A 143,650-nucleotide genomic window follows, 5' to 3' on the forward strand; every position below is an offset into this window, starting at 1 on the left:
CTATTTATCGGTGAGGCAACCGATGTCACGGCTTGGGGCGGGAATGCGCACCTCGCACGGTTTCTTCGGATGTGCGTGTCGTCTGCTCCTTGAAATTCACACCGCTCGCCAGATGGCGCAGTCTGTCACACTGGCTTCTTTGCTCACCTGGACAAAAGTTCTTCCGCAGTCGAATGCAGTTTTTCGCCGATTCCAGAAAATGCAGGCAAGTTTAGATGTTAAATTACTTATCAAAGGACGAAGACTATCGTAAGCTACCTTGTAGTCGGCGTTCGAGCCCATATAGTCCATATAGAAAGCATCATGGGAAATAGGCCCTCACGTGACAAGACAGCAGTAGCTCCTAGCCAGATTTCGATTTCGGTTTCGCTCTCTCGCTTTACGAGCAACTGCGCGACCATCTGCTTGTATTCACTGACGGCTCCGTGGTGAGCGCACACTGCTCGCTCGCCGCAGCGGCCACCATCCCCGAGCCACGCGTGCACTGACTGCGGCGCAGTGGAGACATTGGAGCACTTGCTCCTTCGCTGTTCCGCTTCTGCAGTGCCGCGTCGCGAGATGCTCGCGGCCTACAGGGCGCTGGGAATCATCCCGGACAGTCTCGAGGCGCTCCTGTGGCCGCGCGGCAGTGCGCGCACCCGTGACAGTACAATGGTGAGCCTCTGTGCGTTCATCGAGCAGGCGGGCTTTACTTCCCGCTTGCTGTTCGCCAGGTAGTGCACACGTGACACGAACGCTCCGCGGGTGCTATCGGACGGTATACTTGTACCGCGCGCGCGATTAGTCCGACAAAGGACGCTACGTGCGCGCGGCTATGCACGTGCATAACGTTCACTTCTTTTTGTAAGTGATTGTGCGCAGTGGCCAGGAGACCCCGCGTATAGAGGCAGACGTAAAGCCGCCGGCACTCTCTCTCGGCAGCGAGAGAGAGAAATACTTCACTGCTGTATAAACGTCGGAACCGCGTATGTGCGCGAGCGTATTCGGCGCGACAATAGCGGAGAACGGCGGGCCCATGGGCGGGCCGAAGTCCGCCTGCCCGAGAAATAGATTCTTGCGCAGCGCGCCGGAGCGCTCGTTAAACACGTCCGTCCGCCGTGAGCGCTCTGGAAGCCACTGCGCCCTTTTTTAGAGGCTCGTTTTCTTCGCCTACTCTTGAGTTCTCCGCTTATAGCATGCGCTGAAATATACGCTCCGTATGTGTGCATAACGACGAAAGGAATTCCTCTCCATTCTTTTTATGAACCATAGTTGAACAGTGACGAGCTCGCGGCCGCACCCTTTGATGAAAAATTTACCTGCAGTTTTCTACAGTGCACCCAAAAACTCAAGAGTGTAATCAACAGAAGTGTTGAGACGCGGATCCTTCAGACAACCTAGAGCTCGAGCTCGGTACGCATTCCGCCAAAGCTGCAACACAGGCGCTGCGCTTCTGCGCTACATCGCAGCACGGACGTTCACTAAAAATTGCCCCTGGTTGGCAGTCGGGTAACTGTGGAGGGCCTATTTCCCAAGAGTCAGTGCGCAAAAGGGCCCTCGGAGGGCCCTCGGCAGCGGCGTCAGAGGGGGATGACTTGCAGTAAAGCCCCAAGGGGCTTTAGCTTGCAGAGGCTGAGCGCGCTCCCTCCTAGTTTTTTTTCCTCCACGTATTTATGTCACTGATCCCCTAGTGGAGATCAGTGGTTTATGTATGTTAATGCGAAGCTCCCTACGCTTACAGTGTCTTCTTTCACGTCTGTGTATTTATACGGCAGCTTCTCGAAGCGGTTGTATTGTATCTTGGTTTTAGTTTCGGTTTCGACTTAATGGATTGACTATTCGCTTGTTTCTGTTTGTGTACTTGTGGATCGGCCGTTTGTGTCACGTGTTTGTTATCTATAAATTCTTCTGCGAGTCTGATGAAGTTCGTATTCGGTCACAGTACGTGGGAAGTGATGGTTGTACAGCCGCCTAGGCCGATTCTACAGAGAGAGATGAAATGCAGTTTGAGTACCTAACGTAATCGGGCATCATCAACTTGTGCGAAGTGAAATCGGCCTTTTCGTAGTGTTAAACAAGCTTCTGACATGTTTTGCCATTAGTAGTTAGCGAAATTTTTCTTGTAGTGCCGATTTTAACATTTCTGCGTCGTGTCATCGTGGTCCAGGCCGCTCCTGAAGAAGTCGCTGGTCCTGGAGTGTCCGACAGATGCTGAAGTTGTGAGTTAATTTCATTCACTTTAATGTCATCGCATTTCGGTAGTGACATTACAAGTGACAGGAACTGTTTCGACGAGATTTTCGTGTATGACTTTGACGCCTACGTAAATGCGTCGTATATGGTAGCAGCAAACAGCAAATAGGATTGTGTGATCAAGCTTTTTGTCAAAGCGACGACAGAAAGTGTTTTCACTTCTCAGTGAGAGATAAATTATTGCGTTCATTGCAAAATCAAAATAGCGTGTGGCGCTATTTGCTTGATTGCGCAGTTGAGACCTGCTTGCCCTCCATTGTGGCTTGACGGCCGGGGAGGCCGGGCAGCCATATTGAAAGTCGTCTGGCTTGAAGGCCGGGCAGGCTAAGAACAAGAATAGTTTTACAGTATTTGACTTCGAATAATACCAATTTTTGGAACTGGGCGAAAGAAATGGCACTGTCCACATCGTATTTTATGGGCGTGCGTTCTCCCGAACCCCATCTTCAACCAACGTTCATGGAACGTTGTCTTCAACGACCTGCAGCGTACCAAAAAATGGGCACAATGGTTTGAGACTTCTGATCTTTACTTGAGTGCTTCTGGTGGAGCATCGGCACCATCTGAAAGTAAAATAAAAATCACTCTTGATTTACAACTTGGAGATGAAGGCCGCAGAATCTACTTCGCTCGAATTGTGTCACATGAAGAGGACTGCGTCATATCTTTCCGTCACAGCCTTCCACTGGTGATGCGATACCAGATATCTATAAGCAAACAGTTACTCTCATGAGAGTGAGTTTGCAATGCCACTTGGCGATTGAAAGGCATCGATTTCAGAATCGCTGTCAGTAACCTGGCGAATTTGTCGCCGAGTAGCTGCTCTGTTTGTTTGTTTGTTTGTTTAAAATTCAGGGGGCACTGTGACTATCTACAGTGCGCGAGGCGAAAGCCTTCCACGCAACTTTGGCTGCACGGCCGTAGGCACACACGAGGCGGCGCGGGGCGACTTGGATTATTAGTCATGACCCATGACTAACTAGTAATGATTGGCTAGTAACTAGTCGTGACCGGTTAATGACTAAGTAGTCGTGACCGGTTAATGACTAAGTAGTCGTGACCGGTTAATGACTAAGTAGTCGTGACCGGTTAATGACTAAGTGATCGTGACCGGTTAATGACTAAGTGATCGTGACCGGTTAATGACTAAGTGGTCGTGACCGGTTAATGACTAAGTAGTCGTGACCGGTTAATGACTAAGTAGTCGTGACCGGTTAATGACTAAGTAGTCATGACCGGTTAATGACTAAGTAGTCATGACCGGTTAATGACTAACCAGGACTTCATAACTAGCCATGACTGGTTAATGACTAGTCATGACTTGTGACTGGTTAATACTAATCATGACTTACCAGTCATGACTATTCAAGACTGGTTAATGACTAACTAGTTGTGACTAACCAGTCATGACTATTCAAGACTGGTTAATGACTAACTAGTTGTGACTAACCAGTCATGACTAGTCGTGACTAACTAGTCATGACTAGTCGTGACTAACTAGTCATGACTAGTCGTGACTAACTAGTCATGACTAGTCGTGACTAACTAGTCATGACTGGGTAATGACTAGTTATGACTCACTTCAGATGTAATGGACGGACAGTCATAGCTGTGAGTATAAGCATTTGAGGGCTTTCGCCTTAAGGTATGTCACCACCTTTGAAAAAGCGCTTTTTTTGGAAAAATGATATTTTTTCTTTTTTATATTTTGGGAATCCCAAAACATTCAAAAATGTTTTGCAGCAAGAATAATGTTCGTATCTTATTTTGTTAAAAAGTTATAGCCAACTTTCGAACAGGTGGTGAACAGTTCTGAAACCGAAACTAATGTGGTTTGGTAACAGAAAATGATAACTCGGCAATAATCAGCGGCGTATATTGAAAATTTTTTGTTTTGTTTTAGTCTGATATGTAAAAGATTACTCAAAGGCAATTTTTAAGGCTTATTTTATTTTTTAAACATTGCTTTAAATTTCCGCAAGGGGGATGCATGAGGCTACAAGCGTCTGAGTTGTTTGCTTCGCGCTATCGCTTTGAATGCTACCGAATTCGTCCTTCAGTGATGGCAACAGAAGTACAGCAGATATTTTGAGGGAAGCAGGCATCGAATCTGGCCACCACACTCTCCTACCATGTTGCACCAGTGACCATTACCATGTGATGAAGGCCCAACGTCAATCAACGGGCGAGGCAAAACATCTCCGCAAAAAAGGACATGCAGCAACAAATGCCAAAAGAGAGCTCACATCAGCTAAGGAGGGCCCTAGCTATGAACCTGAAGGATTTTAACTTCCTAGGGCATGATGATCTTCTTTCTACAAGGATTGAAAAACTTTAATCTTGTTTTTCTCAAAACTTTATTTCTTGCACTTTCGTATTGCGCAAACAGTCATAACTTCGAAATAAATAAATATTTTTTAATGAAACTTTGCACGCTCTTTCCTTTGTTATTAGCCTGTGCAATGAACTAGGATAAATTAAATCGAATGGTGAGTTTTGATATAATCATGTTTTATGTCAAGGAATGCAGGCAAAAATTACACATTTTTTTGTTTTCTTTGGCATTTTTGCTATAACTTTTTCCCAATTATAAGATGGCAAAGATCCTAGTTGGTTGCACAGTATGGTTAGTTGGCTAAGTCTGCGCCAAAAAGTTTAAAATTCCTGCTCTCCATTCGCTAGTTATGAATGTTTGCATAACAACCAAGTTTGGGCATTTTTTTGGGAATTATTAATACCAGCATGGCTTTTTTCACTCTTTCTTCCTTTTGAATATCATATAAAACGGTGCTTTATAACGTAAATGTGAAATAAAAATTTAATACTCAAAATTAAAAAAATTTTTGAAAAAGGTGGTGACATACCTTAATATTTGCAGTTAACCTTCTCCAGAAGACATGTTGCACGATCATTTCATTCCTTCTCTCAATGTGTTTCAGTACATTTGTTATTGGAAGGCCTCCGACGTATCTTTTGCGACTGCGTCCCAAATTGCTCTCCAGTACGAACAGGTTAGCAAGGATGCCTAGGAACTTGCAGTGACCATGCAAGTAATCAGAACAATGTCAACCTCGTCTGAACGCCCGTCTTTCCCTGCATGACTTTATTGGATGCCAGGGTCCGAACTTCCTTTTTGGCTGTATGGCCTTTCACAATGTCCCTTGGGGTTTCCTGCAATTTTTCCGTCAAGGAGAGGGGCGCCATCACAATGACCTCAGTACTTGGAACATTACATCCAATCTCCGCAACTTCCTCCACAATACAACATGCCTCCACCTTCACAAGTACATCAGTTTCATCAACCTGCATATTCATGGAGCCTTCATCGTTCATAACTGTCGTCGCAACCATTCATAGTTTTTAGACACCTTCCACAGTTGCCGACACCATCAAAGAGTTCATAATGTGGATCAAGTCACATCCACAATAAATACTTGTGCGCGTCAAATAAATTAAATCTTTGGTCCCAGTTCGCGTGGAGCTTTGGTCTCCTCGTTCGGCCGCCTCGGCTGATACTACAGGTTGGTCAGCCGGCTGGCTGAGTGCTGAGAAACAACCATCGAAAGTCGCCCTCATATGCCGTGGAACGCCGGTTTCAATGTAGAGCAGAATGCTGTTCCCCTAGCCGCGACAGAAACATGGATACTCTGTATTTCGCACGAGGAACTCGTCGTCGACCCTTCATACGACGATGTACTTTCTGTGCAAGAAATTTAGCAAGAATTGCGTGATATGCTCCATGCATATCCGCCGAGCAGATGATACAAGTTGGTGTGTTATGTTCCATTTGAGAGGAAACAAAAATGTCCTTTGCATTTCTTCACCATAATAAACTCCACGCAAAAATCTTTTGCAGTAATAGTTCCTCTTATAATACGAAGGCTTGAAAGTTCAGAGGCTGTCTGCTCCCGAGAATGACTACGCATCGGTATCATCGTATCAAGCAGCGAGTGCAGCGCCTTTACGTCATAGCTTTAGCCCTGCCCTCCACCCGCCTATACGAGCTTGCACGAAGTATAGCTCAGTGTAGGTTAAAAACATAGCCCTATGGAGGAAGGAAAGACCTCAAGAGAGGTGATTACGTCGCATTTCTTGAAGCCGGCTCCCCCCTGCGTCTTCCCTACATGGCCACCGTGTCGGCGCGCGTGCACATGCACGGCAGACAATGCAGTAGACAATGCTGCGCCCAGCATTACTATTGGCTGTGCTGGTGGCTAAATAATCCCAGTAGTCATTGCGAAAGCGCGACTTCCAGCAAATTTTCTGGCGTGCGGGGCCTCTCCCGAGTTTTCCTTCCTCTATGGAAGGAACGGTGCTATGGCATGCACGTGGGGGGGGTAGCGGCTTTGCACAGCGAGACGAAAAGAAGGCACGTGCGCATGCGGCGCAAGCAAGGAGCAGATATCGTTCGGAGCAGAGCCATGGGCCACGTCTGAACGATAACTGCTCCCCAATGGGAGTCTGCGTCTTGCACTTCTGGCTCTAGCACTTACTGCGTACATTGTCCTAACACATCCCTGTTTGTTCCATCACAGCCATACCTGCTTGACGGAAGGTGCTCCGATTACAGCCGAAAGGCAGCTGAGGCCACTCAAGGTAAGTCAGGGCAACATCCGTGTGCGGCGCAAATCGTGCTTTCATGTTTACTGGGTCTGACGCCAGCATGCGTTCTCTTGCACGTGGAAGGTCAAGCGGTGGACAGAGCTACAAGTTGCGTCACTGTGTGAACACATTAGTCGCTTGCCTTGTTGCTCGATTGCAGAATTCATCGCTCATTGCTCAGAAGTGACGCGTACGGCTGGCCACTAAAACGTTTGAAAGCAGAGCACTTTCTTCCGATGAAGCATTGCTCCTCCAGAATGCCTGCGTAGCGGTGCAGGTGCAGGTCGTCACTGCTTTGCTGCTGGTGACCAAAAAGTTGAGGAATCGTACCTTCTAGTGTGACTTCGGGAACGATTAAAAAAAAAAGTGATAGCGCCGTTTTTTTTTTTTATACTCCAACACACTTTACTGTCATACACACCACAACATGCTCACTTGGTTCCCCACTAGCACCCTTCAGCCTGAGTGACCTGCGTGATATGCAGTTTGTGCTCGCCTGGCACGTAGAGTGCCTGCGTTCGAACCCGAAACTCCAGCGAGTTTCTTTTGTTATTTTAAACTTCTGTAAAGTTTCAGTCACGTTTCTGAGGCCTCCTTGTCTGTTCGCAAGCAAACAACTTCAGGGGGTGCTGCGAAGTCTGGTAACAAGGCATGAGTGGAGGTCCATGCATAGCTCGTTGCTTATGAATGTATGGGCGTTGCTTGCTTGCGCCAAAATTCGTGCTGTTTTATGGGGGCTAACCGCATATTTGACGCTGAGCACTTAATTTTGACATTCTATAAGGCCACCAGAGATAATTGGGCCAAATTCGCGGTGGTGGTGTGGTGTGGCTGTCGATCCTTGCAAAATGGCGCTATGAGACTTATGCATGGACGCATGTGTTTACGGAATCTACCAGGGAGAAGCTGAAGTGTTCCTGTGTTGCCGATGTCTGTGACAAGCGGAAACATGTTGGTGCCATGCTTATCCATTACTACAGGTAAGGACCTTGGTGACTTTGCCACTACTTCGCGAGAAAGAGCGCCGCGCTCGCCGGAGGTTACTCCGTTTGTTGCGCTCTTTGTATGTTGCGTTTGTTGTCGCTAACTTCTTGGTAGCAATGAGCACGTCGAGTCGATGGTATGTTGTGTTTGAGAACAGGCAGCTTCTGTGTCGAGAAAGGGCAACAAAATAATTTATGCAACGCGATCACACAAAGATATGCTTTAGAAGAGATTCGCCCTTGTGCGTGGATAGAACGTTCACAGTGCATTTTCGTCGTAGTCGACAAAATTTTTGCGTGATTGATAGTGTTGGTTGCCTCTCTTGGTGTTGTGAGTTTGCCTTTGCTAACGCCAAAGCCGAAATGGCAACCCTTTCAGAGAAAGTTGAGAGAAAGCATAGGTGGAGGTTGTCAAGCAGTCTAGATCGTGTACGTGGGTGTGTACCGTGACAACTCGAAAGTATTGGTGATACTCGCCAAGAGTCTGCGTGCTGTGTAGCTTTTTTTTTTTTTTTTGCTTGTGTATCCATCACAGTTATCAGATGCCATAAACTCGTTCCCAAGAGAGGGCCTCAGGAACTCTCGCTCATGCAGGCATTCTGCTCAGAAGCCCACCAGTAAACGGGTGTTCACAAGCAACCACATAGGTTGAAACGCATGCCGACGGAAGATTAGAGAAACAGCAGTCAATTGCCTTCATCGAGGGCCTACAGAGGCGTAGTCTTTTGTTTCTCTGAAACTTCATGTATTTTTGGTGATGAAATTAAATTTTTTCACCAATTTCACTTGCCAACCCCTTTGTGCAGCTATTGGATTTGTATGCACTTTTAATATTTATTGACTGTGCAAGCAGACAGGTTACACACCTTGATTCTTTTGCTGGGGCTTTCTTCACATATAATTTTATTTTTATGCAACTTCTGCAAACCCTAGTGCTCCTTCATGCACGGCTAACAATTTTCACTGTTCTGATGGCCTTTGCTTTTTTTTTTAACAATGCAAGGCCTGTCATCCATGTCCAACTACTTCGCTTGAGGTGCCTAGGCACCAAACTAAAGAGCTCGTGCAGAAGTCTGAAAGACATCCTGAGGCATATGTTTGAAATATATAGCACACGGAGAGTGGCAAGAGACAAATAGTCTTTTACATGCAACATTCTCTAGAATGGCTCAGGGGGCACAGCACCATGACCACAATGGAGTACTCACCGATGTTGTTCTTTCAGGTGGCCCTTTTTCTAAACGTGTCACGAGGCACCATCCGCAAAATCCTGGCTGAACTCTACCTGGCCTGATAGATGCGATATGATGCGAAAATTGGAAGCAGTCGCCACTTCTGGACAGCTGCTACTGCCTCTCCTGGCAACCGGGATGGTCTACACGTATAGACGTTATCACCATAGGAAACACACTATATCAACCGCCATTTCATCGCCCTCCGCTGGGGCCCAGCACCACGACCTCAATGGAGCGCTTATCGATGTTGTTCTTTCAGGTGGCCCTTTTTCTAAGTGCGTCACTGGAGGCACCGTCCGCAAAATCCTGGCTGAACGCTACCTGGCCTGATAGACGCAAAAATTGGAAGCGGTCGCTACTTCTGGACAGCTGCCACCGCCTCTCCTGGCAACCGGGATGGTCTACACGTGTCGACGCTATCACCATGGGAAACACACTATATCAACCGTCATTTCACCGCCCTCCGCTGGGGCACAGCACCATGACTGCAATGGAGCGCTCACCAATGTTGTTCTTTCAGGTCAGCTACCTTGACTGCTCCTACTGCCGCGTAAATAGCGACAATCGTTTTCTTATTGTGGTGTTGTGCCCCAGTGAGTGGTCTGTTGCACAAGTTTGTAAAAGACCTGGTTGGTAGAATTTTATTGCTTCTGCCTGGGGATGTCGAATCAAATCCTGGCCCTGGAACAGAAGTTCTAGCAACTGTCTTGGATACTGTGCAAAGAATTGAATTGGGCCAGGATGATATTCGCAACAACCTTCGCGCTTTAAAGAATTGGCAGGCATTCGTTGATGTCTAACCGAGGCAGCTGTCAGCTGGAATTCGGGTGTTAGAGGTGGACACTGCTGCTCTAAAAAACAGTAGCGCTTCACCAGCTCAGGTGCCCGAGGTTGCTCTCGAAATCTCTGACAAGTTAGTCTATTGAATCGTGCTGCGATGACGCCAAAAACCATCTACGCCGTTTCAATCTCCTTTTCTTCGGCCTACCTGATACCTCTGACGAAACCTGGTGATCCGCTGAGAAAAAAGTAAAAGTTATGCTTGGGAACCCTCGGTGTAACAGTCGAGCCGTCTCAAATAGAGCGCACACATCGCCTCGGGAAGTACCAGGAAGGAAAATGCAGACCTATTATTGTAAAATTTGCACTTTTCAAAGATAAATAGCACGTTCTGGAAAAGGCGCCCAAATTCAAGAATACAAATTATGCTGTATGAGATTTTTCGTTAAAAACATGAGTATCAAGGAAATGCCTACTTGATTTTGGGAAGTCACAGAATGCCATGTAAAAGCTTAATGTAGACAAAGCGCACATCGGTGATGCCACCTACGTATTTGATGTTGCATCTGGAAGCGTTATTCGATCTGCAAGATAGCTCACACGGGAAAGGATAGCTGGTACAATCGATGGAGCGTCATTCGATCTGCGAGAGAGCTCACACGGGAAAAGATAGCTGGTACAATCGATGATCCAAACTCTTCATTTCGTAAACACGCTATCACGATTACATTTATCATGCATTAATATGCGTAATTTGCTACCCAAACACGTTGAACTATGTTCATACCTGGAGAACAGTGAGTGTGAGGTTTTAGCACTAACTGAAATGTGGCTTAATCCTGATATTTCTAACACTGACGTACTGCCCGATACTATCGAGTACCTAATCTTCCGCAAAGACGGAAAAAACAAAAGGGGAGGAGGTGTCCTATAATAGCCATCTGGAAGCGTATAACATCCCATCTTGTTAATTTACCCAGTTTCCTTGAGATTATATGGATCTGCATTACGTCGTTATTAGTTAATTCAATAATGGTGCATGTTACAGACCACCAGATAGCTCCGATGCTTTCATATCTCAGTTGCGCAATAACCTCAGTGCCATAAGGACCAAGTTTCCTATAGCTAATATATTTCTAATGGGGGACTTCAATTTCCTGGACATTGACTGTTCTAACTTCACCTCTGGCTCTTGCTGTTCTAAAGACTTCATTGACTTTAGATTTTTCGCTAACTCAGTTAGTAAACAAACCTACACGCGAAACGAATATTCGTGACCTTGTTTTGACTTCATGCCCCGACAATTCAAGCACCATTTCTACTAGTGAGGGATTCAGTGACCATCTGGCTCTTAATTTTGCAGTTAGCATCCCATCAGATACGCGGCATCTCATGTCTAAGCTCTTCTTCAACCATAAAAAAGCTGATTGCAATGCCATTAACATTGGTCTGCAAGAATTTTGCTCCTCGTACCTTTCCACTTTCTCTTCCCGTACCATCAATGGAAACTGTACCTTGTTTAAAGAAAAGTTGCTGTCATTAATGGTTGCTCACGTACCATAAATTTCATTTCGGGTCAACATTTCTAAGCCATGGTATCATGGGTCACTTCACACAATTAAGAATAAAGAGAAGCACTTATTTAAAGCAATGAAAAAATCTGGATCCCCCTCTCTGAAACTGCAACAGAAACATTGCGAAAAACAATACTACCATGCCGTTCGTAAAGCGAGACATTAATTTTAATCTCATCATCTTCAATCCCTTATGCACAACAACCCGATAAATTCTGGCGTACAATATCCCCAGCTAACACTCATGCCCAAATCGTTCTACAGGACAATGCTGGAAATTTCATTACTGACGAAGATAGTGTGACTATTTTTAACAATTATTTTACTTCAGTGTTCACCCATGGAGCTCATTCCTGCCACCGTCGAAGTCGACTACAGATATATGACCCCTATTGAATTAACTGTTGAAGGCATCACGTCACTAATCAAAAACCTTAAAATGTCCACTAGCTCTGATGTTTATGGAATCAACGCCAACTCACTGTAAACTTGAGAAGCTTAATTTTGTATCATATTTTTCAGCAGTCTTTATCTACAGGTGAGCTTCCGTTTGATTGGAAAACAGGCAAAGTCATCCCCGGGTTCAAATCTGGAGACAGAAGTAACATTGTAACTACCGACTCATATCTTTAACCGGTATTGCATGTAAGCTTCTAGAACATATTGCTTCAAACATTGCACAGCATCTTGAACAAAACTGCTTTTTTTTTTTACCCCCATCAGCACGGTTTTAGAAAAGCACTGTCATGCGATACACAATGGAATTTACACACGAAGTTCTAATATGAATGATAACCAACAGACTGGTTGCATTTTCATCGACTTTTCTAAGGCATTTGATCGGGTAGCACATTGTCGTTTAATTGCCAAATTCTCTGCTTTAAATATAGACTCACTAACGCTATCATGGATTAGAAATTTCTTCTCATTTCGCAAACAATTTATCAGTATAAATAATTGCTCATCCTCTCCCTCTGAAGTATCGTCCGGTGCTCCCCAGAGCTGTGTCCTGGGCCCGTTACTAATTTTAATGTATATTAACAACCTGCCAACCGACATTACCTCTAACATCTGTTTGTTTGCTGACGACTATTATTTACCGCAAAATTTGTAATCCTACCGATCATCTCGCTTTACAGAAAGATCTAGACCATATAACAAACTGGTGTTCCATGTGGCTAATGCCGGCTAACACTGATAAGTGTAAATTAATGACTTTCAGCCGTAAACTTTCAAACTTTTCTTTCACCTACTTGTTCAGCAGTAACCATGTGACAACAGTGTCCTCATATAAATATCTCTGCATTCACCTAAATCAAAACCTTTCCTGGTCGACACACATAATAAAATTATAGCTAAGGCTTCACGAACCCTTGGATACTTAAAGCGTAATCTTCATGGTGCACCATCTGACACTCGAAAACTAGCCTACCAGACGTTTGTCCGACCACAACTAGAATTTGCATCACCCATCTGGTCACCTCACCAAGCATATCTAGCACGTAATCTCGAATCTATACAGAACCGTGCTGCACGCTTCATTGCTCGCGATTTTAGCCGACATTCCAGCGTCACTAAGATCAAGTTATTGCTATCACTTGAGTCTTTAGAATCACGTCGTACAGTAGCACTTCTTTGCTTATTTCATAAAATGGTTTTCAGTCTTCACCGTCACACATTACCTTTGTCACGGCCATGTTGTACATCTCATCGCCTCCATAATTATAGCAGCTTTACGCGTATTTTTGGTCATACTAAAAGCATTCAACATGTCTGCTCTTCCATGTGCCATAAACCATTGGAACAGCCTTCCTTACGATGCTACTAATACCAGAAATACCGCTATGTTTCACAATAACTGCAATCCTGGCTTTGTGTCTCAGTTCTATGTGTTCTTGCAAAAGACCACTTTTATTGCTGTTTAGTGTGAACTAACTTGTGCACTTTTTTGCCTCACTGTCAAATCATGTTCCATTTCTATGTTGCCACATTTTGAAACTTGTCTAATTATTGTGTATTGTATAACTAATTGTATTCTAATCAGTGCCTCTTGCTAACTTTTGTATAACATTTCTCTTCAGTCATTTTTTGCACTGTTTTCTAACTTCTATGTACTGCCCCACTCACACAATGCTCCCATGTAAAGGAGCCTGTGAGTAACTTGAATAAGTAAACATGAAAAGGGCCCCTTCACTGCAAATATTGCTTATACCTCTTTAGTCTGTGCAAATGCAAAATTCACATCACACAATTATCCATTCCTCACTCAAATCCTAAGAAAACTTATGTACACTCTAGCCATGGTTGCTTGAACCATGAAAGTTAACAATGTACTTGTTTATTACAAAAATGGGCAGAGCCAAGGACATGAGATGTGCAAGACAGGTATCACTTCACACCAGTTTCCTTTCCTAAAGTAATGGCACTGGCCGTTTCTTATGTAAGTTATGAGGAGCTAGGAATGGTTTAGAGACCACACATCGGCGCAATGAAGCCGCATAATTTCTTTAAAATTTCTGAAGCATGACTTGAACGCAGGCAGGTGATGCAGCTCGGCTTAGCACCATATAAAAGAGGCCACTTCGTCTTTTGCAGTTATGATTATTTTTGCTCTATTAGTGTGCATTATGAGGCCACTGCATTCCATGCGTTGCAAGATTTGATTGATGAAATGTACATGGCACAAGTTGTATCATTGTTCCTTCAGAAAGTAAGGTGTAGGGCATTCTTATAGTTAACACTGGCTTTCACACAGGTTGTTCATAAACTATTAAATCATCACTCACCATCCTGCACCTTAGTATAACATGCATCCACATCAGTGAACACTATGTAAATTTGTCCTAATGCACAAAAATTGTAAATTAGGGCCATGCACCATGCAAGAGTTAAATCTGTACAGCATACAGTGAAACGCCACCAGAATGAATGCCTGCTATCAGTTCCCTAACCTCATGTCCACCATGCATTGTATCTGGTAGGCTTTGGTTTGGTTTCATAACTTAAGAAACCTAAGAATGACCTATGCTGTCAAGAAGGCTTCGTGCGGCTTTATGAAAGCCCATATGACTTTATTGGCACCCACATTTCATATGACATTTAGGTATTTGGCTTATTGCTTTCAAACCATTTGCTGTCTGTACTACTCTCCAAGGATTCACATGAACAATGTTTTTGTGTAGGTGCTCTGTAACTCATTCATTTGAGGTTTCACTCTGCGTGGATGTTGTGTGGATAATGCTGGTGGAGGTTGGTACGTATTTGCTACACTGGGCTTTATTAAGGGCGATAATGGTTTGCAAGTGAATTTGTGTGGTCGCTGTGAAGTAGGGGTTGGAATGATTGAGATAGGTGAGTGCCATAAGACAGCTGTTTCATTTTTAAACAATAAATGCCCTTTTGCACTTACCGTGAACTCTCATTTATTTATCAACTGGTGTTTGATGTGAATGACATCATTGACACTCAGTGGTACTGTTCTCTTCCTGCTGAAAAATAGGAGGGGGTAATGTGTTTGGCACAGCTGTTCGAAGTGAAAACTTGTCATTCTTGGTTTGTAGTAAAAATATTCCATGCATAGTGTCTGTGAGTATGTTACTCATGGAAAAACGAAATTCCCTGTTAGTGCAAGCATCATTATAATGATGCTGTGGTTGAGACAGGAGAACACTGCTGTAAAAATTGAAAATTCAAAAATAATATTGGTGTGTATGTCAGCTTAAAGTGAAGGCATGACGCATGAAGTGCAGCTCCAGTGGCTGTACAAAGATTGCAGTGGAACCTCGATTATACGTCCCCTGGTTACGTGACAACCCGCATTTTATGACGAATTGGTTTGGTCCTGGCAAAACTCCCATAGAAACAATGTATTAAAATCCACGATTATACGACACAGTTTTAAGCCGACCTCACTGTGTACGAAGGCTCTGGTATAATGCAGAAAAAAAAAAAACTACGCTGACACAGGCTGTCCCATAGGCACATTGTAGCCAGCTGATAATGAATGCGAAATAATCTTCCCCAAAAGAAAGCAAAAGCGCTCGGTAAGGCAGCTCCCGTCAACCAAAGCGGTAGTCTCAGCATAAAGGCTGCGCCGGCCGCGCACCATGCCTGCTTTTTCTTTTAACGGCAAGCCCTCTGGCAGCAAGAATGTTGTACTACTGCATTTCAGCTATAAAAAAAAAAAAAGCGTAATCAAATCTGTGATGTCAAAAAAGTATTCTGCAAGGACATTTATCACTGCCTTAGTTATACTACAAATATTAAAAATTAAATGGGAAACAGATGTCTTATTTTTAGATGCGAAACTGACACATGCAGTGGAATGCGCCACCACTTGTTCGATCGTGCGTGGGCTGCTGCTTCTCTTTGCGCTGCAGAGTGTTCCAATAACGTGCTTTCCTTCTTGATCTGTGTGGAATTTGACGTATTTTTGGCTGTGACTGGTGCGGCTCGCGATGTTACGGAGTCGAAAGCCGCAGACCCCGGGAGAAAACTTCGAATAAAAGAAGAGGCCGAGAAGTGGAAAGGAGCTACGAAAGCCAGCATCGCCCGCGACCTCAGTATTCCCGAGTCGTCTCTGAAAACCATCCTTGCCAAGGACACCAGTGTGTGTGTTGGCGCTGCAGGCACCTTTGACGAGGAGGACACAGATGACGTTACGGAAGCTAGCGTGTCTATACCTACCTACGCAGATGTGTTGTGCAGTGTCGACAACATTCGGCAGTTTGTTTGCACACTTGATGAAGGCGGCGACCTGCTGTCAGACGTTGTAACTCTCGAGAGGAAACTAATGTGTTGCAGCTCGGCAAATGTCCAGAAAAAAATCGCATTTCTTTCAAAGGTGAGAATAAGAGTTGCTCACACTTCTTCCGAACAAATGCTTGATTGTTGACATTTGTTAAATAATTTGGTCTACCTTTCTTAGAGTTGTGTCATTTCTTGCCACGCACTTTTTTTTTTTTTTATTCGAGCTGTTTGCCATCAGGCATAATGAAAAAGGAAAGAAAGTTATAAAAAGGAGTGCAAACAAGCCTCGCTTAAAAAGCGGCACAAGTTCGTGATATAGCGATTATCTAGAGTCCACTTGGTATAGTCGTCTGCAACGTCCCATCGCAGGCCAACCTTTCTTAGTAAACGTCGTCTCACGGAAGCTGTAGCCGGGCAAGTCCACAGCAAGTGTTTTTCATCACACTGGTCGGGCGCAGCACCACAATGGGGACACTTGTCTGTCACTTCGTAACGTTTGTCACGCCACCGATGACGCACACAAGGAGTCAGAGCCGCTCCTGCCCGAATCCGGCGCACAGATACCTCCTCCTCCCGAGTGAGACCCCGGGGGAGAGGGTACGAACACGGAGGAATTAGAGCGCGTGTTCGCTGACGCAAAGACTGTTTCTCGGAAACATGGGACAGGAACGGATCTGAGGGAAGAGGGGAAGGTGGCAGGATATCGGATGTGTCAAGGTGTGTCATTGCATCCACATGAATATTATGCGGATCCTGGGCATGCCCGCGAATCCAGTGTATACGCACAGGACAGGGGTATTTTGTGCAAAGTTGGTGAATGGATTGTGTAACTTGGAATGTGCCGGACAGCCTTAAGCTGCTTAAGGGCGGCAAGGGAGTCGGTGTAAATGTGTACAATATCGAAAGTAGGTACGAGTGGAAGGGAAGCAATGGCATTGTGTATCGCCTGAAGCTCCAAGGCCAGGGGGGAGCAAGTATCCGTGCTATATGTAGCAAGATGTCGCTTCAGCTTCATCGTTTACAGACTCTTCCCCCATGGTCATACTGTCAGCTCACAGACAATCGCCCCTCTGCTTCGACGCCGATATCAGCCGCCCATCTTTCTTCAGGGTGCATAATATACACCGATGCATCACACACAGCAGTGCAGGGAGTTACTGCAGTTTACAGTCCCTCACATCCTCATCTCAACTCCACGCACTTATTCAGGCTGTTTCTATCGGTTTTTCGGGCAAGACTGAATGCTATTGCCGATGTTCGTTTTTCGATTTATGACTGTTCTGCGTGGTCCCCTCAAAGTGTATAATCGAGGTTCCACTGTATGTGGGTGCATAGCAGCCAATAGCTATGTTGATAACCTTGTCTGTGTGTGTGGTTAAGCTTTGCATTTGATGCAAGCTCCACTGTAGAGAAGCCGTAACATGGCTCCTATTGTTTTCCCTTGATCAGATCATATTGTTGCGGGAAAGAATATATTTACAGATATTTACAGATAGAAAAGAACAGCTGCGAGCGGCACCGAGCACATAGAACTTCGTTGTCGTCTTCGTCTCCTCCCACTCATTCCATTGCTCATTGTTGTTGTCTACCCGCTTCAATATTGTTATTTGTACAAATTTAACATTGCCACACTTGTTGCTGCTGTTGCCTACTAAGCCTTAGGGAGGAGTAAACTAAAAAAGTGAGACTAGGGCAAGAAGCAATATCAGGAAAAGTATGTCGGATGCAAGCGCATCATTATGTACAATATGTCCTTATCACGGATGATATGTCATTTGAGTTTGTTGCATCGCAGATGCATCGACACGAAGCTGCAAGTGAAGCACTCATTGAGGAACAATTCTGCCAGCCACGACTGTCCTAGCCTTCTATTTTACTGTTGGATGTGTAGGGGTGCCAGTGATGATATATAACACATCCCTTTTTGAGTCAAAATTGTAACAAATGCAAAAAAAAAAACACATTGTGAAGTTCAGTTCTGAAACCTAGCAGGTGGATGTATGCTTCTTCCAGCACATGTCACATTAATCGAAGCATGTCTTACTTCAGGATAGTTGTGAAGCGTAGCATCGCCGGCACTTGTTGAGGGTGTAGTCTTCTTCTGTGTGGGTGGCTTCACGCACCGCCTGAGCCTGTGGCCTCAGGTGTACTTGCATGGTTACGCACATAAATTGCTCCACTTGTGGTTTGAGCAGCGCCTTGGTTGAGGACCAATTTGTGCAACGACTGATATTCTTGTGCCTTACCCATATAGGTTGGTGTTTCTTCAGAGGTGTTTGTGCACGTTAAAGAACCCCAGGTGGTCGAAATTTCTGGAGCCTTTCACTACGGCATCTCTCATAGCCTTAGTCTTTGGGACGTTAAACCCCATAAACCAAACCAAACCAGAGGTGTTAAGTATGCGAGTATGGTTGTCTTCATACCTGTGCTGTGCTTTCTGTTTGCGTTTAAGAAGCTTCTGATGTGCATCTGTGGGGTAGTATGGTTTATGAGGGTCTAACGTTTCAAAGCAACTCAGGCTGTGAGGGACTCTTGTGGGGTAGTATAGTTTCATGTTATAGGGCAAGGTTGGTATGAATGTTCTCAATTTCCTGCCCATTGACTACTCTGCAGGGGAACGTGCTCCAATAGTTGGGGTGGCATGGTAGTTGAGGAGGGCCAAAGACAGATCTTTGCCATTGCTGTACGACTTAATCAGCTTGTGCTTAAGTCTGTATTGTTCGCACGACCTGCCCAATGGACCTTGGGTAGTAGTGTGATGAAGGTTCATGAGCAATATTCCATTCTTGCAAGAATGCTCTGAAGGCTTGTGAGTCAAACGGTGGTCCTTGTTCAGAGATGAGTCATTGGGAGTCCAAAATCTGAAAAGCTTTTGGTCCTTCAGAACCAAGATAACTGACATTGCCATAGTGGTTTCCATACATTTAACTTGAACAATCTTCAAAAAGTGGTCAACAGCATGGTTATAGGTATTGCCTTGACAGTAATTGAAATCAGATCTCAGTCAAGCGATGGTTGCTGAGAGTTTGCCTTCTGGGTGGATTGGCAGGTTCACAGCTTGAGACAAGTGTGGCAATGTCCTCGTTGAGTGTGGGCCAATAAACACTCTGGCTTGATAGTCCTTTACAAGCCAGAGTGTCATGATGTGCCTGGTGGAGTTCCTCAAGAACATCAGCCTGATGAACTGCTGGAATGACAAGCCGCTGACCACAGCAAACGAAGCAGTCTGTGATATACAGTTCACTCGTTATGTGAAAGTATGATTTTGCCATTGGATAAACATCCCAAAGACTGATTGATCAGGCCATCTCTGTTTAATGAACTAGGTTAGTTGCTGCAAGATTGCATCCCGACTTGTGGCGTCTTGGATCTGCTTGAGCTTGGTAGGCGACGCGTGAACCAGACTGGACACCAACAGCCCTGGATCAGTGTCTGTAGTTTCCATCTTGGATTTAGGGTTTGGGGATCTTGATGCAACAGCAGCTTCCCTGGTACATAAACAAGTTCAGTGCTGTAGCACTGTAGCCGGAGCAAAAGTATTTGCAGTATTCGAGACATTTTTCTTAGGCCTTCAACGAAGGTCTGCAATGCAACAAGAGGTTTGTGGTCTGCTTCCACTGTTACAGAGCAGCCAAAAGTGTGACAGTGGAACCGCTCGAATGTGAACACCACAGCTGAGTTCTTTCTCTAATTGTGCATAACATTGTTGGGGAGATGTAAGGGCTGCAGAAGTATAAGCGATTGGTCTGCCTTCCTGCAAGAGAACCGATCCCAGGCCGTGTGAGCTGGCATCTGTTGAAATTGTGATTTGCTTGGACTGGTGAAAATAATGCAACACAGGTGCTGTTGTGAGCTTCTGTTTGATGAGCTTGAAAGTCTCTGTGCTGGCTTGTGCGGTGCCATGCTACATCTACCTTGAGAAGCTCACACAGAGGACTAGTAATTGCCAAAAAATTAGGGATGAACTTCGTTATGTCACCACCCCTAAGAATTTTTGCAGTTCTGACTTGTTTGATGGAATTGACATGGCTTCAATCGATTTGACCTTGTCAGGGTCTGGGGACAGGGCATCTGGGGAAAGGTGGTAGCCCAGATATGTAATGGCGGAAAGTCCTAACTTCACTTTTGATTTGTTGAGGTTCAGGTCGTTTTGTCTAGCTATGGTCAGGACAGTTCTGAGATGGACAAACACCTTGTCAATGGCCTGCTGGAACAGCTCAGGGCTGTCGCAAACCCAAATGGTACTTGAAAATGGTAGTGGTCGTAAGGTGTTGCAAATGTGCAAAGCCGTGAAATTGGTCTATCCAAAGTCAGTTTCATCCAAAGTCAGTGGTTCATCCAAAATCAGTTGAAGCTACTGAGGCTTGTTGATATCTATAGGGACCGGGCGGCTGGACGGGTGATGCCACCTGTTGACACTTCCCTCGTCGCTTGAATGGGCCAGCACCAGACTGCGCATTGGAGTGCACAGTCTGTCGTTGGTGTCTGCGAGCTTGCTTCGGTGCTTTTAATTTAGGTGGTGTTAGGCGTGATTATGCCTGCCAAATGAAAATGGAAATGAAGTCTAGGCAGATTTGTAATGTTGGCTGCACTAAAAGCTACACAAACTCGTTGGACGCTTCTAAGCTGATTTTTCCCCCCCCTTTTGGCGCCGCATTTTGCATACACACTTAAATACATCACTTTTGCTTGTGAAATGCTGATTAAAATGCAAGCTGTGCTTTTTCTTTTGCAATAAAAAGTTGCCAAAAATTCAGGGGGCACTTTGAGAATCTGAGGTGTGCGAGGCGAAAACCTTTCCATGCAACTTTGGCTGGACGGCCGTAGGCACACACAAGGCGGCTATGGGGCGACTTGGATTGGCTGGTCAATGACTAACTACTTGTGACTAGTTAATGACTAAGCAGTCATTGGTTATTAACTAGTAATGACTGGTTAAGGACTAATCATGGCTAGCCATTAATGACTAAGTCGGCTAACCATTAATGACTAAGTAGTCATGACTGGTTAATGAGTTGTTCAGTCATGACTTGACTGCTTAATGACTAACTAGTCATGATGGATTAGTGACTAACTAGTCATGACGGGTTAATGACTAGTCAGTCGTGCCTTGTGCCTAGTAATTACTAGTTATGACTCAATTCAGATGTAATGGACGGACAGAGTCATGGCCGCAAGTATGAGCTCTTAAAGGCTTTAGCCTTGATATGTGCACTTTAGGTCCTCAAATGTCATGTTCTCGAGGAAGTCGTATTATGAGCACCGAAAATCTCAAAACTCTGCAACAAAAATCGTGATCGCACCATTCGGGTGGGAAACTGAGGGAAACTCTTCTGAAGCTAGCAAAGGACCTCCTGAAAACATTTCTTGTCTCGTGTGGCATGCACAGGACCTGTCACCAGAGCGTGTCTGCACGAAATGTCAATCGTCCATTATCAGATTAATAAAATAGTTGTTCAATTAAGTATTTAATTATTCATTAATAGTTAGAGTAAATAAGCACTTTAATCTAACCTGTTAATTGGTTATTTGCTTATATATTAAATGAATAATTAAGCTGAATTACATTCAGTTAAGTCACCAAAATGGTTGACTAGGTAATTGACTAAATTAATTAGCACCAGATTAGTGAATTAGTCATTGGAGATTGAACTGCTCGTTTAATTATTTAATTAGTACTTCAGTGTGCTTCTAGACGCTCTAGTAACAGGATCCACGTCTTCAGATGTGGTGGAACCGTAGTCGAAGCAAAAACATGACTTAGAAATGGCAAAGGCATAAAATAACGAACACGCAGCAACATAATTGGCAACAGTAAGAGAAATGGTTTCGTATTACCACGCCTAAGCACAGGGTCCATGCGGGTCCTTGAAAACCTTCTAAACCCTTGAATTCTGGTGTGATCAGGGATACGGCCGTGGAAAAAAGCTAGTATCTTTTAAAATTTTTTTAACAAATTATCTTGTTTGAATGAGTTCACCGGAACTCCACCTCTGCAGCTTTGATCGCCGTCCCTTTGGCAAGAGCTCTGCATAAACGCAGATGAAGCCCCACTGTCTCCGCCTGATGCCACACATGGCTTCCGTTACTCCGTAACCTGCCCCAAGAGCAAGGTTTGGGTGCGAAGCGAAGAGAGACAATGCGAACGCGGTTTAGACATGGAACCTAGCGCCATAAATGCAGTTGTGACGCAAGTGGTTCACCGGCACACAGCAAGCACGCGTGCGTCGCTCCGCTAACATAACGTGTTCCTGTATATGCTCCTGCAGGGAGCATATACATATATACGGACTACGTTGCTGCTTGGCTGCTCTAGTTGTTGCTAGGCCTAGCCTGTTTCGCATCGAAACCGCAGCCAACGATGCGTGTAAAGCGGCTAGAGCTGAATGAAAGGTCTGCTTGTGGTTGCTGTTTGGCTGCTGTAGTTGTTGCTAGGCCTAGCCTGTTTCGCACCGAAACCGCTGCCGACGGTGCGTCTAAAGCTGCTAGAGCTGAATGAAAGGTCTGCTTGTGGTACGGCTGGATGTCAGATCCATCAGCTTATAATAAAGATGTGGTCAAGTTCACAACGCTTTCAACAGCGAAGCTTGCAGACGCAGGACAGATGTGAGGTTCAGCTGCGGGTAGAAATGACATTGTATGGTATCGCAGTTACCGCTCTTACTAGCAACTCTTTGCTGGCAAACGGCCATCAAGAGAGGTTTATTTTTTACGTTAAAAGTCTGTTGTGTAATAAATGCTAGATACGTGAGATTAAGAAATGTTTCTTTAATAAAATGCTGTGTTGCGAAGTCCTTGAAAGAAAAAGTGGGGGGTCCTTGGAAGTCCTTGAAAATCCTTGAATTTCATGGCTGAATACCAGCATGAACCCTGTAAGCAGACTTGAGTGCACCCTTGGAATTTTTCAGTGAACAGCAAGAGAAGTTTTGCACTGCGCTTTTCTCCTCCAATTCAGCCAAGCCATCAAGGACTGCCTTTCTGCATGAAGCAGTTGTTTACTGTCAAGTGGTTTTATTCAAGAAACGCGTTACGGCGGCTTTTGTGAGCACCCCCGTATTACCGTGAAACTGTCCTTGATTCTGCTGAAACTAATGAAGTTACGTACCATTGTCCCATGAGCACAGCCTTTTTCTTTCCTTTTGGGTAACTGGCGCCGCGGTGGCTCAGTGATTATGGTGCTTGGCTGCTGACCCGAAAGAGGCGCGTTTGATCCCAGCCGCGGCGGGTGAATTTTGATGGAGGCAAAATTCTAGAGTCCCATGTACTCTGTGATGTCAGTGTACATTAATAGAACCCCAGGTGGCCGAAATTTCTGGAGCCCTTCACTGTGGTGTCCCTCACAGCCTGAGTTTCTTTGGGATGTTAAACCCCACCAAGGAAACCAAACCTTTCGGGTAAACATTCTAGAAGGTGCCTCCCAACTTCGACTGGCACTGGTGCATGGTGCCGTTTATTAACGGCGAATGCGAGTGCAGCAGTATGCTTGCATTGGCTGTCCACACTGGCTTTGCAGGAGCATTTTGCTGCAGTTATGTTCCTTGATGTGTCCAACTGCATGCAGGCAGTAATACGGCATGTAAAATCTGTTTTGTGTATTACAAAGGTTACTCGAAGGAATGAAGTTGCACTTCCAGGTCCAGATCGTAGCTTGGCACATTCAGCTTTGTCTGTGGTATGCACTTACCAAGTATGTGCGTGACCACACCTTGACACTCGTGCATGGCGTACACATGGCTTGCCTCATAAAGGCAAGTGCTTTTTCGAGATTGCCAGATTGAAAAAACTGCGTGCGATTATTTAAGCTTTGTAAGCCGCAGCACAGAACGACAGGCAGAGTCGTTCTCACCGAGTGCAACCGGCTACGCTGCTCCCTCCTCATTCCTCTGACAAGCGTTTTGCCATGGGTGGCACTGTTCCACTTTGGTGACGGTCCCTATAGCGGGCGACCAGTTGGCTTCGTGGGTTTCTGATTGTGTGTGAACGGAATTCACTTCTGGCTGCTGATCTCTTGCACATGTTTCTTCGATATTTCCACTGCCTTGCACGCAGAGACGATTTTTTTCAGAGTATGGTCTCACTCCTGAAATAGCCGTTCGTGGAGAGCTTCATTGCAGATTGCAACCACCCCGTCGTCTCTGATGGGTCTGTTGCACTTGTCACCGAAGTCTCATTTCTGCGGCTGTTGTTGGTCAGTAGCAAAATCGTCAGTTGACTGACCTGGCTTCTGTACCATCGAGTTGAACACCGCCGCTGCCTGTACGACGTTCTTGTACAGGCGATATAGCTCGTAAAACTTGTCAAGCATATATTTCACTGGGTCTGCGTCTTCGTTTTCGGCGGTAGGGTCTGGAGGGAACGTTTGTGTGATGTGATGAGCATGCGGGCCAAGTACATGAAGCCACAATGCCTTTAGCGCTGATTTAGGCTTAGTGTTGTACTCACAAGCCAGTTCATATATGGTGAATGCTTCCTGCCATTCTTACCATGTGGTCTGAGGGGTGTCAGCAGGTTCGAAGTGAGCCGGGGGCTGGATGGATACGTTGGGCATGCTTGTTGTTTTAAGGCGGTGTGGGGACAATCTGCTTACACTCCTTCTGAGCACCATGTTATGTCTGGGTTTGTTGCGTTGTGTTAAAGATGCGGCGGCACGAAGCCGCGAGTGACACACGTGACAGGTTTGAGAGGAAAAACCGGCCCCGACTGGCCTAGCCTTTTACTGTCGGATGTGTAGGGGGCGTCAGTGATGATACACAACAACGGAGACATAAATATCAGTGCCTTGTTAAGACAGTGTGCAAACTTACTGAAAGGAATTCCTGATGGCTTTCTTAGCTAACCCAATGCTGGGCCTGTGTTGCTTATTAGTCAGTGCTTAGCAGGTTTTAGCAGCAAGTGTGGCAGATTATGAATGTTAACTCTTCTGCATGTTGATGATGCATGTGGATGCACAAATAGAAGGAGCTCCTCCATGCATATGGCACCTCTTTGCGAGTGAGCAATGCATAACTTCATGCGCATGCGTCTGCTTACCTGCCACTGTGTGTGTGCTTGGCTCCTAGGCGTGTGCCCTTCACGGACCTTATTCGGAATAAATGCACTTGTGTAACAGTTGCCATGTCGGCTGATCATCGCTTCTTCACAGTCCGTGCAATACAGTTACGGGGTTCATGCTTTACAGTTACGGGGTGCATAAATTTACAGTGCGGCTAGTGGTTCCGAACATGCGAAAGATCGCGCAACTGGCCGTTGTTGCAGCAATGCGCGAGGTCCAATATTGAACCTGATGCCACTGGCCCATTCAGAAACGATGCAGCAAAAAAAGCCGACAATCATAGATGACTCCCTTACACACATTTAGCGCTAATTTTAACTTCATTGCACGAGTGTGAAGTGTGCTTTGATCCTAGTTCCAGTTTATTCGTGCCGACGTTGCGATAGCAAAGGCGAGTATGAGCACAACAGTTGCGAAGGAGTTTTGCACCTTAGTAACTTTAGGAGGAGATAATAGATACTAGGAAAGAAAAAATTGTACCACCAGAAATGGCGAAAATAGTATTCTCGGTGGGACTTTTTTTAGATCCGTGGAGAATCGCAGTACGCCCAATCCTCCATAGCTGATTGTTACAGCACGAAGGATATTTATGAAAAGATGTGGCATTGCGTTGGCACAGATTGCGGAACGATGAAGATTGGTTTTTGCGGCTCTATGAGCGTTATGCTAGCTGTGTTTCCGTTAGGTTGGCGAGGGGCATCTGCTACTGGGCTTCCACTCTTCATTTCTTGCTTGGGCTGCCACGTGCCGATGGATTGGATAATTCATGGGCTTTTTGACTGAAGGGGCTTTTAAACAGTCGCGTAAACGAACACCTTATGGAGGGCACAGTACAAGATTTTACGTAAATGAGCACATTACAGAGGGCACTTAGACTACTTGCGTGCTTTCAGTGCAAAAGCAGTTTTTTTTGCTTTTTTATTTCTTTTTAAAATTGTTTCTACTTATGCTGACATGTCTGTTCATTAGCATAGTCTTAAGGCATATACTAGGTTCGCCTTCGCAGTGTTGTTTTGTGGCCAATGGGTTGCCTGCTCACTACGCAATCTGAAAGACTTGGGTTCAAGTCTTGCACCTTAAGAAGAAATCTTATTCTTATTTGATACTACAGTAACTTCAGGTGGGATTTTAGGGACCACTTCTGCTGGTCAACGCTGACGCAGGGTTGCGTTGCCAATGAGGCACATAATGCTCTTGCATTCATCGAAACGGTCATCCAATTGATGCTGCGAATGGCACCGCTGCCTGGTTGGGCAAAATGCAGTTGTACGTAGTGTTGTGGAATGCTCACTGCGTGGTTGATATGATGCGCGTTTCTTTCTGAAGCTCGTGCGCATCGCTCCTGTGCTGCGTCTCGAGCACGTGCTTCTGCATGGCGCTGTTTCACCTCGCCGATGGGTGTCCTTAATCCAGCCATACTGATGAACCCAATACGTAGGGGGTGCTGTAAAAAGCTGTTCTTGCGCTGGGTATATGGCATGTTTCCATACTGTGCCCTCTCATTCACTTGCAGCGTCTTGAGCACGGGCTTCTGCGCGGTGCCAAGCCGCCTTGACGATGGGTATGGATGATTCGTTCAAGCTACAGCTCTCAACCCATCTGATCTGCCACTTCAGCACTTTGGCTCGCACGTGAGTGATTGGCCGTCAGGCGTATGTGACGTGCTAATGCCGCTATGACGCTTCCCTGTTGCTCCACCTCGCCTGCACAGCATATGAGCTCCCTTCCTCGCAATCTCCTGCTCTCTTGCTCCCCATCTATGATGATGGTCGTGTAACCGTGGACACGGACCAGACCACAACAATGACGGCTGATCTTAACCTTGGCATTTTGCCACTAACATCTGCACTGCAACACAGAATTGCGTTTGGCCCGTTGCAAAGGGCTAACATGATATTAAGGCGGTTTACGGGAGAATACAGCTTAAGGCGAGGTGCCTGCTCTATCTGCAATAACGCCGTGCTTGAACAATGCTGGTGCAGTGTCCAGGCGGCACTGCACTACCTAAAACTTCCCCGTCAGTCGCTTGGGTCGCGACAAAAGAATGATCAGCGTTTTTCTCCGCACCCTTGACATGGCCCAGTCCATGTCGAGTGCCCATGTCAGGCCCAGCATGCGCTTACACGGCTTAGGCAGGGTGCGGACGCTCGAGCCTTGACACATGCTCGTTCAAAAGGCATTATTAAAGCACTGGTGTGCTACTTATTGAGAGCAGCTAACTCCGCTTTCTAGGCATTCTTTTATGGCGCTGCGATCAGCATGGGAAGAGATTGCAGGTTGCCTATTGGAGATCATCTAGTAAGCCGAAATGTCGAGATGCCTAACGGTAGTTTGCCGAGTACGTATTGCGCTAGCCAAGCTCTGCGCCATTTTGGCGAGGTGGTGGGGATGGTGTAACACGTTTACTAAAGCCTAAATTTTTGTTAGGCGTTCAACAGGTCCTGGGCCAAGGAGACGAGGGCGCGTCAGGTCCAGGGAGGCGAGCCAGATGGGCCATGGTTGGGGTGGGGGGAAAGGTTAAGAGGGCTCTTTCGTGAAAGGCACGCAGAGATGCCTGCGAGTCAGTATAGACAAGCATCATGTTTGTAAACAAAGGTGGTGCTGCAGTCGGCAGCGACGCGGGGTGTAGGCAAAAACGTAGCATGCCCAGCACGTTTTCAGCCTGTTCGCCAGACGGAATTACCTGGCAAAGCGCTGCATCGGCTTCCTTCTTCGCTCCTGTATTTGGCAGCAATGCCGCGGCTTCAGTGGTTTACTACGTTGACTTATTCGACTACGTTGATTTATTAAATGAAACTGAGAAAGCACGAGGTATAAAGGCAAACTAATCGTCTGCAGTCTCAACATCTGGGCCGATACAGCATACCTGATTGCTAAGTGCAAGAAGGATGACGGGATGCGCAACGCGAGGCAGTTTTTTCACATGATGAACCTTTGTGATGTGCTTCCTGTTTTCGTCAAGCCATGTCAGTGTGGAGAACGCGGAATTTACGGGGCACTGAAGTCATACAGTTACTTTGAATAAGGCCTTTTTTGTTTGCTTGGCTTTAAGACAGCTTGATGTGAATGGTGTCTCGGGACCAAGGTCTTGCCGGCATGAGGACGAAGCAGGCAGAGTACGGAGGGAAGCCTTCAGGAGTCGCAGCAAACTTGAGAGATTATTTACATTATTTACAGTATAAACAGAGACCAAAGGTCAGGAAACAAGCTCTCGACAAACAACAGTTTGCGGCTTTAATACGCTTAAATACCTTAAATTCTCAGCTAGGGAATCCGGTCACTGGTTGAGCGTCCACTGGGCTTGATCCTGTACATAAGCTCCGCCCTCCCCACGTGACCTCACACACACCACAGAAACATGCACACGCAAGGAGGAGTCCCGGCGCCTTGCCATCGCGGACGGCGTGGTTTCTTGTGGGCCGACCAGGCCCAAAGGTCGTTGGCTCCTGTGCGGCGATCCTGCCATTGGAAACACGAGGTCTGATGGCTCGCACCGGAGGACTCTTCACGAGGGAGGGACAAATCAGCTGTGACCACCCCCGCTTTGTCTGGCCACTCAGGTACAAGCGGGCAGTGGGTTGGCGCCACGGTCGCCGCCACTCTGGTCTCCTTCGTCAGTCCCCGGGAATGCGCAATCCAGTAGAAGTGCCGCACTCAGCCTCACCGGCGAAGGGGATTAGACGCCTTTGTTCACGACGACGCCGACTCCAGAAGCACCCCTACGCCAGCGTTCCTTGCATTTTCTCCAAAAAACAGTGCCTTTGATCCGCGTAGCCCGATGGCGTCAGCCCGGTTCGCCTGTCTCCGCTGGCTGGGCCCCCGATCACAACAAGCTGCACAAGTGCATACGTAAAAGTTGTCCTTGAACTTCCTGTGAAATGTACATTTGCTCTGCAGAGCTAAATATTTTAAGTCATTCTGCTTGTATAATTTGTATTCAAGTGCGTGCCTTATCCTGCTTGATCAGTGGCTTTTGGTCTGGTATTGCTGTTTTTGCCAGGTTATGATCGACCTGCAATGGTAAAATTCAGGTAATATGGGAAATGACACTGGGTCATTTCCGAGATCTTAGGGATGTTTAATCGTTTTCTACTTCAAACGTCGCGCTAAGTGGCCCGATGAATGCTGAAGGCGACTGGCAGCAGCTATTTCTTTTTTTTTAGCACGAAGAGATGCCCGGGTCGTAGTCTGGGTGATTGCCATTTGAAAACAGTCTCTTGCGTTCAACTTACGATTACAAGCACAGGGAATGTCGCGTCTAAACTTCTCGTAATAAGAGCCCGACAGAACGCGAAGGAACTGCAGGTGTTGATTCTTGCACTGTTCGCCGCGCAACTGAAGAGCAACCATGTGTATTAAGATACGTAGACTATCATATTTCGATGCAGAAATGCAATACTAGCCGCACAGCCAATCCGTCATCGGACTTTTCCCACTCATCGGCCGCTGCAAATCGCTTTGGCCCATATCTAAATGCGATAAACTTGAGGAAACTTGTGCCGCTGCCTTTCTTCAGCATTGCAATTCAACCACCCGCACAACTCACCGGAATATTGTGAAATGCGTTCAAAAATGCGCAAGCGTGGCATACCCAAGACACACGGTACTGCCTTTTGTGTACACAACGAAAGTCACTGCTGACTCCAGCGCTGCCGCATCCGCGTGACGTCGCGGCTTGACGCTTGTCTAACGACAACGTATGCAGGGGTGGGATTAGGGTGGCGAAGTGTGTGATGACATTGGCGATCCCGTGCATTTCTAGGGCAAGAGGAGGGTGGGGAGGTGTATGGACCGGTTGTGTGAGTGCTAGTTGCAGAGAGGGAAGGGTGAAGGAAGAAGGCTGCTGTGGAGCCCACGGTTTTCGTGAGGCAGGCATCTGTGTCGGCCACCACCGCAGTGTCCAAGGGTGGCTTGTAGTTGTATGCTTATGCTTGGCAGCGGCCTGCATGTGTGTGTGTGCGGACATGTTGCGTGGAATAGGTGTGAGGCGGAGGTTAGGGGGTACATCGGAGACTATGGTGGGTCTGGAAAAGAGATCGGTGCGTGGGGAGTCTGGGTTAGTATCCACCACCCAGCTGGTGAGCTGGACAGGTGGATGATTAGTCTCTCCCAGTGCATGTTGAGGGCTTCAATGGGGTGGAAAAGGCCTGTTCTGTACAGAGCGTCTGTAGAAGCCTAAGGGGGGAATCCTAGTGTTGCTTTGTATAATGTATTGAGGACCTGGATTAGTTTGTTTTATTGTGTGCCAGTAAGGGGGCAGTAAAAGATGTAGTACAGAACTTTGTTCAGGCCCAGCGTTTGAGCAAGGCGGCCAGCATGCATTTTGGAGAGCCTGGCATGTTTTAAGACTACGCGGCGAAGTGTGTGATTGAGTGGCATGTGCGTATTGACTGATTGATGGCAGAAGTGAAAGTGATGGAAGTTAGAAGCTTAGCCAGGTCACGACAAGAGTTGGCACAGGGGATGCGCTGTCCAGCGAGGATGAGGGAGATAGTTCATCGTCCGTTGATATTAAAGGGCCCCTGACCAGGGTCCGGAAATTTTTGAAAAACGAGCCCACTGCATAGATGAGGCATCGAAGATAACCTCTGCAAAATACTAGAGCCATGCACGCCCCGAAAAGGTGCAAAAATTCAAATCAAAGCCCGTTCGTTCTTTCCTTCGACAAAAATGTCCCCGCCCCACTACTCTGAACCCCCTTGACGTCATGGGGGTTACTTTCGCTAAAGGCACTCCATTGGTGCATCATTCTGACTGACGGGAGAAGGTTGGGCGTAGCCTTGGCGTCGCGTCGTCTGCACGCTTTCCTCAGCGCCTTCTGTTTTGGCACATGCCTACAAACCCGCATGAAGGAACAAAAAAAAAACTGCGGAGGGAGCATGCGGCGACAGCCTTGAACCCTAGCCATAAAAAGTAAAAAATAGTAAAACTGAGTTGGTTCGCCCCCCCCCCTCCCCCCTTCCGCCGTGATCACGTCACGAGACGCTCTGCGTGCGCGCTCCCTTCTCAGTTTTTTTTCTTCTATGCAAGCCCCCAAAACAAGGTTTTAATTACTAATGCAGCAGAGCCTCTCTCTCGCTCACCCACTCAACCGCTCCGCACACACACCGCTTATCCTTCGTGCTTCTTGCGTATGCCTTGACTCCAATGAATGACATGGGCTTTGGAGCGGAGAAAAGACACAAACACACAGAACACAAACACACATGGAGAAAAGCAAACGGGTGGTTGCTGGGTTCGCGCTTCGCCGTGTGTTTCGAACACAACCGACTTCCGCCCCTCCGCTCGTGAAACGGTAGGGAGGCCTAAAAAAAATGAAAAGGTGGCTCGCTAACTAGGAATGACAAACAGATGTATGAAAGGATGCGCTCACTAACAAGTCTAGCGGCAAAACACCACGAGGAGACCCAAAGAGCAAAACAGAGAGGGTGTTAAAAAACCCGCAGCGCCCCCCCCCCCTCTCGAATAGTCCCAGTAGCAAAAACCAAGAAAAGAATTCTATTGAAGGCGGGGCCATGACGTAGACATGTGACGCACTCCACAGACACCACACCTCTGGCTAACATTGGAGAAGGAAGGAGTGATTTTGCCTTGCCGAGCCTACTCGACGAGGAGTGGGAGAGAAAAATATTGAGGAGGGAACGGAAGGAGAGGAGGCTGGCTCCAAGAGAGGTAGAGAGTGTTTTCGACCAGAGGGTGGCCACGGGCCCTTTAAGGCGAAAGCCTTTAATGCCTCATGTTGTCGTTAGCAATCCGTGTCGGCAGCCGTATCGACAGCCGTATCGACAGATGTGTCCGCGTTTTGACGGGTGTCCACAGAGATATGTGGGACATTTACTACTGTTATGTTCGGTATTTCGAGCGTGTCTTACTCAGTCTTTCGGACCGGGGAGCAGTGCCTGGCAGGTGGTGCCTCGGCAAAGTTTCCCGCAGTTTGTCCGACAGAGGAGTCACAGATTCAAAGTCATGGACATGGACTACGCGGTCATCACATGGGGTGGCGGCGACGCGTACGACTACGACCACTACGACTAGCTGGCGGAGCCAGCTCTCGTCCCGATAGCCTGGCGGGTCGTGCCTTGACTTCGTTCAGAGAGTAAGCTGCTCAGCTCTGATTTGGACGGGACGAGCGGGCCTCTTTTTAAGGGGTCTCCCCGACCCCGCAGGTATTGTCCCTGGGGATAAGGGGAAGGGGGAGAGTGATTAGGCTCCCTCGCTGCACGCTCTCCCCCCCACTGCTTCTTGCGCCATCTAGCCTACGCTGCTGTTATTGTGTGCGCCGCTGATGCCGCCACCTCTCGTGCATGAGCGCAAGAGCATTCACGTTCAGTCTGGGAAAAAGTCACTGTTCACATCACAAATCACAACATGATGTCCACATATTCTAGAGCACTGTATCAATAGTAAATAAAGTCGTCCTTTTGTGGCTTCAAACAGCCTGCGAGGTCTAGTCGATGGTGTTATCAGCGCAGTCCTGGTGGATCGTAAGAAATCTTCTGCGTCGAAGAATTCTCCGCCGCCACTTTCGCAGCTGTCACAATCGTTATCGTGTGCACTATTTGCTACCCGCGTTTGCACTTCTTTCTGTCGCCGGTTCAGGGTCGTGTCTTTCACAGGCACGATCACCATCATCACAATCACTGGCACTGTTTCTTCACCATCATCACAATCACTGGCACTGTTTCTTTGCTGAAGTCGATTGGTACCGTCCGCTGATTCCGCTCTCGCTGCTCCTTCCGCCGTCGGCCCATAGCAGTGTTTTTCGCGATCACAATCACTGTCAATATCACTGAAAACACACTCTGCTTTCCTGCTGTAGTCGCTAGCCCCATCTGCTGACCTCGCCGTTGCCTGTGCTGTCTTCGTTGCTGGCGTGGTCTCTTTTGCGGGTTTAGTCTGACCCCTGGGCTCATCGTTGAGCCCAGTGCTGCTGCTTGCTTTCGGAAAATCGTCCTCGGCGATTTTTCGAGTAACGTACGGTTTAAGTCGTTCCACGTTTACGATATCCCGTTTCCCTTGTTTAGACTGTACCTCCCAATCATTCTCAGAGGTCCGTCTCACTATCCGAAATGAACCGTTATAAGGGTGAAGAAACTTCATAGTCTTCCCGCGTTTTGCGGTTGGCATTCGAATGTGAACTAAATCCAGCAGAGTAGTAATTTGGGCCTGTTGGTAGTTCATGATGAGGAAGTTAGAGCGCAAAAAAACAAAGACAAAGTGGAGACGTGGATGGGACAAGCGCTAACTTTCAACAACTTTATTGAAGTGCGGGAATGGAACCTAGTGCAGCTGCCGCGCATGCGCTAAACCTCTTGTCTCCCAAACTTGCTGTTGTTAAACCCTGAGGCGAGTGTGCAGAAGGTGGTGAAGGCATACATGGTTCAAAATAGTTAAGATTATACATATTATGATAACAAAAATCGATGTTCTTTTGGAGTCGTGCACTGAGGGCGTGCTGATGCATAGATCGTTCTGAGCGATCTTAGCGGCTTCAAACAGCTCACGTTCGAGCCTACCTTGATGCCTCCCGATTACTGAGGTGCTTTTCAGCAGCGGTAGACATTTGCAGTCCTTACAATGGGGTGGGAGGTTCGAGCCGTAGCCTTTATCTAGTGAATTGGCGTGCTCCCTCAATCTGTCGTTTAGACAGCGACCTGTCTGGCCGATATAGACTTGACCACAGCTCAGAGGGATATGATAAATAACGCCTTCTTTACAGGGAACAAATCTTTCTTCGTGCTTCTTATTGCATTTAGGTTTCTTTTGACGCTCACCAGTCACCATGGGACATAACTTGGATAGCTTGCATGGCGCCTTGAAGATAATATTAACCTGGAATTTAGCTGCAATTCTCATCAGATTATGCGACACGCGATGCACGTAAGGCATGACAGGAAGCTTTTGCTCATTTGTTCCTTTGTGTGCCTTTGCAAGGGTGTTTTCATCTTCTGTATATCAGCGTTTCTGCCACAGCTACGGTCATTTCGGTGGGGTAGCCAGAACTACCTAAACGCTCCACTTGGGTGTGGAAACTTTGTTTTGTTTTATGGTGGCAAGACTTCAAGAGCGCTGCACGAAGACATGATGTAGCTATCCCTCTTTTGACTAACTTGGAGTGAGCTGAGTCAAAAGGAAGCAATGCCTTTTTAGAACGTGGTGTGTACACCCAGCACACATGTCCAGGGTCATTAAAAAAACAAGCGAATGTCTAAAAACTGTAACGACTCAGATTGAGGTAGTTCAAGGGTAAATTTTAGGCTTGTCGAGCACCTGTTAAAAACATCTAAAATCGAGGTAGCCAAGAGGTGTAAAGTGTCCCTTGGCTTCACGTGAACAAGAACAAGAAAGTCATCAACGTATCTACAAACTTTTACAACAGGTAGGTCGTTAAGATTGATTCTAGTGAACAAGAACAAGAAAGTCATCAACGTATCTACAAACTTTTACAACAGGTAGGTCGTTAAGATTGTCTAGAATCAAGTAATCTAATTTAGCTAGATAAATTTCACATAATACAGGTGCAATACGAGAACCAATGCATATGCCGTCCTTCTGCAAAAAACAAACATCTCGGTACCTCACCAAAGTACAACTTAAGTAACAGTCCAGCAGTTCCAAAAAGGCTTCCGCTGTAATGCCACAGGTGTTCTGGAAAGCCATGGTGCCAGTCCTATCAATAACTTCACTGACGGCTGTCAAGAGTTCCCCACGAGGTACAGAGTAGAAGAGGTCTTCCACATCTACTGAAAAGGTGCAGTTCGCTCCAGGAAGACCATCGCTGAGCTGTTCAACCAAACGGTCTGCACTTGCAATCTTGTAGGGATCGTCCACATTAAGGCTGTTCAGGTGTGGCAAGAGGAACCTGCTGACGTGTTCCTGCCAGCTGCCCCTTTCGGACACGATTGCCCTAAAAGGACAAAGCGGTTTGTGTGTCTTGGCAGCGAAAAATAGTTTCAGGACATCAACCTTGGTGGCACGAACATGTTTGGCAAGTGAATCAAGGCTGAGCTCCTCAAGCAGAGAGAGTGCTTTTGATTTCGCTTTTCCTGGCCGTATGCCTGCTGGCTTGAAATTCTTGCTTACAGCCTGCGTGGCCTTTTCCTCGTATAAGCCCTGCGGCATGACAGTAAAGCCGCCCTCCTTGTCAGATAAGAGGAGTGACAAGCCGGAGTCCTGGAAATGGCTAGTAATGTCACGTAGGATAGGACGACCACCTTTCTTCCTGGGGTATGTTCTTCGCAATGCGTCAATGCCCTCTGAAATGCAGCGTGCCTTCACCTCTACTGGTGCTTTGCTAGCTATGTTATGAACAGTTGCTAAAAGAGTTACCTTGTCACCTGGGTCTTCCAAGCTAAACTTAGGACCTATTTCCACAACGCGTTGAACTTTGTTTGGGAGTGAAACATCGCCCAAGGTGTTCACTGGAACGATGCCAGCTTTCTTCTTGTTTGGCTTAGGCAAATTGCGGATAACTGTCTTCCAAAGGAATTCCGTTGCATCTTCAGCCGTTTTCCTGTACTCTCTGAAGCGCTGTTTCCCAGAAAAGCCAAGGCCGCACCACTTGAAGCTAGCCATCCGAAGCCACTCCAGCAAGAACCGCACTTGGCGCCAACATTCAGATTTTATGATTTTGCAGATTCTTTTCCAATGCCCGAGTGAAGGTAGCAACACCCCGAACAAAAGAGCGATACCCAGGGGATACTGACCTTTCCTGACGCAGAAGGCGAGGTAGCGGGCCTTGCACGTTGAAGAGGCAATGAGACTAGCACAAACGGAACACTGCTCGCTAGGGCGTAGGGAACACAAAAAAGAGCCCAATGGAGAAGAAATATAATTCAGCAGAGTAGTAATTTGGACCTGTTGGTAGTTCATGATGAGGAAGTTAGAGCACAAAAAAACACAAAGACAAAGTGGAGACGTGGACGGGACAAGCGCTAACTGTCAACAACTGCTTTGAAGTTTGGGAGACGAGGTTTTTAGCGCATGCGCGGCGGCCCTGCTAGGTTCCCTTCCCGCACTTCAATAAAGCAGTTGTTGAAAGTTAGCACTTGTCCCGTCCACGTCTCCACTTTGTCTTTGTGTTTTTTTGCGCTCTAACTTCCTCATCATGAACTAAATCCCCTGGGGCGAAGCTCTGTGTTCGTCGTTCGGTGTTGTAACGTATCTTGCTGTTTTTCTTGCTCTTGAGCTCACGGTTTCGTATGAACTCTCTGGCCTCTTCCCAGTGCGCGGCTACATTGTCCACGTTGGTTCTGGTCTCTTGCAGGAGCCCTAGTGCAGCGTCAATGGGCAAAGTTGGTTCTCTGCCATGGAGAAGGAAGAATGGGGAGTATCCAGTTGTTTCGTGTATTGAAGAGTTGTACGCAAAGATGACGTACTTTAGAAACTGGTCCCAATCTCGGTGATGGGCGGAGACGTACTTGCTGATCATGACTGCAACTGTTTGGTTGAATCTCTCGCAGAGGCCGTTGGTTTGTGGATGGTATGCTGTGGTGCGGGCGTGGTTAGTACTTGTCAGCCGGAAGAGTTCTTCCATCATTTCCGTAGTGAAATGACGTCCCCGATTGGTGACGACGCGTTCCGGTGCACCATGCCTTAAGACCATAGAGTCCATGAAGGCCTTTGCTGCGCAGGCTGCCGTTGTCTCAGGTGTGGCCACTGCTTCTACCCATTTCGTGTAGTAGTCTATCATAACGATTATGTATTTGTTACCGTCTTGGGATTCTGTTAGCGGGCCCACAAAATCCATTCCAACTTGCTGAAATGGGTACATAGTGGGGGGAAGCAGTTGTAGTTCGCCTGCTGGCTTCATATTAGTAGTGTTTCTTGTTTGACAGTCGGCACAGGACTGGACGTAGTGTGCAATATTGGTGAACATTTTTGGCCAGAAATATCGCTGGCAGATTTTCTTCAGTGTCCGTGTTACCCCTAGGTGACTGGCCGTGACGTCGTCGTGGCACGCGGCTAAGATTTCGCGTCGTAGGCTTCTTGGCCCAGCAAGTGCCAGTCTTTCCTCAGTAAATCCCTTGGCCCTTCTGTATAGCGTGCCGTTCACGAGGGAAAAAGGTCCTGCGATCTTCTTCACCCTCTTTCCCGCTGGTTGATCTGGCTCCCAGAGGTACTTGATGATTGGCCGTAAGAACGGGTCCTGGAGCTGAAGCTTCCCAATGTCCTCTTGAGACACCACGGAGAGCGGAAACTCCTCTTCGTCTTCGGGTGCAGGTTCATAAGGCAATCTAGATAATGCGTCGGCGTTCATGTTCTTTGTTCCCGGTCGGTGTCTTAGCGTGAGGTTGAACTCCTGCTGCAGCAGGCTCCATCGGATGAGGCGTCCATTTGGGTTCTTGACTGACATTATCCATGTGAGGCTAGCTTGATCCGTGACAACTGTAACTGGTGAGCCAAATATGTACGGTCAGAGCTGCTTTGTGGCGTATACAACAGCCAAGCATTCTTGTTCTGTCATGCTGAAGTTCGCCTCTGCTTTGTTTAAGTGACGACTAGCGTATCCGATATCAAAGTCTTCTCCGTGGTCTTTCTGCACCAACACTGCGCCGATCCCGTAGCCGCAGGCGTCAGTATGGAGCTTGATGGGCAGTGTGGGATCGAATAGTCGGAGGACTGGGTCGCTGGTTAGCCGGGTCTTCAATGTGTCAAAAGATTCCTGGCACTCCGGAGTCCATGTGAACTTTGTGTCCATCTTGGTGAGCTCGTTCGTGCAACACGTGCAAAGTCCTTGACGAACCTCCGGTAGTACCCGCATAAGCCTAGGAAACTTCGAACCTGTTTTCGGCTTGTAGGAGCTTTTGTTTCACTGATGGCGCAAATGTTATCTGGGTCCGGACGAATGGTGTGTCCTTTGATGATGTGGCCAAGGTAACGGATGCTGCTGAAAGCTATGTTGCATTTGTTTGGCTCAAGTCGGAGTCCTGCTTCGTCTAGGGATTGGAAAATCTCACGCAGGTTTTGCAAATGTCCCTCAATTGTTCGGGAAAATACAACGATGTCGTCTAGATATGCCAGACAGATCTTCCACAGTTGGTGTGCCAGAACCTTGTTTATCGTGCGCTGGAGCGTTGCGTGGGCGTTGCACAAACCGCATGGTACCACATTGAACTCGTAGAGTCCGGTTCCTGTAGCAAATGCAGTCTTTTCTTTATCCTGTTCCTTAATTAGAACCTGCCAGCAACCAGATGCCAAATCGAGCGTGGAAAAAAATTTAGCTCCCTGTAGTTTGTTCAACCCACTCATCTTTCTTGGTAACGGTGTTAACCTTGCGGAAGTCAACGCAAAACCGCCATGATCCATCGCGCTTGCGTACTAGTACTACCGGTGATGACCAGGCACTTGATGAAGCCCGAATAACCCCCTTTTCCAGCATCTCGGCGACCTGATCATCAATGACCTTTCGCTCATATGCGGAGTATTGGTAGGGATTCTGGTGGATTGGGCGGTCTCTCGGTGTTGATTTCGTGCTCTGCGATGTTTGTGCGCCTGATGGGACCCCGTTTTGTAGAAAAGATGTGCCCGTATTCTTTTATCAGGTGCTGGAACTTCTGTCTGGCCTCAGGCGGCAGCTCTTCACCCAGCCGGATATCTTGACTCATGTCTGTTTGATTGCTGGGCAGAGAAATGCTGAGGGCTGTCTTGCTGATGGTGGTGGCTCGTCCGATAGTTGTACCCTTTGGTACTGCGAGAGAGGTGCTGTCCGGGTTGGCAACGCGGACATAACCTATCTGGTTGTCAACGACCGTCAGACTCCGTGCAACACTAGGTCTTAATGTCTGTTTTTGCTGAGTGAGCGGTTCGACAAAGTACGGCCTGTAAGTTGTGATCCGTACTGCGACAGTAGCCTCGGTTCTGGGCGGCGGATTGAATTCCTCTAGACACTGTACACGTGCCGTGTCAGGTGAGTCGCGGGTACAGTCTTGATCGAGGCGTGGCACCAATTGTCGTCTCTGCAGGGTAATCTTTTTCTGTGGAAAATCGAGCACCATTTGGGTGGCTTGGCAGAATGGCAGCCCGCACAGCACATCATGTGAGAGATTTGGGAGCACTACAAATGTTGCCTTCATTAACCTCCGCTCTGATTATAATCCCCAGGTCTATTTCTCCGCATGATTGTGCTAACTCTCCCTTCACTGCACGCACGAGAGTGCCAGACGGTCGGATGGGCTTCCTCAGTCGAGCAACTAGGGCTGCTGAGATAACATTCACAATGGCTCCGGTGTCTATTATTACCTGGACATCAAGGTTTTCCACCGTGGCAGGAAGTGTGATGAGCTGCGTCTGGTGGAATGTCGCGTAAACTGAGTCTTCATGTTTGCCACCGGGTCGAACTGCAGGACCCAGCTCTACCGGTTTCCCAACTGGTGCGGGGCCGGAGCTTGCTGTGCCTGGTTCTCTGGGCATTGGCGCATGATCTGCCCGACTCGGTTGCACCGGAAGCAAACCACTTGCCCTCCCTGCATCCTTGAGCCACGTGGCGGGAACGGTCGACGGTCACGTTGCCCGAGGCGATCTACAGCTGCAGTCAAGGCGCGCAGGGTCTCTTGCATGGCTTCTAAAACAGCATCTGTGCCCTTGTTTTGAGTGCTTTCATGACGGCCCGGTGCGTAGAGGACCTGTGGTGGGGTCCCTGCAGCATGAAGGGATGTTGCCAGGTCTTGGATTGCCGGGTGCCCGGTTGGGATACCTGGCAGTGGACGTGTCGGCATAGCCATAAGGGCGTGGCGTGCCATGGCTCCTACGTGTGTCAGGCGCTGCAGGTGCTCTAGGAATTCCTGCGTGGAGCTAGGATTAGAAATGGCTACGTTTTCCATCATTTCCGGTCGCAAGCCCTGGAGTAGGTACTGAAGCTTCTCGGCATCTGTCATTGCCGCATTGGCCCATCCACATAGCTGCAGTACCCCAGCCACATACTGCTGTGGCGTCTCCCCTGGCTGCTGCTTGCGGTCCTGTAGGTGAATGTACGCCCATTCTTGTACATGCGCGCCTGCAAAGGTGGCGCGTAGTGCCTTTTTCCACTCTGACCATGTGTCCGGTGTTTTTTCCCGGAGTGCCGTCACGTACCAGGCCCGGGCAACGTCCGCGAGAGCAAACACTAGATTGTCCGCTTTCTGTTCGTCTGTCCATGCTAGGGATCGCCCGTACCGCTCATATATATGGAGCCAATCCTCTAGGTCTTCATTCGCTGTCCCTTTAAACACTGGAGGCGGCGCAAAAGCCCTCATTGACGGCATGTTGTGCTGATCGTTCATCTTTGGTTCGCCGTTGGCGGGAATGACGCGGTTTCTCAAGATTCTTTGCGCTGTAAACATCAGCTACTTCCTATTTTTTTGTGCCGCCATGATTTTCTTGCAAAGCGCGAATAGGTCGTTGAAGCGCTCGTCCAAATTGCGGCTTTTTTCGTCTCCTTCAAAGCGCATCCTGTACTCGAACCCTAACTTTTGCGCAACTGCGTTTCGACGGTCTCGGCGAGCGGTTGCCTTCCCTACTTCTTTTCCATAGCGGGGATCTTGGAGCACCTCCACCACTTGTTACGTTCGGTATTTGGAGCGTGTCTTACTCGGTCTTTCAGACCGGGGAGCAGTGCCTGGCGGGTGGTGCCTCGGCAAAGTTTCCCACAGTTCGTCCGACAGAGGAGTCACAGATTCAAAGTCATGGACAGGGACTACACGCTCATTGCATGGGGTGGCGGTGACACGTACGACTACGACCACTACGACTAGCTGGCGGAGCCGGCTCTCGTCCCGATAGCCTGGCGGGTCGTGCCTCGACTTCGTTCAGAGAGTAAGCTGCTCAGCTCTGATTTGGATGGGACGAGCAGGCCTCTTTTTAAGTGGTCTCCCTGAGCCCGCAAGTATTGTCCCAGGGGATAAGGGGAAGGGGGAGAGTGACAAAGCTCCCTCGCTGCACGCTCTCCCACCCGCTGCTGCTTGTGCCATCTAGCGTATGCTGCCGTTACTGTGTGCGCCGCTGGTGCCGCCACCGCTCGTGCATGAGCACAAGCCTCTCGTTTTATTCTCGCTACACTACGTAATTTCCTTTCCTCAAATACAATTTTCAGTTTCTTCATTACAGCCCCTCTTTCTTTCACTACCACTTCCTCCCTTCCTGTACGGTGCGGTTCGTGTGTCCACCGAGATGACAGAATTACAGCGCCATTTCCTTTCTTCAAAAAGCGTTGAGTTCAAAGGGCAAGGCATTGCGCCGAACGGATGGTGGCATTCCGTGGACTCCCTGGCAGCGCTACAACACGCTGTTGTGTTCCGCCCCTAAAGGCAAGCTTAAGCGCCATTAATTGGTTTGGTTTGGTTTATGGGGTTTAACGTCCCAAAGCGACTGAGGCTATGAGAGACGCCGTAGTGAAGGGCTCCGGAAATTTCGACCACCTGGGGTTCTTTAACGTGCACTGACATCGCACAGTACACGGGCCTCTAGAATTTCTCCTCCAAAGAAATTCCAGCCGCCGCGGCCGGGATCGAACCCGCGTCTTTCGGGTCAGCAGCCGAGCACCATAGCCACTGAGCCACCGCGGCGGCAAGCGCCATTAATTAGCTGTCAATTAGTGCTGAGTGATTAATTAGTAATTTGTCAATAATTAGTAATTTGTCATTACTTCGTCAGCAATTATGCATGATGTCATCCAGTGGTGACATCACCAGTGTCACATAGACAAAGTGGTGCGGAAAACGCTTTCGCCTCTACGCACTTTAGACAGTCAATGTGCCCCCTGAATTTTTACTGCGTGCTATGAGTAGAAGTTCGGATCGCTCCGAAGTGGGCTGCAGGCCCGCTTGGGAGAGGTATGTGGAAATAGTGTTAAGTACCTGTTAGACTGTGATTTGGGCCTCTCCCAATGAGCCAGTGGTGACCCACAAGGTGAGTTCGTCTGCGTAGAAGAGGAAATGACTGTCGAGAATATCAGCTAGGACAAGCTTTGCGGATCAATTTATGCTGCGTTCTAGTTGCATTTATCTAAGCCGTATATATACTATCAGGGAACCTGCACACTACCGTAGGCAAGAAACAGCGTAGCAAGTGCCTTTTTCTTAAATGCAGCAGCAACAATTCTGCCAAATATATGTGTGCAACTTCTGAGCCAGAACAACTTTGCTGCCAGCAGATTGGGTCCTGAAAAGGGTGTTGGGGTTAGAGTACAGGTCACCGAGCGTTCATGCCACGTACAAGATCTCAAAAGAGAGCCAATAATTTACAATACAATTTTCAGAACTTCCGTGCCTTGCAGCGAGCAGCGCTGCCGAGCTTTCGCCCGAATCCTTGCGCATTGTGTCATTTTAGCGCTCTTTATGTGAGCAGCGGAATGCCATTGGTTCCCCGTGCCAGCGCCGTCTACACCAAACCAGTTTTGGAGGCGTTGGCTCCGCCCCCCCCCGGGAATTCGCACGAGCGTTGGCGGAGGGGCCGACTGCATGGAGCTGGCCATGGAGGAAAAAAAAACTGAGTGAGCGTACGGTGACAGCCTTGAAGCCTAGTCTTTAGAAGTAAAAATATAGTAAAAAGGAGAAAGTCGGCCCCCCGTTGTCACTCCATGTGATAGCGTGTGGAGATAACTAGTTCTGCAGCATGCACACATGCACGGACCAAAACGGCAAACTGACTGTAGATCAACCACCTTGCTATAGACACGCGCCACGTAGATGCGGGAAATAAAACATACCGGCACCACAACATAAAGGACTGACTGGGAGAGCGGAAAAAAAGGGGAGAGGGTGGCTTCACGAGCAGTTGGCTTGCGCTCCCTCATCAGTTTCTTATCCTCCATGGAGACCGCGGGTGGACTGACATTTCAGCAAGCAAAAAGTGACGAAACGAGAGGGTAAGATGCGTAGAAGTGAAAATTCAAATTTTGACTACAAATGACTCAGCATCCACAAAACACATCAAAAAAATTTTTGCTGAAGGACATTTGTGACGCTATGTCATTCAGCATCCTAGGCATATCACATCTTTGCTGCGACCCCCTATCACAACCCCTTTAAAACGTCTTTGGAAACAATAAAGAGGAGCAGTCGCAGAGTGAATTTCGGAACTCTTCATTCTACATTGCATTATGAGTTGCCCTTACAGACATCTCGAAGCACAGTTTTGAACACTGTTTTTCCTTATTGCTTGCAGGGATGAATGAAGTTCTGATGGGCCTCACCTCGGCAATCAGACGAGATGGAATATTTTTTCGGAAAAACTGCATTTATCTCTTAGTCGGCACTTCTGTTCTTCATCCAGTGCCTCGTCATCGACTCCGCAGTCTTCTGGTCTCGAATAGAGGTAATACACTATCGGTGTTATTTTTCAACACTGCGTTCTACGGTACCCATAGAGACATCTCGAACCACACTTCCGAATGTTTTTTCTTCTTATTCCTTGCAGTGATGGAGGCAGCTTGATGGACCTGGCCTTGGCAGTTAGACGAGATGGAATATTTTTCAGAAAAAATTCAGCGCCCACTTGCTAGTTGGCACCCCTACTGTTCTTCATGCGATGCCTCGTCAGCAAACAGTGTCCGCAACCTCCTGGTATTTTTTCAATCATCGCATTTTGCGTTCCCCTTACAGACATCTTGAACGAGTTTTGAACACTGTTTTTCCTTATTTTGAACTCTGTTTTTCCTTATTTTTTGTAGGGATGAAGGAAGTTCTGATGGGCCTCGCATCGGCAGTGAGACGAGATGGAATATTTTTTCGGAAAAACTGAGCATTTACTTGTTAGTCAGCACTTCTTCTGTTCTTCATGCGATGCCTCTTCAACGACTCCGCATTCTGCTGGTCATGAAGAGAGGTAATACACTATCGGTGTTATTTTCAACACTGTTCTGCGGTACCCTTAAAGACATCTCGGACCAGTTCCGAACAGTTTTTTCTTATTACTTGCAGTGATGGAGGCAGCTTAATGGACCTTGCCTCGGCAGTTAGATGAGATGAAATATTTTTCAGAAAAAATTCAGTGCCTACTTCTTGGTCGGCCCTCCTACTGTTATTCATGCGATGCCTGATCAGCGAACAGAGTCCGCACCTTCCTGATATTTTTTCAGTCATTGCATTCTGCGTTGCCCTTACAGACATCTCGAACCACAGTTTTGAACTCTGTTTTTTCTTATTGCTTTCAGATAGCAGTCATTGAGTACTGCATTCAGCAAGGCTTCATCATTGCTTTCCACAAATTTAGTGACACAACTACAGTTCCTGTTGGGTTCCCAAGTGCTGCAAAGGACCACAGTGAGAATACTCACGGCATCCCTGTGTCCAACTTCGAGGAGGGCATCACTGACTACAAGCAGTTTGTTCAGGACTTGTTTGCATTCTTCCGGGTCACAAATGAGGATCAGCTTCCGCCAAATTTCACCATGCAAGACCACATCCCACAGGCTGAAGGCTGTCTCCGCTGGATTGAGGAGGCCACTCGTGAGTTCTCTGGACCCTTGGAGGTGGTGCGCATGCAGTTGTGTGCATTCATAGCCAGAATAGAATAAAGCGCGCCGCCATGTTCTCTTCTAAGGAGCAGTGTTGCCAATTTAGCAAGTTTTTACACTATTTAGCGGAAGAAAATCCTGTATTGCGGGAGGCGGGTTTTAAAGCCTTGATGGCTGTTTTTTTAGGTTTTAACAAATCTGCCTTTTATTTCTGAATATTAAAGGTTTCTTAAAATTCTACTCTCTTCTCCGAGAAAATGTCACCATGCCGCTGTGAGCGCATAACGTCACTGAGGTGGCTATAGTGGCGAACATTGGAACATGCATTGAATCAATTTCTGCGGCACTTTTGAGCGTAATCCTCGAATCTGCCGTGCGAAATGGGACCTGTGAAGTATGTACAGCTGAACATTTTGAAATGTAAACTGAGGAACAGGTTGTCAACGGAGATGACGAATGCCATCTTGGCTATTCGAGTCGAAATCTGGTGGCAGGGTAAATGCTGCTCAATCTACGAACTCCCACCAAATGTAGTTCAAAAGATCGGCACTAAAAAGATCGGTGTACGCTGGCAGCAGCGCTAGAAGCCCACCTGGACCTGGCACCAGCGGAACGAGTGACAGTCGCTTACTGATGAAGCACACATCTTTCTCAGATTGTACCTCGAGTCAGTCAGGACTCGGCAGTGTCTAGTCAGTACTTTACATTTTTTAAACTTTTTTTTAAAAGTACTTTTTGAACTTTAGCGTAAAGTACAGTCTCTAGTGGTTAGTCGGAAAAGAAAAGCTGCTTTCTGTTCTTTTATATTATTAGTTATATCTGTTTGCACACTAAATAAAATATACAAATATGAACTCTTTGTCACGAAAAATACATTTGGCGGTTTTTAGCAGTTTTTGGGAGTTCCTGTCGCAGGTTTTCTATTTTTGAGTTGGCAACACTGCTAAGGACCTACCTTTCTTTTTTTTTTTGCAGCTTTGGCAGGGTGCTGGTTTTGCACCACACCTTGCTAGTTTTTATTTAGTTTAGCAACCATATTGGAGGTAAACTATCTTGCTATACTTTCTAGTCCTTGTACTACATCTGGCACTTGTTTGCAGATACTTTAAGGTTCCACATTGTTATCACTGCACGGGCCCCTTGCACTCCTTCCCAAATGAAGTCATCTTTGGTAGCATCCGTTACAATCAAAGCTATTGTGAGTTTAAAATTTTAAACTAAGAAAAATAAAAAGTGCAAAATAGCATTTCTTGTGTGCGCTTGTTGCAAGCTCCTTGGAAGGGCTTGCCATTGTTTTGTCGTCATCTTGCAGAATGAAGCGCTGGATAATGTAAAAATATAACTCACGGTGGTCTCCAGAAAGTACAGTAATCTTACTACCATACTCGAATGCTGCAATGAAAAGCCCACTTAAGTGATGCGATTACTCTGTCAAAAAGGTCAAGCACGCTGCATGCTTCTTTTTGACAAGATATGAGTAATTGCTACCAAAAGTCTGTTTCCTGACAGAAAATTCTCGGTTGCCGTATGTGATCCTACGTCTGTTAGGCGGCACTGGCAGAAAAACAAATTTTCCAGAGAATCCTTCTGTCAGTTTTTGTAGCAGAGTCGAACCACAGTTCTGAACACTGTTTTTTCTTATTGCTTGCAGGGATGAAGGAAGTTGTGACGGGCCTCGCCTCGGCACTCGGACGAGATGGAATATTTTTCAGAAAAACTCGGCATCCACTTAGGCGGCATTCATGTTGTTCTTCATGCGATGCCTCGTCATCGACCAGAGTCCACAGCCTCCTGGTATTTTTTCAGTTATTGCATTTTGCGTTGCCCTGACAGACATCTCGAACCAGTTTTGAACTCTGTTTTTCCTTATTGCTTTGAGATGGCTCTCATTGAGTACTGCATTCGACAAGGCTTCATCATTGCTTTCCACAGATTTGGCGGCGGCACGACTACAGTTCCTGTTGGGTTCGCAAGTGCTGCCAAGGACCACAGTGAGAACACTCACGGCATCCCCGTGTCCAACTTCGAGGAGGGCATCACTGACTACAAGCAGTTTGTTCAGGACTTGTTTGCATTCTTCCGGGTCACAAATGAGGATCAGCTTCCGCCAATTTTCACCATGCAAGACCACATCCCACAGGCTGAAGGCTGTCTCCGCTGGATTGAGGAGGTCACTCGTGAGTTGTCTTGACCCTTGGAGGTGGTGCGCATGCAGTTGTGTGCATTCATAGCCAGAATAGAATAGAGCGCGCCGCCATGTTCTCTTCTAAGGACCAGTGTTGCCAATTTACAGTTTTCCGGCTAAATTTAGCAAGTTTTTACACTATTTAGCGGCACAAAATCCTGTATTGCGGGAGGCCGATTTTTTAGCGGTTTTTAAGCCTTGATGGCTGTTTTTTTTAGGTTTTGGCAAATCTTGCTTTTATTGCTGAATATTAAAGGTTTCTTAAAATTCTACCCACTTCGAGAAAATGTCACCATGCCGCTGTGAGCGCATGACGTCACTGAGATGGCTATAGTGGCGAACATTGGAACATGCATTGAATCAATTTCTGCGGCACTTTTGAGCGTAATCCTCGAATCTGCCGGGCGAAATGGGACCTGTGAAGTATGTACAGCTGAACATTTTGAAATGTAAATTGAGGAACAGGTTGTCAACAGAGATGACGAATGCCATCTTGGCTATTCGAGTCGAACTCTAGTGGCAGGGTAAATGCTCCTCAATCTACGAACTCCCACCAAATGTAGTTCAAAAGATCGGTGTAAGCTGGCAGCAGCACTAGAAGCCCACCTGTACCTGCCACCAGCGGTACGAGTGACAGTCGCTTACTGATGAAGCACACATCTTTCTGAGATTGTACCTCGAGTCGGTCAGGACTCGGCGGCGGTGTCTAGTCAGTACTTTGCATTTTTTAAACTTTGTTTAAAAAGTACTTTTTTGAACTTTAGCGTAAAGTACACAGTCTCTAGTGGTTAGTCGGAAAAGAAAAACTGCTTTCTGTTCTTTTATATTCTTAGTTATATTTGTTTACACACTAAATAAAATGTACAAAATGAACTTTTTGTCACGAAAAATGCATTTGGCGGTTTTTAGCGGTTTTTGGGAGTTCCTGTCGCGGGTTTTCTATTTTTGAGTTGGCAACACTCCTAAGGACCAAGCTTTCTTTTTTTTTATTTGCAGCTTTTGCAGGCTGCTGGCTTTGCACCACACCTTGCTAGTTTTTATTTAGTTTAGCAACCATATTGGAGGTAAACTATCTTACTATACGTTCTAGTCCTTGTACTACATCTGGCACTTAGTTGCAGATACTTTAAGCTTCCACATTGTTGTTATCACTGCACGGGCCCCTTGCACTCCTTCCCAAATGAAGTCATCTTTGGTAGCATTCGTTACAATCAAAGCTATTGTGAGTTTAAAATTTTAAACTAAGAAAAATAAATGTGCAAAATAGCAAATCTTGCGCCCGCTTGTTGCAAGCTCCTTGGAAGGGCTTGCCATTGTTTTGTCGTCATCCTGCAGAATGAAGCGCTGTATAATGTAAAAATATAACTCACGGTGGTCTCCAGAAAGTACAGTAATCTTACTACCATACTCGAATGCTGCAATGAAAAGCCCACTTAAGTGATGCGATTACTGTGTCAAAAAGGTCAAGCACGCTGCATGCTTCTTTTTGACAAGATATGAGTAATTGCTACCAAAAGTGTGTGTTTCCTGACAGAAAATTCTCGGTTGCCGTGTGTGATCCTACGTCTGTTAGGCGGCACTGGCAGGAAAACAAATTTTCCAGTTTTTGTAGCAGAGTCGAACCACAGTTTTGAACACTGTTTTTTCTTATTGCTTGCAGGGATGAAGGAAGTTGTGACGGGCCTCGCCTCGGCACTCGGACGAGATGGAATATTTTTCAGAAAAACTCGGCATCCACTTAGGCGGCATTCAAGTTGTTCTTCATGCGATGCCTCGTCATCAACAGAGTCCACAAGCTCCTGGTATTTTTTCAATCATTGCATTCTGCGTTGCCCTGACAGACATCTCGAACCAGTTTTGAACTCTGTTTTTCCTTATTGCTTTGAGATGGCAGTCATTGAGTACTGCATTCGACAAGGCTTCATCATTGCTTTCCACAGATTTGGCGGCGGCACGACTACAGTTCCTGTTGGGTTCGCAAGTGCTGCCAAGGACCACAGTGAGAACACTCACGGCATCCCCGTGTCCAACTTCGAGGAGGGCATCACTGACTACAAGCAGTTTGTTCAGGACTTGTTTGCATTCTTCCGGGTCACAAATGAGGATCAGCTTCCGCCAATTTTCACCATGCAAGACCACATCCCACAGGCTGAAGGCTGTCTCCGCTGGATTGAGGAGGTCACTCGTGAGTTGTCTTGACCGTTTGAGGTGGTGCGCATGCAGTTGTGTGCATTGATAGCCAGAATAGAATAGAGCGCGCCGCCATGTTCTCTTCTAAGGACCAGTGTTGCCAATTTAGCGGTTTTCCGGCTAAATTTAGCAAGTTTTTACACTATTTTGCGGCACAAAATCCTGTATTGCGGGAGGCCGATTTTTTAGCGGTTTTTAAGCCTTGATGGCTGTTTTTTTTAGGTTTTGGCAAATCTGCCTTTTATTGCTGAATATTAAAGGTTTCTTAAAATTCTACCCACTTCGAGAAAATGTCACCATGCCGCTGTGAGCGCATGACGTCACTGAGGTGGCTATAGTGGCGAACATTGGAACATGCATTGAATCAATTTCTGCAGCACTTTTGAGCGTAATCCTCGAATCTGCCGGGCGAAATGGGACCTGTGAAGTATGTACAGCTGAACATTTTCAAATGTAAATTGAGGAACAGGTTGTCAACAGAGATGACGAATGCCATCTTGGCTATTCGAGTCAAACTCTAGTGGCAGGGTAAATGCTCCTCAATCTACAAACTCCCACCAAATGTAGTTCAAAAGATCGGTGTAAGCTGGCAGCAGCACTAGAAGCCCACCTGTACCTGCCACCAGCGGTACGAGTGACAGTCGCTTACTGATGAAGCACACATCTTTCTGAGATTGTACCTCGAGTCGGTCAGGACTCGGCGGCGGTGTCTAGTCAGTACTTTGCATTTTTTAAACTTTGTTTAAAAAGTACTTTTTTGAACTTTAGCGTAAAGTACACAGTCTCTAGTGGTTAGTCGGAAAAGAAAAACTGCTTTCTGTTCTTTTATATTCTTAGTTATATTTGTTTACACACTAAATAAAATGTACAAAATGAACTTTTTGTCACGAAAAATGCATTTGGCGGTTTTTAGCGGTTTTTGGGAGTTCCTGTCGCGGGTTTTCTATTTTTGAGTTGGCAACACTGCTAAGGACCAAGCTTTCTTTTTTTTTTATTTGCAGCTTTTGCAGGCTGCTGGCTTTGCACCACACCTTGCTAGTTTTTATTTAGTTTAGCAACCATATTGGAGGTAAACTATCTTACTATACGTTCTAGTCCTTGTACTACATCTGGCACTTAGTTGCAGATACTTTAAGCTTCCACATTGTTGTTATCACTGCACGGGCCCCTTGCACTCCTTCCCAAATGAAGTCATCTTTGGTAGCATTCGTTACAATCAAAGCTATTGTGAGTTTAAAATTTTAAACTAAGAAAAATAAAAAGTGCAAAATAGCAAATCTTGCGCCCGCCTGTTGCAAGCTCCTTGGAAGGGCTTGCCATTGTTTTGTCGTCATCTTGCAGAATGAAGCGCTGGATAATGTAAAAATATAACTCACGGTGGTCTCCAGAAAGTACAGTAATCTTACTACCATACTCGAATGCTGCAATGAAAAGCCCACTTAAGTGATGCGATTACTGTGTCAAAAAGATCAAGCACGCTGCATGCTTCTTTTTGACAAGATATGAGTAATTGCTACCAAAAGTCTGTGTTTCCTGACAGAAAATTCTCGGTTGCCGTGTGTGATCCTACGTCTGTTAGGCGGCACTGGCAGAAAAACAAATTTTCCAGAGAATCCTTCTGTCAGTTTTTGTAGCAGAGTCGAACCACAGTTTTGAACACTGTTTTTTCTTATTGCTTGCAGGGATGAAGGAAGTTGTGACGGGCCTCGCCTCGGCACTCGGACGAGATGGAATATTTTTCAGAAAAACTCGGCATCCACTTAGGCGGCATTCAAGTTGTTCTTCATGCGATGCCTCGTCATCAACAGAGTCCACAAGCTCCTGGTATTTTTTCAATCATTGCATTCTGCGTTGCCCTGACAGACATCTCGAACCAGTTTTGAACTCTGTTTTTCCTTATTGCTTTGAGATGGCAGTCATTGAGTACTGCATTCGACAAGGCTTCATCATTGCTTTCCACAGATTTGGCGGCGGCACGACTACAGTTCCTGTTGGGTTCGCAAGTGCTGCCAAGGACCACAGTGAGAACACTCACGGCATCCCCGTGTCCAACTTCGAGGAGTGCATCACTGACTACAAGCAGTTTGTTCACGACTTGTTTGCATTCTTCCGGGTCACAAATGAGGATCAGCTTCCGCCAATTTTCACCATGCAAGACCACATCCCACAGGCTGAAGGCTGTCTCCGCTGGATTGAGGAGGTCACTCATGAGTTGTCTTGACCGTTTGAGGTGGTGCGCATGCAGTTGTGTGCATTCATAGCCAGAATAGAATAGAGCGCGCCGCCATGTTCTCTTCTAAGGACCAGTGTTGCCAATTTAGCGGTTTTCCGGCTAAATTTAGCAAGTTTTTACACTATTTAGCGGCACAAAATCCTGTATTGCGGGAGGCCGATTTTTTAGCGGTTTTTAAGCCTTGATGGCTGTTTTTTTTAGGTTTTGGCAAATCTGCCTTTTATTGCTGAATATTAAAGGTTTCTTAAAATTCTACCCACTTCGAGAAAATGTCACCATGCCGCTGTGAGCGCATGACGTCACTGAGGTGGCTATAGTGGCGAACATTGGAACATGCATTGAATCAATTTCTGCGGCACTTTTGAGCGTAATCCTCGAATCTGCCGGGCGAAATGGGACCTGTGAAGTATGTACAGCTGAACATTTTCAAATGTAAATTGAGGAAGAGGTTGTCAACAGAGATGACGAATGCCATCTTGGCTATTCGAGTCAAACTCTAGTGGCAGGGTAAATGCTCCTCAATCTACAAACTCCCACCAAATGTAGTTCAAAAGATCGGTGTAAGCTGGCAGCAGCACTAGAAGCCCACCTGTACCTGCCACCAGCGGTACGAGTGACAGTCGCTTACTGATGAAGCACACATCTTTCTGAGATTGTACCTCGAGTCGGTCAGGACTCGGCGGCGGTGTCTAGTCAGTACTTTGCATTTTTTAAACTTTGTTTAAAAAGTACTTTTTTGAACTTTAGCGTAAAGTACACAGTCTCTAGTGGTTAGTCGGAAAAGAAAAACTGCTTTCTGTTCTTTTATATTCTTAGTTATATTTGTTTACACACTAAATAAAATGTACAAAATGAACTTTTTGTCACGAAAAATGCATTTGGCAGTTTTTAGCGGTTTTTGGGAGTTCCTGTCGCGGGTTTTCTATTTTTGAGTTGGCAACACTGCTAAGGACCAAGCTTTCTTTTTTTTTTATTTGCAGCTTTTGCAGGCTGCTGGCTTTGCACCACACCTTGCTAGTTTTTATTTAGTTTAGCAACCATATTGGAGGTAAACTATCTTACTATACGTTCTAGTCCTTGTACTACATCTGGCACTTAGTTGCAGATACTTTAAGCTTCCACATTGTTGTTATCACTGCACGGGCCCCTTGCACTCCTTCCCAAATGAAGTCATCTTTGGTAGCATTCGTTACAATCAAAGCTATTGTGAGTTTAAAATTTTAAACTAAGAAAAATAAAAAGTGCAAAATAGCAAATCTTGCGCCCGCCTGTTGCAAGCTCCTTGGAAGGGCTTGCCATTGTTTTGTCGTCATCTTGCAGAATGAAGCGCTGGATAATGTAAAAATATAACTCACGGTGGTCTCCAGAAAGTACAGTAATCTTACTACCATACTCGAATGCTGCAATGAAAAGCCCACTTAAGTGATGCGATTACTGTGTCAAAAAGGTCAAGCACGCTGCATGCTTCTTTTTGACAAGATATGAGTAATTGCTACCAAAAGTCTGTGTTTCCTGACAGAAAATTCTCGGTTGCCGTGTGTGATCCTACGTCTGTTAGGCGGCACTGGCAGGAAAACAAATTTTCCAGAGAATCCTTCTGTCAGTTTTTGTAGCAGAGTCGAACCACAGTTTTGAACACTGTTTTTTCTTATTGCTTGCAGGGATGAAGGAAGTTGTGACGGGCCTCGCCTCGGCACTCGGACGAGATGGAATATTTTTCAGAAAAACTCGGCATCCACTTAGGCGGCATTCAAGTTGTTCTTCATGCGATGCCTCGTCATCAACAGAGTCCACAAGCTCCTGGTATTTTTTCAATCTTTGCATTCTGCGTTGCCCTGACAGACATCTCGAACCAGTTTTGAACTCTGTTTTTCCTTATTGCTTTGAGATGGCAGTCATTGAGTACTGCATTCGACAAGGCTTCATCATTGCTTTCCACAGATTTGGCGGCGGCACGACTACAGTTCCTGTTGGGTTCGCAAGTGCTGCCAAGGACCACAGTGAGAACACTCACGGCATCCCCGTGTCCAACTTCGAGGAGTGCATCACTGACTACAAGCAGTTTGTTCACGACTTGTTTGCATTCTTCCGGGTCACAAATGAGGATCAGCTTCCGCCAATTTTCACCATGCAAGACCACATCCCACAGGCTGAAGGCTGTCTCCGCTGGATTGAGGAGGTCACTCGTGAGTTGTCTTGACCCTTGGAGGTGGTGCGCATGCAGTTGTGTGCATTCATAGCCAGAATAGAATAGAGCGCGCCGCCATGTTCTCTTCTAAGGACCAGTGTTGCCAATTTAGCGGTTTTCCGACTAAATTTAGCAAGTTTTTACACTATTTAGCGGCACAAAATCCTGTATTGCGGGAGGCCGATTTTTTAGCGGTTTTTAAGCCTTGATGGCTGTTTTTTTTAGGTTTTGGCAAATCTGCCTTTTATTGCTGAATATTAAAGGTTTCTTAAAATTCTACCCACTTCGAGAAAATGTCACCATGCCGCTGTGAGCGCATGACGTCACTGAGGTGGCTATAGTGGCGAACATTGGAACATGCATTGAATCAATTTCTGCGGCACTTTTGAGCGTAATCCTCGAATCTGCTGGGCGAAATGGGACCTGTGAAGTATGTACAGCTGAACATTTTCAAATGTAAATTGAGGAACAGGTTGTCAACAGAGATGACAAATGCCATCTTGGCTATTCGAGTCGAACTCTAGTGGCAGGGTAAATGCTCCTCAATCTACGAACTCCCACCAAATGTAGTTCAAAAGATCGGTGTACGCTGGCAGCAGCACTAGAAGCCCACCTGTACCTGCCACCAGCGGTACGAGTGACAGTCGCTTACTGATGAAGCACACATCTTTCTGAGATTGTACCTCGAGTCGGTCAGGACTCGGCGGCGGTGTCTAGTCAGTACTTTGCATTTTTTAAACATGTTTAAAAAGTACTTTTTTGAACTTTAGCGTAAAGTACACAGTCTCTAGTGGTTAGTCGGAAAAGAAAAACTGCTTTCTGTTCTTTTATATTCTTAGTTATATTTGTTTACACACTAAATAAAATGTACAAAATGAACTTTTTGTCACGAAAAATGCATTTGGCGGTTTTTAGCGGTTTTTGGGAGTTCCTGTCGCGGGTTTTCTATTTTTGAGTTGGCAACACTCCTAAGGACCAAGCTTTCTTTTTTTTTATTTGCAGCTTTTGCAGGCTGCTGGCTTTGCACCACACCTTGCTAGTTTTTATTTAGTTTAGCAACCATATTGGAGGTAAACTATCTTACTATACGTTCTAGTCCTTGTACTACATCTGGCACTTAGTTGCAGATACTTTAAGCTTCCACATTGTTGTTATCACTGCACGGGCCCCTTGCACTCCTTCCCAAATGAAGTCATCTTTGGTAGCATTCGTTACAATCAAAGCTATTGTGAGTTTAAAATTTTAAACTAAGAAAAATAAAAAGTGCAAAATAGCAAATCTTGCGCCCGCCTGTTGCAAGCTCCTTGGAAGGGCTTGCCATTGTTTTGTCGTCATCTTGCAGAATGAAGCGCTGGATAATGTAAAAATATAACTCACGGTGGTCTCCAGAAAGTACAGTAATCTTACTACCATACTCGAATGCTGCAATGAAAAGCCCACTTAAGTGATGCGATTACTGTGTCAAAAAGGTCAAGCACGCTGCATGCTTCTTTTTGACAAGATATGAGTAATTGCTACCAAAAGTCTGTGTTTCCTGACAGAAAATTCTCGGTTGCCGTGCGTGATCCTACGTCTGTTAGGCGGCACTGGCAGAAAAACAAATTTTCCAGAGAATCCTTCTGTCAATTTTTGTAGCAGAGTCGAACCACAGTTTTGAACACTGTTTTTTCTTATTGCTTGCAGGGATGAAGGAAGTTGTGACGGGCCTCGCCTCGGCACTCGGACGAGATGGAATATTTTTCAGAAAAACTCGGCATCCACTTAGGCGGCATTCATGTTGTTCTTCATGCGATGCCTCGTCATCGACCAGAGTCCACAGCCTCCTGGTATTTTTTCAATCATTGCATTCTGCGTTGCCCTGACAGACATCTCGAACCAGTTTTGAACTCTGTTTTTCCTTATTGCTTTGAGATGGCAGTCATTGAGTACTGCATTCGACAAGGCTTCATCATTGCTTTCCACAGATTTGGCGGCGGCACGACTACAGTTCCTGTTGGGTTCGCAAGTGCTGCCAAGGACCACAGTGAGAACACTCACGGCATCCCCGTGTCCAACTTCGAGGAGTGCATCACTGACTACAAGCAGTTTGTTCAGGACTTGTTTGCATTCTTCCGGGTCACAAATGAGGATCAGCTTCCGCCAATTTTCACCATGCAAGACCACATCCCACAGGCTGAAGGCTGTCTCCGCTGGATTGAGGAGGTCACTCGTGAGTTGTCTTGACCCTTGGAGGTGGTGCGCATGCAGTTGTGTGCATTCATAGCCAGAATAGAATAGAGCGCGCCGCCATGTTCTCTTCTAAGGACCAGTGTTGCCAATTTAGCAGTTTTCCGGCTAAATTTAGCAAGTTTTTACACTATTTAGCGGCACAAAATCCTGTATTGCGGGAGGCCGATTTTTTAGCGGTTTTTAAGCCTTGATGGCTGTTTTTTTTAGGTTTTGGCAAATCTGCCTTTTATTGCTGAATATTAAAGGTTTCTTAAAATTCTACCCACTTCGAGAAAATGTCACCATGCCGCTGTGAGCGCATGACGTCACTGAGGTGGCTATAGTGGCGAACATTGGAACATGCATTGAATCAATTTCTGCGGCACTTTTGAGCGTAATCCTCGAATCTGCCGGGCGAAATGGGACCTGTGAAGTATGTACAGCTGAACATTTTCAAATGTAAATTGAGGAACAGGTTGTCAACAGAGATGACGAATGCCATCTTGGCTATTCGAGTCGAACTCTAGTGGCAGGGTAAATGCTCCTCAATCTACGAACTCCCACCAAATGTAGTTCAAAAGATCGGTGTACGCTGGCAGCAGCACTAGAAGCCCACCTGTACCTGCCACCAGCGGTACGAGTGACAGTCGCTTACTGATGAAGCACACATCTTTCTGAGATTGTACCTCGAGTCGGTCAGGACTCGGCGGCGGTGTCTAGTCAGTACTTTGCATTTTTTAAACTTTGTTTAAAAAGTACTTTTTTGAACTTTAGCGTAAAGTACACAGTCTCTAGTGGTTAGTCGGAAAAGATAAACTGCTTTCTGTTCTTTTATATTCTTAGTTATATTTGTTTACACACTAAATAAAATGTACAAAATGAACTTTTTGTCACGAAAAATGCATTTGGCGGTTTTTAGCGGTTTTTGGGAGTTCCTGTCGCGGGTTTTCTATTTTTGAGTTGGCAACACTGCTAAGGACCAAGCTTTCTTTTTTTTTATTTGCAGCTTTTGCAGGCTGCTGGCTTTGCACCACACCTTGCTAGTTTTTATTTAGTTTAGCAACCATATTGGAGGTAAACTATCTTACTATACGTTCTAGTCCTTGTACTACATCTGGCACTTAGTTGCAGATACTTTAAGCTTCCACATTGTTGTTATCACTGCACGGGCCCCTTGCACTCCTTCCCAAATGAAGTCATCTTTGGTAGCATTCGTTACAATCAAAGCTATTGTGAGTTTAAAATTTTAAACTAAGAAAAATAAAAAGTGCAAAATAGCAAATCTTGCGCCCGCTTGTTGCAAGCTCCTTGGAAGGGCTTGCCATTGTTTTGTCGTCATCTTGCAGAATGAAGCGCTGGATAATGTAAAAATATAACTCACGGTGGTCTCCAGAAAGTACAGTAATCTTACTACCATACTCGAATGCTGCAATGAAAAGCCCACTTAAGTGATGCGATTACTGTGTCAAAAAGGTCAAGCACGCTGCATGCTTCTTTTTGACAAGATATGAGTAATTGCTACCAAAAGTCTGTGTTTCCTGACAGAAAATTCTCGGTTGCCGTGTGTGATCCTACGTCTGTTAGGCGGCACTGGCAGAAAAACAAATTTTCCAGAGAATCCTTCTGTCAGTTTTTGTAGCAGAGTCGAACCACTGTTTTGAACACTGTTTTTTCTTATTGCTTGCAGGGATGAAGGAAGTTGTGACGGGCCTCGCCTCGGCACTCGGACGAGATGGAATATTTTTCAGAAAAACTCGGCATCCACTTAGGCGGCATTCATGTTGTTCTTCATGCGATGCCTCGTCATCGACCAGAGTCCACAGCCTCCTGGTATTTTTTCAATCATTGCATTTTGCATTCCCCTTACAGACATCTTGAACGAGTTTTGAACCCTGTTTTTCCTTATTGCTTGCAGGGATGAAGGAAGTTCTGATGGGCCTCGCCTCGGCAGTCAGGCGAGATGGAATATTTTTTCAGAAAAATTCAGCGCCCACTTGGTAGTCGGCACCCCTCCTGTTCTTCATGCGATGCCTCTTCAACGACTCCGCATTCTGCTGGTCATGAAGAGAGGTAATACACTATCGGTGTTATTTTTCAACACTGTTCTGCGGTACCCTTAAAGACATCTCGGACCAGTTCCGGACAGTTTTTTCTTATTACTTGCAGTGCTGGAGGCAGCTTAATGGACCTTGCCTCGGCAATTAGATGAGATGAAATATTTTTCAGAAAAAATTCAGTGCCTACTTCGTGGTCGGCCCTCCTACTGTTATTCATGCGATGCCTGATCAGCGAACAGAGTCCGCACCCTCCTGATATTTTTTCAGTCATTGCATTCTGTGTTGCCCTTACAGACATCTCGAACCACAGTTTTGAACTCTGTTTTTCCTTATTGCTTTCAGATAGCAGTCATTGAGTACTGCATTCAGCAAGGCTTCATCATTGCTTTCCACAAATTTAGTGACACAACTACAGTTCCTGTTGGGTTCCCAAGTGCTGCAAAGGACCACAGTGAGAATACTCACGGCATCCCTGTGTCCAACTTCGAGGAGGGCATCACTGACTACAAGCAGTTTGTTCAGGACTTGTTTGCATTCTTCCGGGTCACAAATGACGATCAGCTTCCACTAAATTTCACCATGCAAGACCACATCACACAGGCTGAAGGCTGTCTCCGCTGGATTGAGGAGGCCACTCGTGAGTTCTCTGGACCCTTGGAGGTGGTGCGCATGCAGTTGTGTGCATTCATAGCCAGAATAGAATAGAGCGCGCCGCCATGTTCTCTTCTAAGGAGCAGTGTTGCCAATTTAGCAAGTTTTTACACTATTTAGCGGAAGAAAATCCTGTATTGCGGGAGGCGGTTTTTAAAGCCTTGATGGCTGTTTTTTTTCGGTTTTGGCAAATCTGCCTTTTATTTCTGAATATTAAAGGTTTCTTAAAATTCTGCTCTCTTCTCCGAGAAAATGTCACCATGCCGCTGTGAGCGCATAACGTCACTGAGGTGGCTATAGTGGCGAACATTGGAACATGCATTGAATCAATTTCTGCGGCACTTTTGAGCGTAATCCTCAAATCTGCCGTGCGAAATGGGACCTGTGAAGTATGTACAGCTGAACATTTTGAAATGTAAACTGAGGAACAGGTTGTCAACGGAGATGACAAATGCCATCTTGGCTATTCGAGTCGAAATCTGGTGGCAGGGTAAATGCTGCTCAATCTACGAACTCCCACCAAATGTAGTTCAAAAGATCGGCACTAAAAAGATCGGTGTACGCTGGCAGCAGCGCTAGAAGCCCACCTGGACCTGGCACCAGCGGAACGAGTGACAGTCGCTTACTGATGAAGCACACATCTTTCTCAGATTGTACCTCGAGTCAGTCAGGACTCGGCAGTGTCTAGTCAGTACTTTACATTTTTTAAACTTTTTTTTAAAAGTACTTTTTGAACTTTAGCGTAAAGTACAGTCTCTAGTGGTTAGTCGGAAAAGAAAAGCTGCTTTCTGTTCTTTTATATTATTAGTTATATCTGTTTGCACACTAAATAAAATATAAAAATATGAACTTTTTGTCACGAAAAATACATTTGGCGGTTTTTAGCAGTTTTTGGGAGTTCCTGTTGCGGGTTTTCTATTTTTGAGTTGGCAACACTGCTAAGGACCTACCTTTCTTTTTTTTTTTGCAGCTTTGGCAGGGTGCTGGTTTTGCACCACACCTTGCTAGTTTTATTTAGTTTAGCAACCATATTGGAGGTAAACTATCTTGCTGTACTTTCTAGTCCTTGTACTACATCTGGCACTTGTTTGCAGATACTTTAAGGTTCCACATTGTTGTCACTGCACGGGCCCCTTGCACTCCTTCCCAAATGAAGTCATCTTTGGTAGCATCCGTTACAATCAAAGCTATTGTGAGTTTAAAATTTTAAACTAAGAAAAATAAAAAGTGCAAAATAGCATTTCTTGTGTGCGCTTGTCGCAAGCTCCTTGGAAGGGCTTGCCATTGTTTTGTCGTCATCTTGCAGAATGAAGCGCTGGATAATGTAAAAATATAACTCACGGTGGTCTCCAGAAAGTACAGTAATCTTACTACCATACTCGAATGCTGCAATGAAAAGCCCACTTAAGTGATGCGATTACTGTGTCAAAAAGGGCAAGCACGCTGCATGCTTCTTTTTGACAAGATATGAGTAATTGCTACCAAAAGTTTGTGTTTCCTGACAGAAAATTCTCGGTTGCCGTGTGTGATCCTACGTCTGTTAGGCGGCACTGGCAGGAAAACAAATTTTCCAGTTTTTGTAGCAGAGTCGAACCACAGTTTTGAACACTGTTTTTTTCTTATTGCTTGCAGGGATGAAGGAAGTTGTGACGGGCCTCGCCTCGGCACTCGGACGAGATGGAATATTTTTCAGAAAAACTCGGCATCCACTTAGGCGGCATTCAAGTTGTTCTTCATGCGATGCCTCGTCATCGACCAGAGTCCACAGCCTCCTGGTATTTTTTCAATCATTGCATTCTGCGTTGCCCTGACAGACATCTCGAACCAGTTTTGAACTCTGTTTTTCCTTATTGCTTTGAGATGGCAGTCATTGAGTACTGCATTCGACAAGGCTTCATCATTGCTTTCCACAGATTTGGCGGCGGCACGACTACAGTTCCTGTTGGGTTCGCAAGTGCTGCCAAGGACCACAGTGAGAACACTCACGGCATCCCCGTGTCCAACTTCGAGGAGTGCATCACTGACTACAAGCAGTTTGTTCAGGACTTGTTTGCATTCTTCCGGGTCACAAATGAGGATCAGCTTCCGCCAATTTTCACCATGCAAGACCACATCCCACAGGCTGAAGGCTGTCTCCGCTGGATTGAGGAGGTCACTCGTGAGTTGTCTTGACCCTTGGAGGTGGTGCGCATGCAGTTGTGTGCATTCATAGCCAGAATAGAATAGAGCGCGCCGCCATGTTCTCTTCTAAGGACCAGTGTTGCCAATTTAGCGGTTTTCCGGCTAAATTTAGCAAGTTTTTACACTATTTAGCGGCACAAAATCCTGTATTGCGGGAGGCCGATTTTTTAGCGGTTTTTAAGCCTTGATGGCTGTTTTTTTTAGGTTTTGGCAAATCTGCCTTTTATTGCTGAATATTAAAGGTTTCTTAAAATTCTACCCACTTCGAGAAAATGTCACCATGCCGCTGTGAGCGCATGACGTCACTGAGGTGGCTATAGTGGCGAACATTGGAACATGCATTGAATCAATTTCTGCGGCACTTTTGAGCGTAATCCTCGAATCTGCCGGGCGAAATGGGACCTGTGAAGTATGTACAGCTGAACATTTTCAAATGTAAATTGAGGAACAGGTTGTCAACAGAGATGACGAATGCCATCTTGGCTATTCGAGTCGAACTCTAGTGGCAGGGTAAATGCTCCTCAATCTACGAACTCCCACCAAATGTAGTTCAAAAGATCGGTGTACGCTGGCAGCAGCACTAGAAGCCCACCTGTACCTGCCACCAGCGGTACGAGTGACAGTCGCTTACTGATGAAGCACACATCTTTCTGAGATTGTACCTCGAGTCGGTCAGGACTCGGCGGCGGTGTCTAGTCAGTACTTTGCATTTTTTAAACTTTGTTTAAAAAGTACTTTTTTGAACTTTAGCGTAAAGTACACAGTCTCTAGTGGTTAGTCGGAAAAGATAAACTGCTTTCTGTTCTTTTATATTCTTAGTTATATTTGTTTACACACTAAATAAAATGTACAAAATGAACTTTTTGTCACGAAAAATGCATTTGGCGGTTTTTAGCGGTTTTTGGGAGTTCCTGTTGCGGGTTTTCTATTTTTGAGTTGGCAACACTGCTAAGGACCTACCTTTCTTTTTTTTTTTGCAGCTTTGGCAGGGTGCTGGTTTTGCACCACACCTTGCTAGTTTTATTTAGTTTAGCAACCATATTGGAGGTAAACTATCTTGCTGTACTTTCTAGTCCTTGTACTACATCTGGCACTTGTTTGCAGATACTTTAAGGTTCCACATTGTTGTCACTGCACGGGCCCCTTGCACTCCTTCCCAAATGAAGTCATCTTTGGTAGCATCCGTTACAATCAAAGCTATTGTGAGTTTAAAATTTTAAACTAAGAAAAATAAAAAGTGCAAAATAGCATTTCTTGTGTGCGCTTGTCGCAAGCTCCTTGGAAGGGCTTGCCATTGTTTTGTCGTCATCTTGCAGAATGAAGCGCTGGATAATGTAAAAATATAACTCACGGTGGTCTCCAGAAAGTACAGTAATCTTACTACCATACTCGAATGCTGCAATGAAAAGCCCACTTAAGTGATGCGATTACTGTGTCAAAAAGGGCAAGCACGCTGCATGCTTCTTTTTGACAAGATATGAGTAATTGCTACCAAAAGTTTGTGTTTCCTGACAGAAAATTCTCGGTTGCCGTGTGTGATCCTACGTCTGTTAGGCGGCACTGGCAGGAAAACAAATTTTCCAGTTTTTGTAGCAGAGTCGAACCACAGTTTTGAACACTGTTTTTTTCTTATTGCTTGCAGGGATGAAGGAAGTTGTGACGGGCCTCGCCTCGGCACTCGGACGAGATGGAATATTTTTCAGAAAAACTCGGCATCCACTTAGGCGGCATTCAAGTTGTTCTTCATGCGATGCCTCGTCATCGACCAGAGTCCACAGCCTCCTGGTATTTTTTCAATCATTGCATTCTGCGTTGCCCTGACAGACATCTCGAACCAGTTTTGAACTCTGTTTTTCCTTATTGCTTTGAGATGGCAGTCATTGAGTACTGCATTCGACAAGGCTTCATCATTGCTTTCCACAGATTTGGCGGCGGCACGACTACAGTTCCTGTTGGGTTCGCAAGTGCTGCCAAGGACCACAGTGAGAACACTCACGGCATCCCCGTGTCCAACATCGAGGAGGGCATCACTGACTACAAGCAGTTTGTTCAGGACTTGTTTGCATTCTTCCGGGTCACAAATGAGGATCAGCTTCCGCCAATTTTCACCATGCAAGACCACATCCCACAGGCTGAAGGCTGTCTCCGCTGGATTGAGGAGGTCACTCGTGAGTTGTCTTGACCCTTGGAGGTGGTGCGCATGCAGTTGTGTGCATTCATAGCCAGAATAGAATAGAGCGCGCCGCCATGTTCTCTTCTAAGGACCAGTGTTGCCAATTTAGCGGTTTTCCGGCTAAATTTAGCAAGTTTTTACACTATTTAGCGGCACAAAATCCTGTATTGCGGGAGGCCGATTTTTTAGCGGTTTTTAAGCCTTGATGGCTGTTTTTTTTAGGTTTTGGCAAATCTGCCTTTTATTGCTGAATATTAAAGGTTTCTTAAAATTCTACCCACTTCGAGAAAATGTCACCATGCCGCTGTGAGCGCATGACGTCACTGAGGTGGCTATAGTGGCGAACATTGGAACATGCATTGAATCAATTTCTGCGGCACTTTTGAGCGTAATCCTCGAATCTGCCGGGTGAAATGGGACCTGTGAAGTATGTACAGCTGAACATTTTGAAATGTAAATTGAGGAACAGGTTGTCAACAGAGATGACGAATGCCATCTTGGCTATTCGAGTCGAACTCTAGTGGCAGGGTAAATGCTCCTCAATCTACGAACTCCCACCAAATGTAGTTCAAAAGATCGGTGTAAGCTGGCAGCAGCACTAGTAGCCCACCTGTACCTGCCACCAGCGGTACGAGTGACAGTCGCTTACTGATGAAGCACACATCTTTCTGAGATTGTACCTCGAGTCGGTCAGGACTCGGCGGCGGTGTCTAGTCAGTACTTTGCATTTTTTAAACTTTGTTTAAAAAGTACTTTTTTGAACTTTAGCGTAAAGTACACAGTCTCTAGTGGTTAGTCGGAAAAGAAAAACTGCTTTCTGTTCTTTTATATTCTTAGTTATATTTGTTTACACACTAAATAAAATGTACAAAATGAACTTTTTGTCACGAAAAATGCATTTGGCGGTTTTTAGCGGTTTTTGGGAGTTCCTGTCGCGGGTTTTCTATTTTTGAGTTGGCAACACTGCTAAGGACCAAGCTTTCTTTTTTTTTTATTTGCAGCTTTTGCAGGGTGCTGGCTTTGCACCACACCTTGCTAGTTTTTATTTAGTTTAGCAACCATATTGGAGGTAAACTATCTTACTATACGTTCTAGTCCTTGTACTACATCTGGCACTTAGTTGCAGATACTTTAAGCTTCCACATTGTTGTTATCACTGCACGGGCCCCTTGCACTCCTTCCCAAATGAAGTCATCTTTGGTAGCATTCGTTACAATCAAAGCTATTGTGAGTTTAAAATTTTAAACTAAGAAAAATAAAAAGTGCAAAATAGCAAATCTTGCGCCCGCTTGTTGCAAGCTCCTTGGAAGGGCTTGCCATTGTTTTGTCGTCATCTTGCAGAATGAAGCGCTGTATAATGTAAAAATATAACTCACGGTGGTCTCCAGAAAGTACAGTAATCTTACTACCATACTCGAATGCTGCAATGAAAAGCCCACTTAAGTGATGTGATTACTGTGTCAAAAAGGTCAAGCACGCTGCATGCTTCTTTTTGACAAGATATGAGTAATTGCTACCAAAAGTCTGTGTTTCCTGACAGAAAATTCTCGGTTGCCGTGTGTGATCCTACGTCTGTTAGGCGGCACTGGCAGGAAAACAAATTTTCCAGTTTTTGTAGCAGAGTCGAACCACAGTTTTGAACACTGTTTTTTCTTATTGCTTGCAGGGATGAAGGAAGTTGTGACGGGCCTCGCCTCGGCACTCGGACGAGATGGAATATTTTTCAGAAAAACTCGGCATCCACTTAGGCGGCATTCAAGTTGTTCTTCATGCGATGCCTCGTCATCAACAGAGTCCACAAGCTCCTGGTATTTTTTCAATCATTGCATTCTGCGTTGGCCTGACAGACATCTCGAACCAGTTTTGAACTCTGTTTTTCCTTATTGCTTTGAGATGGCAGTCATTGAGTACTGCATTCGACAAGGCTTCATCATTGCTTTCCAGAGATTTGGCGGCGGCACGACTACAGTTCCTGTTGGGTTCGCAAGTGCTGCCAAGGACCACAGTGAGAACACTCACGGCATCCCCGTGTCCAACTTCGAGGAGGGCATCACTGACTACAAGCAGTTTGTTCAGGACTTGTTTGCATTCTTCCGGGTCACAAATGAGGATCAGCTTCCGCCAATTTTCACCATGCAAGACCACATCCCACAGGCTGAAGGCTGTCTCCGCTGGATTGAGGAGGTCACTCGTGAGTTGTCTTGACCCTTGGAGGTGGTGCGCATGCAGTTGTGTGCATTCATAGCCAGAATAGAATAGAGCGCGCCGCCATGTTCTCTTCTAAGGACCAGTGTTGCCAATTTAGCGGTTTTCCGGCTAAATTTAGCAAGTTTTTACACTATTTAGCGGCACAAAATCCTGTATTGCGGGAGGCCGATTTTTTAGCGGTTTTTAAGCCTTGATGGCTGTTTTTTTTAGGTTTTGGCAAATCTGCCTTTTATTGCTGAATATTAAAGGTTTCTTAAAATTCTACCCACTTCGAGAAAATGTCACCATGCCGCTGTGAGCGCATGACGTCACTGAGGTGGCTATAGTGGCGAACATTGGAACATGCATTGAATCAATTTCTGCGGCACTTTTGAGCGTAATCCTCGAATCTGCCGGGCGAAATGGGACCTGTGAAGTATGTACAGCTGAACATTTTGAAATGTAAATTGAGGAACAGGTTGTCAACACAGGTGACGAATGCCATCTTGGCTATTCGAGTCGAACTCTAGTGGCAGGGTAAATGCTCCTCAATCTACGAACTCCCACCAAATGTAGTTCAAAAGATCGGTGTAAGCTGGCAGCAGCACTAGTAGCCCACCTGTACCTGCCACCAGCGGTACGAGTGACAGTCGCTTACTGATGAAGCACACATCTTTCTGAGATTGTACCTCGAGTCGGTCAGGACTCGGCGGCGGTGTCTAGTCAGTACTTTGCATTTTTTAAACTTTGTTTAAAAAGTACTTTTTTGAACTTTAGCGTAAAGTACACAGTCTCTAGTGGTTAGTCGGAAAAGAAAAACTGCTTTCTGTTCTTTTATATTCTTAGTTATATTTGTTTACACACTAAATAAAATGTACAAAATGAACTTTTTGTCACGAAAAATGCATTTGGCGGTTTTTAGCGGTTTTTGGGAGTTCCTGTCGCGGGTTTTCTATTTTTGAGTTGGCAACACTGCTAAGGACCAAGCTTTCTTTTTTTTTATTTGCAGCTTTTGCAGGGTGCTGGCTTTGCACCACACCTTGCTAGTTTTTATTTAGTTTAGCAACCATATTGGAGGTAAACTATCTTACTATACGTTCTAGTCCTTGTACTACATCTGGCACTTAGTGTCAGATACTTTAAGCTTCCACATTGTTGTTATCACTGCACGGGCCCCTTGCACTCCTTCCCAAATGAAGTCATCTTTGGTAGCATTCGTTACAATCAAAGCTATTGTGAGTTTAAAATTTTAAACTAAGAAAAATAAAAAGTGCAAAATAGCAAATCTTGCGCCCGCTTGTTGCAAGCTCCTTGGAAGGGCTTGCCATTGTTTTGTCGTCATCTTGCAGAATGAAGCGCTGTATAATGTAAAAATATAACTCACGGTGGTCTCCAGAAAGTACAGTAATCTTACTACCATACTCGAATGCTGCAATGAAAAGCCCACTTAAGTGATGCGATTACTGGGTCAAAAAGGTCAAGCACGCTGCATGCTTCTTTTTGACAAGATATGAGTAATTGCTACCAAAAGTCTGTGTTTCCTGACAGAAAATTCTCGGTTGCCGTGTGTGATCCTACGTCTGTTAGGCGGCACTGGCAGGAAAACAAATTTTCCAGTTTTTGTAGCAGAGTCGAACCACAGTTTTGAACACTGTTTTTTCTTATTGCTTGCAGGGATGAAGGAAGTTGTGACGGGCCTCGCCTCGGCACTCGGACGAGATGGAATATTTTTCAGAAAAACTCGGCATCCACTTAGGCGGCATTCAAGTTGTTCTTCATGCGATGCCTCGTCATCGACCAGAGTCCACAGCCTCCTGGTATTTTTTCAATCATTGCATTCTGCGTTGCCCTGACAGACATCTCGAACCAGTTTTGAACTCTGTTTTTCCTTATTGCTTTGAGATGGCAGTCATTGAGTACTGCATTCGACAAGGCTTCATCATTGCTTTCCAGAGATTTGGCGGCGGCACGACTACAGTTCCTGTTGGGTTCGCAAGTGCTGCCAAGGACCACAGTGAGAACACTCACGGCATCCCCGTGTCCAACTTCGAGGAGGGCATCACTGACTACAAGCAGTTTGTTCAGGACTTGTTTGCATTCTTCCGGGTCACAAATGAGGATCAGCTTCCGCCAATTTTCACCATGCAAGACCACATCCCACAGGCTGAAGGCTGTCTCCGCTGGATTGAGGAGGTCACTCGTGAGTTGTCTTGACCCTTGGAGGTGGTGCGCATGCAGTTGTGTGCATTCATAGCCAGAATAGAATAGAGCGCGCCGCCATGTTCTCTTCTAAGGACCAGTGTTGCCAATTTAGCGGTTTTCCGGCTAAATTTAGCAAGTTTTTACACTATTTAGCGGCACAAAATCCTGTATTGCGGGAGGCCGATTTTTTAGCGGTTTTTAAGCCTTGATGGCTGTTTTTTTTAGGTTTTGGCAAATCTGCCTTTTATTGCTGAATATTAAAGGTTTCTTAAAATTCTACCCACTTCGAGAAAATGTCACCATGCCGCTGTGAGCGCATGACGTCACTGAGGTGGCTATAGTGGCGAACATTGGAACATGCATTGAATCAATTTCTGCGGCACTTTTGAGCGTAATCCTCGAATCTGCCGGGCTAAATGGGACCTGTGAAGTATGTACAGCTGAACATTTTCAAATGTAAATTGAGGAACAGGTTGTCAACAGAGATGACAAATGCCATCTTGGCTATTCGAGTCGAACTCTAGTGGCAGGGTAAATGCTCCTCAATCTACGAACTCCCACCAAATGTAGTTCAAAAGATCGGTGTAAGCTGGCAGCAGCACTAGTAGCCCACCTGTACCTGCCACCAGCGGTACGAGTGACAGTCGCTTACTGATGAAGCACACATCTTTCTGAGATTGTACCTCGAGTCGGTCAGGACTCGGCGGCGGTGTCTAGTCAGTACTTTGCATTTTTTAAACTTTGTTTAAAAAGTACTTTTTTGAACTTTAGCGTAAAGTACACAGTCTCTAGTGGTTAGTCGGAAAAGAAAAACTGCTTTCTGTTCTTTTATATTCTTAGTTATATTTGTTTACACACTAAATAAAATGTACAAAATGAACTTTTTGTCACGAAAAATGCATTTGGCGGTTTTTAGCGGTTTTTGGGAGTTCCTGTCGCGGGTTTTCTATTTTTGAGTTGGCAACACTGCTAAGGACCAAGCTTTCTTTTTTTTTATTTGCAGCTTTTGCAGGGTGCTGGCTTTGCACCACACCTTGCTAGTTTTTATTTAGTTTAGCAACCATATTGGAGGTAAACTATCTTACTATACGTTCTAGTCCTTGTACTACATCTGGCACTTAGTGTCAGATACTTTAAGCTTCCACATTGTTGTTATCACTGCACGGGCCCCTTGCACTCCTTCCCAAATGAAGTCATCTTTGGTAGCATTCGTTACAATCAAAGCTATTGTGAGTTTAAAATTTTAAACTAAGAAAAATAAAAAGTGCAAAATAGCAAATCTTGCGCCCGCTTGTTGCAAGCTCCTTGGAAGGGCTTGCCATTGTTTTGTCGTCATCTTGCAGAATGAAGCGCTGTATAATGTAAAAATATAACTCACGGTGGTCTCCAGAAAGTACAGTAATCTTACTACCATACTCGAATGCTGCAATGAAAAGCCCACTTAAGTGATGCGATTACTGGGTCAAAAAGGTCAAGCACGCTGCATGCTTCTTTTTGACAAGATATGAGTAATTGCTACCAAAAGTCTGTGTTTCCTGACAGAAAATTCTCGGTTGCCGTGTGTGATCCTACGTCTGTTAGGCGGCACTGGCAGGAAAACAAATTTTCCAGTTTTTGTAGCAGAGTCGAACCACAGTTTTGAACACTGTTTTTTCTTATTGCTTGCAGGGATGAAGGAAGTTGTGACGGGCCTCGCCTCGGCACTCGGACGAGATGGAATATTTTTCAGAAAAACTCGGCATCCACTTAGGCGGCATTCAAGTTGTTCTTCATGCGATGCCTCGTCATCGACCAGAGTCCACAGCCTCCTGGTATTTTTTCAATCATTGCATTCTGCGTTGCCCTGACAGACATCTCGAACCAGTTTTGAACTCTGTTTTTCCTTATTGCTTTGAGATGGCAGTCATTGAGTACTGCATTCGACAAGGCTTCATCATTGCTTTCCAGAGATTTGGCGGCGGCACGACTACAGTTCCTGTTGGGTTCGCAAGTGCTGCCAAGGACCACAGTGAGAACACTCACGGCATCCCCGTGTCCAACTTCGAGGAGGGCATCACTGACTACAAGCAGTTTGTTCACGACTTGTTTGCATTCTTCCGGGTCACAAATGAGGATCAGCTTCCGCCAATTTTCACCATGCAAGACCACATCCCACAGGCTGAAGGCTGTCTCCGCTGGATTGAGGAGGTCACTCGTGAGTTGTCTTGACCCTTGGAGGTGGTGCGCATGCAGTTGTGTGCATTCATAGCCAGAATAGAATAGAGCGCGCCGCCATGTTCTCTTCTAAGGACCAGTGTTGCCAATTTAGCGGTTTTCCGGCTAAATTTAGCAAGTTTTTACACTATTTAGCGGCACAAAATCCTGTATTGCGGGAGGCCGATTTTTTAGCGGTTTTTAAGCCTTGATGGCTGTTTTTTTTAGGTTTTGGCAAATCTGCCTTTTATTGCTGAATATTAAAGGTTTCTTAAAATTCTACCCAGTTCGAGAAAATGTCACCATGCCGCTGTGAGCGCATGACGTCACTGAGGTGGCTATAGTGGCGAACATTGGAACATGCATTGAATCAATTTCTGCGGCACTTTTGAGCGTAATCCTCGAATCTGCCGGGCGAAATGGGACCTGTGAAGTATGTACAGCTGAACATTTTCAAATGTAAATTGAGGAACAGGTTGTCAACAGAGATGACGAATGCCATCTTGGCTATTCGAGTCGAACTCTAGTGGCAGGGTAAATGCTCCTCAATCTACGAACTCCCACCAAATGTAGTTCAAAAGATCGGTGTACGCTGGCAGCAGCACTAGAAGCCCACCTGTACCTGCCACCAGCGGTGCGAGTGACAGTCGCTTACTGATGAAGCACACATCTTTCTGAGATTGTACCTCGAGTCGGTCAGGACTCGGCGGCGGTGTCTAGTCAGTACTTTGCATTTTTTAAACTTTGTTTAAAAAGTACTTTTTTGAACTTTAGCGTAAAGTACACAGTCTCTAGTGGTTAGTCGGAAAAGAAAAACTGCTTTCTGTTCTTTTATATTCTTAGTTATATTTGTTTACACACTAAATAAAATGTACAAAATGAACTTTTTGTCACGAAAAATGCATTTGGCGGTTTTTAGCGGTTTTTGGGAGTTCCTGTCGCGGGTTTTCTATTTTTGAGTTGGCAACACTCCTAAGGACCAAGCTTTCTTTTTTTTTATTTGCAGCTTTTGCAGGCTGCTGGCTTTGCACCACACCTTGCTAGTTTTTATTTAGTTTAGCAACCATATTGGAGGTAAACTATCTTACTATACGTTCTAGTCCTTGTACTACATCTGGCACTTAGTTGCAGATACTTTAAGCTTCCACATTGTTGTTATCACTGCACGGGCCCCTTGCACTCCTTCCCAAATGAAGTCATCTTTGGTAGCATTCGTTACAATCAAAGCTATTGTGAGTTTAAAATTTTAAACTAAGAAAAATAAAAAGTGCAAAATAGCAAATCTTGCGCCCGCCTGTTGCAAGCTCCTTGGAAGGGCTTGCCATTGTTTTGTCGTCATCTTGCAGAATGAAGCGCTGGATAATGTAAAAATATAACTCACGGTGGTCTCCAGAAAGTACAGTAATCTTACTACCATACTCGAATGCTGCAATGAAAAGCCCACTTAAGTGATGCGATTACTGTGTCAAAAAGGTCAAGCACGCTGCATGCTTCTTTTTGACAAGATATGAGTAATTGCTACCAAAAGTCTGTGTTTCCTGACAGAAAATTCTCGGTTGCCGTGCGTGATCCTACGTCTGTTAGGCGGCACTGGCAGAAAAACAAATTTTCCAGAGAATCCTTCTGTCAGTTTTTGTAGCAGAGTCGAACCACAGTTTTGAACACTGTTTTTTCTTATTGCTTGCAGGGATGAAGGAAGTTGTGACGGGCCTCGCCTCGGCACTCGGACGAGATGGAATATTTTTCAGAAAAACTCGGCATCCACTTAGGCGGCATTCATGTTGTTCTTCATGCGATGCCTCGTCATCGACCAGAGTCCACAGCCTCCTGGTATTTTTTCAATCATTGCATTCTGCGTTGCCCTGACAGACATCTCGAACCAGTTTTGAACTCTGTTTTTCCTTATTGCTTTGAGATGGCAGTCATTGAGTACTGCATTCGACAAGGCTTCATCATTGCTTTCCACAGATTTGGCGGCGGCACGACTACAGTTCCTGTTGGGTTCGCAAGTGCTGCCAAGGACCACAGTGAGAACACTCACGGCATCCCCGTGTCCAACTTCGAGGAGTGCATCACTGACTACAAGCAGTTTGTTCACGACTTGTTTGCATTCTTCCGGGTCACAAATGAGGATCAGCTTCCGCCAATTTTCACCATGCAAGACCACATCCCACAGGCTGAAGGCTGTCTCCGCTGGATTGAGGAGGTCACTCGTGAGTTGTCTTGACCCTTGGAGGTGGTGCGCATGCAGTTGTGTGCATTCATAGCCAGAATAGAATAGAGCGCGCCGCCATGTTCTCTTCTAAGGACCAGTGTTGCCAATTTAGCGGTTTTCCGGCTAAATTTAGCAAGTTTTTACACTATTTAGCGGCACAAAATCCTGTATTGCGGGAGGCCGATTTTTTAGCGGTTTTTAAGCCTTGATGGCTGTTTTTTTTAGGTTTTGGCAAATCTGCCTTTTATTGCTGAATATTAAAGGTTTCTTAAAATTCTACCCACTTCGAGAAAATGTCACCATGCCGCTGTGAGCGCATGACGTCACTGAGGTGGCTATAGTGGCGAACATTGGAACATGCATTGAATCAATTTCTGCGGCACTTTTGAGCGTAATCCTCGAATCTGCCGGGCGAAATGGGACCTGTGAAGTATGTACAGCTGAACATTTTCAAATGTAAATTCAGGAACAGGTTGTCAACAGAGATGACGAATGCCATCTTGGCTATTCGAGTCGAACTCTAGTGGCAGGGTAAATGCTCCTCAATCTACGAACTCCCACCAAATGTAGTTCAAAAGATCGGTGTACGCTGGCAGCAGCACTAGAAGCCCACCTGTACCTGCCACCAGCGGTACGAGTGACAGTCGCTTACTGATGAAGCACACATCTTTCTGAGATTGTACCTCGAGTCGGTCAGGACTCGGCGGCGGTGTCTAGTCAGTACTTTGCATTTTTTAAACTTTGTTTAAAAAGTACTTTTTTGAACTTTAGCGTAAAGTACACAGTCTCTAGTGGTTAGTCGGAAAAGAAAAACTGCTTTCTGTTCTTTTATATTCTTAGTTATATTTGTTTACACACTAAATAAAATGTACAAAATGAACTTTTTGTCACGAAAAATGCATTTGGCGGTTTTTAGCGGTTTTTGGGAGTTCCTGTCGCGGGTTTTCTATTTTTGAGTTGGCAACACTCCTAAGGACCAAGCTTTCTTTTTTTTTTATTTGCAGCTTTTGCAGGCTGCTGGCTTTGCACCACACCTTGCTAGTTTTTATTTAGTTTAGCAACCATATTGGAGGTAAACTATCTTACTATACGTTCTAGTCCTTGTACTACATCTGGCACTTAGTTGCAGATACTTTAAGCTTCCACATTGTTGTTATCACTGCACGGGCCCCTTGCACTCCTTCCCAAATGAAGTCATCTTTGGTAGCATTCGTTACAATCAAAGCTATTGTGAGTTTAAAATTTTAAACTAAGAAAAATAAAAAGTGCAAAATAGCAAATCTTGCGCCCGCCTGTTGCAAGCTCCTTGGAAGGGCTTGCCATTGTTTTGTCGTCATCTTGCAGAATGAAGCGCTGTATAATGTAAAAATATAACTCACGGTGGTCTCCAGAAAGTACAGTAATCTTACTACCATACTTGAATGCTGCAATGAAAAGCCCACTTAAGTGATGCGATTACTGTGTCAAAAAGGTCAAGCACGCTGCATGCTTCTTTTTGACAAGATATGAGTAATTGCTACCAAAAGTCTGTGTTTCCTGACAGAAAATTCTCGGTTGCCGTGTGTGATCCTACGTCTGTTAGGCGGCACTGGCAGGAAAACAAATTTTCCAGTTTTTGTAGCAGAGTCGAACCACAGTTTTGAACACTGTTTTTTCTTATTGCTTGCAGGGATGAAGGAAGTTGTGACGGGCCTCGCCTCGGCACTCGGACGAGATGGAATATTTTTCAGAAAAACTCGGCATCCACTTAGGCGGCATTCAAGTTGTTCTTCATGCGATGCCTCGTCATCAACAGAGTCCACAAGCTCCTGGTATTTTTTCAATCTTTGCATTCTGCGTTGCCCTGACAGACATCTCGAACCAGTTTTGAACTCTGTTTTTCCTTATTGCTTTGAGATGGCAGTCATTGAGTACTGCATTCGACAAGGCTTCATCATTGCTTTCCACAGATTTGGCGGCGGCACGACTACAGTTCCTGTTGGGTTCGCAAATGCTGCGAAGGACCACAGTGAGAACACTCACGGCATCCCCGTGTCCAACTTCGAGGAGTGCATCACTGACTACAAGCAGTTTGTTCACGACTTGTTTGCATTCTTCCGGGTCACAAATGAGGATCAGCTTCCGCCAATTTTCACCATGCAAGACCACATCCCACAGGCTGAAGGCTGTCTCCGCTGGATTGAGGAGGTCACTCGTGAGTTGTCTTGACCCTTGGAGGTGGTGCGCATGCAGTTGTGTGCATTCATAGCCAGAATAGAATAGAGCGCGCCGCCATGTTCTCTTCTAAGGACCAGTGTTGCCAATTTAGCGGTTTTCTGGCTAAATTTAGCAAGTTTTTACACTTTAGCGGCACAAAATCCTGTATTGCGGGAGGCCGATTTTTTAGCGGTTTTTAAGCCTTGATGGCTGTTTTTTTTAGGTTTTGGCAAATCTGCCTTTTATTGCTGAATATTAAAGGTTTCTTAAAATTCTACCCACTTCGAGAAAATGTCACCATGCCGCTGTGAGCGCATGACGTCACTGAGGTGGCTATAGTGGCGAACATTGGAACATGCATTGAATCAATTTCTGCGGCACTTTTGAGCGTAATCCTCGAATCTGCCGGGCTAAATGGGACCTGTGAAGTATGTACAGCTGAACATTTTCAAATGTAAATTGAGGAACAGGTTGTCAACAGAGATGACAAATGCCATCTTGGCTATTCGAGTCGAACTCTAGTGGCAGGGTAAATGCTCCTCAATCTACGAACTCCCACCAAATGTAGTTCAAAAGATCGGTGTAAGCTGGCAGCAGCACTAGAAGCCCACCTGTACCTGCCACCAGCGGTACGAGTGACAGTCGCTTACTGATGAAGCACACATCTTTCTGAGATTGTACCTCGAGTCGGTCAGGACTCGGCGGCGGTGTCTAGTCAGTACTTTGCATTTTTTAAACTTTGTTTAAAAAGTACTTTTTTGAACTTTAGCGTAAAGTACACAGTCTCTAGTGGTTAGTCGGAAAAGAAAAACTGCTTTCTGTTCTTTTATATTCTTAGTTATATTTGTTTACACACTAAATAAAATGTACAAAATGAACTTTTTGTCACGAAAAATGCATTTGGCGGTTTTTAGCGGTTTTTGGGAGTTCCTGTCGCGGGTTTTCTATTTTTGAGTTGGCAACACTGCTAAGGACCAAGCTTTCTTTTTTTTTTATTTGCAGCTTTTGCAGGGTGCTGGCTTTGCACCACACCTTGCTAGTTTTTATTTAGTTTAGCAACCATATTGGAGGTAAACTATCTTACTATACGTTCTAGTCCTTGTACTACATCTGGCACTTAGTTGCAGATACTTTAAGCTTCCACATTGTTGTTATCACTGCACGGGCCCCTTGCACTCCTTCCCAAATGAAGTCATCTTTGGTAGCATTCGTTACAATCAAAGCTATTGTGAGTTTAAAATTTTAAACTAAGAAAAATAAAAAGTGCAAAATAGCAAATCTTGCGCCCGCTTGTTGCAAGCTCCTTGGAAGGGCTTGCCATTGTTTTGTCGTCATCTTGCAGAATGAAGCGCTGTATAATGTAAAAATATAACTCACGGTGGTCTCCAGAAAGTACAGTAATCTTACTACCATACTCGAATGCTGCAATGAAAAGCCCACTTAAGTGATGCGATTACTGTGTCAAAAAGGTCAAGCACGCTGCATGCTTCTTTTTGACAAGATATGAGTAATTGCTACCAAAAGTCTGTGTTTCCTGACAGAAAATTCTCGGTTGCCGTGTGTGATCCTACGTCTGTTAGGCGGCACTGGCAGGAAAACAAATTTTCCAGTTTTTGTAGCAGAGTCGAACCACAGTTCTGAACACTGTTTTTTCTTATTGCTTGCAGGGATGAAGGAAGTTGTGACGGGCCTCGCCTCGGCACTCGGACGAGATGGAATATTTTTCAGAAAAACTCGGCATCCACTTAGGCGGCATTCAAGTTGTTCTTCATGCGATGCCTCGTCATCAACAGAGTCCACAAGCTCCTGGTATTTTTTCAGTCTTTGCATTCTGCGTTGCCCTGACAGACATCTCGAACCAGTTTTGAACTCTGTTTTTCCTTATTGCTTTGAGATGGCAGTCATTGAGTACTGCATTCGACAAGGCTTCATCATTGCTTTCCACAGATTTGGCGGCGGCACGACTACAGTTCCTGTTGGGTTCGCAAGTGCTGCCAAGGACCACAGTGAGAACACTCACGGCATCCCCGTGTCCAACTTCGAGGAGTGCATCACTGACTACAAGCAGTTTGTTCAGGACTTGTTTGCATTCTTCCGGGTCACAAATGAGGATCAGCTTCCGCCAATTTTCACCATGCAAGACCACATCCCACAGGCTGAAGGCTGTCTCCGCTGGATTGAGGAGGTCACTCGTGAGTTGTCTTGACCCTTGGAGGTGGTGCGCATGCAGTTGTGTGCATTCATAGCCAGAATAGAATAGAGCGCGCCGCCATGTTCTCTTCTAAGGACCAGTGTTGCCAATTTAGCGGTTTTCCGGCTAAATTTAGCAAGTTTTTACACTATTTAGCGGCACAAAATCCTGTATTGCGGGAGGCCGATTTTTTAGCGGTTTTTAAGCCTTGATGGCTGTTTTTTTTAGGTTTTGGCAAATCTGCCTTTTATTGCTGAATATTAAAGGTTTCTTAAAATTCTACCCACTTCGAGAAAATGTCACCATGCCGCTGTGAGCGCATGACGTCACTGAGGTGGCTATAGTGGCGAACATTGGAACATGCATTGAATCAATTTCTGCGGCACTTTTGAGCGTAATCCTCGAATCTGCCGGGCGAAATGGGACCTGTGAAGTATGTACAGCTGAACATTTTGAAATGTAAATTGAGGAACAGGTTGTCAACAGAGATGACGAATGCCATCTTGGCTATTCGAGTCGAACTCTAGTGGCAGGGTAAATGCTCCTCAATCTACGAACTCCCACCAAATGTAGTTCAAAAGATCGGTGTAAGCTGGCAGCAGCACTAGTAGCCCACCTGTACCTGCCACCAGCGGTACGAGTGACAGTCGCTTACTGATGAAGCACACATCTTTCTGAGATTGTACCTCGAGTCGGTCAGGACTCGGCGGCGGTGTCTAGTCAGTACTTTGCATTTTTTAAACTTTGTTTAAAAAGTACTTTTTTGAACTTTAGCGTAAAGTACACAGTCTCTAGTGGTTAGTCGGAAAAGAAAAACTGCTTTCTGTTCTTTTATATTCTTAGTTATATTTGTTTACACACTAAATAAAATGTACAAAATGAACTTTTTGTCACGAAAAATGCATTTGGCGGTTTTTAGCGGTTTTTGGGAGTTCCTGTCGCGGGTTTTCTATTTTTGAGTTGGCAACACTCCTAAGGACCAAGCTTTCTTTTTTTTTTATTTGCAGCTTTTGCAGGCTGCTGGCTTTGCACCACACCTTGCTAGTTTTTATTTAGTTTAGCAACCATATTGGAGGTAAACTATCTTACTATACGTTCTAGTCCTTGTACTACATCTGGCACTTAGTTGCAGATACTTTAAGCTTCCACATTGTTGTTATCACTGCACGGGCCCCTTGCACTCCTTCCCAAATGAAGTCATCTTTGGTAGCATTCGTTACAATCAAAGCTATTGTGAGTTTAAAATTTTAAACTAAGAAAAATAAAAAGTGCAAAATAGCAAATCTTGCGCCCGCTTGTTGCAAGCTCCTTGGAAGGGCTTGCCATTGTTTTGTCGTCATCTTGCAGAATGAAGCGCTGTATAATGTAAAAATATAACTCACGGTGGTCTCCAGAAAGTACAGTAATCTTACTACCATACTCGAATGCTGCAATGAAAAGCCCACTTAAGTGATGCGATTACTGTGTCAAAAAGGTCAAGCACGCTGCATGCTTCTTTTTGACAAGATATGAGTAATTGCTACCAAAAGTCTGTGTTTCCTGACAGAAAATTCTCGGTTGCCGTGTGTGATCCTACGTCTGTTAGGCGGCACTGGCAGGAAAACAAATTTTCCAGTTTTTGTAGCAGAGTCGAACCACAGTTTTGAACACTGTTTTTTTCTTATTGCTTGCAGGGATGAAGGAAGTTGTGACGGGCCTCGCCTCGGCACTCGGACGAGATGAAATATTTTTCAGAAAAACTCGGCATCCACTTAGGCGGCATTCAAGTTGTTCTTCATGCGATGCCTCGTCATCGACCAGAGTCCACAGCCTCCTGGTATTTTTTCAATCATTGCATTCTGCGTTGCCCTGACAGACATCTCGAACCAGTTTTGAACTCTGTTTTTCCTTATTGCTTTGAGATGGCAGTCATTGAGTACTGCATTCGACAAGGCTTCATCATTGCTTTCCACAGATTTGGCGGTGGCACGACTACAGTTCCTGTTGGGTTCGCAAGTGCTGCCAAGGACCACAGTGAGAACACTCACGGCATCCCCGTGTCCAACTTCGAGGAGTGCATCACTGACTACAAGCAGTTTGTTCACGACTTGTTTGCATTCTTCCGGGTCACAAATGAGGATCAGCTTCCGCCAATTTTCACCATGCAAGACCACATCCCACAGGCTGAAGGCTGTCTCCGCTGGATTGAGGAGGTCACTCGTGAGTTGTCTTGACCCTTGGAGGTGGTGCGCATGCAGTTGTGTGCATTCATAGCCAGAATAGAATAGAGCGCGCCGCCATGTTCTCTTCTAAGGACCAGTGTTGCCAATTTAGCGGTTTTCCGGCTAAATTTAGCAAGTTTTTACACTATTTAGCGGCACAAAATCCTGTATTGCGGGAGGCCGATTTTTTAGCGGTTTTTAAGCCTTGATGGCTGTTTTTTTTTAGGTTTTGGCAAATCTGCCTTTTATTGCTGAATATTAAAGGTTTCTTAAAATTCTACCCACTTCGAGAAAATGTCACCATGCCGCTGTGAGCGCATGACGTCACTGAGGTGGCTATAGTGGCGAACATTGGAACATGCATTGAATCAATTTCTGCGGCACTTTTGAGCGTAATCCTCGAATCTGCCGGGCGAAATGGGACCTGTGAAGTATGTACAGCTGAACATTTTCAAATGTAAATTGAGGAACAGGTTGTCAACAGAGATGACGAATGCCATCTTGGCTATTCGAGTCGAACTCTAGTGGCAGGGTAAATGCTCCTCAATCTACGAACTCCCACCAAATGTAGTTCAAAAGATCGGTGTACGCTGGCAGCAGCACTAGAAGCCCACCTGTACCTGCCACCAGCGGTACGAGTGACAGTCACTTACTGATGAAGCACACATCTTTCTGAGATTGTACCTCGAGTCGGTCAGGACTCGGCGGCGGTGTCTAGTCAGTACTTTGCATTTTTTAAACTTTGTTTAAAAAGTACTTTTTTGAACTTTAGCGTAAAGTACACAGTCTCTAGTGGTTAGTCGGAAAAGAAAAACTGCTTTCTGTTCTTTTATATTCTTAGTTATATTTGTTTACACACTAAATAAAATGTACAAAATGAACTTTTTGTCACGAAAAATGCATTTGGCGGTTTTTAGCGGTTTTTGGGAGTTCCTGTCGCGGGTTTTCTATTTTTGAGTTGGCAACACTGCTAAGGACCAAGCTTTCTTTTTTTTTTATTTGCAGCTTTTGCAGGCTGCTGGCTTTGCACCACACATTGCTAGTTTTTATTTAGTTTAGCAACCATATTGGAGGTAAACTATCTTACTATACGTTCTAGTCCTTGTACTACATCTGGCACTTAGTTGCAGATACTTTAAGCTTCCACATTGTTGTTATCACTGCACGGGCCCCTTGCACTCCTTCCCAAATGAAGTCATCTTTGGTAGCATTCGTTACAATCAAAGCTATTGTGAGTTTAAAATTTTAAACTAAGAAAAATAAAAAGTGCAAAATAGCAAATCTTGCGCCCGCCTGTTGCAAGCTCCTTGGAAGGGCTTGCCATTGTTTTGTCGTCATCTTGCAGAATGAAGCGCTGTATAATGTAAAAATATAACTCACGGTGGTCTCCAGAAAGTACAGTAATCTTACTACCATACTTGAATGCTGCAATGAAAAGCCCACTTAAGTGATGCGATTACTGTGTCAAAAAGGTCAAGCACGCTGCATGCTTCTTTTTGACAAGATATGAGTAATTGCTACCAAAAGTCTGTGTTTCCTGACAGAAAATTCTCGGTTGCCGTGTGTGATCCTACGTCTGTTAGGCGGCACTGGCAGGAAAACAAATTTTCCAGTTTTTGTAGCAGAGTCGAACCACAGTTTTGAACACTGTTTTTTCTTATTGCTTGCAGGGATGAAGGAAGTTGTGACGGGCCTCGCCTCGGCACTCGGACGAGATGGAATATTTTTCAGAAAAACTCGGCATCCACTTAGGCGGCATTCAAGTTGTTCTTCATGCGATGCCTCGTCATCAACAGAGTCCACAAGCTCCTGGTATTTTTTCAATCTTTGCATTCTGCGTTGCCCTGACAGACATCTCGAACCAGTTTTGAACTCTGTTTTTCCTTATTGCTTTGAGATGGCAGTCATTGAGTACTGCATTCGACAAGGCTTCATCATTGCTTTCCACAGATTTGGCGGCGGCACGACTACAGTTCCTGTTGGGTTCGCAAGTGCTGCCAAGGACCACAGTGAGAACACTCACGGCATCCCCGTGTCCAACTTCGAGGAGTGCATCACTGACTACAAGCAGTTTGTTCACGACTTGTTTGCATTCTTCCGGGTCACAAATGAGGATCAGCTTCCGCCAATTTTCACCATGCAAGACCACATCCCACAGGCTGAAGGCTGTCTCCGCTGGATTGAGGAGGTCACTCGTGAGTTGTCTTGACCCTTGGAGGTGGTGCGCATGCAGTTGTGTGCATTCATAGCCAGAATAGAATAGAGCGCGCCGCCATGTTCTCTTCTAAGGACCAGTGTTGCCAATTTAGCGGTTTTCTGGCTAAATTTAGCAAGTTTTTACACTTTAGCGGCACAAAATCCTGTATTGCGGGAGGCCGATTTTTTAGCGGTTTTTAAGCCTTGATGGCTGTTTTTTTTAGGTTTTGGCAAATCTGCCTTTTATTGCTGAATATTAAAGATTTCTTAAAATTCTACCCACTTCGAGAAAATGTCACCATGCCGCTGTGAGCGCATGACGTCACTGAGGTGGCTATAGTGGCGAACATTGGAACATGCATTGAATCAATTTCTGCGGCACTTTTGAGCGTAATCCTCGAATCTGCCGGGCGAAATGGGACCTGTGAAGTATGTACAGCTGAACATTTTGAAATGTAAATTGAGGAACAGGTTGTCAACAGAGATGACGAATGCCATCTTGGCTATTCGAGTCGAACTCTAGTGGCAGGGTAAATGCTCCTCAATCTACGAACTCCCACCAAATGTAGTTCAAAAGATCGGTGTACGCTGGCAGCAGCACTAGAAGCCCACCTGTACCTGCCACCAGCGGTACGAGTGACAGTCGCTTACTGATGAAGCACACATCTTTCTGAGATTGTACCTCGAGTCGGTCAGGACTCGGCGGCGGTGTCTAGTCAGTACTTTGCATTTTTTAAACCTTGTTTAAAAAGTACTTTTTTGAACTTTAGCGTAAAGTACACAGTCTCCAGTGGTTAGTCGGAAAAGAAAAGCTGCTTTCTGTTCTTTTATATTATTAGTTATATCTGTTTACACACTAAATAAAATATACAAAAATGAACTTTTTGTCACGAAAAATACATTTGGCAGTTTTTAGCAGTTTTTGGGAGTTCCTGTCACGGGTTTTCTATTTTTGAGTTGGCAACACTGCTAAGGACCTAGCTTTCTTTTTTTTTCAGCTTTGGCAGGGTGCTGGCTTTGCACCACACCTTGCTAGTTTTTATTTAATTTAGCAACCATATTGGAGGTAAACTATCTTACTGTACTTTCTAGTCCTTGTACTACATCTGGCACTTGTTTGCAGATACTTTAAGGTTCCACATTGTTATCACTGCACGGGCCCCTTGCACTCCTTCCCAAATGAAGTCATCTTTGGTAGCATCCGTTACAATCAAAGCTATTGTGAGTTTAAAATTTTAAACTAAAAAAAAAATAAAAGTGCAAAATAGCAAATCTTGCGCGCGCGTGTTGCAAGCTCCTTGGAAGGGCTTGCCATTGTTTAGTCTTGCAGAATGAAGCGCTGGATAATGTACAAATATAACTCACGGTGGTCTCCAGAAAGTACAGTAAGCTTACTACCATACTCGAATGCTGCAATGAGAAGCCCACTTCGGTGATGCGATTGCTGTGCCAAAAAGGTCAAGCACGCTGCATGCTTCATTTTGACAAGATATGGGTAATTGCTACCAAAAGTCTATTTCCTGACAGAAAATTCTCGGTTGCCGTATGTGATCCTACATCTGTTATGCAGCACTGGCAGAAAAACAACTTTTCCAGATAATCCTTGTATCAGTTTTTGTAGCAGAGTCGAACCACAGTTTTGAACACTGTTTTTTCTTATTGCTTGCAGGGATGAAGGAAGTTGTGACGGGACTCGCCTCGGCACTCGGACGAGATGGAATATTTTTCAGAAAAACTCAGCGTCCACTTGTTAGGCGGCATCCCTTTTGTTCTTCGTGCGATGCCTCGTCATCGAACAGAGTCCACAACCTCCTGGTATTTTTTCAATCATTGCATTCTGCGTTGCCCTTACAGATATCTCGAACCACAGTTTGAACTGTTTTTCCTTATTGCTTTGAGATGGCAGTCATCGAGTACTGCATTCAACAAGGCTTCATCATTGCTTTCCACAGATTTATCGGCACCAACACAGTTCCTGTTGGGTTCGCAAGTGCTGCAAAGGACCACAGTGAGAACACTCACGGCATCCCCGTGTCCAACTTCGAGGAGGGCATCACTGACTACAAGCAGTTTGTTCAGGACTTGTCAGGGTGGTAACACCAGCCACTATTACCTGCGGGTGAATACAAGATCGTCTTTTGCTCGAACGGAGGCATTTCATTAACGGAGCTTCACCTCGCCCTGATAGCTGCGGCCAAGGACGTCCAAGCCCCAGACGCCACCCACTTACGCATTTACCCCGTAGACAACACCTGTACCATGAGCACACCTCACCAAGCCAACGCGCTCCACCTGGTCGCCATCAGGGAACTCCCCATAAAAAATGGCTGAGGCTTAGCTAAGGTTAAGCCTAGTCAGATGTGAAGCATATTGATGGCTAGGCTTGGTAATACATGGCTTTCCTTGGTTGAATACTTGGTCATTTTAATACAACCACTAGAAGTGTAGCAAGGATTGCCGTGGCAGCTATATACGGGATCATCGGTGAATTCAATGCAGAGTGTACAACCGCTGCCCCAGCACCGGCTACAACAGCATTCTTGGCACCCATGGAAAGTACATTGGAAACACCCTTAGTTATTCCACCACCGCCACCATTCCCTATAGACTGTATTGATGTACCCTCAGCAGCAGCAGGCAGCGCCTCTGATGTGGAGCCTCCACCGCCGCGGCTGACCGCGTGAGCCGGCAGCCCATCTCTCCTCTGCTGTGACGTCATGTTGTCACGTGGTCACGGTGGTAGCTCCACCGCCGCGCTCGACGGGCTGTAGTGTAGCTCTAGTAATATGCTTCGCATAAAAACCAAGCCTACGCCATCGGCGCCTACATCCCCCCCCCCCCCCCATCGATACCTTCCGGTGGGGGGGGGGGGGGGTCTGGTGCCCCGAACCATCTCCAACGGAGGCGGACTCCATATCTGCACCGCATACAGAGGACACCTGGAAGCCTGCACAAACTCATCCACCAGGACACCGCGCGGATGTGTGCACCGTTCAGTGCACGCACAACTGTGTAAGATGTGGCATCCCACACCCCCGAGGGGACACCCTGACATGCACCCCAGCCTTCATACTATTTGGAGGCGCCCACATGACGGGTACTACAGGATGTAAAAGCAGGGGACGCCGCTCACGGCACGGCTCACCGAGAGCGCACCTCCCACTTATCGGACCGAGATGCAGACCGCACCAACGTCCGTCGCTCCAGCAACTCTGGATCATCATCTCGTTGCCGCCAGGACTAGCATTCTAGGAAACTCTCCCGGGCGGACAGAGTAGCAGGCAGAACCAACAATGCCAGCAAGCCCCCCCCCCCCCCCCCCCGCTTACACAGGTCGATCCCCGTGACCGCGGGAGCTCCAGGCCCTGCGAGAGGAGGTGAGTCATCTTGCTTCTCTTATCAAGACTCCCACCTCGATCCTTCCACCGCTTACACCAACCGTCCCTCCCGCCCAACACACTCCACTACCTCAAACATGAACAGAAAACATGGAAAAGTCCGTCTCCCAATCCCCCACCTCACCCCACCTAAGAAAAAACAGACAGCAGAGCTCCCACCCATCACCCAGGTTCACTCTCGGGTTCTGGGCCTCCACATCCAGAACAACGGGAAAAACGGCACACGGACAATCAAGCAGACGACGGTGTCAATATCCCACCTAATCCGCCGCGTTTGTGCACACCACCGGGGCATGAAGGAGCATGACCTATGTCGTCTAATTCATGCCTTCATCCTCGGCCGCTTTATCTTCGTCCCCTACCTGAAACTCCAGGCCAGAGAAATCTCCCTGGATGCCATGATCCGAACAGCATTTAAGACAGCACTACCCCTACCCCTAAATACTTCAACCGAAAAATTCTTCAAATGGGCCTGCACTATACGATAGGGTAGCTTATCGAGGCCCACCGACAGGCACAATACATACGTCTCGCGAAAACCACCACCGGCAGACACATCCTACACACCTTCGGTATCCGCCTACCAGCCACGGATCTCGCACAGCTCCAGGTCCCCCGCCACATTCACCGCGAATTTTATTTATTTATTTATACAGAATACCCCTAAAGGCCCTCGAGAGGGTATTACATAGGGGGGGACACAGGCAATTGAACAGAATAAAAAAAAAACCACAAATATAAAACAAACAACAAAAGCACAAATAAGACAGACTGGATGAAATAAGTAAGCAAAAGAATCAATCAAAAGCACAAATAAGACACTTTGCATGACATATAAGTAAGCAAAAGAATCAAAAGAATGGCAGCGTGGCAAAGAACGAAGATTACTGCATTATTAAAATTATACAAACAGAACACTAATACAATGAATCTTTTTAGTAACAAACCCTGCAAAAAAGGAAGCCATGAACAAAGAAAATAACAATGTATGCGAAGAGTTAAGCAGTAGTTATTGAAGATATAAGTTTAAAATATTTATCAGGATCAGTGGTGGTTGCGATATGTGAAGGCAGAGTGTTCCAGTCAGATATTGTGCGTGGTAAGAATGAATGCGCATAGATAAATGTCCTGCACGTGAAACGTCTAACTTTAAAGGGATGATCGCGGCGATCAAAAATCGAAGTAGGAAAAAAAGTCGTTATGAAGTGATGGATGATGATAAAGTTTATGAAAAAGTGACAGTCGTGCAATTTTACGGCGGAGACATAAATCCTGGAGACCTGCGCGTTTCTTTAAAGGGTCAGTCTACTCACCGAGATGAATGTATAAATAATGGCATATTCTGGTAGTTGGCACCCTATAACATCAATAACGAGGGGTCTGCGCCCGGTTTAGGCAGGAATTTATATTTTATTTCGGCGTTAAAAGTCGCGTAAAAAAGCATGGTGGCGACCCCAAACGTTCATTTTGTTCAAGAAAGTGGTAGTCTTATTTTGTAGAAGCATAAGTGAATATACTACGTACCATTTGTATGCCCCAATGTCAGAGAAACGCACGTTTTGTTCTAGTAAACTGTAGAAGGCGTACCGCTCGCTTTTTCTGTAAATCACATGAATATTTATAGTTACACGTACGCAAAACGCAGGCACATTCGCACTTTTAGTTCAGCGTATGCTAGCAGAGACGCAAAAATAAACTCAGCCTATAGTGGCGCCATCTGGTCGTCAGGACGGGAACCATTGCTGTAAACAAACCGACTGTCCACTTAAGCCTAGGACCGGCAGAATCGTCACTCTAATTATTAAAATAAAGCAAATTTATCTCTTATATGTTTTCTTATAGGCGAGATGAGACGAAGCGAAAGACAGGCGCCCCATTTATGGCCAGTGAACGCACTGAAAAAGGCAGCAACAACGAGAATTCAGTCCGAAGTGAGAGGTCCGGCTTCGACGGGAGTCGCCATGTTTGTCGCCGCGCGGCGGAAATCCAGATGGTTGCCAGATGAGACTACCATCTCGTACAGATGTGTTCCCACATTAATAAATTCTATTTTAAAATGTTCTACCGCACTCCTTGGCACCACAGTTTGCTAAACGGTAATTTGAGTAAAGAGCTATCGGTTGCCGCAAAGAAAATATGATCGATAAAATTCAGTAGACTGACCCTTTAAGGCTGTGACGCTGGTGTTACGTGAATAATCGGAGTAAATAAAACGAACGGCGCGGTTCTGCAATGATTCAATGTTATTTATTAGGTAAGATTGGTAAGGGTCCCAAATAGCCGAGGCATATTCAATTTTAGGTCGAATTAGAGTGGTATAGGCATGAGCACGGAGGTGAGGAGGAGCATGCTTTAGGTTATGTTTTAAGAGACCTAATGACCGATTAGCAGATGCAAGCATAAGGTTAATATGGTGGTTCCATGCTAAGTCTGAATGAAGGTGAAGTCCTAAGTACTTATACTTATTAAACCTCTCCCCAAAAACATGCACCACACCTACCACGAACCCTGCCACAGAGCTCGCGCACAGGCACTCCACGAATACTATGGCACGGAACTGTATGCCGTTTGGGTGGATGCCGCATGCACGGGCGAGGACGCTGTTGTAGTCATCAGGAACCCCTCCCTCCAGCCGATTACCACCATTCACATATCCCCTGCTGCCACTTCGGAGGAGGCCGCCATTGCCCTAGCCACCACACGCCCGGAGGCCCGATATATACTATCTGATTCTAAAACTGCCATACTAAATTTTGCTCTCGTGAGAGTTCAAGGACGTGAACTCCCTCGCCGCCCACCCGCCCCGCCACATGGAGCTGATATGAGTGCCTCTCAACTCTGGGAATACCGCAAACGAGGCTGCCAATGCTTTAGCCCGAGGTTCTCTCAACTGGGCACCGGTGACTTCCGATCTGGGGTTCTCGCGGGAGCGCATGCACTCGTTCAGTGAAATAACGCAAGCCTGCAAAGCCGAGCGTCGGCTCTACCCTCCACCCCATCCCTCCCTCGACAATTACCATCAGACACTTTGGAGGCGGCTCCAAACACTTTTACCCTCCCCTTATATACGCTCGCGCTATCACCAAGTCCACACAAACCCCTCCTGTACCCTCTGCAACCACCCCAAAGCCATTCTCGACCATATTCTTTTCCTCTGCCCAGCGGATCCTACCCCGCGGGGCCTGGAGCACCTTACCACTTGGGAGGCTTGGGAGACCCTACAGCGCTCTGAGGACCCGGCCAAGCAAGCCATCGCCGTAGGCCGGGCTGCCAGCGTCATGAGCCTCCGGGACAAATATTTGAGTGCAGTGGGGCCGTGCGGGGGCCCACGGACCTATTCTGTGTGTCCCAAACTCCCCTGTTGCAAATAAAGTTTTCACCACCACCCTTAGCCAGAAAGTTCTAACATAATAAAGCTCAGAGATCTGAACGTCATTACTCCTGTTGTTGTTGTTTGACCCCGTGAGCTTCGTGCATACGACAACCTACTCAGGGCATCGAATGGCAATGCTGTTACTCTGATTTTTCCACCCCAATCGCCTCGAGCACACAGTAACAGACTCACGGCATCGAGCGGCGTGCTCTTGTTCCTCTATTTAGCATCCTGTGAGCTGGAATGTCGCAACATAGGCTCAGGGGTATGAGCGGCATTACTCCTTTGCTTCATCTTAGCACCCCGTGAGCCTCGAGCACACAGCAGCCAAATGACTGTTTCTGAGCTCACCATATCTCAGTAGTAGACGTCCTGTTATTCATATTCGCACACTGAGCCTCGAGCACATAGCAACCGACTCGCGGCTTTGCTGGCTCATCCTCCTCGCATCCTGTCGGGCAGAATCTCATGAGGGTCGTTTGGCTGAGGGGGTGAAGAAATCCCAATTGAAAAAACCATTCGGTTCCAATGGGAAATTGCCAATTGTGTTTTCGGCACCATTGGAGAACAATTGGGAAATACGAATTGGCCGACACCAAATAGTCTGCTCCAATTGAGCAGGCACCAAATGGTCCACCCCAATTAAAAAACCTCGTTCGGCATGGACGCTGTGCATTTAGTGCTAAAAATGGGAATTGAAATTGTGATAATTCCAAGCATTTCGGCAGTGACGAGAAGCAAGCCTGCAAAGAAGGAACACAGTCTATATGCACAAAACATACTTTTGCTCCAACTTATATACCCCGTTCATGAGACTGCTGCTGGGGCCAGTGGCGCATGTCTGTTGGGCAAAGTTGTTTCATTGATTCATGCCCGCAGTGATAGTTCAAATGATTGAATTAATGCAGTAGATAAAGCAGCTCGATCATACTTTTTACTAAGACCTCATTACTTACCAGTTTTGTGTTCATAGAGAGCAATATTCTGATCACAATTAAAGCAATCATTGGCTTCCAAGTGGTTTTTTCTAATTGGAGATTTTCCAGCCGTGTATCTTTAACCAACTGGAGCATCGAGTTCGACCTTCCTGCTGGCTCACTTCGAATATGCTGTCGACTATTCATTTTGAGCAAGGCATGCACTAACTTACCTGGCTAGCGGACTAGCCACTTGGTAATAGAGGAATCACTGCCTTTAATGAAGTCCCGTGAACCGGTTGGATAATTCAGTTGAACTGGCAGAGAAGATGCATGAGAGACCAAATTGGACTGGTCAGTTGGAATCGGAAACCAACTGCAGTGGATTCCCCAATTTGATTTCTGAGTCCAATTGGAAGCTCCGAAACCAATTGGATTGTCCAATTGGTTGGAGCCATTGGGTCCAGTTGGCTTCATTTGGGTCCAATTGTAAATCTCAATTGGACCCAATGGTTTTTTTTACTGGGATACTGCCGCTTGTTCTGTTTGCATTCCGTGAGCGTTGACCACACAGCAACTGACTCACGGCATAATGGCATGCTGTTGTACCCCTTTTTTTGCATCCCATGAACCAGAATGTCTGAGCATAGCACGGCTAAGAGTAGGAACATTTCTAGTTTTGATCTTTGCACCCCGTGGCTCACTCTTGCACACAGAAACTGACTCAGTGCGTCGAACGGCATGTTGGTGGTGCCGTTTTTGGATCCCTCGAACTGAAATATATGTGAGCATACCACGGCTGTATGAACGGCTTTTCTCCTGTACTTGACCGTAACAAATGTTGCTGCGTTCATTAGCACACACCAAAGCATTGAGCGACGTGTTGTGTTTGTTCCCCTTCGGTTTGGTTTGGTTTGGTTTGGTTTATTGGGGTTTAACGTCCCGAAGCAACTTAGGCTATGAGAGACGCCGTAGTGGAGGGCTCTGGAAATTTCGACCACCTGGGGTTCTTTAACGTGCACTGACATCGCACAGTACACGAGCCTCTAGAATTTCTCCTCCAAAGAAATTCAGCCCCCTTCCTTTCCCCTTCCTTTTCGTATCCCGTGAGCTGGAATGTTTAAGCATACCATATGGCTCAGGGGTATTAAAGGGAAACTGAGAAATTGAAGTTGTCTTGTATTGACAGAATACCAGCTCCTGATTACAAAAACGCCACTCATACTGACAACAAAGCTCTTGTAACGTAGAAAAGAGCAAGAACCAAAATACAGGTATCGCCGCCACAGGCCAAACTCGCAAGTACAAGCGTGATGACATTATAGGACAAAACAGTGTTGCTAGAACCAATAGTTCTAGCAACACGGGGACACGAATATCGCGAATCACTGAGGCGCAGCCAATGCATGCGCAAATCTACTTGACGTCGCCAGATGGCGCCACGTACCCGGCAGCTACGCGCGCGCCTGCAGCATCCGGGCCAATCAGCACCTGCTCCCGGTATTTCGCTAACGGTAACAAGGTGCACGGTATGCTAAAGGTGTTTATTTGCGGGAACTTCGTTGACGACTTCGAGAGCGGATCGATCCATCGTAACGCTGGCAAAACGCCGGTGAAAACGTAAACGAAGCGACGGCAGCGATGGATGCCTTCAACGTGCGGCCGGCGGTAGCTTTCTTTTCGGCTGCTGCTGGGCCGCACTGCTGGCGGCCAGAAATCACGGAGTCTGCGTTACGTCATGTTTCGCGTCACTTAGTCCTGTGTCGTCATAAGAGAATCCGAAGTTTGAATCAGAGCGGCGGGAAAAACTTCAACTTCGAATCCGAATTTCTTAGAAATAAATGCATCTTTCACTGCCGGACAAGTGGCAACAAAGCCACGAAATGCCGAACTATCGAGTTTTGCTTTAAAAAAATATTAATAGAGCTCTCCTCACTGTCCCTTTAACGCCATTATTCCTGCTCTTAACATTCGCACACCGTGAGGCTCGAGCTCACAGCAACCTACTCATGGTGTCAAACGGCATGCTGTTGCCCCTCTTTCTTGCATGCTGTGGGCCAGAATGTTTCAGAATACCATGGCTCAGGGGTTTAACGCAGTTCCTCTTATTGTTTGCACGCCGTGAGCCTCGAGCTCATTGCAATCAGCTCACGGCGTCAAACGGCATAGGTGTTGTTCCTTATTTTTGCATCCCGTGAGCCGGAATGTGTGTGCATGCCACTTTTAATGAGTTGCTGGGTTTATTCCTGTTCCTCTTGATGTTCGCACTCCATGACACTCGACCACAAGGAGACTAGCTCCCGGTGTCCAACATTGCTGTACATTATGGTTCTTGCATTTCAAGATGCTGTTATCTTTGAGCATTCTACAGCTCACGGATATGAACGGCATTATGTTCCTCTTGGTTGATCTCCGTGAGTCTCGAACATGGGGCAACCGTCTCATACCTTTGAACGGAATTTTTGCTGTTCTTCATGATTATGTGTCTCGTGAGTTTTGGCCTCTTAGCATACGATGGCTCACAGCATTGAAGGCTATTACTGCTGCTCCTCTTGATGATCCCACCCCTTGAACCTCGAGTACACGGCGTCTGCCTCACGGTTTCGAACGGCTTTGCTGGTGTACCTTATGATTCTTGCATCCCGTGAGCTGTGATGTCTGAGCATGCCACGGCTCACGGGGTCAGATGTGCGTTATAATTCATGATTTTGTTGTGAAAGCAGCACTACGCTAGTCGCCGAGCCATATCGCCGAGCTCTGGAATGGCCAAGCTGCGCATGCGCGAGGAGCGGGTGACGTCACACGGCGCGCCGGGACCGCCGCCGCCGCGCGCTCTCCATCGCCTCGCCGACAGTCTCCCTCTCTCCCCTCTGATGCGCAGTAGCGATTGCGCATCGCCATCTGCGTGGTTTGTGGTGTATTTGAAATAATTAAGGCCCCTCTGCGGAGGCAACGCCACAATTTGGCCCTAGCTTCCTGTAGACGGCACCTCCGGCCTGACACCCGACCGGGGGAAATCGGCAGTCACCTTTTCTTATCCTCCCCTCCATCTTTCACTTTCCTATCTCTTTCTTACAACTCTCCCGTCTCCTCTTTTCTTGTTTTTTTTTCACATAGGCGGCTAGGGTTAACCTTGTGTGGCCAACCACCTGAGTTGCGTCATATTTGGTTATAGTTGAGGTGTACAGCTGGCGCAGGCAGGACTTGCTCGATCTACCTGCCCTAAGTAGACATATTCTCTTACTACTTCCAGCACCTCGCTACCAACTGCGAACTACTGTTCCCCTGCTAGGTTGTTGAACATTACTTTGGTTTTCTGCATGTTGATTTTAAGCCCCATCGTTCTCCTTTGCCTGTCTAACTCATTGATCATGCTTAGTTCTTGTCCTGAGTGACTTAGCAAGGCAATGTCATCGGCGAATAGCAAATTACTCAGGTATTCTCCATTAACTCTTATCCCCAACTCTTCCCTTTTCAGGCCCCGGAATACCTCTGTAAGCAGGTGGTGAATAGCATTGGCGAGATCGTGTCTCCCTGCCTGACACCTTTCCGTATTGGAATTTTATTGCTAACTTTATGGAGAACTATAGTAGCTGTACAATCGTTATAAATATCTTCCAATATACTCACATAACACTCTTCCACGCCCTGATTCCACAATGCCTGCATGACAGCTGAGGTTTCCACTGAGTCAAATGCTTTCTCGTAATCAATGAAGGCTATATATAGGGGTTGATTATATTCTCCACATTTCTATCACCTGATTGATCGTGTGAATGCGGTCTATTGTCGAGTATCCTTTACGAAAGCCTGCCTGATCATTGGTTGACTGAAGTCTAAGGTTGTCCTGGCTCTATTAGCGATTATCTTCGTAAATAACTTAGTAATTTGTACTTAATTGTGCGTGACGCCATCCAGCGGTGACGTCACCAGTGTCACAGAGGCAGTCAAAGTGGTACGGAAAATGCTCACTGCCCATAGCTCGCTTCGGGACGTTAAACTACGCGAATTATTTATTTTTAAAAGCCTTCCAAACATAATGGAGTTTTGCATGAAGAAATTGGCTCCTTCCTGGATCTAATAGCCCGTGCAGCCATCGTATTTGCGCAAGTTGGAGCTGACACCGTATCATTTGTGTCGGCCACGCCAGCGCTCTCTTTCACTCATTGAGCTTCGGAAATAGAAAAAAGTTATCTCCAACCGCTACACTAACCAATACCTGGGGGAGGAAAGCCCAAGCAACTTCCGTCCCGGCCGCTGAAGCGGTCCGTTCGCTCGCGGCCTACGCATCACGTGTTCATGCGTCACCACACTGAGAGGCGCGCTGTCGGCCCGTGGACTGGTCAAGCAAGGAAGCTGAGGTCGCTAGCTCTGGCAACTGGGCAAGGGCCGCACCCGCTCCTCACCTCCCCTGCAGTCGCACAGACATGGGTATATATTCTAGAGCACTGTAACATGGGTCGGGAAGAAAAAAATTGGCAGTGGCTTAGCTCTGGTTAAGAGCGAAAAGCTGCAGTTATGGTTTGTTTGACGCCATGGCTGTCGCAGTTCGCGCACAATGCACTGGGAGCACCACGGTAGCGGTGTAGATTTTGAGCCAACTCCCTCGCTATCACTTCTGGGTCTTCTTTTCTTCCTTCCATGGCGAATGTCTTCTACGGCCGCCGCCGCCGCTCACGCGTGCGTTCTCGCAACGCCTTTCGGACGGAGACCACCGTCCCAACTAGGGTGCCTCGCTGGCATCGAGGCACCCTAGTCCCAACCGTCCCAAGCGGTTAACCGATGGCGAGGAGGGGAGGTAACCACGGAGCGCGCGCCGCGCGGCCTCTTTTGTTTCCGCCGCTCCGGCGTTATCGCAACGCCTTGCGATAACGCGATAAGAACCGCTAGCAGCGGCGAAGGGTAAACAGGTGGCGAGGAGGAGAATGGAGGGGGTGGCGAGGAGGAGGAAGGGCGCACCGCGGCGGCGCCCAGGGGTGGCCCACGCGAAGCGCGGTGTTGACGTGCCTATAGTGAAGCTTTTCGCTTCAAAACCTGTTCGACCAGCATTGCCAAACACTTCAAAATAATCAGCAACTGTGCCACACTAGCACGTCGTCTGATCTTTTGGTCAGTCGCATCTGCTTGACGACGTCGGATAGCAGGCCAGTTTCTGTGGCCTATGAACACGTGATGCGCGGGCCGAGGGCGAACGGACCATTGTGTGAGTCGGCCTTAACTGGTCCGCTTAACGCTATGACCAACTGGCGCTAGCGTCGGTATAAAGAACATGATCTAACCAAGAACGTATGAGGAGAAATTGAAGTCGACTTGCATCGACAGAATACCAGCTCCTGATTACAAAAACGCCATTCATACTGACAACAAAGCTCTTGTAACGTAGAAAAGAGCAAGAACCAAAATACAGGTATCGCCGCCACAGGCCAAACTCGCAAGTACAAGCTTCATGACGTCATAGGACAAAACAGTGTTGCTAGAACCAATAGTTCTAGCAACACTAGGGCACGAGAAGCCACGAATCACTGAGGCGCAGCAAATGCATGCGCAAATCTCCTTGACGTCGCCAGATGGCGCCACGTACCCGACAGCTATAGGGTGCCTCGATGCCTAGCACTGCGCCGTACAGGGTGGAGACACGACCTTCGTGGGCGCCATCTTGGGGCAAGCGCTGAAATGCGGGCCTACGGAGCGTCGGCCGGTATCCTTCTTTAGAACGCGCTTTCGCTAGCAGGCTGAGCTGTATAAGGTTTCTGCATATATGCTCACAGTTCTGAGCACTTTTTGCTTAGTGATATAAATGAGAAAAGAGCTAGCCTGTGCTTACAAGCGCAGCTTTTAGAGCAAATGACCACTGTGCAGCTAGGACAGCACTTACTTTTTGGCCGTCTCAGATGCTCAAAGCGGTTATTTTAACTGCAGTGACTGCTTTACAGAGCAATGCCTTTTGTACTGCCAGAGCATGACGGAGTTTATAAGGTGCATGACATGCAAAAGTCTTTAACTGCGTCTGTTGATGCAGATGAACAACTAGTTGACGTTTTAGTCAGCCGCGCATATCAAAAATATTTTGCATCGCTGTCGGCTCGGGTCTCTTCCTGGTCAGGTGGCGTCTCAGGGGTTGGCGAAGAGCCTTTTGTGGCGTCAGGTGTAGAACTACCAGGAAAAAGCCGCGGTGCAGGCGGCTTTTTGCGCAAGAAAGAAATTAATTCATCAGTACCCAAACATATCCGAGGCTCTAGTGCTCCTCAGATTATCTGATGCGGATACTAGGCTAGCAAGCCGAATGTGGGCAAACACGTCTAAAATCAAACAACGTCGGGACAGCCGTTGACTTGAGGAGCCGCCGTGCATCCATTCTGTTTCTCTCAAACTGATCTTCCTCGAAGTGGCGCTAAAATGAGACGATGAAACTGTCATTTCGCGCCTCTGGTCGTGTGCACGCAAACAAATGAGATAATAAAAAAGCGTTAAGGAAGCGGTGCGATATTATAAGCACTGGATCACGAAGTATTTCTGTGGACGCCAACCAAGCGACAGCACTAATTCGGGTGTCGGACGGGCAAATTTAACTTCACTTAAATTTGGCTTAACCTCGGACCGGTATTTGCGCGTTTGACAACGGTGCACTTCGCCTCGCGATGTGTCATTACATGGAGAAGAAAGAGCTGTATTCGGGATGAACTTCTGTACTGCGCAGTCACCTTGCTTCCTCGCGACCGCTTTCTTAAAGCGACGGCCAGTTCACAACAGAAGTTTCTTCGCGACTTGTCGGATTGCCAGCCATATACTGTAACCGACTTAATTTTCGCGAGGGCCTAACGTTTGCGTTCGTTGCGAATCGCAAATACCTAGAAAAATTATTCCCGCGAATAATTTGAGAAAAGGAAGGTGAAGGGGCTTATTATATATTTGTGCTGCGCAGAATTTAGCACTTGCGAAAAGACCACTTGCAAAATTCCAGGACGGCAGACTCGTAGGCAGGTTTTTGCAACCAAAACTCCCTGTTCATAGACTGCATTTTCACTTCCTACTCTGGCCAGAAAAGTGGGTAGGTAGCACGTGGGAGGTTCACCCGTCAGCCTCTATTATATTCTTTTTTGAAAAGGAGAGAGGGGAATGCTCCTTAATCTGCGTGAACCGGAAGCCTCGCAAGATCGAGTGTAAAGGGCAGCTGTTGAAAGAGTACAATGGCGCATTCCTTCGACAAATACCGGGCTCCACCTGCTTCACGTGTTTTCACCGCGGCTCTGAACAAAAAAAATGTGCGATCGCGAGAGAGTAAAGATCATCGTGAGACACTCCGTGAATGATACGGAATGAGTGTAGCTCACTGAAAGTGAAAAGACGCAATGATTCATATATTTAGCTTGTAAGCCTTCACATAACTGGTAATTCAAAATGTTCCGCCTCAAAAACAAAGCGCGCTACTTCCAATGCCAGGCAATACGATGCAACACGTGCTGTACTCACGTTTCTAACTAGGCTTCGAGCTGCAGCTTTGAAGGCACACAAAAATTCCTGTTGCGCACAGTGCGAGTTTGGCGAACAAGGCAAAAACATATATTCAAACCGCACAAAGTCAGTGCTTACAAGCGGATGGGCGGAGCGGTGTGGTATAATGTTGTTCCTACTGAAAGCACATAACTGCTAGCGACATTTAGAAAAAGTTCTAAAATCTTTAGCGCAGACAACAACCAAGAGAAAGACGGTACACAAACACAAGCGCTTGTGTGTGTGTGTGTCTCTCATCTTCCTCGTGGTCTCTGTCTGTTCGCGCTAAATTTTTTACATTATCTATATGAACAAACTAGCCAAAAAAAGAAGTTTTAATGATGCATAAAAACAGCACAGACATTGTGGCTTGCCTCGCAGATCTTCGCGTTGCCATTCGCCTTCCAGTTCTCACGCTTCACTTTCGCTTCCCATATTTTTCTCCGTCCCTCATCCCGTGGAAAAAGAAAACGTCGCGCTCCTTTCTTCGCCGAGCCGGCACACAATGGAACACAACACCCTGGCATGCTATTTTTCGTGAATTAAAGCAGTTCATCAGCTCAGAATCCAGCGCAAAACACAGCTTCGAACCCTCCCCAGCAGCGGCACGAAAAGCGGCTTGCCCCAAGATGGCGAGCGCGGAGAAGACGGCGGCGCGGCGCATGCCAAAGCGTGTCACCACCCTGGACGGCGGCGCTGGCATCGAGGCACCCTAGACAGCTACTCGCGCTCCTGCAGCGCCGGGACCAATCAACGCTTGCTCACAGCGGTATGGGGGCTCCCGGTACACGGTATGCTAAAGGTGTCTATTTGCGAGAACTTCGTTGACGACTTCGAGAACGGGATCCATTGTAACGCTGGCAAAACGCCGGTGCAAACGTAAACGAAGCGACGGCCGCAATAGCCGATAGATGCCTTCAACGTGCGGCCGGCGGTAGCTTGCTTTTCGGCTGCTGCTGGGCCGCACTGCTGGCGGCCAGAAATCACGGAGTCTGCGTTACGTCATGTTTCGCGTCACTTAGTCCTGTGTCGTCATGGGAGAATCCCAAGTTTGAATCAGAGCGGCGGGAAAAACTTTTTCAACTTCGAATTTAAATTTCTTAGAAATAAATGCATCTTTTGCTGCCAGCCAAGTGGCAACAAAGCCATGAAATGCCGAACTATCGGATTTTGCTATAAAAAAATATTAATAGAGCTCTCCTCAGTGTCCCTTTAAAGGAGAAAAGATCTCTCGCTCTCTCTCTTCAGGAACTCCGTCGGTCGCGGTGGTGAAAACATTAAGAATGAACAGGAGGTATGTTTGGATCAGCCCGTAAGGGACCGATCCTTACAAACACTAGGTGGAGGTCCCTAGTATGGGACCCCAGTGGCGGCTGCCGCCGCCCGGGCGCGCCCGACTAAGGCTTGTTGGGCCTGTAAGTCGTGGCAGCCGAGCAGGGTCGCCTCCCAGTCCTCCCGGGTTGGGTTGAGGATGGGGGGAATAGCGGGGTTGGAGGGGCAGGCCCACACCATGTGATAGGTGTCAGAAGACACTGCACTACAGTGTGGGCAGCTGTACCCCGGGCACTGTCGCCTGGTTTGCGGCGCCTTGAAGGAACACGGGTGATGTTTGGTTTTGTGCACGTGACCTTCGAAATTGCGAAAAGTGCAGCAAGAGCCGCACAGATAAAACGGGAACCGCTACCTGCGCTCGCGGGGGGGGGGGGGGGGGGGGATGGTTTTTCGAGGAAACGAAATGGTGCAGTATCTGTCTCACTTTTCGGCGGACACCTGAACCGCACTGTAATAGAAGGGATAAAGGAGGAGGAGTGAGAGAACAAAGAAAGAAAGCTGCGGAATAATTGCGACCACTTTCGCACAGCACACGGGCACCTTTTGCATTTCGACTCTGTCGAAACGCGGCCGCTGCGGTCGGATTCTAACCCGGGAGCTCCGGCTCAGTAGCAGAGCGCCCCAACCATGCAGTGAGCCACCGCGGCGGGTTTTTCTCGAGAGCCATCACTCATTTCGGCGTTTTTGACGAAGTACTCATCGTGTTTTGTCAGCAAAAAAGTCGGCACAGCGTGGAAACCGATTATGCAGCTGTATATTAACTGAATTCTATTGAAAAAAGGTGGCGCAAAAAAGACCACAGCGTTCGTGTTTGCAGTGTCTGCCTCGTTTTTTTTTTGCGCTATCTTTTCATTGAAGTATGTGTGTCACCAACTAGCACCGCAAAAGTTTTATTGAATTATATTGATGTCACGTATATTAACGTGGACAGTGAGGGTTGTTCATGATAGTGGTTTGCTTTCACGTGTTTACATAATTATTACATTGTAAGGTAGAACGTGCATGAACTGAATTTCGTGCAGTCACTGTGCACAGAATGATCCTTCTGTATTGCGTGCACAATGTACACGGAAAATTGCGTGGATGATTCACGAAATGTACTGAAAATGTCAGCTGCGCCGTTTCAGATGAACTTAACATCTCCGGTCCGTCCACGCACATTATCTGTATTGTACGGAATACTGTAACATAGACATATAGCCTATTTTTTTTTAGACTGAAAGTAACGGCAAGGATATGTTGTCACGGCTTGACGTACACACCGGCGGCGAGAACAGGCGAAAGGGTCACAAAATCAGGCGCCGCCGCGGTGGCTGAGCGGTTATGGTGCTCGGCTGCTGGCCCAAAAGACGCGGGTTCGATCCCGGCCACGGCGGCTAGAATTTCTTTGGAGGAGAAATTCTAGAGGCCCGTGTACTGTGCGATGTCAGTGCACGTTAAAGAACCCCAGGTGGTCGAAATTTCCGGAGCCCTCCACTACGGCGTCTCTCATAGCCTTAGTCGCTTTGGGACGTTAAACCCCATAAATCAAATCAAAATCAAATCAAACAAAATCAGGCAGGTCCGCCAGCAGCAACGTCGTCGCCGGCACGCGGCGATCGCTCTGTCGCTTTACTACCTCCCCCAAAGAAGCATCGTCCCGATGCTAACCTAACAGCAAAAACGCACGGTGGTAAACCACATACGGGCCCAGCACTTCCTGCTGGCCGATGTAAAAGGCGGTGGGAAATGAGGAAGGGGGGTAGGTGACCATCGCGCGCAATACTTAAGCCGGACTGCGTGCACAATTTTGACGGCAGGGGGGGGGGGGGGACGTGATGACGGTTGCGTTCCTTTAGGCAGTTCACCGTTGCGGCGAAGAATCGTATACGGGCCGAAGCAGCGCTTCATGAGTTAGTCGGAGAGACCTTGACGGCGTACCGGAGTCCACACCCAGACCTTGACCCCAGGGTAAAAATGGTCGTCACGTCGACGGAGGTTGTGCCGACGAGCGTCGGTATGCTATTGGTGTTGGATGCCGAGCCTAGCGACTTGCCGAGCTTCCTCCGCGCGCTCGCAGACTAGTCGCCCGTCATCAGCTACGTCGACAGGCGGCTCGTGCGATTGCATACCGTCAAGCATCGTGGTGACCTGTCTGCCATGTACCAGCTGGAAAGGGGACATACCTGTCGTCTCCTGGATATATAATAGGTTGGGGCAACCTAAAAAGATTGAAAAGTAATAAGCTCCTGCCTGCACTACATATACGTATAGTCTCCTGGGCAAAAATTATGGGACCATAACAAGAATGAAAAATAAGGTGTCTCTGCCCGTGCCACTAAGTTCCTCTCCTGGACAGCAGTATTATGCGCGAATGTAACGTAGGGCAGTACCTCGCCCCAACTGCAAAGGGCGATGTCCACGTACATGGCAATCATGCCGGCCATCGTCTTGTTCAGCCTCTACGTCAGCCCATTGGTTTGTGGAGTCTCAATTCTTGTGAAGGGTAATTGTAGGATTTAAGACTATTTTAGAGATTCGATCCATTTATGCAGGTTTCGCCAGCAATCAATCTTACAATACACACCAAATTGCCCCCATCATGGACAGTGATAATGAATTTTTTTTATGGTGCAAAGGCATCTTTGGCCAGAGTGCCATGACAAAAAGTATTTTTGGTTAAAGAAGGTGGGGTCAAAGACCCCACCTTCTAAGAGAAAGCTGTACCCATTGTATCACCGGGGTACCCGGCAGCACCGGGTATCGAGAACCGCACCTCCCGAATCCGAGGCGGATGCCAAAACCACTAGGCCATCGCTGATCCAAGACGACCCAAGGAAAACTGAACAGCTCGGTGACTTGTCAAAAATGCAAATTAATCCAAATTTTCCAAGGGTCGAAAAATATGCCGGCGACTGTAGTGGCTCCAGCGAACATTTTCGCGATAAGATCCATGTTTGAACACTCGGGAGGTACGGCTGAAATTCGGGAGTTGGCAGCAATGAGAGACTACAAAAAATCCTTCAGCTACGGCTATGTCAACGCACAGCAGGTGTTTCAGCAAATATGCAAAAACAAAACTACGGAGCTCGAAATAGAAAGCACTTTCAGGAACAGGCAGCAACGCCAATAACAAAACATCATTAACTTTCTATAAACAGTAGGGTCCGGTAGTTAGTGCCAATGGAGAGTTTGAAGCCATGGAAATGACTATGCCAGTTCAAGCAAAGAAAAAGGCATTCTCAAAAGCTCTGCAGTGCGAAGATATCCAGCACTTTTTACCCGCACAAAACGAACTGGGCCCACTAGGCACGCAGGAAGCTCGGTGCAAATGCAATCCACTGATGTATTGAAGTGCCTTCCGCGCTCAATTCGAACTGCCTGAACTATTTTACAACTTAATGCTCATTCATTTGCTTTGCAGCTTGGTGCAAGGAAAACGATAGTTATCGCCAACTATGCGGTCATTTTTTAGAGCAACTAAGCAAAATAAAGTGCGTGCATGCCATGGTATAATGGAGCAGGAAGTTCGAATATGGTGCCGTGGGCACTCCAACACGTCGCCAGCGGACGTAGAGTTTGCGCAGAGCTTCCTGCATGCCCAACACGGTTTCGGTTTTATGCGGAAGAGTGCTGGATTTCGTACTGCTGCAAGAGCTCTAGAGTAGGACTTCCCCTTTGTTTCAAAAATTGATATGGCAGAGTCTCATCCATGGCTTCGAATTTCTCATTGGAACTAACCATCGGACTGTCAAATTAAGAAGTTAATTACAGAATTTATTTCGTTACATAACTTGGATAACATAATTACTGCCAACCGCAGCAGCTGGCAGTTCTCGAGAAGACTTTCTATTTTGAACTCCCTACCTTAAATTTTTTGGAAGTGCAAGAACTAATGGTGAAGCACTGGCTGTTGGGAAGTTTAATCACGATTTTATTACCATGCTGGATCGTTCTCTTGCTGCAAGCAACTGCCTGAGAGCCACAGCCACACAATTCTACAGCAAGACAATTTGATTTCCTATTACTTTTTTCAAGGAATGCCTAATGTGATGCTTGTAATTTCGTTTCCCAAAGTGTTAATTCATACAAGAAGCAGTCCATGGAGCTTTAAATGAAGCATGCGAGCTATTCATTTCATAACACCTTTGCTGTTTTTCCAACATGCCCAACTCAACAGCGCCGTCAGCACTACTGCCATGCCACACAGGTGGAACACCAGGTTGCTTTGCATGTGAACTTGCATCTCCAAGTGGGAATCTAAATGAAGGTGGCAGATGAGAGTGAACCACCATATATCTGAAGCTGAAAACATAGGATGTGTGACTAAAGAATATATCACACACTGGAGTTTTAAACAATACCATATTTATAATTTATTCCAGGAGCAACCAAATAGTAAAGAGAATTTTGAAAAACCCTACTATAATTCAGAAAACTGAAAAGGAGGAAACCTGTTGTGCGTATGGTACTGTCAGACTTTGGGTTCAGGTAAAATAAATACTTCTGTAGACAAATGAAACAAACTTCAGCATGCCCTTGTATACAAACTTCTACTTGGGCAAAGAAAGCTTGTAGCACTTGGTGCCACATTCGTCACAGCGCTCTCTGTGATGCACACAGCTACAACCTTTTATTACATGGAATAATAAAAGAAAACCTCAGCTGAGGGGAGCTCCTAGATTTTTAACATTAGTAGACCTAAAAATTACATTTTGAAAGCCTTACTTTCTACCTTTACAGAGCAAATTAAAATCACTGTTTACAAGATCTCTCTGCAGTAGAGACCATCTTCTGGTGTCCAATAATGTGCAAAGTACTTCAAACAGCAGGTTTAATTTGTGCTAGAACAACTAACACATTCCATGCACACACAAATCTTGTTTATCCTTCAGACTGATGGCTATATTATGTACAAGAGACTATGTAAAAAGAAAGCGCAAGGGCACACAGAAAACGAAGCTTTCACAACTTGTGCAGGCACTCCAGAAGTGTGCAAGCTTGCCTATCCATCTTCAGTCCCCCATCAATATGATGTAAGCAAACCCCCATACGTACATATGTACAAGGAACCACCCTGCCTGAAACTACATTTAACAGAATCCTAAAAAAATCATCAAAAGCCCATAACAAGGTAAAAGATACACCTGGGGTGCCTTAGAAGCGATTACAATGAAAACAGCCTCATTTTCACAAAGCGATAACAATACCCTCAGGTAAAACAAATCACTGCATAGCAAATAAACTAGGAAACCAACTTCAATATAATAGTGCATATAAATACAGAATGATTACTATCCAATTGAGTTTCCAACACCAACAAATGGAGGTACTTCCAAGACATTCTTTGTGATGTGGTCTGCATTCTTTACATCTTACCCTAAGCAAAATGCTAGGCCATGTTTATTTCTCTCCATTCCTTAAAGCTGAGCTTCTGTTGAAGAAAAATGAGAGCAAGTGTGGTGAGAGAAGGGTATTTCATCAAACGAAACATGTGATTCTCCTTCTTTGATAGAAAGTGATGAGTTTACACAGGCACACACACACACACTTTCAGGCACCAGTCTCTGAACTAGAAAGAGAAAAACCAAGGACCAGCTTCTCTCCTCAGTCAATCTTGACTGTAGAGTAGATCTTACGCACAAATGCACTAGTCCCAATGAAGCCAAAGGTGCCTGCAGAAGAACAAAAGATACACAGTCAGTCACACAACAATACTATTCATGTAATGCTTGTCAGTTTCATGAATAAAAATGGGATAATAGCAATTCAAATGAAGTGAATTGCAGCACAGCTTTCTGCTCAGCAAAGAGACGGTTGGTTGGTTTATGAGGCTTAACGCCTCAAAGAAACTGAGGCTATGAGGGATGCCGTAGTGGAGGGTGCCAGATAATTTCGACCACCTGGGTTTTTTTTAACATGCACTGACATTGCACAGTACATGGGCCTCCAGCATTTCGCCTCCATCGGAATGTGACCGCTGCAGTCAGGACCGAACCCGCATCTTTTGGTTCAGCAGCCGAGCATCTAACCGCTGAGCCACCACAGTGGATGCTTAGCAAAGAGATGAAAGGACATGAAAGTCAAGCTGTGCACAGCATGGATCTTTTAACAGCATAGGTTCTAGCTTCACTTTACATGAAACAGTTCAATGAGCTGCAATACACATGCCCAAGTACATGCCCAACAACAGCGCTGCCAAGAAAACAAAAGGAGGGTCCATATGGACCACGTGGAGGTGTGACCAGTTTGGCGTAAATTTTGTGCGGTGCTCAACATAGCAGGGTATGCATGGTAATTTCAATCTGTCACATTGAATGGGTACGAAAATGATGAGCACCATGATGAAAGTGGTGAGAAGCAATGAAAGTGATGAGAACGGGGTGCGGCATTTACACAAGACCGGCATTTTTCGGACTACAGCAGAGCCCCAATTATGCATCCCCTTTTTTATGCTGCGAAACACATTTTTATGATGGATTAGCACAGTCCTGGCAAACCCTTCAAATGCATCATGCACTGAAAGTATGGATGATAGGACGCGTGCCGACGACTGGCACGAATTAATTGCAAAAAGTAAAACAGGTTGCTAGATCAGTCAACTCGCATATGTCATATGATAAGTTAAAAGAGAATGAGGGTCTTAATTTTTTTTTTTTGTATTTGTAAACATATCTTGCTGAAACTTAGCCTGCAAGTATATCATAGAATGCAGATTTCGAATATGCATTCAGATTTCGAATATCTCACCTAGAAGGAAATATATGGCAAAATAACATATCCTAATTAGGTACACGATGGAAGCCAACAGCCACCGCTCAAGAGCTAATGAGGGCCTCAATTCTAGCAGTCTCGATGCCGTAGGTAGCATAAGAGGGTTCTCACTGCACAGCTTCCGCCCTCACTATTCTATCACGTTCCTACGTGGCACTTGCGGTAATACAGGACGTACTACGTCCGCCCCTATGGACGAGGGTAGCGCCGGTGAACACTCGCAAGGTTACATTACACTACTCATAAATACCCCCCAAAAGCAGATTGGACAGCCGTCGCCGTAGCTCAGTTGGTAGAGCACTAGACGTGAAATTCGGAGGTCGTGGGTTCAGGTCCCACCGGCAGCATGTCGTCGTTTTTCTTCCGCTTTATACCCTAATTTAATTACCCTAATTAACCTCCCATTGCTGAACATCACAAATAAAAATAAAAAAAAAAATACCCTATGCTCCTTGGTTCTGGTGACTGATGGCTTCAGTCATTTACGTATGTCATAATGAGCCCCTCTTTTCCCTTCCCTTGCCTGCTCAATATCCTAATTAGGTCATTTATTACAGGCCATGGCGGCAATTAGCTACGTAAATAATATTTTTTTACAATAATTGACATCTGCTGCAGGTCACAGTTTGTTCCTGAAATGATTCTATTTTGGTACCCAGATTCTTTTAGAAGAGCTCAGAAAAGCAGTCCCCATCCCCACAAGGCAGGAAATTCTGAATGAGAAAGCAGCAGTTGCCATGCGGAAATTCGTTTTGAGCATGGGACAGTACCCACCCGCTGAGTAGCCCACAAGTCTACACTGGCAGAAAATCTGCTCCTACCACAACAGAGCACTCAAGTTCTTTTACACAAGAAATCAAGCGAAATACCATATTTAGACGAACATCACGCGAGGAAGGGAAAGGAGATTTTAGATTTCATGAAAATGAAAAAAAAAAAAGTTACGGACATAACGTGAGCACCACTTGTTCAAAGCCAACACTACACCCGAGGCAGCGAGGGCTCGGGGAAAAAACAGAAAGCAAAAATACCTGAACAAAGAGATAAGTCAATGTTGTACAAGAGGCAGCACTTCAGATATGTGCGCTACATCGTCGATAACAGCAAAGCCTTTGACTATGATAATGCACGCAGTCTCCCGTACAGCAGCGGCCCCAGTCATTGGCATACCACCGCAGCTGTGAGTTTTGTGCTCTGCCTGTTCATCCAGTGCTTTCCCTACTCAACTTCTCGAGTGCCTTCTCTTTCTCAATGGTCAGAGCAGTCTTATTTGAAAGTTCAAAGCCATCGACTCGTTTGCCCGTGTGCGTACGCTAGCACGCTGCACAGCGCAGCCCCAAGGGCATCAAAAAGTTGGCTTCTAGCAGCTCGTGAGCACGGTGTGAAGGTTACTGCTAGTGTGTTGAAGAGCAGTGAGAAAAAAAAAAATTGCATAATTTCGTGCCTTAGTTCAAATATAATAGCAAATATGCTTTGAAACCGATAAAGCAAAGAAAAGAAAAACGCGTTATATTCGTATAAATACAGTATATGGTCTACATTAACACCAGAGCACTCACCACACAACACTCCGAGGGCAAAGCTGAACAGAGCCATGTAACCAAAATAAAACACCGTCTGAAACAGGCCATACATCCTGCAAGAAAAAAATGAAAAGGAGAATAGGAAGAAAAAATTTGAGCAGATTCCAAACAATGAAATGAGCATTTGCAGTGAAGCTAAATTCATTATTTTATGCAATTAAGTACAAGAGACTTTTATTACTTTTACTTTGGCATGCTGCAAAGTATGGAAAAATTACCACTGAGTCAATTCTTGGAGAGTAGAAAATTTATTTCTTTAGCAGGATCCTTCATATGTTCTCACCATCTATATATACTAAGGTAATCAGCAATTAATTTCTACGCAAAACTAGCTGCAAGTGGCAATGTGAACATGTCACCTTTGGGCCTTTGACTATGTCCGACTACTAGAATTTTATGTTCCTTCATTTCATTTCATAAAGGGTTCCTGGTACCTCCTACAGAGCGATAACTGTAAGTCATGCAGCAACCAAGTCCAGTGCATTTTGCTAACTAGTGGCAGCAGCTAAACGCACATTGGCACCTAAAAAAAGTAACTGCATCCCAACACACTTCATGTGCTACTATACCCACGACTGAAATCTGTTCAGAACTGAGAAAGCACAAAAAGATGAGAACATGAACTAATTACTGAACTAATTACTCACTTTGTTTTAAAGAAATAATAGTAGAAGGAGTACAAATAGACATATCCTGCTGTGGAAGCACCTGCCAGGAAACTTGTCCACTGCCTGCAATACATAAAAAGGAAGACAGGGTAAGTATGGCACACCAGACACGTGTCAGCCCTCCATCGTACCATCTGTAGTCCTCTGCATTCAGAAGGAAATATGTGCAGACAATGGTAACACAAATGGTCACAATGGTCAGGATCAAGAACACCAGCAGCATGAAGCCATAGACGTAGTAGATCTTGTAGGCCCAGAAAGAGGTGAAGATGAAATACCTGCAATTGAAAAGACAATGAAGTGATCAAAAAGTGCAAACAGTAAGTGCAGTAAGTTTCAGGTGCAAGAACAGAGAACAGTGGGTCAACTTGCCAAACAATTGGCTCTATCAAAACTTGTTATAGTAGTGTTCCTTTGTGCCAAAGCTTGAAGTTATTTTAGACCCCCTTCACCATCATAAAAAAGAGCAAGCCATGGCTGGGACCAAACTCTCAAACCTTTTGCTCATCAGCTGAATGCCATGGCAGCCAGGCTCTGAAAGGGCTATTATTAGAACTATAGCTGCTTAGCAGGAGAGAGTTCTTGACAGAAAAACAGTTTTGTCAGTGCACTCCGCCTGTGAGTTACTCTGCGCAAGAGAAAGAATAGAGGAGATGAACCTCATTCTGAGAGAGATGTCAGAATAAACACCTTTTCCACAATGAACGGGCTAAGTCTAAGGTATCGGAAGAAATAAAAAAAGCTGACTGCATCAAGGTAATAAAAGGGGGGACCCTGGTCTTGAAAAAAAAAATTTATTAATCTAGATATAGTAATGAAATTTTCAGGCCACGTGTATTTTTGTGTGCTGATTTTAGATATGCCATTTAATTTCATGTAAAACAATTCCTTGAGCACTTGTGCAATTTTTATGCAAATATTTTGGGAAAGGTTTTGAATAAAATTTGCTGCAGGAAACTCGCTGAAATGCATGCCATTGGGTTCTCTTAACACTAGGGGTGTGCGAATATTCGATAATTTCGAATATTCGATCGAATAGCACGGTATTCGATATTCGCTTCGAACCGAATTCTCGATATTCGAAATTTCGAAGTATTCGTCTCGCGCGAATAGTGTTACCAGGACGCTTGCCCGCTTGCTTTGTGTGGTTTCGGTTCCTAGTATTGCCGCATAGATGGCTTTTTTTTTATCGCGCTTTCAACGCTCGAGGGTCAGTCAATACGCAAATCACGATCAGGCCGGGGTGCGAACCCAGCGACAAACGAAAGAAAGGTGATCGGCGATGCGCTCTTGCGAAAGATCCTGCGTTCTGGCCGTCTTCGAACCTCCGCACTAAGGCTGCCATAAGCCGCGTCGCTGCCACCATGTCGAGGCAGACGCAATGAAGGAAGAACACAGCCGACAGTCGTCTAAGCTTCAAAACAAGAAACCTGTTTATTGTCAGCGAACCCTTTATATACTCTGGCTGGCGGTGACATTATCGATGAGCTCGGACGCCGCAACTATTCGAACGCGAGCATCGCTTTGCCGCGTTAATCCCCCCCCCCCCCCTCCCCCCGCCCTCTTTTTTTTTTTTTCAATAGAGCTGTGGAAAAGATTATCTGATAGGACAGATGTGACGATAAACACGCAGCCCTACCGCGCTATCGCTTCACCCAATCAGGTGACGAATAATGCGTACCGAACATGGGCGACCGTTCTCGGCAGCAAGCCATCATATTACCGGCGGAGGCGAGAAAAATTCAGCGGCAGCGCGGGGACTCGATGTCGCCGAAGTGTATACTTACTTCAATGGGAAGGGCGCATTTAGCGTGTGATAACGCCAAGCTTATTGTGCACCCGTGGAGGCTGCGGACGTATACGTGTCTGCTGAACTTTAGTAGAACGAAATTATCGCATCAATCTATGACTGGCGTCTTTTCTTGCTATTCTGACTGCTTGCGCATTAGTGAGAACGGAACGCCGTCGTAATCAGGGCATTGAGCCGTCTTCGGTGGTGTGCCGCACTCCGTCGCCGCAACTCGGGCAGTCCGGTACGTTCGAGGCTCGGAGCATTCGTGGAAGCGCGATGCTAAGTGCTGCTCGGAGGTACTACCGGGGACAATTTTGCCAGGAGGCGCGAGCGGTGCGAATGACGTTTCGCTCGCGGCGCTAGAGTTTTGTACAGCCGCTTCCATTCTTGCTAGTCTGGGAATGTAACCGGAACGATGTTCCGATACTTCAGCTTGATAAGCGAAGCAATGCTCCGGCAAACAGCAACCGCGAGCTGCTAGTGAAATGCAAAAAAAAAATGCATCGTGCGACACGCCTAGTCAGAGTGACGGCATAGGCCGGGAAGAGCGCCAGTTTGCCGCAGTAAACCCAAGAGAGACAGAGCAGAGCCGACGTTTCTATACGAGCACCCCTCGGATAGCGAAATAGATGCGCCAATCTCCGGCCGCAAGGCGATGGCAATGCATTTGAGCCATGGGCAGCACGTCCTGAACGCTCTGTCCCCGACAGTACAGCCAACCTATCGGTGCTGTGGGAGCTTTGGATACGCGATGGTACGATGCTGCCAGTGCTGCTAGGAGGTCCGGTCAGCCTATGTTCCATTTTAACATTGTTGGACACAGCAGTCCCATTGGCGTAACCGAAAAGAAGGCGCAAGAAGTGAGGATCCTAAACTATAGAAACGCAAGCAACGCAAGTGGCAAGTCGGTGCACCGAACGTGATTGCCTAGCTCAGTGTTGGACATTCGACCCATTCGACCACTGGTCACCGGTAGTGCAGAATGTCCTTTTTTTTTCATTATTGTTCTCAGTGCTCTTGCTGCAGTGTAGTACAGTTACTCCTATGGTTTCAGTTATTGGTTGTACTACTGGCACCGTTCTGTTATACAGTCATTTTTTGTATATTATCTCTAATTTCTTATTAGAAAGCAGGCGGCATTTTTATGTGTTGTAACTTTTTATTACCAAACAGGTAAAAATTGTTCTTAACTCGATTCAGGTGCTCTCTTAAAATTTTAAAGCATGGTTTTAAATAAAGCCTCAGTGCAGTATGTAATGGCATTGTGTGTTAGGAAAATAAATGGTTTTGGAAATGCCTACTGTCATTCAGCCTTTTTTTAATGCCAGAAGTACTATTCGAACTATTCGCTTCGAAATTATTCGAAGAAAATTGCTATTCGCTTCGAATTCGCATCGAATCGAAAAACCACTATTCGCACACCCCTACTTAACACCAAGGAATGCAATAAGGGTAAAATTATCATCCTGGCTATCATAGAACTTGAGTTATAGGGTACTGAAGCTGCCACTTCAGAAACAGGAATACACACTTTTCTTCTCACTTCTGAAGCGACAACTTCAAAACTCTATAACTCAAGTTCTGTGACAGCCAGGATGATAATTTTACCCTTATTGCATTACTTGGTGTCAAGAGAACCCAATGGCATGCATTTCAGCGAGTTTCCTGCAGCAAATTTTCTGCAAAACTTTTCCCAAAATACTTGCATAAAAATTGCACAAGTGCTCAAGGAAATTTTTACACGAAATTAAGTGACATATCTAGAATCAGCGCACAAAAATACATGTGGCCTGAAAATTTTATAACTGTGACTTCATTAATAAAAATTTTTTTTTTAAGACCAGGGTCCCCTTTTAAGAGAACACATTCCATGACCTTCTGTTGTGATGTATTCACCGAACATGTACAGTCAGGCCGGAATGAAACGCGAACAGAGCATGTCAAGAAAACAAAATATTTTACCTGCCTACTTTCAGCTGAAGTGTAACACTGTCACAAAATTCCGCGCATTTTAGAAACAAACAAAGAAAAACCGCCGCGCGCACGGCGTCTCGCCGGCGCGAGCCCAACGGGAGAGAGGGAAAGCCCCCGCCGAGCGCGTGCCTCTCTCTCCACCGATACGGCGTGCGCGGAGGTTATGAGTCATCCACGCCGATTTCACTGGAACATCCGAGTTGCTTCTGCAGCTGACGGGGGGAAGAGGGGGAAGCCTTGCGTGCGCTAAGACATGTCCCCCCTCCTTTGCACTCGGACGTCGGCTACGCCGCCACGACGGCGCCACGCTAGAACACGCTGGAACCTTCGCGAAATGACTCCTGACTTTAACCAATGAGGACGCGCGGCCGGCGAGAGAAAGGAAGGGAAACTACACGGGAGATGCTGCGTGTATGTGCGCGCCTACTCTGGCGCGTAGAACAAACAGACGTGCAAGCGCGGTTATAAAAAGGGCGTTGACTGCTGTCAAGTCAGTCCGGACCGCCGTTTAAGCTTCATCGAAGCGCGCCCGTTCGACTCCCGGGAAAACACCACTCGGCCAGCATCGGACCAACGAGGCAACGTTCGCCAGTCTGCGGGAAGGCATCGTCATGGAACTCTGGTCGTCGGACTGCCGCAGTGCCCGGTGAACAAATTGTGTTTTGCTTGTTTACCTCTCTCTCTTGTGTTAGTGCACTTTAGGTGCAATATTGCATATATATTGTATTCTCTCTCGAGTTTAATTTTGCACGAGTTGCATTGTGCTGTTAATCACTTTGTATTTGCTTGTACTAGTGATTGTGAAATCCTCTGTATCGTCTCTTTGCTGTATAAACTTTGTTTTGTTTTGTGAACCTTTGGCTCCGACCCATTCTCTGGCTTGCGACCAGCGAAAGCTGGGCACCGAACGCCCAAAAACCTCTTGTCACTTGGTGGCGGTCTCTGCTGAGCTTGCCACGCTGAGTCGAGGGCATCTCCTTCGAGTCCGAGACCGCTACCCCCACACGCTCTAAGGGTGTCTGGGAGCTTCCCACTAAAAGTGCGCGAAGTCTGGGTGACAAACACTAGCCTGATTCATGTGTCTGGGTAAAGGGCCTACTGAAATGCACAATCGAAAATAGGTTGTAAAGGAATATCTCGCTGCAAAGCAGAAATGTATGACATATGCGTGTTCGCATTTCATTCCGGCTCGACTGTACAGTGTTGCACAAATAGCAGTCACTTTGCAGAAAAGTTTTGGTAGTACACAGTGCAGCATGCCTTGTAAAACATATAAAGGCAACAGTTTGGTAACGGTTTGACTAACAGGCACAGGGACTCCATATGACCCCGCTGCGATGGCTCAGTGGCCTTGGTGTTCGGCCGCTGATCCCAAGTTTGTGGGTTCGATCCTAGCCATGGCGACTATATTTCAATGGAGGCAAAAAATACAAAAACGTCCATATGCTGTGAAATGTCAGCATGCATTGAAGAACTCAAGGTGGTTAGATTCATCTGGAGCCCTCCACTATGGCCCCTCAAAGCATATGGGTCACTCTGGGAGAGTACACCCAACAATTTGTAATTTACTCAATATACATCACATGTGGTACTATATGCGGCTTAACATCCCAAACCTGTGCGTGGGTTATGAAAGGTGCCGTAGTGAATGGTTCTAGATTAATTTCGATTACCCAGGTTTCTTCCAACATGCGCACGCATTTGCACAGCCGCATATTTGCCTCCATAAAAATAATGCCATCATAGTCCAGGCAGATACTGTGACCCTGGGCTCTGCAGCTGAACACCAAAGCCACTGAGCAATAGTGATGGGCCAGCACCCATCGCAATTTTACAGGGTCATGAATGAGACCTTAAGTACTGAGATAATGTTGAGTGCTGTTTTCTCTTATAAGTGGTTAGAAAGTGGGGCAAGTTGGTTTAGATCCATATCAATAGGGAGGCAGTGCAAACATGACAACGAAAGAGATGATGCAGGACACTATCAACTACAAGTTTTGTTGAAAAGTGAAGGAGCTTGCAAAGAAAAAAAACTATTCATACCACAAAACAGTGAAATACAGCACATCAGCTGCTTATGATATTTCTTTAACATGTAGTGCTAAGTACACAATGCAGCAAACCACCAAATGCATTTATGTCAGACAAGGTGAACACAAGAGACCGCTTTCAAAGAATAAATATGCAAATTTTCCTACTCACAGCAGCAAATGCAGAGGTGCTCCACTGTCTGCTAACACAAATTTGCTGCATGACTGACCTACTGAGCAAATTCATTTGTCTTTAGAATTCTAGTTAGTGGTGCTTTTTTCCAATAAAACATTTTTTTTTGTGAACACAGAAAAAAATGGGACAGAAGAACAGACACACACACAGTTCTGTACAGTCTATTTGTGCTGTGTTCGTTCACAACATACTCTGATTTGGTTTTCTTGATCAGGTTGGTCACGAAAATTGGTTACCTTTCTCGCATAGATGATGACATCCAAGTTACCCGGTAGTGGAATAAGACGTACAGGCAGTCTTACATAAAAAGCGCAGAGCTCTGCCACCAAAATTTCAGATAACTTGTGTAACTGACATGATGTGCACCTTGACAATCCAGCACCTTTGTTTTCAAAAAGCCGTTGCTTGTCTCAATAGGACTTTTACAGTTAAGCCTGATTTGTAACAGTTTAATAGATGCATCTCACTCATGTTCCCTTCGAGTGCTCTAGCACAATGCAGATGGCATCATCAACTATCTGCAACTAAAACAGAAAAAAAAAAGGTCCAAGCACATGCAGGCTATCCAAACTTACATCTCAATGAAGATGGAGCCAAATGGCAGGATGCCTCCCAGAACGACGATGACTGAAGGCTCCATGAACCACTTCTTTTCTGGGATGGGCCGGGGAACAGCATTGATGCGACAAGGATAGTTGGGCTGCCCAGCCAGATTGCGCCCCAGCACAGTGCCCACAAGTGTCAATGGCAGGATTATGAACAGGCAGATGCATGTCACTGCCACCTGAACATAAGGAGAAACAAATTATCGTTCAAGGTGTGGTGGTCATAAAGATCATCACTTGCTCCTGTGGAAGCTGTAAGCACAGATATAAAAGGCCTTTCCAAATTCACTGAAATTCCCCGAGATTTACTAGCACACTACTTCGGCACTACAATTCTGCCACACGCCTCACTCGCAATATGTGCAATTCACATGTCCAAAAAGCTGCTCAGGTGATGCTGGCAGTCACAATTAATTGCATTTTTATAAAAACAGGTGACTTCAGGAATCATTACAAGTTTCTGGCAAAAGCAGTACAGGCGAAAAACAAATTCTATGACACTAACATGGCCGACTGAAGTTTCTCACTTGTAACCCACACAGCACAAAACCTATATAAGAGGGCAGTGTGCCGTCCATTTCTTAAAGTGTGCTTATGCACGGGTATAAAACTAACTAAAAATGTGTTTATTTTTAATTACTGGCCCCAGGTGAGGAACGTGTGCTCCATGGTTTTGCAGTTTAGTGAAAGTGTAGCACCATGCAGCCAGCAAATATTTGTTAAGGAAGACCTTAATCTGAGCAGGCATTTGCAAAACAGGGTGTTCTTAAAGTGGGTTCCATAGAAACATAGAGTTCCTTGGATTGGTTTTTGTGTTCCAAAGGACCTACACCCATGCAGCCACAACCCCCCCCCTTTCCTTTACCTACTCTATTTGGGACTAATCATGCTGTATTTGCTAACTGCAGACTGGTTCACTATACAGCCAGTCATTATTTGAGGGCTTGTGTCGCTGCATGCTGTTTGTTACATCCATGTTAGGCAGGCAAGGATGGAAGTCTAGACACATGGATGGTTTTATGGGGTTTAACGTCCCAAAGCGACTAAGGCTATGAGAGACGCCGTAGTGGAGGGCTCCGGAAATTTCGACCACCTGGGGCTCTTTAACGTGCACTGACATCGCACAGTACACGGGCCTCTAGAATTTTTCCTCCAAAGAAATTCAACCGCCGCGGCCGGGATCGAACCCGCGTCTTTCGGGTCAGCAGTCGAGCACCATAACCACTGGGCCACCGCGGCGGCCCTAGACACATGGAGTTCTGCAGATTGGGCTAGTTGGTGCTGATTCATAATGTTGGTTCAACAGCGTAAACACACACAGACCAAGAAAGAGACAAAACACAAAAACCAGCGCTGGTTTGTGCGGCTTGTCTCTTTCTTGGTCTGTGTGTGTTTACGCTGTTGAACCACCACATGGAGTTCCTCAGCACCTTTTGAAAGCCACATGAGGTTCCCCAAGGCTAACAAGACTCAGGACCCTTGTGCCAGAACGCTGCGAAGCGGTGGGGATGCCCACTCAACATCAAAGTGAAGGAGTGGCCTGCAGCTTAAAAGGTGAGTACCATTCCAGCAAGCATGCTGAAAGGGCCCCACAAGAAAATATTTCCAGCACATACAACAAGGCTATAAAAGGCGACCACATCAATACCAATATTAAGATCTCGGCAGTATACTAAAGCACACACAGCGAAGAACCCTCTGACCAAATACGACAACATACACAAGACTGGACGAACCATGGGACCACTCGCATCTGATAAGAGCATGCTACATACACACCATACAGCAACACATTCAACCACTGCATGAAAGGGTGCATGGTCATTTTCTGCACATGGCAGACTTATGAGAGGCAACCAAACTTTGCCAAGTGGCTGAGGAGACAAGGCAATGGCCTTCTTTCAGAAACAAGCGAGTAGCACCATATAGAGACCATGCAAAGTTGGCCAAGTTCTATTCGGCCCTAGAGAAGCAGTGCCAAGTGGGAAGGCCTGACCTGGCACATCTGTACCTGCATGGCTTATATCTGACATGGACAAATGGTTAGTTACAAGCCACAGAAGCCGTGAAATGATTACACCCCACAAAAGCAAAGATGGAAACAAGATGTCCAGTCGCTGTTATTTTGGTGCCTCATCTGACTTTGATACACTAGACATTTTTACATTTTGTTCGTTCAGCTTGCCAGCATCTCCATTTCACTGAAGTGTGTGAAGAGACCACACCATTGATGGCATTTAATGACCAGCGGGGACATGTGGCAAAGGAACCATCCCTAAACTAAGCAACATCATTTAATCTGCAATACTGCAGTTTGCCACTGACTTGCACGAGAGGTCACCATCTGCCATTGTTGTAAACTGGGTTAATTCTGGCAGGCTTACTGGCTGTTTCATCGTGTGTGAAACGATACCGTGGAAATGTTTCTGTGGCATTCACGAACATTTCACAAGTTGCATCAGTGCACCCATTTCTAGGAAGGTGATAATTTTTGTTGCAGTGCAAATAGGACAGATCTCAGCACATGCTATACGAGCTACACCCTTCAGTAATGCCATATTTAGTGAGTGAAAATAGGGCCTTGGAAGGCCTGAACCTGCAACCATTGCGAAGTTTTTGGTATAACACATAGCAAAATATAACTACAGTCGAGCCAACTTATAACGGCCCCACTTAAGACGAACTTTTGCTTAACACGAACGAGACCTGCGCGACCGCCAAAATATACATTATTTCAATGGCACAAAATCGCATGTATAACGAACATCCTTGAGCTCTGCCGATCGGTTACAGTGAACGGACGGCGTAAACCCGGCGCCCCGATGCGAGATAACGATGGGCTCCGACCCCTTTGCCTGCCGACGCGCGCTGCCTACGAGTGCTGGCATGTGGCTTCCAAGACCACCCTCCCGCCCGTCCTCGCAACTCCGCTCCCCTCTCTTTACTCTTTCTTGCAATTCCCTCGTCTTCGCCTGTCAAAGGCGGGCACACCACGGCGCCGGCATAGTCTTCGAAGTTTCGTTTTCTGGCAGGCCTCTCCACACACTAGCAGTTCGTGGCCTCCGCGATCCGGTGCGCCGCCGGAGCAGATCGTGGCGGCCACGAGCGGTTGAAGGCAACTTCAGCAGGAGCCAACAGATGGCAGCACTGCCGCTCAGGGACTCCCCTCATTGGTCTCCTTGCTGTGCGTCTGTTCCTCTAGCACTTCCTCGCTTGATTGTTGCACGTACACATCTGCTCCATCAGTTGCGGCTCTTTGTTGTCACTTTTGAAGCCAAAATCTTCACTAGGCTAGTAAACTCCGAGTCTCACAGGTGCTCCGTCGTTAGAAAAAGCCACAGCTGCACACGCGCAGAACCGATGGACATCGCAGGAGAGGCGCAAAAACCCTCGCGTGCTGGGTCAACACCCTCTAGAGATAACTTAAAGGGCCACTGACCAGGGTCCGGACATTTTTGAAAAACAAGCCCACTACATAGATGAGGCATCGAAGATAACCTCTGCAAAATACTAGAGCCATGCGCGCCCTGAAAAGCTGCAAAAATTCAAATCAAAGCCCGCACGTTCTTTCCTTCAACAAAAAGCGTCCCCGCCCCACTACTCTGAACCCCCTTGACGTCATGGGGGGTTACTTTCGCTAAAGGCACTCCATTGGTGCATCGTTCTGACTGACGGGAGAAGGTTGGGCGTAGCCTTGGCGTCGCGTCGTCTGCACGCTTTCCTCAGCGTCTTCTGTTTTGGCACATGCCTACAAACCCGCATGAAGGAACAACAACAAAAAAAAAAAAACTGCAGAGGGAGCGTACGGCAACAGCCTTGAACTCTAGCCATAAAAAGTAAAAAATAGTAAAACTGAGTGAGTTGGTTCGCTCCCCCGCCGTGATCACGTCACGAGACGCTCTGCGTGCGCGCTCCCTTCTCAGTTTTTTTTCTTCTATGGAAGCCCCCCAAACAAGGTTTTAATTACTAGTGCAGCAGAGCCTTTCCCTCGCTCGCCCACTTGACCGCTCTGCACACACACCACTTATCCTTCGTGCATCTTGCGTACGCCTTGACTCCAATGAATGTCATGGGCTTTGGAGCTGAGAAAAGACACAAACACACAGAACACAAACACACACGGAGAAAAGCAAACGGGCGGTTGCCGGGTCCGCGCTTTGCCGTGTGTTTCGAACACAACCGACTTCCGCCCCTCCGCTCGTGAAACGGTGGGGAGGCCTAAAAAAAAATGAAAAGGTGGCTCGCTAACTGGGAATGACAAACATGTATGAAAGGATGCGGTCGCTAACACGTCTAGGTGGTCGAGCCGATCGCGCCTCTCGATCGTTCAGTGTGCGCAGAAAATGCAAAAACCAAGAAAAGAATTCTACTGAAGGCGGGGCCATGACGTAAACATGTGACGCACTCCACAGACACCACGCCTCCGGCTTACATCGGAGAAGGAAGGGGTGATTTTGCCTTGCCGAGCCTACTCGACGAGGAGCGGGAGAGAAAAATATCGAGGAGGGAACGGAAGGAGAGGAGGCTCGCTCCAAGAGCGGTAGAGAGTGTTTGCGACCCAAGGGTGGTCAGTGGCCCTTTAAGGCCTGCTGGCTGTTCCTTCCCCCCCTGAGCTACGTCACGCGAAAGAGGCCTACATAGAAGTTCCGTGCAGCACGTCTCGGAAGCTACGAGCGGCGCACTCGTGTTCAAAATGAGGCCTGGAAGGTACACAATGGTTAACCCCACCTATGGTTAACCCCACGCGACACTCCTTTCATTGCCTCGAGGAAAGTCATGGCATGTCGCGACATGCTTCCGAACGCAAATTTTTTTCTAGACGTTGACTGTGCCTACACCTCGTGCTGCGCGTGCGGTTGTGTCCGAGATGAAGTTCTAGTGCCATCGCTGGAGTGGAATGTGGATTACGCTTCTGCCAGGATATGCCTAACAAGTGCTGCGTGCCCAATAGCCAGACTAATTACAAATCTGTTCCCAAAAACGACGTTTTCAAGTTTCCCCGGGATGAAGAAGAACAGAACGCCTGGATTAGGGCAATACCACGAGAGAACTTCGTTGTATCACCGCACTCCAGGGTAAGATGTTCGAAACTTTTTCATAGAATAGTTACTTTTGCAAAATACGATAAACTTAAACGCATGCATTGTAAAAAAAAAAAAAAAGTATTTAAACTAAGCAGCTGGTTAGCACTGCAGGTAGAGAATGCAGACTTTCAAGAAAACTCTCTTTCCAAGTTACAGCTGCTATTTAAACAAAAATTGAACTTCCTTGTAGGTTTGCGAGCTTCACTTCATTGAGGCTGACATTGTGCGAGAGGCCTCCCACATCGACGAGGTTACAAGGCGCACCACCACTGCACCACTTTCGCATCTGCGCCTTCGCCCAGGCGCAATCCCATCAAAGTTTCCGGGATGCCCGCCTTATACTTCTAAGCCAAGCACCTCAAGGGATCGCATTCATTTAAAATATGATCTTAGAACAAATACATGTATCTCCAATAAAAATACACAGACGCAGCTGTGAAGCGCCGAGAGTGTTTAATTCTTCACAATCGCTGTGCTTCATAAAACTAGGTGAAAAAAAGGAAAAGTTTTAAAACATTGGCAAATTCATTTCAAGTAATGCATAAAGAAAAACATCTACTGAGAAAGACGAGAAAGCGCAATGCGATAGACATGCTGACATCAGTGCTTAAACAGTCTTTGCACAGACGGTTTGCGGCTAGTGCCTCAAAATAAATTCCTCGTAAAGTGTCTGCTATTCATTCCATCATTTTAACTGAAGAAAAAATTTGGACTGATAAATGTAAGCTTATTGCTGCTGGTTGATTCCAGGCGGAGAGGCGGGGGGAGCCCCGTCGTCACGTGTGCGGGCAGGCCTCCTTTCCCGCCCCTGTTGGTTTCGGCGACCGCGCAGGCCGCGCGCACGGGACACAGAGAGAACAGAGCGTGGAGACGAGACATCGGAGGCAGCGGACACGACACCAGCGGCATCGTATTCACTACACGCGCGGCTCCTCCTCCACCTCGCCGCAGCTTTTCACTTCGAAATATCCAGGCTTAACCTTACCTAAGCCACAGCCAATTTTTTTAAGGTGAAAGCCTTTAATGGCTCATGCTCGCGGTGTCCGTCCGTGCTCGCAGCGTCCGTTCATGCTGGCGACGTCCGTCCTTGCACTGGAATCGTGCCAACTGGGGCCTTACGCACACCATGAAAGGGGAGTCATGTGCTGGCGGGAAACACAGCAAAGTGCACATTACAGTACTTCTGTGCGCTAATATGAATGGCAGCGACCGGCGCATGCCTTTTGTAATCGGAAAATCAAAGAAGCTACATTCCTTTCGGAGCTATATACCCGTGCGCTACAGGCACAATACTAAGTCCCGAATGACACGCGATTTATTCGCAGAGTTTGTGTTTTGACCCCCAACTTTTTTTTTAGTCTGTGGTCCACTTACTACGAACTTCGGGATATAACGAACGGACACCGCGTGACGCTCAGGTTCGTTATAAGCGGGCTCGACTGTATAGCACATTAAAGGGACACTGAGGACAACTCCATACAATTATTGTTCATGGCAAAATAAATTCTCTGGCTCTTTCTGGCTATATTCACGTTTGTCCAGAAAGCAAAAGACAGTTATCTGTGAGAAAACTGAATTTGAAAACCTTCCTGCCAGTCAGTCAAATTCGTGACATTGTTACCGAAAAGGATGGGCTGCCTCAGTTTTGAAGTGAAGTATAGCCTAGCCTCTGAGATCTGTGCCAAACATTTTACTTGCGAAATTGGCTGGTGATGGTGACATCATCTGGTTTTTCTAGCTTTGAAAACTCCGTTTTCCGTGAGAGTGGCCTCTTTGCAATTAGAATGCGATACACTATCGATACAAGCAAACTACAAGCAAATTCCAATTTTTCAAGCCTGTTTTTTTTTGTTTTTTTTTCCTCAGCAAAGTAATTTCTTTAGTTCATGGATTTTTCTGGTCCCACCAAGTCTGGCAAGAAACAGTTGGCAACTGTAGTAACTGTGGCATGCCAGGAAAACAAGACCAATTACATGACTGAGGTCAAATCAAGTAATGGCAATATCTTCCAAGCATGTCTTATTAATCAATGTGACTGCAAAGATAGCGGCAGCCAGAAGTGTTCTGAGGCAGCTCAGAAAAGAGCAATGAAGTAAGAAAAGAGCCCTTTATGATCAGCTAAGGAAGAGGAATGCTATGGTTTAGGGGTCTAACGTCCCAAAGTGTCTTAGGCTATGAGAGATGCCACAGTGGAGGGCTCAGAATAATTTTGACCATCTGCAGTTCTCTAACGTGCATTGACATCGCACAGTACATGGACCTCTAGCATTTCACCCCCATCGAAATGCAACCGCCGTGGCCAAGGTCGACCCTGCTTCTTTTGGGTCAGCACTCGAGTACCATAACCACTGAACCACTGTGGCAGTAAAGTTAAGAGAAAGCTATGCTTTAGAGCAATACTTAAGTATTGGAGAGGGTTGCTAGCATCAAGCAAACCTACTGGTAGTATTGGCCATTTCAAGAGGTATGACATCACAAATTTTTGCTGCTGTGGTTCTGGATTGACAATCACATCACCGTATACCGCTGCATATAAGTCGACCCCCCCACCCCAATCCAAAAAAAAAGTCCACAACAAATACAAGTCAACCCAAAAACCTCCCCCTTCTGACCCTCCTCAGGAAAGCATCTTGGCGTGTGTAGCTCAGAGCAACAAATGTGTAACGATGCAGCTGCAAAGCAGCAATAGGAGGCAAATGGAAGTCAAAGGTGATAAGCGCGCTCCATCCCGCCTTTCATTACAGTATTTACTCGAATGAATGAGAGTTCTTTTACTGGTAACTGAAGTGAACAACCACCATTATCATTGAATCACCGCATTATAACTGAACCCCTAAAACCGAATACAGTAGAACCCCGTTCATACGTTTTTTACCGGACCGGGAAAAAAAACGTAACAGCCGGGAAAACGCAACAGTGAGGAAAGCACCGAAAATTAATGAAAACAGTGCAGCTTTGACTTGAAACAATTTATTTCCGCAAATTGACCCTAGGACTTTAAAAAATCGAGAATGGTGGATTGCAGTTTCTTTCGCTCGCTGGAAAGAACAACGCGTTTCTCAATAGCAAAGGCCGCATTGCTGTCAGCGTCGCTTTCTGGTGCGGCCACACCGCGCGCAGCAGTGCTGTGCAGTTCACGTGCCCACTGCAGTCCACGCTGAAGCGACCTTGTGCACAGCGTCAAGCACTGAAATGTTTGTAGGCTGCTCGCCGCGCTGCTCCGCGTAGGCCGCCCTGACTGCCTGTCGACTGCGTTTATAGTCGGATACAACTTAAGTCTGCAGTGAAGCTCCGCCCACATTCAGCCTCCGCGCGCAGAATTCCTCCACGACGAAAAAGTAGTCTGTGGCTGGAACGTTTCTTGTTACGTAAACAAGAAGCTTAGCACAAGAAAAAAGTTACGAGCTCTACAGTTGTGATATGTGGATTGTTTGATATAGTCAAGCATTAAAAAATTGATTTCGTTTACAGTTGCGATTCGCCAGCGGAGTACAGTCGAACCTCGATGTAACGAACCTCAATGTAACGAAATTCGCGATGTAACGCATTTTTTTCATTTCCCAATCACTTCCCCATTGAAAACCATGTATTTTTTTTCGCGATTTAACGAAGTAATTTTGCTCCGCACTTTCGATGTAACGAAGTCCGTGCGCATCGCATGCATGTGCCAGGAGCTACCTTGACAATCGAATGAGAGCTAAAAGTTTAGCCGAGACGAAACGCAGTTTGTATTTGCCCTTTTACGCGCCAATTTTGCCGGCAGTGTGCGAGAACGTACCGCCGCGCCATCTGTCGTGCGCATACAAAGCCCGCGGCATGGAAGTTTCAAGACGTGCCGCGCCATGACGCCACTGGCGAGCTGTAGACTCTGAACGTGAAAGCGCAAACCGGAATTTTCTTGCAGCGTCCGTCCATTCGTTTTTTTTTTTTTTTTTTTGCGTGCGATGTCCTCGTAGACAACAACAAAAAAAAGTCTTCAGTGTTGACAAACTCGTGGAGCTAGTGTGGTCGTACCTTTAAAACGGGTGAGCGGCGAAAAAAAAAAAATAATAACGTGCCCTGGCAGAGGAGGCGAGTGGCGAAGGGGGTAGAGGGGAGGCGTGGGAGGCGCGCGCCGTGCATTCTGGGTGGGCGGCTTCGGCGCGCTCTCGGCGCGGCCCGCGCGAAATGCAGCCGGCTGCATTCCGCGCCGGGCGCCGTCAGAGCGCGCCGGTAGCCGCCGAACACGCTGGCGATCGGGCGCCGCTGTTTCGCGGACGTGACGTCGCCGTGCCGCGCGCGCACGCGCGCTCGCGCTACGTCGGAGTATAACCGCGCCGCGAGCACAATCCCACCGCGCCGGCGTGAGCGATGCGAACATTTTTCTTTATTTTTCTCTGATGCGTCCCCGGCTGCAAATGTTCAATGCTGATGATGATGATGCCAGTAGCGACATCTTGTGGCGGCTTTCAGTACTAGGCGCTGCGCTCGTTCTTTTGCTATGCGCACACGGAGAAAAATGATGCCGTCGCGGTGTTTGCTATCACTCATTATGCTCCTGATGTAGAAAAAAACATCCGGTGCCCTTGTTAGCGATACTATTACTCGATTTTCTTGTGTATTTCCTCAATAAGTGATTTACAAGTTCCCATCAACAAGCAGTGTTCCTGAACCAGTTATACTTTATTTTGACAGCTGAAACATGGGAACCTCGACGTAACGAAATTCGCGATGTAACAAAATTTTCGGCTGCAAGTAGGACTTCGTTATATCGAGGTTCAACTGTAATACAAGACGCCGCGGACCGCGACCCAGTGTTAGCAACTGCTGTTTTTATAAGTTGTATCCTACTATAGTACTCCAGCTTTTCCTCAAGGGGAAACGCCTTCCGCTTACGCAACGCTATCACGCCATCAAAGCACGATGAACATGTTGGCCTGCTGACTGGCTCCAGCCGAGCCACCACCGCTGTCACTTGCAGATAGAGGAGAGTTAAAAGATAAAAAGAAAGAGTGAAAGAAAAGAAAAGACGTGCGTCGCAACAACTGCGTCCGCCGAAGAGGACGAGGACGCTGGCTGAGAAAAACAGATAAGCGACCGCAGCCACGCGCCTCCTCGTTGTCACCACCTCCCAAGATAAAGATCGCGGCATTCGGCGTTCGCGAGGCAGATAGCCATCTAGTGGCGACCTCTCCAACTCGCAAGCGGCTTCTTGCAGCCAGTTCCGTAGCCAAGCCTGGCCAAGACTCGTCAAAAATCAAAATGCCGGTTGGCGTGCATTGCCGTGCGGGTTCGGGGAGCCCGGTTGCGACGTATCATGCGGGATCGTTTCCTCGGCTACGACGTAACAGCGGGGTTCCCAATACATTGGATCCTATGGAAGCTATGCCGGGACCCGAAGAAAACGACGTAACAGCCGGGAAAACGCAGCAGTGAGGAACGTAACAGCGGGGTTCTACTGTATTTGAAACGAACTCCCTGTTCCACACCAGCAAAAGTAACCATCATTTTACAATCATAAGTCATGTTAGATTTAAGAAAATACCCAAAAGTAACACAGTATTTTAAAAACATGGTGGTACTATAGAATACTGGCTACAAATTCATTGGAAATATGACACAGCTAGTGTGAAAGCTTCTTTCAGCATTACTTTTGGGCTCACATCAAACAAGGCCACAGTAACTACTTAGAAACATCTCAGATCTACCTCAATTTCCCACTGCATGCATGACACCTAAAAAAGTAAGGTAAGAGTTAACACATTTACCTTTAAAGAGCAAACAACAGACTAGGAGCTTTTGTTGAATGTCTAGCATGAGCCATACTAAAAGACTAACAGGATGATTACTTGACTAAGGTCTAGTCAATCAGCCTTACTGACTTATTTCAAAATATGAACCAATAGGAATATCAGTTAAGAGCAAGCTTAGGGTCACGAAATGGTATAACAGACACTTACCAACCGAACAGCAACTCACACCTGGCAGAGCAAACAACTGAATTACACTTTAAATTTTAGACTGACCATAGTTCATTTTGTGATGTAATGTGTTTATGCACTAAAGTACCGAAGAAATACCCACCATAGTTCCAAAAGGGATGGCTCTGGAAGCGTGATAGTAGATAGCAATGAAGTTGATCACAAATGCAGTTCCACACACCAGAGCCGGCAGTAGAAAGGCGCTCATAAGCATCTGCTTGATCCACTGTTTCCCTAAAAGCCATATGACAAAACTAAAATGACACAAATTCAATAGATAACTATGCTCCCATCACAATTATTCCCACTAGGATTGCATAAAAAAAAACAAAGCACTGCAAGAAGTTTCAGTTTCTTGAGGATATTTACCCATTGTAAACTAACCACAGCAAAACAGTCCATTAATAAAAATTAGAACTGCATTTATATAATGTAACTTGCAAAAATAAAGACGTGCCGCACTTCTAAACAACAAACCTTCTCAAGGTTGTTCATATGGCAAATACCGCATTCAATCGCGTAATGAACCCACTTTTCTTCCAGAAAAGTTTACATCAATTTGGGGGATTTGGGGAAAGGGTTCAGTATGTGGGGAAAAAAAGTTGACAGATTTTTTGCTAGAGTTTAAATTTCATATCATACGTCTGCCCGCTGGCCTGCTGGTCCGCTGCTGGCCCGCCCGCCCATCCGTCATGAACAAAAGCACACAGTCAGCCACATTGTGTCACCGGTGCTTAGCACCATGAAAGGTGCACGCTGTATAACAGCATGCTCAGACTATTTTGTGATGGCCAATCGTGGCGAGATTGCCAATCGTGGCGAGATAAAGCGAACATGCTGAACACAGGCCCTTAAGGACAGGTGCGAGTTTTTAGATGCACGGTTACAAAAAATTCTCAGGACAGTCACATGTGCGTAATGCGAATGTTTAAGCATTAGCTGTGGTGTGAGCGGGGTTAGGCATTTTTGCTCCTGATCTCGAACTTGCCAAATCGCTTGGGGGTCTGAAGGTCCTGCTTCCTCCATTACGTTTCGCTGCAGATGTTTTATAACGTTCTGGCCAGTACTACGCTCCTCTCACATGTTCTGTCGGCTTTCTAAGCATACACTGGCACAGCAGCTCAAAGCCAGCCATCACCGCCAATGTTCCTCTCAAGGGTGCAAAGCACAGCATCTTGGCGCTCTGCCAAGTTCACCAACCACCCCCCCCCCCCCCCCCCCCATGCAGGAGCTCCCCACAGCAGGAGCTCGTCATAACAAGCGGTGACGTCACTGGCGTGCAACAGCTCGGCGCGCTGCCAAAGTCTGTGCTATGAATAGCGCAAAACCGAAGAACGCATTGAAAGCTTAAAAAAAAAAAGCAAATTCTCACAGACAAAAGTGGGCAGAGAGTTCATTATGCGAGTGGGTTCATTACACAAGTAAACACGGTAGTAGATACTACTATGCAGTTCTACTGTCCAGAATTTTGCTGTTAAGCAGATCCCTAAATATACTTAAAAGTCAGTACTTTTAAATGTAATTTTATACAAGCACATAAGAAAAACATGAAGGCACTTACCTCCCATACGACCATACAAGCTGCCCCCAAAGTAGCCGTTGATAGGAGATGTAGCAGCATAAACAAAGATAGCTGTGCTCAAAAGGGACCCTCTCCTATAAAAGTCAACCAAGAAATTGGTTTGTTTAAGTAAAAAATTAAAGGTCATACTCAGAAACTAAAAATGAAAATGGTGATTGAGCTACTTGGTTTATGGAAAGAAAACTTTTTTTGTGATAAGCAAGGCGAAAAATACGGCAGAAATAATTTGTTGGTACCGCCCAGTGTTTGCTAGTTAGGCTATGTCAATCTGCTTGCAGTTTTTTTCATTACACTATACTCCCTCACTCTTCTTCAACCCCATCCTTGCTTTTCACAATAATGCGAGTAGACAATGAGCATACACAATGTTGAAAGCTGACTAAGCATGACTTTCTATACATCTGAGCACCACACTGTTTCCAGTCTGAAATGCAGACAGCACGACATGCATGCCATGGCTACAAAAAAATTAAGAAGTTTTTAGGGCACTCCCAGCCTGCAAACTTTTCATGCGAAGAGTACATACAAAATGTGTGTGCTAGTGGCCTCACATTGTGAACGGATGAGGACCTCAGCCTCAGACAACCGATCCTTGCACACAAATGCAAATATCTTGTTCACCGATATATTAAATGTGCCAAACTGCTCAAGCCCATACCACAAAAGCACATCTGTCCTAGTGCCTCACATGGCCTTACTCTCAATATGGAAGGTACTATCAAGATGCAATATGAATAAACAGTTAATAACCTTATGTTCATTATTTGATAAATGGAAAATGCATTATATAGCACCTCCAAACTTTGCTGTTATGCATGTGCATTAACAATGATGTAAAAATTTTTTTCAAAAAAAGGGAGGAAACAGTTAAGACAAGAGGGATTGCCACCACATGAGCACTTTTACAAACGGACTTTCAAAAATAATTACACCAGACAACAAAATAGCACCTCCTTATTTGTACAGGCATAATAACAAAGGCACTAAAGTGAAACCTTTGGATAGTTGTAAATAACTGCTAGTTTGTTACAGTCTAAAAGACGAAAATATAACAGACGTAATAATGAGCTAGAATTCAACTTTGCTTATATTTGCTGCAAATTCTAGGGGTGTGCGAATATTCGATAATTTCGAATATTCGATCGAATAGCGCGGTATTCGATATTCGCTTCGAACCGAATTCTCGGTATTCGAAATTTCGAAGTATTCGTCTCGCGCGAATAGTGTTTCTGGGATGCTTGCCCGCTTGCTTTATGTGGTTTCAGTTCCGAGTATTTCCGCATAGATGGCTTTTTTTTTTATCACGCTTTCAACGCTCGGGGGTCAGTCAATACATAAATCACAACCAGTTCGGGGTGCGAACCCAGCTACAAACGAAATAAAGGTGAGGGCGACGCGCTCTTGCGCAAGATCCTGCGTTCTGGCCGTCTCCGAGCCTCCGCACTAAGGCTGCCATAAGCCGCGTCGCTACCACCGTGTCGAGGCAGACGCAAAGAAGGAAGAGCACAGCCATCAGTCGTCTAAGCTTCAAAACAAGAAACCTCAGTTTACTGTTGATGTTGTTGTTGCGACTGAGCGAAGGATGAAAAGGAAAGTGCACGGGCCTGCCGACTGGCTCTAGCCGAGCCACCACCGCTGCCACGTGCAGAAAGAGGAGAGTTCAAAGATAAGAGGAAAGAAAGAAAAGGAAAGAGAAGAAAAAAGACGCGCGTCACACAACGCAACGACCGCGGCGGCCGCGCTGAAAAAAGATAAGCACCGAAGCCGCGCCCGCTCCACCGCCCCTCGACGTCAGCTGGCGGTGACGTTAGCTCGCACGCCGCAAGTATTCGAACGCGGGCATCGCTTGGCCGCGTTCATCGCATCGCGCTAGTTGAGTCCGATGCAACTCGATTTTTTTTTACATTAGAGTTGCGGAAAAGATTACCAGATAAGACAGATGCGAAGATAAACGCGCAGCCCTACCGCGCTATCGCTTCATCCAGTCAGCTGACGAATCATGCGTACGGAACATAAGCGACCGTTCTCGGCAGCTTTCAAGCAAGCCATCATATTACCGACGGAGGCGCGAAAAATTCAGCGGCAGCGTCAACGGGAAGGGCGCCTTCAATTGTGCACCCGTGGAGGATTACTGCCGTTAACGCTCGGCATCGGGGAGGCTGCGGACGTAAAACGTGACTGCCGAACTTTAGTAGAACGAAATGATCGCATCCATCTACGACTGGCGTCTTCTCTTGCTATTGTGACTGCTTGCGCATTGATGGGAACGGAACGCCGCCGTAATCAGGGCATTGAGCCATCTTCGGTGGTGTGCCGAACTCCGTCGCCGCAACTCGGGCACTCCGGTACGTTGGAGGCTGAGAGCATTCTTGGAAGCGCGATGCTGAGTGCTGCTCGGAGGTACTACAGGGGACAATTTTGCCAGGACGCGCGAGCGGTGCGAATGACGTTTCGCTTGCGGCGCGAGTTTTGTACAGCCGTTTCCATTCTTGCTCGAGGGAATGCTAGTCTGGGAATGTAAAAATTGTTCTTCACTCTAGGTGCTCTCTTAAAATTTTGAAGTGTGGTTTTAAATAAAGCCTCAGTGCAGTGTGTAATGGCATCGTGTGTTGGGAAAATAAATGGTTTTGGTAATGCCTACTGTCACTCAGCCTCCTTTTAGTGCCAGAAGTACTATTCGAACTATTCGCTTCGAAATTATTCGAAGAAAATCGCTATTCGCTTCGAATTCGCTTCGAATCAAAAAACCACTATTCGCACACCCCTAGCAAATTCTAATGTGAAGTGTTTACCTCACAAACTCAGACTGTAAAAAGCTGGCTAGTGGGTCTACATACACACTGCACGCATAACAGGTGCAAAGATGACGGCTTTCCTGAAGTTTCGGTGAATGAAAACAAATGACACTCACTCAGTGTAAAGCTCTCCCATGATGGCAAAAAGTATGACACAGAGAACCACGACAGCGATCTGGTGGCCTGTCCCCACCAGAGCAGAGAACAACAGGGTGTGTGTAGGTGGCCGGAAAACATCCCCATGCACTTGTTTCCATCCGTACTCATCACCAAGATCCCGCTCCTGACAAAATGAAACAAAAGCACATTCAGAGTGTGCAGCACACAAAAATGGCTGTACATCATAAATACCCCAGAATCATTGTGAATGTCACGAACACTTCCTTTCCACGAGCAGTGCTTAAAATAACATCAAGAACAGCAGCAACGCACCCACTGCAACCCATAATGTTGAAGTAATTATGCTGTAGCACATCTCAAAGGACAGCATAGCACACACTTGTGACGATTACTTATACAAGCTTTCAGCAATCAACAGATTCGAAGCGCGATTTAAGCGCTATCGGAGCTGCCAAGAATTTGTTGTGCTATCTACTTCGCTTACACACTACTTTAGTTTCTTGCGCAGTCTGTATTTTTCCCTCATGGCGGCAATTTTTGAACCGTCCTTGAAGTCGAGGTTCTGCCGCATTGCACTCACGGGACGGCATCAGCTGCAGAGACTGTGCGAATTCGGAAAAAGCTCACTTCCTGTGGTTCTGCTGTACCTGCAGACAATCTTTTTGGTTCTTCAAGCAGCAGTGACTCTGCCGATGATACTGCATCGTCAGAATTTTTCGACGAAGAAGCTGCACAACCTCAGCAAGAAACGTGGGCACCTGTCCACCCGTAGGCTTCGTTTTCCACTTCTTGTCTGTTTTTTCGCTACTGGACCGATTTACGCATCGCACTCATGTCATGAATGATATGTCTGGTTTCAGTACTGTTTCGACATCCTATGGGCAAGATTTACTTCCATTTGCTCCCCAAAAAATCAAATTCAGGGCCGGTAGAAATCAGGGCAATGACCTCGGACTGATGCTTCGTAATAGCCCAAAGCTGTTCACAAAAGCTGTGGATTCCTTCAGACTGGTCCTAAATCGTCCAAAACGTCTTCTGAATTAGATTGTACAACTAAAGCACTGTAGAGCAATTTTAAGCAATTTGCAGTCAAACCTCGTTATATGTAATATGGATATTACGAGTTAATGGCTATATCAAACTGTTCCTAAACATTTCAACACACACATGCATTTCTTGCTTTATATACATCGAACGCAGTTTGCCAAAAAAATGAATATATCGAACTGCCGAGCTGTACCCGCTCGGATGGCAGGCGGCAGGCTTTGCATCACTACACGGATGACTAGTGGTGGTGTGGCAAGCGTTAGTGCTATGGTTCATGCTTTATCTCGCTTTTGCCAACAACGCCGCAAAAGATATAGCAGCAAGAGCAACTGGTAGCCAGGGGGTCAGCACCCATGTGCGCCTCTTGCACCTATAGATAGTGCCTCGGAACCAGTGACAAGGTCGGTTGTAGATTTCCAGCAGCTATCCTCTGCTCACGTCAATTGTCACGGAGCGGAAGAGGTGACAACTGTGATCGCTTTCATCTTGGCAACAGATTTTGTATGCGACAGCATTGTAATCCGAAGAGGCCACTTTAGCTGGCTTTTGACCTGCCACCACCACGTGCTGCAATGCTTTGCGGGGAAGCCAACATAGCTGACACTTGCCGCCGGTTTTTTGCGGCCTCTGCATTTGCCATGAGAGGCTTCAAAATGGTGCTAAAACTATGGAAAAGGTCTATTCCAGTTACTGTTCGTTCACCGATTAAATATTGTTTCTCCAGCCGAGTTTTTGAGAAATTTTAGAATACAAATTTTGGCTATATCAAACGGACTGACTGTTTTTACCAATTCACTATAACGAGGTTTCACTGTGTTACATTTTATAATTTTTATGTGGGTAGATCATCACAAATAGTATGACCGATATACTTTTTTGCATTTCTACATTTTTTTTCTTTTTTGCTCCAACAAGAACATTTTATGCGCAGTGTATAGAGCTCGTTCGGTCAAAAAGCCAAGTAATGTCCCCTGACGAGATGCACTCTGGCGTTCGCCACCTTCGGACAGTGAAATACCGATGCTGATGCAAAAGAAATGCACAATTTTCTTCCCTTTTGTTAAACAGAAGCTGGGAGAATAAAAATGCACGGCTTCTCCAGCACCCAAAAGAGCCCTGTATTCAAGCAGCCTTGGACCAGTTACTAATTTGTGCACGCTTAACGAAGCATGCAAAATTTACAGCCACTACTTTGAAGCATGCTTAGACAAGGCAACTGAAGAAAACCGAGATAAGAAACACACAAAGCAATGCTGCTACAATGGACAAACGTGGTTATCACCCTCTAACGGAAGTGACTGCTGCTTCAATTTCTATGGGACAGGAAGAAATTGGCAATAAGGCAAACAGGCAGCATAAAACATGGGAGACATCTTACGTAAAGGGTAGGTGGAAATAATACAAAAGGCAAAAGTTGTTCAGTGGGGTATAACAAGTTACTGCTTTGACAAATCAGGATCCCTATCCATGGACCCTCATGCATCAGTGAGTAAAAGCATGTCATTTTCCCTAATTCCGCTTTCATGACCTAACCTTTTAGCCGAACTTCAGAAAAATGTGTTTTCCAAAAGAAATTACACCATCCTGATCAAGCCTAGATTTTGTGGTTCATTCCTTGATACTTAGTGGCAAACAGCACAGAGGACGAAAGACTAGAGGTACACAAGACGGGCATTATTGCAAACTCCTTTCTAGTCTTCCGTCCTCTGCACTGTTTGCCACTATGAAATGTTACCAACCTGCCCAACTAACTGTACTGCTAAGTCAGATACTAGCTTCAAGTATACTACCAACTAGCAACAGCAGCAACGGCAAATTCCCAGTAGCATTGGCTACACAAAAAACTGCCTTACTGGCAAACAGCTTAGTGTAGGATTCTGTATTTTTAGACGCATTATGATGCATTATAAAGCAAAATAAGAGGATACTTTTTTTATTTTGATGTACTTATTCTTTATCTGCCTTGTCAAATGGTGAGGTTTACATTCTCTTCCCTCCCAATTAGCTCATTCAATACGAATGTACACCAATGTTTACAAAATGCTGGTTTGGTTTGGTTTATGGGGTTTAGCGTCCCAAAGCGACTAAGGCTATGAGAGACGCCGTAGTGGAGGACTCCGGAAATTTCGACCACCTGGGGTTCTTTAACGTGCACTGACAACGCACAGTACACGGGCCTCTAGAATTTCTCCTTCAAAGAAATTCAACCGCCGCGGCCAGGATCGAACCCGCGTCTTTCGGGTCAGCAGCCGAGCACCATAGCCACTGAGCCACTGAGCACCATAGCCACTGGGTCTTTAGTGTAATCAAATGAAATGAAACTAACCTTATTCCAAGCATGCATTTATAGTGCCCAGAAATTCTGAATTTTTCAAATTTTTAATAACACTGGCTGAGCCTATCGAGCTCAATTTATGCAAAAAGATGCAGCATGGCTATGTAAACGTGATTATGATGCACTCAATATTATATGCAGGCAAATATATCGCTGTTAACAGCTTGTTATCACAAATTGTGCATTTATCCTTGATCTTGGGGTCAGTGACCACTGGCAAGCTTCTTTACACTGACAGAATAAAGCTGAACAAAGAATAGTTCTTCAATGTCCGCACTGCACACAGAAAAGCACAGCACATTTAACTAGCATCATAGAAGGATGAGCCAGTTCCAAGCTTGTATCCTCCACCTCTAAAAAAGTGCCACAATTCCCTTGACAGCAGAAGTCTAATAAGCTGAGGGGTCCACTGATAACATTAATTGCAAAGTTCCTCTTGTACAGCTTACAATGGAGAGGCATGAGTGCAGTAGTGCTTTATCTGTAGGCACGCTTTTATGTTTCAGCTAAACTGCAAATTATAGCAGCAAAGTTACCACGCTTTTTTCTATGAATTTTGCAATGAAAAAATAAAACTATTGCAATCACAAGTGCTCTCCAAAAGTTTGGGGTAAAAAAGAAAGCCACATGATAGCAATCCATGAATTTTTCATACCTCGCTGTTTTAAAAGCATTGCGCATGTGCATATGGAAGTACATACATCTCTCTGATGAAATTGCACAAGGAAAAGTTAACCTTTTCCTGTACGGAACTAAATGCAGAAAGAGCTTCTTCAGAGTGAACTGCAAGCTATAAATGCAGGTAGCAGAGCGATCCGCGGCACCATTTGTGACCACATTAACTACGAGAAGTTGCAGTTCGTACAGAACAGCACTTCCTCAAAAGACGCCTGTGCTTGCTTGGTTTATTTCCTTTAGTTAACACTTTACCCAATTCCAGGTTCAAATTAGCAAGCTTTCCTAATAATGCCCCAGACAGCATGTGATTGAAAGCAGGAAATATGTTGCCCAGAAATAACAAAAAAAACACAAAAGCACAAATTCATAACAAAAGAAAATGCCTCAGTTTGATTAACCTGTTGGACAAGATGAGCACAATGCATCACTAGATGATGTGGGCATCATCAGATGAGCCAACTGCTCGGTCGTAATAAAAGAAAGGCAGTATCAAGAGTACCACCTGATGGCACTCTTAACCCAGTAAGGGCGCCATCAACACATCATCCAATAGCATGTGAAGCATGACTTCCAGCACAATCCAACACCTTCAGCAGTACTTCTGTGATTATGACTAGGTGTGCCAAGCCATCAGCGTACGCGTTCCCTTCTATGAGAAAACTTGCTTGCAGCTTCATATTAAAGTCCTGATTACATGCTATATGCTGGCAAAAAGCTGTGGAAGAACAAGCATTACGTATAACAAACCAGGAGTCACCAAGTGAAGCGAGTTGGGGCTTTCAGTTCTTACTAATCATCTGAAAGGACACACCAATCAGAGTGGAAACCAATCCTTCACATGAAACATCACTGTTATGCACATGCAACAGCATTATGCTTATAAAAACTGGAGGGGGCACTCAAGCTCCCCCTTAAGGGTGTGATGCAATAGCTAATGTGTTAATGCCCACACATGCGGAACTGGTCATTATCGACTTGTACATTCATAGATCCCTGGGAGTCCTCGTACCACTCCTGGCGCAGTGGTGCAACAGTTAATTAAGCGATGTGAACCATTAATTTAACTGCCACCTGCCACGGTGGTCAGTTTGCTCACAATCCGGTGGGCAGGTTGTGATGACATCACAAGGTCACAAGACATATGTAGCCCACCTGCCACCTAGGTTGCTCCTCTGGGGATTTTGCATTCAACTCAGACACTGCCGTTGTCAATGACGACGCCGACACCAGATTTTCTGCAGAACGGGAGTCTCAACGCTATCGCGTTAAAATATCTGCGTGATTACAGAAGGTTCAGCATGCAGGGGCCGATGAACATACACAAATAAATGCAACACATGTGCAAGCATCGCTGTGACGTGAAGACAAGACTTACTGCATACTCAGAAAAAGCATTTCACTGCTGGCTGCTAAAACAACTCAAAATCATGTAACACAAAGATTTGGTAATTTAAGTAGAGAAGGAGGATCATTGAAGAAATAAAAGGCCAGTTTAAAGGATATGTCCCAATATTCTCATATTCTATATTTTTTCTATGCAAGGTTCTTTCTGGGTGCAACAAAAATGATGTCATTACCTCGATGAAACCACTAATGAGAGAAAGGCTAAAGCACCTGAGATAGATACCGGGAGTCAAGTGAAAGCATACCGGCAGCAGCAGGAGAGTAGCCGATTAAACACGTATCTTCTAAGGATCAAACATGATATTGTGCAAGTAACTTCCAGTGCAAGCATACCACAATCACTTACTTTTGTGGCGTGCATTCGCAGCAACACTTTTCAACATTAATGCTAGGTTCCACCACAAAGCGAGACGCACCACAATGCTCACGCACATTTCAACCAGAACAGCAACTTCAGAGGCATGCAGCTGTGGAACAGCAATGCAGTATCATGCAACATGCCATGCAGGTTCACCAATCAACGGGTGCAGGAGGTAGAGAAGAGAGCCCCCGCAACATCAGCAATGGGGAGGGGTTACTGGAGATGTGATTTCAGTTTTACCACTTGCACGATTTGCCACTCATTGCCCACCATGTCATCCATCTCCTCGTCCTTGCTGTAGCGGGCGTAGTCCTTGCGTAGGGTGCGCATCAGGATCATGCTCACCAGACCCACCAGGAAGATTACCATCATGAAGGAATTGAAGATAGAGAACCAGTGAATCTGCAAGGAGCAAGCCAAATTCCAAACACAAATACAGCAACTATCACAAATACTATACACAAAATAAATTCATTCCCTGCAATATTTCAGTTCGTCAATTAAATTCCCAATTAATTTCAGTGATTCGAATGCAGTCGAATAGAATTTAATACTGAACTCTGTCCAGTGCCTTACATGAATTACACATTGATCTCAAAATTTAAAATTATCAAGGAAAAAACGGAATTAAACTAAATATGCCGGCAAGCCCCAACCCAGAGTGCCTGTGCAGGTAACCATGGTTGCACATCATGATGGTCAACATAGAAGCAGTCACTCTGCTTGCCTTATGCCCACAGGAGCACCTCGATACTTCCAGACACAGGCCCAATGTCTCGTGGTATACGGCACGAGCATCTCTCAGTGAAAACACTCCAGCATAGAGGCAGGTTTTCTAAGCACTTCAACCACACCGTGGTCATGGAATGCATATTCACCATCTCAGCTAACACGTGCGTTAACTACTTTTGATACATGCACCCTAGTCTGCTTTCTTGCAAAAGCTTGAAACTAAAAGCTAACATAGTATATATAAGCGATTTCCGATAAGCGGGTAAATGATCAAGTAAGGACAAAGCATTTAAAAATGCTTTTGTGTTGAGTAATGCAAGACCACTGAACCCACGATGGACTTCATCAAATTATTTCCCATTTTGTGCATGAGAAGAGTGAAACTTGCCCTGTGCTGGAAGAAGCTTGGATCCAGGTATTTGTCAAACCTTTCTTCAAAGCGAACAGTTGATGGCTTCCAGATAACCTGGTTTTAAAGGAGACAAAAAATTAAACAAAAAACTACGAAAACTATGAGCAAATACTTTTGTATTATAAAGTGTAGGTAAAGAAAACGGAACAGCATTCATACACAAAGCACTCTTTTTCTACTTACCTTTATTTTGAAGTCTACTGACTTTAGTCACCGATGAGACACAGGTAATCAGAAACCATTCACATTTAATGCAAAAAATTTTCTTGAAGCTTCACACACTTCTGCAGACAAAATCTGCAAGACATCTTAGCTCATTGCTGCAGCAGTGCAGATTCAGTGAAGAAGTGAATAGAATAAACTTCCATGTCAACACTAAGCCCATCATAGCTGTTCTCAAAAAATTAATATAATGCAAAGCTGGTTACTAAAAAAATTACACCATGCTTAGCATCCCAAAAATAATAGTGCAAAAGCTGCTACAGTGAAGGGCTCTGCATTCCCTCCGTCCATTTTTAACATCAGATTTCTGTGATCTCCACTAAAATTAACTCCTATTCCCAACTGCCACTCGTAATACTGTTATGTACAAACTTAGGCATGACACGATAGGTAAAACAGGCTTTCGTGGACCTTGTCCCAGGTAAGAAAGCGAAGCCAGAACGGCAGATTGACGACCAATGCTGTTCTTCCTAGCTGCGTCTGCAGTCACAGCTGTTCAACACCCAATCGCGACAACGCTCACAAGGGATGTTCAGTTTTTTTTTTTAAAGAGGCTGAAGAACAGCTGGGAGTAATTAACAGAGTGGGAGTAATTACTCCCTTATTACAAATCTACTCCGCCTTGGGGGATTCCCCTAAACATTTGACCAACAGCTTTGGCAGTCAATCTTCCCTTCTGGTTCTCCTCTCATCTGGGACCCACCACAATGTGCATATGCTGCTATGTAAGAATCAACCTATGCTAGCCATCAAACAGATCTGCATTGGCCATCCTAAACAGCCTGTGCATCTTTGAAGGGACAGCCTACCCACTTCTAGCAACAATTATTTTCTTTGTGGCAATCAAAAGCTACTAGCCCAAATAAATGCATACCTGGTTGTGGGATGTGGTAGTCAACATTTGCAAACCCTGACATTACAAATATGACAGCCACTTGCCGCCTAGGCAATAATAAGTGTGACGTTAATAGAGTGGGAGGCACACGGCGTGCATTCGAGGCACCGATAACTGCGCCAGGGCCAGGTGCTGTCGCTTTGTCATGTTCTTTAGTTGCGCTGTAGCAGCAAGCCTATGGCTGTGTAGCGTCAATACACTCCTCTGTGAGGTGGGAAAGTAGTTTTTCTTTTTTTTCTTTTTTTTGATGCCCACTTCGTGTCTCTGGTCCCGGAAGAAGAGCTGTTTATATTTCTTACACTGACTCGTTAACAAGCACCCACTGCACACTACTGTGCGTATATTTGAACATGTCATATAGAGAATGTAAACCAAGAAAGCAGGCATAGAACACACTTGGTAAATTCCTTGTGCAGATGGGTGCTCATCTGCTCGACCACGGACGCTCGCGGTGAAGGATGCCTCTGCATACCTCTTTTACTCTTAATTGTCATAGCACTGCCAAATGTGTTACAGTAGGATACAACTTAAAGAAACAACGGTTGGCAACACTGGGCCACGGTCCGCGACGTCCTGTATCATTTCGCTAGCCAATCAACAGTAAACAACAATACCAGCTTTTTAATGTCAGACTACAATAATCAAGCCAGGCATCAAAATTCATGAGCTTTTATTTTTTTTGCTGTGATTAGCTAAGTAACAAAAACTTTAACAGTGGACTACATTTCTGTCTTAGAGGAATGTCTGTCTTTTCTGTCAGTTCGTACTGGTAGCAGTGTGCCTTACAATGCATCATTTTGGCTTAAAGCTACAAGTACAGACACGCTCATGCACAGTAACATAAGCATGTGCAGAGCATCCCATAAGTGGGGCCTCGGGGTGGGGGGGGTCACATTTCACATTCTGGCAGAGCTCATGCTCCCATTTGTTCCCCTCTTTTGTACCACATTTAAGCAAAACATCAGTAGCCCTTTAAACAAACTAAGGGCACAAGGCCTTCATCCCCTTCTGCATACAACAAAGATCATGAATATGATAAAGGCTGTTAAGAGGGAATCCCTACTTGCACAGCAATCTAAAATAGCGAACACTTTAGCTACTCAGCCTTCAACTGCATGTATTTCTCCATAATCTATAATCTTTAGTTTAAAGAAAAAAGAAAGAACTAGACAGATGTCCAGAGTCAAGCTGCTGAGTAGATACAGCAGCTTGGCTCCCACATAAGCTAGTCTCCATACTGCTGTCCCACCGACATGACCATATAGCGGCATAGTCCCATTTTAGTGGGGAGAGAGGCTTCCACCCTATCAGCCACTCTTGCTGCACTACCTCCACCCTGCCTGCAGAATAACCTGTGTTAACTCACCTCGTAGGTAAGAGCTATCTTCTGGTTGAGAACAAGTTTTGTCTTTACTTCACTGGTCAAGTTGACATCAACAATCCGATTACCATTGTAGCCAATTTCAAACTTCTTGTGCGTCCACAAGTAATAGCTGTTGTCAGACTCATCATGCTCCCCAACAATCCCTGTAAAAGAAAAGTAGCAACCAACAAGAGTATATAAGTGTCCTATAGTGCAGACATTTAGCATTAGCAAAGCTGCACCACTTGTTTCCAACATTTGCAAGATGGGAACAGTCCTGTAATGCTCTTGTTGAGCGCCTTAGTCGTGAAAACTAACTGCAGGCACGTAGCATGAGTAAATAAATGGCAATTTACCGATCTAGCCATGGTGCTTAACATTTACATTCAAATAAACAGATTGAAGCAATACACTATAGCGCCAAAAAATCTCAATCCCTTCATCCATACTACTGTGTATCAAAAATACAAGCAGCAGCACTGTTTGCTTTCATAATAATAGCTGAAAGGTTACACCTACTACGAGTAGTGCGCAGCATGCTAAATGCACACACTAAGAACTTCAATGTAACCAATGTCACAACTTACCCCAGATAGGCAGCCCATCAATATACATCTGGTACCAGTAGTGGTTTTTCACAGCATATATGAATGCTTGAAGTTTTGCACTGCTCAGAGTGATTTCACAGTAGGCCGTCTTGGCCACTGGTGCTGCAAATGAAGATCCACTTGTCAGCCAAAAGCTTAAGTAAATAGACCTTTAATATAAGTTCAAAAGAGCTCACCTTTGAACAGTATGTCCAGGCCACTAAATTCAAGTTCGACTCCCAAAAGTGCTTCACCCAAGGTTTCATGGTAATGACTGATAGAGGCCTTTGGGCCAACACAAAAAGGCAGTGACAAATAGGTATACGTCTCCTGTCGGTTGTGGTAAGGTCCCACAGTGTTCATCCACAACACTACTTCTTCATTGTCTTGATACTGAAAGCAGAAAGAACGCACTTACTTCGGGCAACAGTGGCTGTTTTCAGGCAACAGAGCCACGCAGAAACGTGTTTGGGTCACAGCTGCTTCACTGAATAACACCTGTTCTCTTGCCAGGCGCGACCGGCAGAATGGCGCGCAGCTCACAACGTCGAGCACAGCGTAAAGTACGCGATTGCGCGGCACCTGTAGCAACGTTCCGGTGTTGCAAATGCGCCAGTGCAGCGAGGAGGAGGCTAAGAATTAGGCTTATTCCGGCTTCATGAGAGTTTTTGAACTCAAGATCGAGGTTGCGGCAAATCTTGTGTTACAAACATAAACACATGTGTGAACGTTTTATACATAGAAAGCAATGGGCCACGTTATCAATGTGTCACGCTATGAAGTTAAGAACAACGCCGCCGTAGCCGCAAAAGAATTTATCGCCGCTGACGACGTTGTGCAAGGGCATAAAGCTTTCATATCGGAAACTACAAGCAAAAGCTAGTACACATACGAATTCTTGTCAGCGGGTAAAATGAAAGATGCGGGAGGGTGTGTGCCGCACTCCGTCGCCCCAAACCTCTTCGGTGTTCAGCGCGCAGCGCGGCAGCAAGACGTGAAATTACATCACAGTGCAGCGTGCGCCCGGCTCAGATGCCGATACCATACCTTGTGATCGTGCTCATCACTTTCGGTTGGCCTGAAGCAGATCAATAGTAGCACAAATGCATATCCAAATCGTTTCATGATTAATACGTCGCGTAAGTACTCTTCATGACTCGACGACAGCACTACTAGTACATCGCTACGTCCAGCCACGTCAGCCCTAAACGCCTAATTTAATGAATGGCGCTTGTAACGAGCTAGTTATTTTTTTAAATTAAATAAAGAAAAATAACAAGAAAGTTGTTTCTAAAGTTTTAAAACTACTACTAATGTATTATTCTTACTTAACCAAGAAATCTACTCTACTTTTGTGCAAACGCTCTACGCTGCAATAACGCGCCACGTTCAAATTTCTTTTTGCGTACCTGAAAATGATGCGACTCAACGAAGTAACTCAACGAAATAAATTAAACGATGTAAAGAAAAGCGTTTTAGTCACATGTCAGGTTTGTTGACAGCATGGTCAAACTTTTTTTGTAGAGATCGGTAAGCAGAGATTGCCTGGTTTTCCCAGCAGCTTGAGTCATTCGCCAAAAAACATGGCCTGTATATTTATCTACGTATACGTCTACCAACTATTCGCGCTCAAATTACGCATGGAATTCAAAGTTTGAGGCTTTCTTCTTACAGTAATGCATTTGGCATCGGTAATTACTTAAGCTGTGCTACAGAAACGGCAAACCCCGCCCACAGCAGACGCATGGCCCTCGGACTAGAGATCAGCTGGCTCACGCAGCCGTGTGCACTCGGGCTGCCATGCGCTGGAAAAATAAAGAACTCTCAAAACAAAGCCGAACAGAATGCTTTGTTTGAAAAAAAAAAGGATAACCCGCGGCCTGCTTGTAGAAGGTTTGGGGTGTGATAGGAGATTGTTATAATTTGGCGCTTCTGATGTCGTCCTGGGGAAGGGCCTTTATTGCTGGTAGCTAATGATTCTGTAGTCTTGTATTTAATGGAGCCCTGTGGCTTCGGAGGGCGGGCACCGCCAGATTAGGTGTTTAATGTTGATGGTGCTTGTGTTACTACCGCGTTCGGGGCGTTGCCTCGTCGTTTATATATTCCTTCCTCATTTACTTGTGATGATGACGATTATTTTTATTATGATGATGATGGCACAAGGTTTCTTTTTCTTCCACTCAAGGGAGTGTCAAAGACCCATTTCCCAAGCACTTCGACCTAAAGAAACCGAGCACCAGGCAGGGGTAAAGCTTGTACCCATTGTATCACCGGTGGCTACCCGGCGGCATAGGGGATCGAACCCTGCACCTCCCGCATGCGAGGAGGATGCTCAAACGACCAAGCCGCCGCTGCTTTTTTTTTCTTTATTAACCAAGCCGCCGCTGCGGCCGTCTCATTTCCATGTGATGGCGTGCACGTATACAGCGTGCCCGATGACGTGTGTGTATCGCGCATTCTATAACGAAGCAATTGTCGATGGATGTACTATAAACGAACGACGTAGTGAACTATTACGCCATGATGCAAGGCTGAGCTGCAGGAGAGCCGTTGCATCGCGCTCAGCGTGCCGGGACTTGCTTCATATACGAGGTCTGTTAGAAAAGTATCCGACTTTATTTTTTTTTGCGAACACCTGATGGATATGAAACAAGCGCGCTTGCATCAGGCGACCTTAAACCCTCATGCGCATGCACGAATTTTTTCCCGCCTGCCGATAGCGTCAGTCGCTGGGACGCAGCATTTGAGTGAGGCAGTGCGCAGTGCTCTCGTCGGTTTTTTATTGCAAGAAAAATGGCGGAATGAAAGTAGCAGAGCTACTGCATCAAATTTTGCCATAAACTGGGCGACAGCCAAGTGGAAACCATTCGAAATATTCAGACGGCTTTCGGTGACGATGCTATGAGCAGCACACAGCACATCGGTGGAGAACGAGCCACGCTCCAATCGGCCATCAACATGCCAAAATGACCAGGTCATTGCCGAACTGAACGCTGTGGGGATGCGGGACCATCGCTTGACTATCCGAGAAATTCAGGAAGAGGTGGACATGAGCAATTTCTCCGCACATTCCATTATCACCGTTGATTTGGCCATGGAGAGAGTTGCGGCGAAATTCGTGCCGAAGCTGCTCACGGTGGAGCAAAAACAGCTTACTGTTGAAGTCTCACAGGACATGCTGGATTCCGCAAACAGTGACCCCGACTTCATCAACATCATAATCACTAGTGACGAGTCTTGGGTGTACAGGTACGACCCGGAAACCAGATCCCAGTCGTCACAGTGGAAGCATTCCACGTTACCAAGACTTAAGAAGGCCCGCCAAGTGCGCAGCAATGGGAAAGTGATGCTGACTGCTTTCTTGACACCCTTTGTGTGGCAGACCACGAGTACGCACTCCACAGGGTCAAACAATGACCAAAGAGTACTACAGGGATGTCCTCCGTTGCCTACGTGTTGCTGCGCGGCGCAAGGGACCGGAGTTGAGGTCAACAGGAAAGTGGCGCATCCATCACGACAATGCTCCTGCACATTCCTCGCACTTGATTCATATTTTTTGGCGAAAAACCAGACTCCTGTAGTTCAACAGACTCCTTGCTCTTGATATGGCCCCTGCAATTTCTGGCTGGTTCCCAAAATCAAAAGGCCATTGAAAAGAGCGCGATTTCAGACAAGGAAGAACATTATGGCTGCAACGACAGCTGAGCTAAACTCCATTCCGAAAGGGGCCTTTCCGGAATACTTCCCGCAATGGCAGCACCGCTGGGAGAAGTGTGTGGAGTCCCAAGTAGACTACTTTGAAGGTGACTAGATTTGCAACACTCCAGTTATGCAAGTTTTTTTTCTACGGCCAAAGGTCGGATACTTTTCTAACAGACCTCGTATATACTCAGTCGAGCGCGAGCATACGGCCTGATCAACAAAGAAAATCTCCAGAGTTTGCGCCTCGTTCTCTGTTTTGTAGAGACCACTGCAACGTTGCACGCTGAACAGTTGCGATGTCCAGCTAAAACGGCCATTTTACAAACAGTAGTTTATGCCCAGTTTTCCTAAAGTCACTGGCTCTTAATTGCTTGGAATCACAACATCGGCGGCCGTTCCCGCAAAGGTGTGAGAGGATAGAAAACGGGAAGGCGCGAGGTGGGGCCAGGGGTGGAGGAAGGGGGTGAGGGATGCGGGACGGAAGGCGCTTCCCGTTGGTCGGTGCCTATATAGCGCCAGCGAGGGAAGGAGCGCTGGCTGAGGGAAGAGGAAGAAATTGGAAATTGGAGAGGGCTTGGAGCGGGCTGACACTTTGGCCCCTTCTTCCATACTTTGCGTTATCGGACGCAACGCTACGACCCCGCCGACCCGCAGTCACCGCCGCCAGTGCAGTAGTGCTACTCGTGTGACTGTGAAGTGACCCGGAATTTAAGGCACCACGTGCGGGAATGCAAGGGGCTTCGGACAGTGCGTGACCGACAAGCATCGCCCACAGTGACGTCCTATGCAAGCTGGTTTCGGCCGTAAACTGCCTCGAAAGAGAAGCTGAACTTGTGGAGCTTCGCGTGCGATACCTCCATAGGGAGCCACACCTAGCCCTTCCCCATACACCCCTTTACCCCCTTGAGTCTCGAGCCAACCTTTTTCAATAAATTCATCTCTCTCCCTCTCTCTATCTGTCCGCATCGTCACCTCTTATCTGCCTTTTGGTGCCTCCATTTTTTGTTTTGTTTTTTGTACTATTCGTTTACGTTCCCTGCACATATTTTATTTACAGATTTTTTTCTCCTAGTTCTTGCGCTTCATTTGACCGTAACTAGAAAAATACACTTATTCCCAAAGTGCCGTATAGTGTGATTGGCATGTTCGCTTAGTCTTCATTATTCGTTCCAGCGTTGGTTTTTTGACGGAAATAAATATGAATTTAAATTTGAATGTGTTAATTATGTCCAATCCTTCTTGCATTAGAATATTTTGTCTTTTGCTTCTACCGTCTCCTTCTTCTCTTTCGTTTTTTTTTTAATTTTCTTTTGTATTGACTCTTTTGATTTCCTTTGTGTTTTGCCATCTCATAACTTTTGTCGTTTTCTTCTTTTTCTCCCTTTTCCATCTCCTATATAGGGTTTAAACCTTTCTTTTGTTGACTGTTTTGTCTCTTCTATTCGTTTCATATTTTCTCTTCAGATCCCTGTCTCTTTTTCACTGCCGTCTCTGCCAAGCCTCGGCTGGCACAGCGAGCAGGGTGCCTCGAAACACCTCTGGAAGCTGTATCGAGGCACCTTAGCAGCGAGCAGCGGTAACCTCCGCAGCTCCGGCGTGGCAGAGAACGTTACGTGACTCCAGCGGGATTTTGTTTAGTGTGTAAGAAAAGTACATGTTATGTTTCCTGGTAATTCGCAAGATGGCTGATTATCCGATATTAAGACTCATTTGCCATTTAGCGCACCAATCAGATACCGACTGTAACGCATTGCTAAGTGTTACATGGTCATGTGGCGAATTAATTTCATGGTACAGTATGCAATCGTCAGCAAAGAGCCTCATTTTAATAGGAATGCTAGCAGGTAAATCACCTTCTAGCATATATATCTTCGCTTTCGGCGCTGCCACTCTATCGTGCGCCCACCGCGCATCTGCTCCCATTTGGGATGCTTCACCCAGCCGGCGCACACGCAGGAAATGACCGACCTTAT

At 46.0% G+C, this 143,650-nt stretch overlaps 2 protein-coding genes across 14 annotated transcripts; one reads left to right on the top strand and one right to left on the bottom strand.

The window, feature by feature from the left end:
* Window positions 1-1,889: 1,889 nt before the first annotated feature.
* On the top strand, window positions 1,890-87,119 carry LOC149351637 (uncharacterized). Of its 12 annotated transcripts, none has more exons than XM_089580960.1 (44): window positions 1,890-2,198; window positions 6,768-6,828; window positions 7,734-7,814; window positions 9,043-9,198; window positions 9,312-9,572; window positions 26,721-26,838; window positions 43,349-43,498; window positions 43,601-43,746; window positions 43,854-44,008; window positions 44,337-44,631; window positions 46,291-46,433; window positions 46,572-46,816; window positions 48,485-48,626; window positions 48,765-49,009; window positions 50,697-50,838; window positions 50,977-53,050; window positions 53,189-53,433; window positions 55,119-55,261; window positions 55,400-55,644; window positions 57,331-57,473; window positions 57,559-57,713; window positions 58,043-58,337; window positions 59,984-60,126; window positions 60,265-60,509; window positions 62,175-62,700; window positions 64,372-64,513; window positions 64,650-64,896; window positions 66,567-66,709; window positions 66,846-67,092; window positions 68,763-68,905; window positions 69,042-69,288; window positions 70,975-71,117; window positions 71,256-71,500; window positions 73,172-73,313; window positions 73,452-73,696; window positions 75,366-75,507; window positions 75,646-75,890; window positions 77,563-77,705; window positions 77,844-78,088; window positions 79,761-79,902; window positions 80,041-80,285; window positions 81,956-82,101; window positions 82,239-83,663; window positions 86,847-87,119. In XM_089580960.1, exons 26-33 carry the CDS (start codon window positions 64,475-64,477, stop codon window positions 71,316-71,318), a joined length of 1,272 nt encoding a protein of 423 aa, XP_089437086.1. In that variant the 5' UTR covers window positions 1,890-2,198; window positions 6,768-6,828; window positions 7,734-7,814; window positions 9,043-9,198; window positions 9,312-9,572; window positions 26,721-26,838; window positions 43,349-43,498; window positions 43,601-43,746; window positions 43,854-44,008; window positions 44,337-44,631; window positions 46,291-46,433; window positions 46,572-46,816; window positions 48,485-48,626; window positions 48,765-49,009; window positions 50,697-50,838; window positions 50,977-53,050; window positions 53,189-53,433; window positions 55,119-55,261; window positions 55,400-55,644; window positions 57,331-57,473; window positions 57,559-57,713; window positions 58,043-58,337; window positions 59,984-60,126; window positions 60,265-60,509; window positions 62,175-62,700; window positions 64,372-64,474; the 3' UTR covers window positions 71,319-71,500; window positions 73,172-73,313; window positions 73,452-73,696; window positions 75,366-75,507; window positions 75,646-75,890; window positions 77,563-77,705; window positions 77,844-78,088; window positions 79,761-79,902; window positions 80,041-80,285; window positions 81,956-82,101; window positions 82,239-83,663; window positions 86,847-87,119. The 12 variants fall into 12 exon arrangements, with proteins under 12 accessions (XP_089437086.1, XP_089437088.1, XP_089437092.1 ...); XM_089580962.1 differs by lacking the exons at window positions 9,043-9,198; window positions 9,312-9,572 and adding exons at window positions 32,104-32,303; window positions 40,788-40,999; XM_089580966.1 differs by lacking the exon at window positions 26,721-26,838.
* A 14,474-nt stretch (window positions 87,120-101,593) lies between these two features.
* Window positions 101,594-139,182, bottom strand: TM9SF3 (transmembrane 9 superfamily protein member 3). 2 transcript variants are annotated; one of them, XM_089580971.1, is made up of 14 exons: window positions 139,023-139,182; window positions 138,173-138,368; window positions 137,976-138,098; window positions 137,392-137,552; window positions 134,885-134,962; window positions 134,035-134,166; window positions 127,936-128,102; window positions 125,004-125,098; window positions 123,546-123,676; window positions 112,369-112,577; window positions 105,933-106,079; window positions 105,781-105,864; window positions 105,110-105,186; window positions 101,594-102,451 (listed from the first exon to the last, which is right to left on the bottom strand). In XM_089580971.1, exons 1-14 carry the CDS (start codon window positions 139,098-139,100, stop codon window positions 102,384-102,386), a joined length of 1,746 nt encoding a protein of 581 aa, XP_089437097.1. In that variant the 5' UTR covers window positions 139,101-139,182; the 3' UTR covers window positions 101,594-102,383. The 2 variants fall into 2 exon arrangements, with proteins under 2 accessions (XP_089437097.1, XP_089437096.1); XM_089580970.1 differs by having other exon boundaries at window positions 134,005-134,166.
* Between the last annotated feature and the right edge of the window lie 4,468 nt (window positions 139,183-143,650).

This window comes from Amblyomma mixtum, chromosome 3, assembly GCF_055824585.1.
Source record: "Amblyomma mixtum isolate Tamu chromosome 3, ASM5582458v1, whole genome shotgun sequence".
In the NCBI taxonomy this organism is placed as follows: domain Eukaryota; kingdom Metazoa; phylum Arthropoda; class Arachnida; order Ixodida; family Ixodidae; genus Amblyomma; species Amblyomma mixtum.

Bases quoted from the DNA above. Each gene is read 5' to 3' on its own strand.
- LOC149351637 (XM_089580960.1), top strand. From the start codon at position 64,475: ATGCGATGCCTCGTCATCAACAGAGTCCACAAGCTCCTG. The intron at 64,514-64,649 runs GTATTTTTTCAA...ATTGCTTTCCAG, and splicing joins ACAGAGTCCACAAGCTCCTG to AGATTTGGCGGCGGCACGAC. The intron at 68,906-69,041 runs GTATTTTTTCAA...ATTGCTTTCCAG, and splicing joins CCAGAGTCCACAGCCTCCTG to AGATTTGGCGGCGGCACGAC.
- TM9SF3 (XM_089580970.1), bottom strand. From the start codon at position 139,100: ATGAAACGATTTGGATATGCATTTGTGCTACTATTGATCTGCTTCAGG. The intron at 128,103-134,004 runs GTAAAACTGAAA...TCATTTTGTCAG, and splicing joins AGTGGCAAATCGTGCAAGTG to GAGCGGGATCTTGGTGATGA. The intron at 123,677-125,003 runs GTAAGTGCCTTC...TATGGCTTTTAG, and splicing joins CTTGTATGGTCGTATGGGAG to GGAAACAGTGGATCAAGCAG.